The sequence below is a fragment of the Coregonus clupeaformis genome, unplaced genomic scaffold (assembly GCF_020615455.1).
Source record: "Coregonus clupeaformis isolate EN_2021a unplaced genomic scaffold, ASM2061545v1 scaf1800, whole genome shotgun sequence".
In the NCBI taxonomy this organism is placed as follows: domain Eukaryota; kingdom Metazoa; phylum Chordata; class Actinopteri; order Salmoniformes; family Salmonidae; genus Coregonus; species Coregonus clupeaformis.
The window spans coordinates 1-110,209 of NW_025535254.1; the positions used below are offsets into that span (position 1 = coordinate 1).

The window sequence follows — 110,209 nt, forward strand, 5'->3', positions numbered from 1 at the left end:
AGGTGACATTACAGGTGATATTGCTTATCTTGATGAAAGCCTCAGAGACACAGGTATCATGAATCTGGTCTGTAGTCAGAACACATTAAAACAACACATCACTACTATAATTAAATAAGTGTAGTCAACAGAACACATTAAAACACACCATCACGTATTAATCTAACTGTCTGCATGTCCAACAGAACAACATTAAAAACACACCACTACTAAATCTAACGTAGGTCAACAGAACACATTAAAAACACACACAATAATAATCTACTGTAATGATTCCAGAGGAAAATCACATGATAAAACATTGCTACGAACCTTTGAATGTGTTGGTATCATCTGACACAGGGTCAACAGAGGAGGATGCACTAACCCCAAAAGATAGACAGGTCTAAAGAATGCAGGTGTAATGGTGTTTCAAAATACAGAGGAGGACACACAATAGAAGGACAAAATACCAGCTAGGCAGTCCAGATACACTCCAACCTGCCATTAGAAACTAGGACCAGGGATGAATCTGCTGGACCCAGCATGGTAAAAGTGATAACCTCCGTCATAGCAGGAATAAACCCCACCCAGGACTTCCTAATGGCCCAACTGCTCATATTCTCCCTTCCTCTTTCCATTACTCTGTACGCCACACCAATGTTACCATCATAACACACCCCTCTCCACCTCCCAGTAGCCAACGGAGGATCAGATAAGACTTCTCTGCAGAGAACTGGGGAATATGGTCAAATCGTCTGGATGGTCTTCATAATAAGCTTCTCCTCCACCAATGTCACCTTCCTGTTCCCTCAGACAGAATCAGGTGGGTTTGCTGTATTTGGGTCCAGGGTGAGATGACAGGCATCTGTAGACAAATGATAGTTTGATCAAACCACATCTTCATTTAAAAATGTTTGTTTGTAGGTAGAACAAAGGTTGATTAGTTACTATGTTACTGTAGTTCTGAATATGCAGTTAATTAGGATTGAAGAGACTTACATTCCTCAGCCCTGATTTTTCAGCCTGAACTCTCCACCATCATCCTACTACTGGAGAGAGCCAGGTTATTGACCGACAAAAGAGACCTAAAAAGCAGTCAACATTTAAAAACCATATTGTTGTGTGTGCACTATCCAGTTCATTACTAGAGACATACAGGTATTCTATATACCTACTGACATACAGAACAGAGTACAATTCTTTACTAGAGACATTAAAGTATTCACCCACCTACTGCATACAGAACAGAGTACAATTCATTGACTAGAGACATACAGAATATTCTAAGCCTACCTACGCATACACAGAACAGAGTACAATTCCAACAAGGATATCAGAGATGCAGAAAGAAGAGTATTCATGTGGTGATGATGTATGTCTGTGTTGAGTGCTAAGCCTGCTGGGTAAACTTCCCTTAATTTCTCCATCATGTCCTCATGTTACTGAACCTACTAACTTCATAGGACACAACCACTGCTCACACTATTAGGACCCATATATTCTGACTTACTTCAGCTCAATTCTATCTGTAGGATCCACCAGATAGCAGCTGAGTCCCCCTGCAGAGTCTCCTGGGTGATTGTGGTACTCAGGGTCCAGCTCTTTCAGGTGGGGAGGGTTTGACCTCAGGAGCTGAAGACAGAGCAGCACAGCCACTCCTCTGTAGACCAGACAGACAGACAGCCTACAGAGAGACAACTACTGCTGTCTAGGTTGGTGGACTGGTGTCAATCATCTTGGTGACACCCATACATGACACAAACATTGTAAAGAGACATTAGATTTTTGTTTTACTGGCTCAGTACCGACCTGACTGAAACAGCTGTACATACCCCAGTGTGTGTAGTTTACAGTCTGGATCCTCCAGTCCAGGTGGCAGGGCAGGTAACCTCAGCTCCAGTACTCGACCTGACAACAGGCTGTACCCACACCAGTGTGTGCCAGTTTACAGTCTGGATCCTCAGTCCAGCAGACAGGTGTAACTCCTGGAGTCCTGCAGGTCATTGTCTCTCAGCTCCAGTTGTTTCCAGTTGTGAGTTGGGTGAACTCTGGACTGAGAGGCCAGATCTGAGCGGCAACCCCTCTGTCAGACCACACTGACCTGTAACTAGAGGGCAGAAGAGCAGCCAGATTAACAAATGTTTAAAATATCCACATAATAACTCATACTGAAGCAGAGTTGGCTTTCACTAGTGTCTGTATAAAGTAGAAAGGGACTGTTAGTCCAACACAAGAGCAGCTTCACTCCTCGTCTCTCAGGTCATTGGTAGCTGAGGTCCAGTTCTCTCAGGGGAGTTTGGATCTGCAGAGGAAGCCAGAGTCTCACAGGATTCATATGTGAAAGTTTACAGCCAGCCAGTCTGGAGAGAGGAGAGATTATGTTGATACACTGTTAAATATACAAAGCTTTAAGAATAATGAGATGCATTAAGACAATAACAGAAGGACACATGATTAACCAATGTTAAAAACATACAACTCACTAAGATATTTACCTTAGTTTTATATATATGCTATGTAGGTTTCTTGGATATGTCCTAGTTAAAATAATGTTGCAACATACAACATACTAACTATAATGAACAGAAATATAAACCAACATGTAAAGTGTTGGTTGCATCTGGTGTTGCTAGAGAATTTAATGTTAAATTCTCTACCATAAACTCGCCTCAACATCAAGTTTAGGGAGAATTTGGCAGTACATCCCAACCGGCCTCACAAATCAAAAGCAGACCACCTGTAACCACGCTATTCCAGGACCTCACATCCGGCTTCTTCTCCTGCAGGATGGTCTGGAGACAAAGCCACCAGGACAGCTGCAAGATTAACTGTGGGTTTTCACAACCAATAATTTCTGCACAAACTGTCAGAACCGTCTCCTTGTGTGGAAGCTCATCTGCGTGCCCGTCATCCTCATCGAGGTCTTGACCTGACTGGCAGTTCAGCGTTCGTAACCCGACTTCAGGGCAAAATTCTCACCTTCGATATTGGCCCTAGCACACTGGAGAATCAGGTCTCTTCACGGAGGAATCCCAGTTTCAACTGTACCAGGAAGATGGCAGAAGTGTATGGCGTCGTGATGGCATTGTGTGTGGGCAAGCGGTTTGCTGAGGCCGCGTAGAACAGAGTGCCTTGGGCAGTGGGGTTATGGTATGGGCAGGCATAATGTCACCGGATTTAGAGCTTGAGGCTGTCCTCCTCCTCCTTGCTCGGGGCAGGCTTCGCGCGTATGCGTCCCCGGAGTACTAGCTTCCACGATCATCGGTTCAGCAATCATCTAGATTGGTCTGCTTTGTGTACACCTGTGTTCCCATTAGTGTTGATGGTTATAACCGTCTGTCATTCAAGTTGTTGTGTGTGATTGTTCTCGTTTGCGCAGGACTGTGTGGTGCCATTATTGTTCCTCCCTGTTTAGTTTTGTTGTTTTGTACTTTTTCTTACGTTATCAGCAAAAGTACATCTGATCCAGTCTCTCTGTGTCCATCGGCGACTCCCGTTCACCTCTATACATGCACCTAGACAGAAATCACACCCTCACACATGGAGTCAGCTAGGAGCGGTGGTGCAAAGCGATGGATCAGTGGAGGAACGCGTGTTGAACAACAAGCGTTGGCGATCCAGGCTCACGGCCATTACGGAACGGTGGTGAGCACTACGGAGCCATGGGGAAAGAGGGGTCTGCCCCTACACCTCCTCCTACATACCACCACCATCGGCATTACCGATCGCCTCCTCCGGGTCAGTGGGATTTCGGCTCTCGTCTCCCGAGGGCTTATGATGGCTTCAGCTGCCGGGTGTCAGGGTTTCCTGCCTCTAGGTTGGCAACTCTACCTGGCAACCATCCACCCAGTGCCCTCGGGAACGGGTACGAGCGTGTCCGCCCTCATCCTCCTGGTCTGTCCCGGCAAAGGCGCTGGAGTGGGCCAATGCTTAGTGGGGGGAATAGATGCTAATGTCAACTATGCAGAGTTCAACCTTCAGGGCAGTTTTCGATCATCCACCAGAAAGCGTGAGCGGTCTGTCCCACCCTCAGGCAGGGGAGAAGGAGTGTGGGAGTTCTGGACTTACATCGGTCTGGCTGCCAACGCGGGATGGAAATGAGAGGGCCTCATCGACCACTACCTGGGAGCTGAGGGAGTGACGTAAGGCTCGGAATTTAGGCGCAGGGACACTCAACCTCAGCTTCGACCAACTGGTGGACATGTCCTATTTCGCCTGGATACCCTGTTAGGTACCGCTTGACGTCGGATTCAGGGCCGCTCATTTCATCCCCAGCAGCCGGGAGTCACCGCTATGGAGCTTGGAGTGCTGGTGCTACGGAGACCAGGAGAGTGGCCAGGTGGAGCCGTCATCGGCACCAACTGTGGCCGCAGAGGACACACTGCTGGTCGGGTGCTGGGGAGGGTCTCCGGGGATTCGAGGCGGTAGGGCAGCTCACTGATGAGTCATTCCCAGGTGGAGTAGGCACCCAACTCACCCAGACTCTCTGGTGCGCATATGTGTATTACTGTTATGTTTCCTAGAGTCTCTCCTCATTCCCAGCATAGCTATTTAAGATTCAGGGCGCAGCTGGGAATTTTATGATTGCTAGTTCACCTATAAGTTAGGGATTCCTATTGTTCCCGTTGTGGATGCCCTTCCCCATCTGTCCTATGATAGGTCCTTTGGGGTCAGGATTCTGATTAGGGAAGTCACCAGCACCTCTCAAGATGAAAGCACGAGGGAGGGCCATGAGGAGTTAATTAGTCTGTATTTGAAAGGATTCTCTCGTTTCCGTGGTGTTGGGACTACCCTGGTTAATGTCATGACCCCCAACATTTCATGGCAGCAGAGGGCTCTCAAGGGATGGTCTGATCAGTGTTTCGGGCGGTGTGTAGGAGTGTTTCCAGTACTGACGGTGGAAAGTCCAACCAAGTTCCCCCCATGCAACATTCCACCTGAAATGCCAATTTTCGCTCGCCTTCAGCAAAAGAAGGCGACTCAATTACCACCTATCGACAGGGGACAGTTGTGCGATAAACCTCCAATAGGACGTTGCGCTTCGTAGTCAGTGTATCACTCTGTCTCAGGAGGAGACGGCGGCTATGGAGACATGTGGCGCAGATCTCTGGGACAGGGATGGGACATACGCCATCCACGCCCTGTGTCATCAAGTTTTTTTGTGAAAGAAGAAGGATACGAGTGTATTTATTACCGTGGTCTCAATCGTAGATCACAATCGTAAGTACAGCTATCCTCTCCCTCTGATTGCTAGAATGATGGAGTCATTACTACGGGGCGCGATTCTTCACAAATTGGACCTCGGTGAGCGTACAACCTGAGCGCATTAGGAGGAGAGTGGAAGACAGCATTTAGTACAACCTCAAAGGTGTCACATGAGTACCTTGTCAGCCATTGGTTTAATGAATGCTCCGTCAGTATTCCAATCGTTTGTGGGACTTGAGATTTTCGAGATTTGCATGGACAGGTAGGTGTAGGTTGATGACATTCTAATATACTCCTCGCTACACCCAGCCGAAGCATGTATCCCTGGTGCGGCGGTGCTTAGTAGACTGTTGGAAAAGGACCATATGTGAAGCAGAGAAGTGTCTGTTCTTCCAGGAGTCCATCTCCTTCCTGGGGCATCCCGGGTTGTCCGCGGTCAGGGGTGGAGATGGAGATTGACCCGCGTTTGAGCCGTATGCGAATGTGGCAGACTCCACCACGTGAAGAAAGTGCATGCGGTTTTGGTTTTTGAATTGACAATGCCGGAGGGTTTATCCGGGCTTTGGACAGGTAGCGCCCATCACCTCCCCAAGGCTAAACGGGGTCGCCGCCTGCAGTGGTTCGGCTGAGGCGACAGGGCGTTCGAGACATCTGAAGGACCTGTTTTACCTCGGCTCCGGTGCTGGCACATCCGGATCCTCTTTGGCTGTTCGGAAAGTGAGTGTGGATGGTCCGAGGCTGGGATTGGTGCTGTACTATCTCAGCTGGAACGCCACCAAAACTCCGCCCCTGTGCCTTCAACTCTAAGAATCATTTGTCCAAGGAGCGTAATTATGACGTGGGGGACAGGGAGCTGGCCCGGACAGTCCAAGCCCTGAAGGTGTGGGAGACATTGGCTTGAGGGGCTAACCACCCTTTTCTCATTTTGACTGACAATACGTAACCTGAGCATGGTTCGAGGGAGGCTAAGACCTCGCCAGGCAAGGTGGGCCATGTTCTTTACCCAGATTTGTAGTCGAATTCACCTATAGACCAGGGTCACAGAACACTAAATGGCGACGCCTGTCCCGACTGTATGACACAAGGAGAGAGAGGTCCATTGGAGCCACTCCCCATACTTCCGAGAAGTCTTGTCTGGTGGCACCGGTGGTGTGGGAGCTTGATGACATCGAGCGGTGGGTGACGTGACCGATCCTACTCCCCCACAATGTCCAGAGGATCGAAGTACGTGCGCTCGAGGTTGCGTGATCGATGATCTATTGGGCTACACGCATACCCTCCCCCTCTGGTCATCCGGTGGTTGGTCGGACGGTGCACTGCCTTAGTGGGAAGTACTGGTGGCACACTTTAGCTAAGGACGTGCAGGTTTGTGTTTCCTCCTGCTGGTTGATGCGTGTAAGCGTTCTAGACACCTGCCCAGAGGAAATTACAACCCCTACCCATTCCACACAACGGTCAGGTCTCACCTATCGTGGTGGATTTTGTCTATGGACCTTCCCCCTCCCGAGGGGAACACTACGATCTTGGTCGTGTGTGAATCGTTTCCTCAGTCTGGCCTTCCGTCTCATTCTACTGCTAGGTCTACAGCCCCTACAAACTGCGACAGCCCCTGTTTACAAAGATTCCGGCACTAACGGAGTGCCTGAGAATATAGTGTCTGATCATCCCCAGTTCACCTCAGGAGTCTGGAAGGCATTTATGGAACGTCTGGGGGTTTCCATTAGCCTTACCTCAGGTTTTCACCGAGAGTAATGGGCAAGGTGGAAAGAGTTAACCAGGATGTGGGTAGGTTTCTGAGGTCCTATTGCCAGACCCCAGCAGGGGAGTGGTCGGGTATATATCCCCTGGGCGGAGATAGCTCAAAACTCACTCCATCACTCCTCCACTAACCTTGACGAAACTTTTCAGTGTTGTGCTGGGTTATCAGCCGGTTCTACGGCACCTTGGCATCAGAGCCAGATCGAAGCCCCTGTGCGGTGGACCGAATGTTTCGGCACAATCGGAGGAGACATGGAACGCCGCAGGTCCATCTGCAACCCTGGGCCATCAGGCGGCAGAAGGCTATGGCGCCCGATCGCCACCAGTGGAGGCTCCGTGTATGCATCGGGAGATCGGGGTCTGGCTCTCGACCCGAACTGCCTCGCCTACCCTGCCGGAAGCTGGGTTGGCGGTTTGTGGGGCCATTTAAAGTCCTGAGGAGATTGAACGAGGGTATGCTATAGATTAACTACTGCCAACAATTATACCGGATAACCCCTCGTTCCATGTGTCTCTCCTCCCAGGCCGGGTAGGCTGGTCCACTCCAGGAGAGTGAGGTACGAGGGTTCTCACCCGCAGTGGGACATTGAGGGGGCGCCGCGTACTAGTCCGTTCCATCTGGGATTCGAGGCGTCGGATGGGGGGCCTCAGTATCTCGTGGAGTGGGAGTGGTTACGGTCCGGAGAAGCGGTGCTGGGTCCCTAGGAGGGACATCCTAGACCCCTCCATGCTGAGGGATTTCCACCGGAGTTCCGACTCGCCCTGCTCCGCGCGCCTCTGGCGTCCCCCAGGCGGGGTCGGGCGACGGCTGAGCCGTGCGTCATTGGAGAGGGGGGGGGTACTGTCCACGGATTAGAGAGGCTGCTCCTCCTCCTTGCTCTGGGTAGGCTTCGGCGTTCATCATGCCCCGGAGCTAAGCTGCCACCGATCAGGTTTCAGCAATCATCTAGATTGGTCTGCTTTGTGTACACTGTTTGCTTAGTGTTGATGGTTTCCCTTTATAACCCCTGTCTCTGTCGATTCGTTTATTGTGTTAGCGATTGTTCTCGTTTGTTTTCAGCAGGACTGTGTACTGCGATTATTGTTCCTCCCTGTTTTTGGAGGTTTTGTTGTTTTTGTCCTTTTCATTACGTTTTATTAGTAAAGACATCTTGCCAGTCTCTGTGCGGTGTCCTGCGCTTGACTTCGTTCACCGCACCGTTGATCCGTGACTGGCAGCTCATGGACAATGAACCACGATTGTATTTATCAACTGGCAATTTGAATGACACGAGATACCGTGACGAAGATCCTGAGGCCCATTGTCGTATTCATCTGCCGCCATCACCTCATGTTTCAGCTATGACAATGCACGGCCCCATGTTGCAAAGGATCTGTACACAATTCCTGGAAGCTGAAAATGTCCCAGTTCTTCCATGGACTGCAGTACTCACAACATGCATGTTTGGGAGGCTCTGGATCGATGTGTACGACAGCAATCTCTTCCAGTTCCCGGCAGTTTTCAGCAACTTTGCACAGGCATTGAAGAGGAGTGGGGATAACATTCCAGTTGGTGCCACAACATTCAGCAGCCTGATCAACTCTATGTGAAGGAGATGTATCGCGCTGCATGAGCAAGTAAACTGGTGGTCACACCAGATAGGACTGGTTTTCTGATACACACCCATACTTTTTTTTATGGTATCTGTGACTAACAGTTTCATATCTGAATTCCCATTTATGTGAAATCCATAGATTAGGGCCTAATTTATTTATTTCATTTGACTGATTTCCTCATATGAACTGTAACTCAGTAAAACCTTGAAAATTGTTTGCATAGTTGCATTTATATTTTTGTTCAGTATGTAGTACATACATATAATATACACTGCTCAAAAAAATTAAGGGAACACTTAAAACAACACAATGTAACTCCCAAGTCAATCACACTTCTGTGAAATCAAACTATCCACTTAGGAAGCAACACTTCTGATTGACAACACATTTCACATTGTTGTAAATTGGAATAGACAACAGGTGGAAATTATAGGAGTGCTAAAGACACCCCCAATAAAGGACTGGTTTTGCAGGTGGTGACCACAGACAACTTCTCAGTTCCTATGCTTCCTGGCTGATGTTTGGTCACTTTTGAATGCTGGCCGGTTCTTTCACTCCTAGTGGTAGCATGGAGACGGAGTCTACAACCCACACAAGTGGCTCAGGTAGTGCAGCTCATCCAGGATGGCACATCAATGCGAGCGCTGTGGCAAGAAGGTTTGCTGTGTCTGTCAGCGTAGTGTCCAGAGCATGGAGGCGCTACCAGGAGACAGGCCAGTACATCAGGAGACGTGGAGGGAGGCCGAGGGAGGGCAACAACCCGAGCAGCAGGACCGCTACCTCCGCCTTTGTGCAAGGAGTGAGCAGGAGGAGCACTGCCAGAGCCCTGCAAAATGACCTCCAGCAGGCCAACAAATGTGCATGTGTCTGCTCAAACGGTCAGAAACAGACTCCATGAGGGTAGGTAGGCCCGACAATCACAGGTAAGGGGGTTAAACAGCCCAACACCGTGCAGGACGTTGGCATTTGTCAGAGAACACCAAGATTGGCAAATTCGCCATTGGCGCCCTGTGCTCTTCGCAGATGAGAAGAGGTTCACACCGAGCACGTGACAGACGTGACAGTCTGGAGACGCCGTGGAGAACGTTCTGCCGCCTGCAAATCCTCCAGCATGACCGGTTTGGCGGGTGGGTCAGTCATGGTGTGGGGTGGCATTTCTTTGGGGGGCCGCACAGCCCTCCATGTGCTCGCCAGAGGTAGCCTGACTGCACATTAGGTACCGAGATGAGATCCTCAGACCCCTTGTGAGACCATATGCTGGTGCGGTTGGCCCTGGGTTCCTCCCTAATGCAAGACAATGCTAGACCTCATGTGGCTGGAGGTGTCAGCAGTTCCTGCAAGAGGAAGGCATTGATGCTGTGGACTGGCTCCGCCCGTTTCCCAGACCTGAATCCAATTGAGCACATCTGGGACATCATGTCTCGCTCCATCCACCAACGCCACGTTGCACCACAGACTGTCCAGGAGTTTGGTGGATGCTTTAGTCCAGGTCTGGGAGGAGATCCCTCAGGAGACCATCCGCCACCTCATCAGGAGCATGCCCAGGCGTTGTAGGGGGGTCACAGGCACGTGGAGGCCACACACACTACTGAGCCTCATTTTGACTTGTTTTAAGGACATTACATCAAAGTTGGATAAGCCTGTAGTGTGGTTTTCCACTTTAATTTTGAGGGTGACTCCAAATCCAGACCATGGGTTGATAAATTTGACTTCCATTGATAATTTGTGTGTGATTTTGTTGTCAGCACATTCAACTTTGTAAAGAAAAAAATATTGAATAAGATTATTTCATTCATTCAGATCTAGGATGTGTTATTTTAGTGTTCCCTTTATTTTTTTGAGCAGTGTATAAACACTCACAGTGGATACTGAAGATATTTAACTCACACAAGTGTCTGTATGTTGCAGAGTGGACTGGTTAGTCCAACACAGAGCAGCTCCACTCCTCTGTCTCCCAGGTCATTGTAGCTGAGGTTCAGTTCTCTCAGGGAGGAGTTTGGTGTCTGCAGAGCTGAGGCCAGAGTCTCACAGGATTCATATGTGAGATTACAGCCAGCCAGTCTGGAGAGAGGAGATATGTTGATACACTGTTAAATATGCAAAGCTTTAAGAATAATGAGATCCATTAATACAATAACAGAAGGACACATGATTAACCAATGTTAAAAACATACTAACTCACTCAAGATATTTACCTTAGTTTGATATATGTTATGTATGTCCCACATTTTTTAAATAATTTTTAAAACATACACATACTAACTATACTGAACAGAAATATAAACCCAACATGTAAAGTGTTGGTCCCATGTTTCATGAGCTGAAATAAAAGATCCCAGATATGTTCCATACGCACTATTTCTCTCAACTTTTGTGCATACATTTGTTTAGATCCCTGTTAGTGAGCATTTCTCCTTTGCTAAAATAATCCATCCACCTGACAGGTGAGGCATATCAAGAAGCTGATTAAACAGCATGATCATTACACAGGTGCACCTTGTGCTGGGGATGATAAAAGGCCACTCTGAAATGTGTAGTTTTGTCACACAACACAATGCCACAGATGTGTCATGTTTTGAGGGAGCGTGCAATTGGCATGATGACTGCAGGAATGTCCACCAGAGCTCTTGCTAGAGAATTGAATGTTAATTTCTCTACCATAAACCGCCTCCAACATCGTTTTAGAGAATTTGGCAGTACATCCAACCGGCCTCACAACCGCAGACCACGTGTAACCACGCCAGTCCAGGACCTCCACATCCGGCTTCTTCACCTGCAGGATGGTCTGAGACAAGCCACCAGGACAGCTGATTTAACTGTGGGTTTTCACAACCGAATACTTTCTGCACAAACTGTCAGAAACCGTCTCAGGGGAAGCTCATCTACGTGCTCGTCATCCTCACCAGGGTCTTGACCTAACTGCAGTTCGGCGTCGTAACCGACTTCTGTGGGCAAATGCTCGCCTTTGATGGCCACTGGCACGCTGGAGACATGTGCTCTTCACGGATGAATCCCGGTTTCAACTGTACCTGGAAGATGGCAGAAAGCGTGTATGGCGTCGTGATGGCATTGTGTAGGGCGAGCGGTTTGCTGATGTCAACGTTTGAACAGAGTGCCCCATGGTGGCGGTGGGGTTATGGTGTGGGCAGGCAAGCTATCGGACAATGAACACAATCACATTTTATCGATGGCAATTTGAATGCACAGAGATACCGTGATCGAGATCCTGAGGCCCATTGTAGCGTGCATTCAACCGCCATCACCTCATGTTTCAGCACTGATAATGCAGGCCCCATGTCGCAAGGGGATCTGTACACAATTCCTGGAAGCTGAAAATGTCCCAGTTCTTCCATGGACTGCATACTCACCAGACATGCATGTTTGGGAGGCTCTGGATCAACATGTACGACAGCGTCTTCCAGTTCCCGGCAGTTTCCAGCAACTTCGCACAGCCATTGAAGAGGAGTGGAGAACATTCCACAGGCTACAATCAACAGCCTGATCAACTCTATGTGAAGAGAGACGTGTCACGCTGCATGAGGCAAATGGTGGTCACACCAGATACGGGACTGGTTTTCTGATACACACCCATACTTATTTTTTAAAGGTATCTGTGACCAACAGATGCATATCTGAATTCCCATTTATGTGAAATCCATAGATTAGGGCCTAATGAATTTATTTCAATTGACTGATTTCCTCATGAACTGTAACTCAGTAAAACCTTTGGAAATGTTGCATTTATATTTTGTTCAGTATACAGTACATACATAATATATAAACACTCACAGTGGATACTGAAAATATTTAACTCACACTAGTGTCTGTATGTTGCAGAGTGGACTGGTTAGTCAACACAGAGCAGCTCCACTCCTCTGTCTCCCAGGTCATTGTAGCTGAGGTCCAGTTCTCTCAGGGGGGAGTTTGGTGTCTGCAGAGCTGAGGCCAGAGTCTCACAGGATTCATTTTTGAGTTTACAGCAATCCAGTCTGGAGAGAAGAGGTAATCTGTTAGATATACAAATCCTTCAGAATAATGATACTGTATACATCAACTCAATAGCAGAACTTACAGTGCTCTCTTGCAGGTTTTCACTACCGGGAGCAACCTCTGATAACCTGTCTCTGATGTGGTGTATGTCTTCCGGTCAAACTCCTCCAGCACCTCCTCTGACATCAGTAACAGGTAGGCCAGGGCTGAACATTGTTGAGGTTCTAGCTCTGTTTCTGAAAGAGTTCCTGATCGCAGGGAGGGTTTGGATGTCTTCAACTAGAGAGTTGGCACCAAGTTCATTCAGACAGTGGAACAAGTTGATGATCCTTTCTGGTGAGGATTCCCATTCGATGTTATCTGAAAGGTACCTGACTGTTCTCTCAACTGTTTCCTCATTGCTCTGTGTTGTACTTCCTGTCTGTGTCAGAAGGCCTTGTAACAGATTCTGATTGGACTCCAGTGAGAGACCCAGAAGGAAGCGGAGGAACAGGTCCAGGTGTCCATTCTCACTCTTCAAGGCCTGGTCCACTGCTCTCTGTGTAAGTCAAACAACTGGATTGACTCCTCCTCTTCATCCTCACTAGTGGGGGAAAAAACATGTTCCTTCTTGTCCAGACAAGATTCTAAAGCATGCACTACTGCTAGAAACTCCTGAATGATCAGATGCACAAAGCTGTAGACCTTCTCTTGGTTCAGCCCAGATTCTTCTTTAAAGATCTCTGTACACAATGCTGAGTACTCTGATGCCTCTGTGACATCAAGGCCACATCTCTCAGGTCCTCCTCATAGAAGATCAGGTTGCCCTTCTGCAGCTGTTGGAAAGCCAGCTTTGCCAGTTTCAGGATCATCTCTTTGTCTGACTGAGACAGTTCCTTTGGGTTTGTCTCTGTGGCTTTGTTGTACTTCCTGTTCTTCACAATGAATTGGATGAGCGTGAAGTGTGTGTACATCTGGGTCTGAGTTTTGGGGACTTCATCCTTCTCTCCCTCTTTCAGCATCATCTCAAGGACAGTGGCTGATATCCAACAGAAGACTGGCATGTGGCCATGATGTGGAGGCTCCTTGATGTTTTTATGTGTTTGATGATTTCATTGGCCAGATTCTGATCTGTGATTTTCTTCCTGAAGTACTCCTCCTTCTGTGGATCATTGAACCCTCGTACCTCTGTCACCTGGTCAACACACTCCAGGTGGGATCTGATTGGCTGCTGCAGGCCGTGAGGTTATCCAGAGGAGAGCAGAGGGAAGGCAGATTCCCCCTTGATGAGGTTTGTCAGCAGCACGTCCACTGAGGTTGGCTTCGTGACATCACAGCACTTCTCATTGTTTTTGAAGTCTAGAGGAAGTCGACACTCATCCAGACCATCAAAAATAAAAACAGTTTTGGTTTCACCATCTTCAATGCTGTCAATCTCTTTCAGCTCTGAGAAGTAGTGGAGAAAGAAGTTGCATCAGACTGTATTGGTCCTTTTTCAGGGTTCAGATCACGAAAGGAAGAGTGAAACATGAAATTAACGTCCTGATTTGCTTTTCCCTCTGCCCAGTCAAAGGGGATGACCTTCTGCAGAGAGACTGTTTTCCAATGCCAGCGACTCCTTTTGTAAGCACAGTTCTGATAGGTTTGTCTTGTCCAGCTAAAGGCTTGAAGATGTCGTTGCATTTGATTGGTGCTCTCTTGTGTGGTTTGTTTCTTGGATGCCATCTCTATCTGTCTCACCTCATGTTCATTATTGACCCCCTCCACTTCCACCCTCTGTGATGTAGAGCTCTGTGTAGACGTCCTTTAATAGACTTTGGTTTCCATGGTGTCCAATTCCTTCAGATATGTGTTGATACTTGTGTTTCAGTTTAGCCTTAATGTCTTGTTGGACTGTCAGAAGAGTTTGACCTGTAGGAAAACAATGAGATTGATATTAATACCATAAAACTAGAAGATTAACTTTTGAAAGTTAAAACTGATCAACATGATCTAATATTAAAGAAGTGATTTGATCAATAGAGAAAGATGTAAGGTGTGGACGGGAGGGCTGTTGTAACTCCCAGTCTTACTCCTCATACCCAGAGGGTTGTGTGTGAACATTACAGCACCCTCGCTGACAATCCCCTCCATCGTCTCAACTGAATCCTGAACGTTTTCATAGTCCAACTGGTAGTCAGAGCTTTTCATCTGTTGTTCAGACATTTTGCCACGTCTCAGAGGTTCCCGGCTGGGTGTAGGTGACTCTGCTCTGGGCTTCTGGACACTTTCAACAAAACAGGAGACAGATCACTTCATCAATGAGCGCATCAATATCACATCAACAACTGCATAGCTGAACTCAAGTCCTGATGTTTCTTTGAAATGAGGGGGCTGCTGTTCTGAAGCCTTTTCCAGATTGCAAAAATCTGAAGCAGTATGGGATTCTCTACTTTACGTGAAGTCTCTACTCTACTCATTCACTGCCCAGAGAACAGACTACTCTGGCCATTTCAGTGATGAATGGAGAACGGTGCTTGTTTAAAAAGCTACATCAATCAATGTCTGCAAGATCACATACTGATAGTATTCTACAGAACCCAATATAATAGCATAGTATAAAGGAGTTACTGGAAGACAAAACATTTCTTATGAGATGTTAAGATGACTGTGCGAATTGGTCAAATTCTCTCTCATGTGGTTAAAACCCAAACAGAGTGCCACTAGGCAAAAATATGTGCTGTGATTGAAACAAAACACAGGTATGCTGCAGTTTGTTAACATCATCTGCTCTACAATTCACTCACTGTACTTCATTCAAAACACAAAACAGCACTGTACAAACTCAACTGATTGAGATCAAATGGTTGACTTGCAGAGATGCTTCATGGACGTTTCACAGGTAAAACTTGAAGAATTTCCAAGACCGGCCTGATTGAAACAGCAAATTTGTCGGCAAACTTTCCAGAAATATCGAGCAAAACAAAAATCTGTGATGGGATCTTTTGTGTTTGTAAAATGTATTATGCGAAAAATGGCGATGGAAACGCATGTATCTGCAAATATTGATATAATAACCATCATATGGAAGTAAAGTTGGAGTCACGAGATGACATGGTGTGTGGTCCTCCCACTCACGACTCAGGAAAGCATGTCGTTTATTAGGCTAAGATGAAATAAGTTCTGATGAACTTCACAGGGTAGTGTGAAAGTGCACGGTGACAAGCTTGATGCTCCTTTTCAATAAATATCCAGGGTCTTATTCTGGTGACATGTAGGTTCTGTCATCATTACAATCCAGATGATGATCTATGGGGTTATAATGATGACAGAACCCTCAGTTTGTATTTTGAATTTCATGGTGCGCACATACTGAGATTCATGGTTGCAAGTACGGTTCCTCTTCAAGCTTCTTCCTGAGATTTGATTGATGGAACAATCTGGCCAATGGTTGCAACAATAGGCAGCTGTGGTTTTGGCTGATTGGTCAGGAGTAAAAAGGTCATGCCCCCAAAGCTGCTGAAACCATTTTTTTTCACATGCGAATCTCTTTCTACAACAGGGGGCGGAAGGGCGGAGGAAGAGGGCTGTTACTTCTTTTGAAGCTACAGTTTGCAATTTATTTCTGTATGTTTAAAAAATATATATACACTGCTCAAAAAAAATTAAGGGGAACACTAAAATAACACATCCTAGATCTGAATGAATGAAATAATCTTATTAAATACTTTTTCTTTACATAGTTGAATGTGCTGACAACAAAATCACACAAAAATTATCAATGGAAATAAAATTTATCAACCCATGGAGGTCTGGATTTGGAGTCACCCTCAAAATTAAAGTGGAAACCACACTACAGGCTGATCCAACTTTGATGTAATGTCCTTAAAACAAGTCAAAATGAGGCTCAGTAGTGTGTGTGGCCTCCACGTGCCTGTATGACCTCCCCTACAAAGCCTGGGCATGCTCCTGATGAGGTGGCGGATGGTCTCCTGAGGGATCTCCTCCCAGACCTGGAACTAAAGCATCCGCCAACTCCTGGACAGTCTGTGGTGCAACGTGGCGTTGGTGGATGGAGCGAGACATGATGTCCCAGATGTGCTCAATTGGATTCAGGTCTGGGGAACGGGTGGGCCAGTCCATAGCATCAATGCCTTCCTCTTGCAAGAACTGCTGACACACTCCAGCCACATGAGGTCTAGCATTGTCTTGCATTAGGAGGAACCAGGGCCAACCGCACCAGCATATGTCTCACAAGGGGTCTGAGGATCTCATCTCGGTACCTAATGGCAGTCAGGCTACCTCTGGCCGAGCACATGGAGGGCTGTGCGGCCCCCAAAGAAATGCCACCCCACACCATGACTGACCCACCGCCAAAACGGTCATGCTGGGATGTTGCAGGCAGCAGAACGTTCTCCACGGCATCTCCAGACTCTGTCACGTCTGTCACATGCTCAGTGTGAACCTGCTTTCATCTGTGAAGAGCACAGGGCGCCAGTGGTGAATTTGCCAATCTTGGTGTTCTCTGGCAAATGCCAAACGTCCTGCACTGTGTTAGGCTGTAAGCACAACCCCCCACCTGTGGACGTCAGGCCCTCATACCACCCTCATGGAGTCTGTTTCTGACCGTTTGAGCAGACATATGCACATTTGTGGCCTGCTGGAGGTCATTTTGCAGGGGCTCTGGCAGTGCTCCTCCTGCTCCTCCTTGCACAAAGGCGAGGTAGGTCCTGCTGCTGGGTTGTTGCCCTCCTATGGCCTCCTCCACGTCTCCTGATGTACTGGCCTGTCTCCTGGTAGCGCCTCATGCTCTGGACACTACGCTGACAGACACAGCAAACCTTCTTGCCACAGCTCGCATTGATGTGCCATCCTGGATGAGCTGCACTACCTGAGCCACTTGTGTGGGTTGTAGACTCCGTCTCATGCTACCACTAGAGTGAAAGCACCGCCAGCATTCAAAAGTGACCAAAACATCAGCCAGGAAGCATAGGAACTGAGAAGTGGTCTGTGGTCACCACCTGCAAAACCAGTCCTTTATTGGGGGTGTCTTGCTAATTGCCTATAATTTCCACCTGTTGTCTATTCCATTTGCACAACAGCATGTGAAATGTATTGTCAATCGTATTGCTTCCTAAGTGGACAGTTTGATTTCACAGAAGTGTGATTGACTTGGAGTTACATTGTGTTGTTTAAGTGTTCCCTTTATTTTTGAGCAGTGTATTACTAATTTTTTCTCCCCAATTTGGTAGTTACAGTCTCCTGTTCCTTTTTAAACCTCTGAAATCTCTCTATTTTTATTTAATTTAGCTCAACATTAAATGACTTGACCAATCAGCGCTGATAGAACAGCTTGCTGTGGAGCGGGCAAGCTATTTAAATGCATTGGACAGTGTAGTGACATTTAAGCGTGGGGGAAAGAGAGTGAGAGGAGGTTGGGGAGGAGGCTGGCATCTTGTTATGACATGCATTATCTGAATTACGTCTACAGAATTATACCTACATTGGACCGGCGTCTATGAAGGAACTTTGAAGGTCTTTGAACTTCAGAGATTTGGTTTAACTAATGTTGGACCAGCGCTAGCTAGCTAGTTTCTGTGGGCAGAGCGACACCAGAATAAAAAAATAAAAAAGTCACCTTTTTGTAGTTAATAAATCCAATGTAAAACTTAATAACCATAGTATCCTTAACTAGCATTGAAAAAGTGAATTCATTTTCCTGTAATGAATTCTCTCTCCTAATTTCTGAATCACGCTTACAGTAGACTATGCACACTGGCATAGTTGCACACTGGCAAAGTTTTTCAGCTGGCAGGCAGACACTGGTAAAAAAATGCCTGGAACGCAAAATAACGCTACTAATTGGTTCCCGTGCTTTGAAAATAACGGTTTCGTTCTAATTCTGTTCCTCGAAGAATTGAAATTATTATTCCCTGAACCGGTTCCAATCATTGTTGGTAACAACAAAACACTATTTATATATATTTTTTAAAGCAATATATTAATATCAGTGGAGGCTGCTGAGGGGAGGACGGCTCATAATAATGTCTGGAATGGATTAAATGGAATGGCATCAAACACATGGTTTTCACTTGCTTATGAACACAGCATGATGTCCGATGTCCACCAGATGCATATGAGGTTTTGTTTTGCCGGATGTCTAGCCAGTATTTTCCATACATGACGCACGTGCTTCGCTTTTAAACTCGCTAAAAGCTAGCTAGTTGGAGTCTGTGTGTGTACTTCCATTTGTACCACCGCACGGTAAAGCAACGCACAAGTTGAAAATATTTAATGCATGCAGAACGCAGCACAGCCTCGTGCGCCATCCCCAATGTAGCGTTGCGGAACGCAAAGAGTTTGATCCATCTGGTGGACATGAGGCAAGTACGTTTGATTGTGCCTGAGCTGGGGTGTTTTCATTAGTGCACACTGTAGAAAACTGTAGCAAAACATTTTGCAACAAAAACTAGAGTTTCTATTAGACAAATTCAGGTAGGTCCCTCTCCGTTTGGTCCGTTTACTGAAAAGGCCGACACCCACTGCTTGAGTTCACTTGAGGTGCGGTCAGATTATCTCAATCTGTACACTGGCTGGCGGGGTTTTCATCAAGACAAATGGTGTGTGCTGATGTAACAGTTCTGCTTCCGTCCCTCTCCGAGCCTCTACCTGGGCTCGAACCAGGGACCCTCTGCACACAATGACAACAGTCAACCTCGAAGAATCGTTACCTATCGCTCCACAAAAGTCGCGGGGAAACACCTACTTCAAGGTCTCAGAGCGAGTGACGTTACCGATTGAAACGCTACTAGCGCACACCGCTAACTAGCTAGCCGTTTAGCTCCGGTTACACTGACAATCATTGAACCCATTGGTTCACGTTAAATCATGTGCACCTGAAGTGAGCCAAACGGACCACAGCCTTTCCGATCTGTGTAACCAGAAAGCTGCTCTCAACCTAAACTAAATACATTTTATTTAGCCCTACATATAAACTACTACCTTTCCGATCTGTTTAACCAGAAAGCTGCTCTCAATCTAAACTAAATACATTTTATTTAGCCCTACATATAAACTACTACCTTTCCGATCTTGTAACCAGAAAGCTGCTCTCAATCTAAACTAAATACATTTTATTTAGCCCTACATTTAAACTACTGGTAGTTCATTTTCCTTTTGTTGCATGTCACTTTTACTTAGCCAACGTGACAAGATACTTTTTTTATTTTACTGTTCATAGTCACAAACAATTAAGACCGCCCAATCTGTTATTTGATTTTAAAAGGATACTCCTTAACAACAGCTAGTCTACCTGGTTGGATCCCCATTAGCTGACTCCATAACAACAGCTAGTCTACCTGGTTGGATCCCCATTAGCTGACTCCATAACAACAGCTAGTCTACCTGGTTGGATCCCATTAGCTGACTCCATAACAACAGCTAGTCTACCTGGTTGGATCCCCATTAGCTGACTCCATAACAACAGCTAGTCTACCTGGTTGGATCCCCATTAGCTGACTCCATAACAACAGCTAGTCTACCTGGTTGGATCCCCATTAGCTGACTCCATAACAACAGCTAGTCTACCTGGTTGGATCCCCATTAGCTGACTCCATAACAACAGCTAGTCTACCTGGTTGGATCCCCATTAGCTGACTCCATAACAACAGCTAGTCTACCTGGTTGGATCCCCATTAGCTGACTCCCATAACAACAGCTAGTCTATCTGGTTGGATCCCCATTAGCTGACTCCCATAACAACAGCTAGTCTCCCTGTTTGGATCTCCATTAGCTGACTCCCATAACAACAGCTAGTCTACCTGGTTGGATCCCCATTAGCTGACTCCCATAACAACAGCTAGTCTACCTGGTTGGATCCTCATTAGCTGAGTCCATAACAACAGCTAGTCTACCTGGTTGGATCCCCATTAGCTGACTCCATAACAACAGCTAGTCTACCTGGTTGGATCCCCATTAGCTGACTCCATAACAACAGCTAGTCTACCTGGTTGGATCCCCATTAGCTGACTCCATAACAACAGCTAGTCTATCTGGTTGGATCCCCATTAGCTGACTCCATAACAACAGCTAGTCTCCCTGTTTGGATCTCCATTAGCTGACTCCATACCCACAGCTAGTCTACCTGGTTGGATCCCCATTAGCTGACTCCATAACAACAGCTAGTCTACCTGGTTGGATCCTCATTAGCTGAGTCCATAACAACAGCTAGTCTCCCTGTTTGGATCCCCATTAGCTGACTCCATAACAACAGCTAATCTACCTGGTTGGATCCCCATTAGCTGACTCCATAACAACAGCTAGTCTACCTGGTTGGATCCCCATTAGCTGACTCCATAACAACAGCTAGTCTACCTGGTTGGATCCCCATTAGCTGACTCCATAACAACAGCTAGTCTCCCTGTTTGGATCCCCATTAACTGACCCCATAACAACAGCTAGTCTACCTGGTTGGATCCCCATTAGCTGAGTCCATAACAACAGCTAGTCTACCTGGTTGGATCCCCATTAGCTGACTCCATAACAACAGCTAGTCTACCTGGTTGGATCCCCATTAGCTGACTCCATAACAACAGCTAGTCTACCTGGTTGGATCCCCATTAGCTGACTCCCATAACAACAGCTAATCTACCTGGTTGGATCCCCATTAGCTGACTCCATAACAACAGCTAGTCTACCAGGTTGGATCCCCATTAGCTGACTCCATAACAACAGCTAGTCTACCTGGTTGGATCCCCATTAGCTGACTCCATAACAACAGCTAGTCTACCTGGTTGGATCCCCATTAGCTGACTCCATAACAACAGCTAGTCTACCTGGTTGGATCCCCATTAGCTGACTCCATAACAACAGCTAGTCTACCTGGTTGGATCCCCATTAGCTGACTCCATAACAACAGCTAGTCTACCCTGGTTGGATCCCCATTAGCTGACTCCATAACAACAGCTAGTCTCCCTGGTTGGATCCCCATTAGCTGACTCCATAACAACAGCTAGTCTATCTGGTTGGATCCCCATTAGCTGACTCCATAACAACAGCTAATCTACCTGGTTGGATCCCCATTAGCTGACTCAATAACTCCTGGGGTCCACACACAACTAACTAAAAAAGATATTACAGACATCAACTTTACAGTGTACATTGAAAGACGGTAGTAGACATTATAAAACATTTACCAAGTAGACATTGCAGACAGTTAAAATAGCTGACAGGTATTTCTTCCTAACCCTTTAAGAGAATACAGGCTACACACCATTGTTTCTTGTTCTGATTTAGTAGTAGCCTACAAGGTGACATTGCTTTGTTATGCAGGAAAGTTCAAATTATGGAAAAATTAGTTTGTCTGGCAAGTACATTTGATTGAGCCTAGTTGTACTCATTAGTGCACACCTTCTGAAACCGTACCAACATGTTTGATTGAGCCTGGTTGTACTCCCAAACCGTGCAAAACATTTCGCAACAGAAAAGGTTTTGGAACGACAGAACGACAGCGAGGAACAAATGTAGGTAGCTCCCGTATCGTATGTAGGTAGCTCCCGTATCCCAAATGTAGGTAGTAAACCCGTATCGTTTACTAACCCGTATCGTTTAGTAACCCGTATCGTTTAGTAACCCGTATGGTTGAGTTTTTATGCCCATAGTTGCACGTGACTTTTACTTGACCAGACGGACTAGTTTCTTTAGCGACAGCTTTACAAAGAAATCCGATGCACGTCTTCCTTCAGGAAGTTAAAGAAATTAAAGTTTTGACCGTCTTGTGTGTCATGCGTAATCATGATAACGTGCTGTCAATCGCTTATAACAATAATACCCTACTAGTCTATCACATCATATTGATTAGGCTAACCAATATAGTAATAAAAATATGCCTAAAAAGATCATTCTTGAAAGTTGATATCAGTATTGTATAACTTTACAATTCTGCGGATGCTTTACCCCCTAAATCAACTCTCTATAATAGTCTAACTTCTCAAAAACACTTTTCTATATTAAATTGTAAATGAACGTTACAAACCTCAAAACATTTTTCTTCAACCATACTTCCTTATAAATGTACTTCCTATAGACAAGTTTACGCGCTGTATCACGGGGCGCCATAACTCTACACAAATGCATTTCATTTCCGCCGGAAGTTGTTTACACAACGTCTGCCGGTGTAAACACAGCGATGTCGACGCTAGCTTGGGAACACGGTTCTACTACTTTGACTGGAGATGGTGTTACTCTCCTCCACCCGAATTCAGTGCAGAACCGGGAGGATAACATGACGACGTGGCCCAACATAACATACAGCAAGATTTGCTCCTACTTCGTGCAATCCATGGCAATAGATGGAAAAGCAATGGACAATCTGAAAGCCTCCGAGGCATATCAATATCTGCACAGCAACAAAGTCGGTTGTGTCATGTCATACAAACATGATCGTTTTGTTTATCTGAAACCAAATGTAGAGCCTAGCCAGTGTTTGAACAATGCATGGCATAATGCTTTGGTGCTGGTAACTGAAGCTGGAGAAGTCAAAACTGGCGTGGGATGTACGTGTGTTGCTGGACCAGGGAGATCTTGTTCCCACTCAGCTGCGATCATGTGGAAGGTAATTATTTGACCATTGTAGCCTAGGCCTATGTCTTCTTTTCAAAACGCTATAAATCCATAAATTTGTTATTTTAAAAAAAACGATTTTGTGTTTTAATTTTGTGTTTGCATTTATGAGGAAAAAACAATGTTAGGCCTACGACAGTTCTCCATTACGGACGTGAGCGCTCTGAAAGCGGCACTAAAGACTTTCAAACTTTCACAGACACCTCAAAACAGAAAGAACAAAGCCTTTAAAGCGAATTTTGTTTTGTATTAATTGTATCTTAATTTTAATATAGCAGACAGACAATAGATAATGACAACATAAGGCTCCGGCCTGAACTGGAGCTTATGCATGAACCGAACACTTGTTTATGAATAAACAATTAAAATGTCTCATTGCAATATTTTACATATTCATAATCATTACTTTTGCTGGTTCTTTGAGACAGCTTTTAGGTGCCGTTTAGATAAGCGCGCTCATAATTGGAATTGAATTATGATGATAACGCATTTTCTTCATATTCGTGTTACATCATATGACATGTGTGCAGTGAACCCATTATAATATCTATGCACTGTTTTTACTATATCTCTCTAGGTAGAAAATGCTGTGAGACAGGGGAAAACCGGGGCGCGCCTGCACAGACGGACAAAACCAGTGGAATGCTGGGTCTAAAAGAAATGCTGGTCAGAGGAAGATTAAGTATGTCCGCTCAAACGACACAACAGGAAGGATCTCTACCAGCCGCCACCAACTTCACCGCCATCCTCTACCACTCCAGAACCCGGCACAGGAGGTGACACTCTTTAGGACTCACCAAGAGTGGAGGAAGAACGCACTTGCCTCACCAATGGCAGCACTTTTCAATTGCCCTGGGAATAGCCTCCTGCAGCTCTGCTTTAATGCTAATACCTCCTCCATCACCGAGCCAACACCATGTCCACACCTCCATCTCCTACACCATGAAGAGCACCACACACCACTGGCTTGTGTAAAATGCAGAACCTTCTATGATGAATACATTAACATGTCCACAGCCCAGCTTGAGGAGATTGAGAAGGCTACAAAAGCACAGAGCAAAGAACAGGTCTGGCATGATGCTCGGAGAGTGCGCATCACAGCGAGCACAGCTAGAAAGGTGCCCATTCGCTCAACCACGGCGCCTGACAAGTTTTGTCAGAACACTTACACCCATCCTTCCGTGGCAATGCCGCAACCCGTCAAGAGCGGAGGGGAGGAACTTGCAAGGGACTATTTGGAAACTCTGGCCAACAGCATTGAAACCAAAGGCTTAGTGGTGTGCGAAAAGGAACCGTGGCTTGCAGCATCTCCGATGGAGTGATAAACGACATTCTGTTGAGATCAAATCACCTGTGATGGGAAATAAGTCACTTGCAGAATTTTTGGCAACAAAGAACTGCGAAATCACAACTGTGGCAAACGGAGATAGGGTAGATTACCATATTGCCTGCAATGGTCCAAAAGGCTACTACATGCAGGTACAAATTGGGATGCACTGCACAGGGCTTCCAGCACTCCAGGTTGGTGATCTGGAACAAAACTGAGCACCTAGAAATTGAAGTACCCTACGACCAAGGCTTTGTCCAGGGGCATATCATAAGGCTGCGCACATTCTACTTTGCCCACATGCTCCCGAAAATTGTTGATGATTTTGTTGAGGGAAGGTTACAGTTCTGCAGTAAATATCTCAGCATTTTAAAACCAAAATAAACTGCCTTATTTAGGTCATGCCCACAGGAGCCAACAGATGTCCATTGTTTACATGATCTCTTTATGCTGTGCAATATATCAGTGTGCCTACTGTTTGAGTGAAAATAAAGTTTGATGTAATTTCAATCCTTAGAGTGCTACAATTTATTTTAACACAGTTCATAATTCATAGTAAGCTCATACTCTACATAAATAACACTCGATTAATTAATTGTTTTGAGGAAACTAAACAAATGGCTTCAACAAGAAAGATTGTGTGTTTAATCTCAACAGGTATTAAAAAGTAAAATACAAAAGCAGCCCACACAATTACATCACTATGAAAATATTCATATAATATTTAAAAATACAATGCACGCAGTATTTGTTGTGTTTATCTGTATTTAATGAACAACATGGCTGGGTGTTTGTAGACAGGGACACAGGGCAAGATTCTAAACCTCACTGATCAGTGGACTCTTCAGGTTAACTAGGCCAGCACAGATGGTTAAGATGTTGTCCAGTTTCGGTGCCATGCTGATGGGAACATTCTGGGATAAAATCTTAAACACCTTCAGTCTCTGGATTGCTCTTCCCACATGTATGGACATTGGCTACCCATTGGGTCTGGGCATCTCAAAATTTTGGTGTAGCAGGCTCGGCCTCACAGACAGGCTGACAGGTTTCTGGAGCATCTAAAAAGGGGAAGAGAAAACATGGATGGAGCTAAATTAATGCAGGCATAGAGTCCTCTCACTACAAACATCACAATGGAAAAATGTGTACTACAACATTGCACTCACATGCACACACACACAATCATCATCACAACAGCCTGCCACCTTGCATTGTATTTATGATGTAGACTAAGGCACACGAGGCAGGCACACACACACACACACAATTAATGATGTAGCTATCGTGGGCATTGTTTGTCCCATCTCCAAAACAATCAACTGCCTTAGCAAAAATATCGGGTAGCAATGTTAATGTATGACAACTTCTTCATAATTAACAGTATTGTCAGCTTCATAGCTAAAGTTGCTGAACTTACCCTCAGATTCAAGTCTCGTTTCTTTATCTGGGAGGAGGCAGTGGTCCGCTGGGTGAGTTGGACGCCTCTTTGGCTGGGGAGGGCGATTGTATCCCAACCACAACTCTGGGAAAGGATTATCCTTGGTAGGTTTTTGGTCAACAAAGTGATAGGAACAAACAAAAACGTTGAGGGGTGGTTTCTTTAGATTTAATGCCTTCAGCCAGGTCCTTGATTCCAGTCGGTATCAGGCTTGCGAAAAAATGTAAACAATGGAGCGTATGGACATTGCCTCTTTGTAGCTGGTTTGTGGTCGTAGCACTCTCTATCTAACCACTCGTTCAGGTGCTTTCTCGAGTTTTTGAAACCAACTACCGCACACGTCGTTCCCGAACCACTTTTCTTCATGTTGTAATTGCAATTTTTATATCCTCTTTGTCACTGCGATATCAGTGCTTTGTCGGCACAACGGAGCTAGCTAGCAAAACAAACCCAGCCCGGCAGAACGGAACTGGATTGCATCGACGGGAGGAGTTCAGGAAGTAGAGCGGAAACGGCTCAAAAACTTGTCTATTTCAGTCGTCTGCGGTAGAGGAGGCTGGTGGGAGGAGCTATAGGTGGATGGGCTCATTCTAATGGCTGGAATGGAATTCATGGAATGGAGTCAAACATTTGGTTTCCATATGTTTGATACATTTACATTTACATTTTAGTCATTTAGCAGACGCTCTTATCCAGAGCGACTTACAGGAGCAATTAGGGTTAAGTGCCTTGCTTAAGGGCACATCGACAGATTTTTTCACCTAGTCGGCTCCGTTCCTCTGATTCCATTCCAGCCATTAGAATGAGCCCTTCCTCCTATAGCTCCTCCCACCAGCATCTGGTCAGCAGGTTCAACACTTGTAGGTTTATATTATATGTTGATATTTATGTCATGTAAAGTCTTCGCACACTTAATGCAAGGCAAGTATTCAGCCCATAAATTCATATTCCATCTGGTAAAAGTGGATTTTTATCATTTTATTTGATTGTGATGTTTTGCAGTGCTACCAGGAGAGGGAAGTGTGACAACACCCAGGTTTGGCAGAAGGACTCCAGACAGTCATATCTGTGTGGTAACATGATAGGATGGGTAACCAATGATATATAGTATATATACAAAAGTATGTGGACACCCCTTCAAATGAGTCGATTCGGCTATTTCTGCCACACCCGTTGCTGACAGGTGTATAAAATCAAGCACACAGCCGTCCAATCTCCACAGACAAGCATTGGCAGTAGAATGGCCTTACTGAAGAGCTCAGTGATTTCAACGTTGCACCGTCATAGGATGTCACCTTTCCAACAAGTCAGTTCGTCAAATTTCAGCCCTGCTAGCGTTGCCTCGGTCAACTGTAAGTGCTGTTATTGTGAAGTGGAAACGTCTAGGAGCAACAACGGCTCAGCGTGAAGTGGTAGGCCACACAAGCTCACAGAACTGGACCGCCGAGTGCTGAAGCGCGTATCGCGTAAAAATAGTCTGTCCTCAGTTGCAACACTCACTACCGAGTTCCAAACTGCCTCTGGAAGCAACATCAGCACAGTAATTGTTTGTCGGGAGATTCATGAAATGGGTTTTCATGGCTGAGCAGCCGCACACAAGCCTAAGATCACCATGCGCAATGCCAAGCGTCGGCTGGAGTGGTGTAAAGCTCGCCGCCATTGGACTCTGGAGCAGTGGAAACGCGTTCTCTGGAGTGATGAATCACTTCAGTGCGGTTAAACAACTTGAAACTAGAAAGATGTGTAGAACCCCAATCCATTCGAGGTGAAGGAACTCCAGCAAAATCCATCTTTTAATCTCACTTCTGACACCATGTCTTGTTTTGTATGCTTTGTACAAAATAATAAAATGCAGGACGACAGGATCTTTATAAACGTAGCTCTTTATTAAAATATAACTGGCATGTTCATCTTTAAGATGACCTCACCACCTGGGTGGTCTTAACCAATCATAGCGCAGTATGATACGACGGTAGAAGGAATCCAATTACAATTCAGTATGCTGACACATATGAATATTACAGTAGCCTAGGACAACAAAAAATAAAAGCGTGTACTGTCTGACAGAGTGATAGACTGTGTACTGTATGACAGAGTGATAGACCGTGTACTGTATGACAGAGTGATAGACCGTGTACTGTATGACAGAGTGATAGACCGTGTACTGTATGACAGAGTGATAGACCGTGTACTGTATGACAGAGTGATAGACCGTGTACTGTATGACAGAGTGATAGACCGTGTACTGTATGACAGAGTGATAGACCGTGTACTGTATGACAGACTGATAGACCGTGTACTGTATGACAGAGTGATAGACCGTGTACTGTATGACAGAGTGATAGACCGTGTACTGTATGACAGACTGATAGACCGTGTACTGTATGACAGAGTGATAGACCGTGTACTGTATGACAGAGTGATAGACCGTGTACTGTATGACAGAGTGGATAGACCGTGTACTGTATGACAGAGTGATAGACCGTGTACTGTATGACAGAGTGATAGACCGTGTACTGTATGACAGAGTGATAGACCGTGTACTGTATGACAGAGTGATAGACCGTGTACTGTATGACAGAGTGATAGACCGTGTACTGTATGACAGAGTGATAGACCGTGTACTGTATGACAGAGTGATAGACCGTGTACTGTATGACAGAGTGATAGACCGTGTACTGTATGACAGAGTGATAGACCGTGTACTGTATGACAGAGTGATAGACCGTGGTACTGTATGACAGAGTGATAGACCGTGTACTGTATGACAGAGTGATAGACCGTGTACTGTATGACAGAGTGATAGACCGTGTACTGTATGACAGAGTGATAGACCGTGTACTGTATGACAGAGTGATAGACTGTGTACTGTATGACAGAGTGATAGACCGTGTACTGTATGACAGAGTGATAGACCGTGTACTGTATGACAGAGTGATAGACCATGTACTGTATGACAGAGTGATAGACTGTGTACTGTATGACAGAGTGATAGACCGTGTACTGTATGACAGAGTGATAGACCGTGTACTGTATGACAGAGTGATAGACCGTGTACTGTATGACAGAGTGATAGACCGTGTACTGTATGACAGAGTGATAGACTGTGTACTGTATGACAGAGTGATAGACCGTGTACTGTATGACAGAGTGATAGACCGTGTACTGTATGACAGAGTGATAGACCGTGTACTGTATGACAGAGTGATAGACCATTTTGTCAACATGAAAGAGAGGAGGATGTCATTGGTGTTTCTCTACAAGTAGGGTGAGTCAACATGTTTTTTCTACTTGAACAAACACATAAATCAGGACCATGAACCATTCTTTGCAACTTGCGGTAACTCTCTGTGGTTTAAATCAATAGTTGTTTAGCGGTCCGAAAATGTCGGAAACATTAACTTGCTTGACCATGATGTAGGTCATGTAACTGTCTGTTACATAGAATATGCTTTGTGGACTTAACCGGACAGAAGTTGCTCTCTGGTTTTGTGATAAAACAAAGGTGTGGTTGAATTTATTCTGCCACTGTGTCTTCTTATTGTCTCGACCTTTAGGCCTACAGTCTATATCAGGGTCACAAGGCATATGAATTAACAGGTTATAGAGCAAAAACTAATATTACAACACATAGATTGTATTGTATTTTTCTGTCTTCCCCAGTGATTTTACGCACGCACCTCTACTGGTGACCTCATAATAGGCGTGGATGCAATTTGGACACCCAAGCTTTAGGCTTCTGTAGGGCTGAACCTGCCGAGTTGATGTATGAGCTTCGGAATGTTTTAATTATAGGCTATGCCCGGGCTTTTCTCCGTTTATTTTATCATTTGTATCATGTTAAATATCAGCCACTATCGAGAGCCACCGTCAGTAAAACCCACATGCATTTATAACTGTCACTTTAGTGTTCGTTTTCTTCAATTTGTAGCTTACATTTAGCATCATTCCATTCTGTTTCCCTTTCTTTCCTCTGTCACGTCAGTTGTTCCTGAGGGTCGTTAGCATTAGGCTAACGTTGTGCAAGAATTTAGGACATGTAGCCTGTTTGAATCATTATGGAACTCAGACCACACGTAGCAGGTTAAACCTGTAGCCTGGTACACGGTTCACGACGACTGAACCGGTTTCATACAGTTCCATGATTAGTGAGAATTAGGGTAAATGTATAGGACCCCCTATTCAACCCCTATTGTACACTTTTTTTCCACCTTCCAATATTTCATGGATTGAACTTGAATATGACATCTTTCAGGATGAATCAAACCACTGTATTTTTATTCATCAATATATTTAGTGTGTAAAGGTTCTCCAAACCAATTTTTTTTAATGATTCATACATACTTTCCTAACCCTAAAATGTGCCAAAATAATCTACAAAATCGGAGTATTTTTAAATCTACCAGTTGGTGCTGAAACGAAGATGAAGATGCATAGATGGTATTCTTTCATTGATCCCTATATTCTGAACCCGTCCTCTCGATGTATTCTAGTCTGGCGACAAATATCCAATTAAAGGTACACCGTATTTAAAGGCAAGGTTTAAGATAAATGTACTGAAAACGCTATTGAATGACAACTCCACCAGAAAATCTGTTGGCCAGCAAGTGTTTTCAGCAGTTGAATTACATTTATTCAGCGGTCGCAAGGGAACCACGCCTGCAAAGCCCGTTATGCAACTTAATAAGGTAAAGTCTGAATAGAAACTATGAGCAGTGCGTAGGAAAGGCGTAATTTCATAAGTTGGAATAGTGCCCTTAGTGAATACACCCATGCACTGCTTGACTTCACATGAGGTACCAACAGTTTATCTCGCCCGTTGCACCCGGGCTTGTATTCAGGTGTGCCGACAACGATGCGGAACATTACGCAACAGTGCGCTGGCCAAGTTATATGAAGCGTACAGCACTGAGCAAAACGGACCACAGCCTTCCTGATCGTTGTCACCAGAAAGCATTTTCAACTTGAACTTTGATTTATCCCAACATTTAATTAGTTTCTATGCTATTGTTGCACGTCATTTTTACTTGACTGACTTGTCGAAACAGACTATTTTCTTTAGTGACAGCTTTACATAATTCTGATGCACGTCTTTCTAACGCAGTTTCGACATACGGATAATAATCACGATAATGTGATGTCAATCGCCTTTACCATTAATACCCTACCTCATAGCCCTGTAGCCTATCACATCACATCACATTGGATCATATTGATTAGGCTAAGCAATATGAATCAACACGAATGTACAGTAAAATTAGCATTCTTGAAAGTTGAAATCAGTATTGTATTAACTTTACATTTCTGTAGATGTCTTACCCCTAAATCATCTGTCTCTCTATGATAGCCTAACTTCTCCAGAACACTTTTCTACATTAAATTGTAAAAAGAAAGCTACAAACCTCCGATGTTTTTGTCTTCTACCTGTAAGGTCCATTTCTTCCTCTACTTCCTTATACTACCTATGTTGGGACATGAGGTGGAGGGAGGGGAGAGGTAGAGGGAGGGAGGGAGGAGAGAGGGAGAGGTGGGGGGAGAGAGGGAGAGGTGGAGTGGAGGGAGGAGAGGTGGAGAGAAGGAGGGGTGGAGAGAGGGAGGAGAGGTGGAGATTGAGCATAATGCAATATCAAAAGTAGTGCACTATAGGGAAAAGGGTGTCATTTGAGAGTACGTACTCTATACACTGTGTAGTAACATAGGACCTTAGAGCTTATTGACATAGGATCTGCCTCTCTCTCTAAAACACACACACACACACACACACACACACACACACACACACACACACACACACACACACACACACACACACACACAGACAGACACACACCTTAACAGAGGTGACTACACTGCATTTACAACTTGAGGTAACTCTCTGTGGTTCTAAATCAATAGTTGTTTAGTGATCGGAAACATTAACTTGCTTGACCATGATGTAGGTCATGTAACTGTCTGTTACATAGAATATGCTTTGTGGACTTAACCGGACAGAAGTTGCTCTCTGGGTTTGTGATAAAACAAAGGTGTGGTTGAATGTATTCTCCCACTGTGTCTTCTTATTGTCTCGACCTTTAGACCTAAAGCCTATATCAGGGTCACAAGGCATATGAATTAACAGGTTATAGAGCAAAACAAATATTACAACACATAGATTGTATTGTATTTTTCTGTCTTCCCCAGTGATTTTACGCACGCACCTCTACTGGTGTGACCTCATAATAGGCGTGGATGCAATTTGGACCCCCAAGCTTTAGGCTTCTGTAGGACTGAACCTGCCGAGTTGATGTATGAGCTTCGGAATTTTTTAATTATAGGCTATGCCCGGGCTTTTCTCCGTTTATTTCACCATTTGTATTATGTTAAATATCAGCCACTATCGAGAATCACCGTCAGTAAAACCCACATACATTTATAACTGTCACTTTAGTGTTCGTTTTCTTCAATTTGTAGCTTACATTTAGCATCATTCCATTCTGTTTCCCTTTCTTTCCTCTGTCACGTCAGTGTAAGTTATTCCTGAGGGTCGTTAGCATTAGGCTAACGTTGTGCAAGAATTTAGGACATGTAGCCTGTTTGAATCATTATGGAACTCAGACCACACGTAGCAGGTTAAACCTGTAGCCTGGTTCACGGTTCACGACGACTGAACCGGTTTCATACAGTTCCATGATTAGTGAGAATTAGGGTAAATGTATAGGACCCCCCTATTCAACCCCTATTGTACACTTTTTTCCACCTTCCAATATTTTATGGATTGAACTTGAATATGACAACTTTCAGGATGAATCAAACCACTGTATTTTTTTATTAATCAATATATTTAGTGTGTAAAGGTTCTCCAAACCAATTTTTTTGAATGATTCATACATACTTTCCTAACCCTAAAATGTGCCTAAATAATCTACAAAATCTGAGTATTTTTAAATCTACCAAGCAACTGGGAGTGTTTTCAGCGGTTGAATTACATTTATTCAGCGCACGCAAGCGAACCACGCCTGCAAAACCCGTTATGCAACTTAATAAGGTAAAGTCTGAATAGAAACTATGAGCAGTGCGTAGGAAAGGCGTAATTTCAAGTTGGAATAGTGCCCTTAGTGAATACACCCATGCACTGCTTGACTTCACATGAGGTGCCAACAGTTTATCTCGTCCGTTGCACCCGGGCTTGTATTCAGGTGTGCCGACAACGATGCGGAACATTACGCAACAGTGCGCTGGCCAAGTTATATGAAGCGTACAGCACTGAGCAAAACGGACCACATTCTTTCTGATCGGTGTCACCAGAAAGCATTTTCAACTTGAACTTTGATTTATCCCAACATTTAAATAGTTTCTATGTCTATTGTTGCGCGTCATTTTTACTTGACTGACTTGTCGAAACAGACTATTTTCTTTAGTGACAGCTTTACATAATTCCGATGCACGTCTTCTAACGCAGTTTCGACATGCAGATAATAATCACGATAATGTGATGTCAATCGCCTTTACCAATAATACCCTACCTCATAGCCCTGTAGCCTATCACATCACATCACATTGGATCATATTGATTAGGCTAAGCAATATGAATCAACACCAATGTACAGTAAAATTAGCATACTTGAAAGTTGAAATCAGTATTGTATTAACTTTACATTTCTGTAGATGTCTTACCCCTAAATCATCTGTCTCTCTATGATAGCCTAACTTCTCCAGAACACTTTTCTACATTAAATTGTAAAAGAAAGCTACAAACCTCCGATGTTTTTGTCTTCTACCCATAACGTCCATTTCTTCCTCTACTTCCTTATACATGGACTTCCTGTGTTGGGATATTTACAACGCCTCACCTTAAGAGGTGACGTCACTACATTTACAACACCTCACCTTAACAGACTGACTACACTACATTTACAACACCTCACCTTAACAGACTGACTACACTACATTTACAACACCTCACCTTAACAGACTGACTACACTACATTTACAACACCTCACCTTAACAGACTGACTACACTACATTTACAACACCTCACCTTAACAGACTGACTACACTACATTTACAACGCCTCGCCTTAAGAGTTGACTACACTACATTTACAACACCTCACCTTAACAGGCTGACTACACTACATTTACAACACCTCACCTTAACAGAGGTGACTACACTACATTTACAACACCTCACCTTAACAGACTGACTACACTACATTTACAACACCTCACCTTAACAGACTGACTACACTACATTTACAACACCTCACCTTAACAGACTGACTACACTACATTTACAACACCTCATCTTAACAGACTGACTACACTACATTTACAACACCTCACCTTAACAGACTGACTACACTACATTTACAACACCTCATCTAACAGAGGTGACTACAGCAAGTTGATGATGACTTTCGACTCCAGTGCATTCAAAACAACTGGGAACTCTCCGACTTTCGACTTCAGTGCGGTCAAAACAACTGGGAACTCTCCGACTTCCGACTTCAGTGCGTTCAAACAACTGGGAACTCTCCGACTTTCGACTTCAGTGCGGTCAAAACAACTGGGAACTCTCCGACTTTCGACTTCAGTGCGTTCAAACAACTGGGAACTCTCCGACTTTCGACTTCAGTGCGGTCAAAACAACTGGGAACTCTCGGACTTCCGACTTCAGTGCGTTCAAAACAACTGGGAACTCTCCGACATTCGACTTCAGTGCGGTCAAAACAACTGGGAACTCTCCGACTTTCGACTTCAGTGTGGTCAAAACAACTTGGAACTCGGGAAGAAAAAAAAACGTTTCAATGCCCATTGCTGCACGTCACTTTTACTTGGCTGAATTGACGAGACGGACTTTTTTCAAAGAAACTAGTTTACCTGATACACGTCTTTCTCCCGTAATCGAAAGAGCGCAAAGCTAATATCACGATCATGTGCAGTCAATCGCCCATACCCTACCTCATAGCCCTGTAGCCTATAATATAACATTGATTCATATTGACTGGGCTAATCAATATGATCCAGCGACAATGTAAGTAAGCCTAAAATGATCCATATTGAACGTTGAAATCAGTATTTTAATAAGTTAACAATTATGCGGATGTCTTACCCCTAAATCACCTCTCTCTGCGATGGCCTAACTTTTACAAAACAAATTTCTTCATCCAATTGTAAAAGAACGCTACAAACCTCAGAAACATTTTTCTTCTACCGATAGTGTCCATTTCTTTCTCTATTTCCTTATAAATGTACTTCCTATTTCAACACAGTGGGCGGGTTCACCACGTATAGTTTTATAGTATATATTTATGTCATGTAAAGTCTTCATACACTTAATGCAAGTATTCAGCCCATAAATTCATATTTTATCTAGTAAAAGTGGATTTTTATTTCAGGATTTGATTTAGTGATGTTTTGCAGTGTTACCAAGAGAGGGCCCGGTGACAACACCCAGGTTTGGCAGAAGGACGCTAGACGGTCATATCTGTGTGGTAACATGATAGGATGGGTAAATTCCTCACCTTTTCTGGCCATGATGAAGAATGGAATTAAGAAATATAGAAATATGTGAAGACACACAGACAGACAGACAGACAGACAGACAGACTAACCTTCCCGTTAACTTTAGACCATGCGTATTCACAGTTTCTAGTGGTTGAAGTATTGCATTGCAAGAAGGCAAGTAGATTAGTATTTAGTGTAAATGTGGGATATGATGGACACGTTTATTCATAACAATAAAAAGGTTAATAACAAGATGCAATCATTTGCCGTTAGTGAAAATCAATTCATCTTTACATTCTAAAATCATTAGAAATAGGCATATATTTCCTGTTATTGCAGAACAAAGCATATACTCGCGAAATATCCTATAGGCCTACAACAAGTTAGGATTGGCTACCATTCGTCCCATCTCTCATTTAATAGGACCCACTTCACAGTAGTAAATAGATCAGCTACAGTATTTCCAGCAGCCTATTTTGCTCTATGCGATCCGATCCGAAGCGCAGTTTAACGTTAGAACAGACGTTTCACCTTTTCCATTGACGTTTGTAGGCGACATCTGAATGATGTAATGTGACATTTCTTGCGTAGACATTTATTTCATTTATAAACATAAAACATTATCATAATCATTGCATAATAAATTCCTCACCTTTTCTGGCCATGATGAGTTCATATTCCCGATGAAGCCATACAACAAATTACCATGCGCATTTCTCATTTAATTGGGCCTATCAGAGAGGCTATTATTTAAAGTGTTTGCTCTATGTAGATGACAGGGTAGGCGGCGCTGTTTATAACATACAGCAGAATGTAACAGGTGAACAGACAGCTGATCTTTTGTATTGAAGTGTGTAGGCTACCAATAAACTCTAGTTTATTTTTATTTTTTCGAGTAGACAATGTTTCAGAATTTGTGGGCAGGGCAGCATATTTAGGTTCAGGAAGTGAATGCAAAACATTATTGCATTTGTGGTGTCGAGACAAGGATGCTGATATGCTGTGATGACAAGAAATCCGCTGACACTGTCCTTGATTATAATGGTTTATTACATCAAAGATTACAGTATCAATTTACAGACTCCTGCAGAAATCTGGAGAACAACTGACCCAATCTCTAATATGTTAATCTCTAATATGTTATTCTCTCCGTCCTTTGTTCAAAAACATAATATGGGTGGTTTTAATAGACCAATCCCTGGCCTCTACATAGCAGACTCTCCTCTGTTTTAGGAGGCCCCTATAGTAATGTTTTCCAGATGTTTCAGCAAGCAGAGCCAAGTTCTGGAATGTTCAGATACTACACATTCCAACGATCTGTTTACAGGTCCACAACTATTTGCAATTGTTTTTGTCTTTCAGAAACGGTCAGATAGACCTACAGCAAATGTCACTGTAAAATAAAACATTCTGCCAACACCTCCAAAGACATTTGATCAAGTTCGCCATGGATATTTCCTTTAGATATACTGTCTGGGCCTAATTCCAATCCTTCCAAAGTATACAGAAAATAAGGTCTTTATTGTCACCATAAAAGATGAATGATGGGTGGAGTTATAATGCTGGTTCACGCAGGCACCGTTTTACAACAGGTCTGATTAATAACTGGAAATATGAATGTACATGCACATTTATCAATTTATAAATATTGTGTAGAATCTATCTTATAATACAACTTATAAACGCAATTTTGTTGGTATGAATAAAAGAAGTGTGATTTATCTACCAATCCTATGACGCAAACGTAGGAGGTCGCCATTGATAAATACCAGTTGTTCTCAGCCTCAGTTCTTGTGTATTACTTTGGCTATTTAGCATTTAGAAACGCCCTCTAATTAACCAGATATGGTCAAAATCATGCCTTTAAAGTCCGTGGGAATTTACAAAGCCTTACAATGAAATGAAACAACACAAGCTACGAAAAAACTTTTCCTAGACTGAAATAGAGGTGCTAGTGTCAGATATTGAATAAAACCAAAATGTTTTATTTGGCTCACTCAGTTGTGATTTGATGAGGAAAAATGTAAACATAGCTACAAATAGAGGACCATTAGGACAATTGAAGTTGCTTTAGCAATGACAAATATCCTTCAAATGAGTAGGCAATACTCACCAATACGCCATCCATCCTCAACAGCTCCCCCTGTAGGAGGCTCGGCAACATTGCTGTTCTGCAGAATGAACAAGTCGTGCTTTCCACCTGGGAACTAAATTCAGTAGTTTCTTTTGCACATAACATCACCTATCACCTGCTCATTAAGAGTAGAAGCCTTCTCTGTTCACATAGCCTAGTTGAACTCGTTTTGGGATGGTGCTTTTTTTGGCGATGTGGGTGTGAGATGCCGCTGGCCGATCGGCAAGCTTCGGCTAAAAAGTGTTCTGAAAACGGACTCTTACCCTGTAAATTGTATGTTACAGTACATTTTGCTGATGATTGCATCCAAAACATTGGCTCATCGAGGGATGTGAGATGCCGCTGGCCGATCCGCAAGCTTCGGCTGAAAAGTGCCCGTTGCCAAAAACCCGAGGGTGGAGAGCACTTTGACTTGCACTCGAATGGCATGTGTTTGCCTTTCTAAAATAGGTCTTAAATCCTCGCACAGATCCTATAAGATTGGTTTTGGGAAACGATTTCTGATGAGCCAATCTGTACTTTCTGCAAAAAAGTCCCACCTGTGTCTAAAAACGTGCTCCCTGAGAAATCCAGATCTTCCAACAGAACAAAGATCAGACATCGCTCATTGGATTTCCATTATCTCAGTCTTCTATAGGATTTACACAATAGTTTCACCTCTAATTCAACAAATGACTGTACTTTATATGGATTATTATCGTAACAAAATGCACTGATGTGGTCAGATTATATATAGCCTGTCAAGACATGTTGCATGAATTCACAATGTCAATATAATTACATAAAATAATGTCATTTTACTCTAAAAAATTCACACATTTTCAACATACAGTATATTTTGGGGCGGCAGGTCGCCTGGTGGGTAGGAGCGTTGGGCCAGTAACCGAAAGGTAATTGTATTGGTCGCATACACATATTTAGCAGATGTTATTGTGGGTGTAGTGAAACGCTTGTGTTCCTAGCTCCAACAGTGCAGTAGTATCTAACAATACACAACAATACACACAAATAGAAGAATGGAATTAAGAAATATAGAAATATGTGAAGACACACAGACAGACAGACAGACAGACAGACACACAGACACACAGACATACAGACACACAGACAGACACACAGACAGACAGACACACAGACAGACACACTCACACCTTCCCGCTAACTTTAGACCATGCGTATACACAGTTTCTAGCGGTTGAAGTATTGCATTGCAAGAAGGCAAGTAGATTAGTATTTTGTGTAAATGTGGGATATGATGGACACGTTTATTCATAACAATAAAAAGGTTAATAACAAGATGCAATCATTTGCCGTTAGTGAAAATCCATTTATCTTTACATTCTAAAATAATTTGAAATAGGCATATAATATTGCAGAACAAAGCCTATACTCGCGAAATATCCTATAGGCCTACAACAAGTTAGGATTGGCTACCATTCGTCCCATCTCTCATTTAATAGGACCCACTTCACAGTAGTAAATAGATCAGCTACAGTATTTCCAGCAGCCTATTTTGCTCTATGCGATCCGATCCGAAGCGCAGTTTAACGTTAGAACAGACGATTCACCTTTGCCCTTGACGTTTGTAGGCGACGTCTGAATGATGTAATGTGACATTTCTTGCGTTGACAATATTTCATTTATAAACATAATACATTATCATAATCATTGCATAATAAATTCCTCACCTTTTCTGGCCATGATGAGTTCATATTCCCGATGTAGCCATACAATAAATTACCATGCGCATTTCTCATTTAATTGGGCCTATTAGAGAGGCTATTATTTAAAGTGTTTCCTCTATGCAGATGACAGGGTGCGCGGCGCGGTTTATAACATACAGCAGAATGGAACAGGTGAACAGACAGCTGATCTTTTGTATTGAAGTGTGTAGGCTACCAATAAACTCTGGTTTAATTTTATTTATTTAGAGTAGACAATGTTTCAGAATTTGTGGGCAGTGAAGCATATTTCGTTTCGGGAAAAAGTGAATGCGAAACAGTATTGCATTCCAACGATCTGTTTACAGGTTCACAACAATTTTGCAAGTGTTTTTTGTCTTTCATAAATGATCAGAAAGTCCTACAGCAAATGTCACTGTAAAATAAAACATTCTGCCAACACCTCCAAAGACATTTGAAGTTCGCTATGGATATTTCCTTTAGATATACTGTCTGGGCCAAGATGATAAATCTCAATATTTTTGTACATGCACATTTATCAATTTATAAATATTGTGTAGCATCTATCTTAAAATACAACTTATAGACGCAATTTTGTTGGTATGTATAGAAAAAGTGTGTTTTATCAACCAATCCTATGACGCAAACGTAGGAGGTCGCCATTGATAAATACCAGTTGTTCTCAGCCTCAGTTCTTGTGTATTACTTTGGCTATTTAGCATTTAGAAACACCCCTAATTAACCAGATATGGTCAAAATCATCCATTTAAAGTCCGTTGGGAATGTACAAAGCCTTACAATGAAATGAAACAACAAAAGCTAAGAAAAACTTTTCCTAGACTGAAATTGAGGTGCTAGTGTCAGATATTTAATACAACCAAAGGTTCTGCTGAATGAACAAGTCGTGCTTTCAACCTGGCCACCACATTCAGTAGCGTATTTTGCACATAACATCACCTATCACCTGCTCATTAAGAGTAGAAGCCTTCTCTGTTCACATAGCCTAGTTGAACTCGTTTTGGGATGGTGCTTTTATGGCGATGTGGGGCCGTCTATTTCTCCGTTCGTATTTGGGAACCCATTGATGGCAAAGAAACCCCTCTTAACCTGTTGCGCAATGGTGGGAATTGTATGTTACAGTACGTTTTGCTGATGATTGTATCCTGTCGTAGTCGGGTGAATGCTGGCCATTATTGCTGTCAACAAAGAGTCCGCTTAGGCTGCACCATGATTAGAGGCTTTTATTAATATCACAAGGTTACAGCATAAGTTACAGACCCGCGGTGTCTGGAGAAGCCCCGTCCCAAATTAATCTGAATGCTTCTGCCCGCTCTTTGTCTAACCCATACTTATAAACAATGCAAACAGATGGGTTGCTCCCTCTTCTGGCCAATCACCAGTCTCCCCTGGGGCGTCACCCTCCAAACGGCTACATTTGACCTAACATAAACAACATTCCATTTCTTCATAAAAACATTTAACAAAGGCATAATCCTAATACACGACATTTCCCCCTTCGAGACTAACTAAAAGTCTCGAAACCAAACAGAATAGGATTATGACAAGTGACAATTATCTTATTGAGTATCTTTAACATTAAACCAAAAACATTCTTCTCTAGAGTGTATATACATTTCTATGAAATATGAATAACTGTTTATGAAGTATGAATACATTACTATGAAATATGAACAAATCTTTATGGAGTGTAAGAGCGAAAAACTGTCCGGCAGCCATCTTTCCAGATATCCATCCATCAATCAAGACAGTAAAATTCTCTCACGGTCCCTCTGCCCCAGGCAACCACCTAGATACTCCAGATAAACTCATAAACCATGTAAATGCATTTGAAACTATGATGCAATTAAATACACATGTAAGCCCCTGCAAACAAAATACTATCCAAAAATGTCCACTCTAAGGCTGGTCAACCCATTGGACCCTACAGTGGACCTCTCCCTGCCTAGACTCCTGTCCTAAGCATTAACGAAATAAACAAAAACATCTAAGATCCTCACATGTATTCAATAACATCAAATATCATTCTACAAAAATTAATATGTAAGAGTATGACACAAATTATGTATTACACATGTCTATATTTCATTGCAGACACTGGAATGTAGTCCACTACACTTCATCTCCCGTAGTCTCGACTTCCAATGGATTGTTGATGATGGAATCGGAATCTCTCCACACCTTTCTTGTTTCATCTCCTCCAGTCATTGTCCTTTCATATTGTCCTTCATATTGTCCTTGTTTGAGTATTTCAATCTCCACATGTTCCCCCAAATGCTTCTGGAAGAAAAGAAAAGACCAAACAGTATCTTTTGCAAAACAACAGTTTCAAATTAAACATCAATATCAACTAAGAATATAAAAATGATATATAAATGATGTATGAATCACATTAAATGATAGAATAATGAACTAGGATAATTATTCATTCATACACTTCCCCCCTTTGATTCATAACATCATACTAAAATCACCCTAATATTGAAAAAAAAAAATTGAAAAATGATCAAATAATCAAAAACAATATTTATCCATCCAGTTCTACTTGTCCATCTTCATCCAGATCAGGAACAGTCAACACCGGCATCTGAGTGTTGTCTCCAGGCATCACTCTCAACCTATCTCAATATCATAGCTTTCTCAAAGGTCAGTAACAAATTACAAACATCACACACAGTGTTATCAAAGCTGCAACTAAAATCTGAACCATCACTGCCCCTACTGGGCCTACCTGATCTTGCAACCAAGTCTTCGCTGACTTCCGCTCCTTCAGATCTACCAAATGCATCCCTTATATTCTTCAATGCATATATAACCCTAGTGATAATATCTGAACTATCTGGACTCAAAGTATAACTAACATTATCAATAGGATCTTCCCAAATGTTACACCATACCATGGAAAAAGTCCCCCCTTCTCTCTTGGACTCATCCTTCAATGATAGGCTTGAAGACTATAACATGTCTCTTTTCACCCTTTTAACCCTAGATCTATCTGTGTCCGGTGCTACCCCTCTTATAATGGTAGAAACCTCATATGGAAGCTTCAACGTTGACATGTAACAACATCCTGTCCATCCATAGGGTAAGAATATATATGCTTTATCACCACAAACCCACCAAATATCTCTAAAATTCCCAATAGTTACATTGACAGGCAAAAGCTAATCTTTTAACCATCAAAGTCCTGCTGTTCCTACTACCTGGAACATAAAAAGTTACATTTATATTTCTCATTACTACCCTTAAGGTCATGCTTACCCAAAGTTATCATATAACATCACAATCTGATATTCCCATAAACATACCCTTTCCATCATATGTTTTATTAGAACCAAACAACTTTTAGCCCTCACTGCTTTCACCTCCAATGCTTCAGGGTTTGCTGTTACCTGATTTTACTTCCCATCTAACAAATGCACACAAGTTAATTCACTTAACCCAATAACACCTAAACCTAGGCTTAAACAAATGCTTTGACAACGACATTATTTTATCTGTTACTGATTGTTGCTGATACAACAGTCATGACAAAGCATAAGATTGACACATACTTGATAGAGGTCGAACCCTCACGTGTCTGGTGCTGGAATTCTCAACAGACATGGACCCTCAAGATTCCTCACTGATATTACAGAATGAATTAACCGCTGGAACCAAAGATTCCTACCTTCCCATCTCTAATTTTCACAACAGAAGAATCAAACTACATGCATTTAGTTTCTCTCTTCCCTAACGAGCGGTACTGATCAGATACCTCTCCTTGTCTGTCATTAAAATCAAAGACCTCATCCTGTACCTCCATGATAGTATCCTTCACTATTTCAGATGAATCTATATTCTCTCTACTACTATCTGCTCTCCTATTTTAACCCTATTCGTACTATCATTGACAGCACTCTCCATCCGTAACATAAACCCCTGAGTCCTTCTTGCTACCCCCTTTAATTTCAGAAATGTGTTGTCGGTGTCATACTTCCCTACATTTGCTATTGCCATCGTATCATTAATCCCTTCCAAAGTTACCATTAAAGTAGTTGATTTAGTTGATGTATCAACCTTAATTATTTCTAGTGGGAAAGCTACCGATATCCTATGTGTATTATCTACTGTTGGAGTGACTACTGTAATCTATTCTTCCTGAACTCCTTTGGTGACTGTGGAAACTTCAACAGACTTCAAATCTTCCATTATAAGCGTCACTTTACGAATTACATAGCCCTTTAACCAATAATTCTTAACCGGAACAAATTTTAATGCTTGCACTAGATAAGTACACATATATTCTCCTGATCTTTCTCTGTAACATTACGTAAAATAAATGAACAATCACTCATAACCCTCTTCCACTTCATATTGTTGTACAAACTATATCTCCTTTGATTAGGTGCAACAGCTTGCTTCTACTTCTGGTCCTGATAACAATACTTCTTCTCCATAATTATCTCTCCATGTGGGAGGAACGTCCCCATCCTAACTCTAATAAGTATTTTTCCTCTAAAATTGGTGCTGGAGCCATTGGCTACCCTTATAATCAAATGCGATATATTTATGGCTTTAATAACTATCAATGTTGAAAGAGTTAAATTGCTTCTCACTGTTGTTTTAATAGACTGGAAGTGTTAATGTCCTTAGTTACTTCATCCATTTTCCCCAAAGCTTTGAACTCTTTGCTTGTACTTCCATCTATCACCACTAGTGTCACTTTTTCCCAACTCTCAGTCCTACCTCTAATCCCTGACTTTCAAACTTTTGATTATAAAAAATACACCTATAGTTACCTTGATCTCCCTGCTGGGAACTGTAAATATAGATACTCAATCACCCTCAATCTTCTGTTATCATTCAGCAACACATACTTTCTCAATGCATCTGCTCCTAACAGATCTAAACTCCTACCATATCTTCCCACTAAACTCTAAAATGTCCTTCACCACTGTTCTCTCTCTTACTACTAACTTTGAAACTTAGCTTACTGTCTTAGAGTCCCTTCAACCTAGTTCTCTAACTTATTTTAATCTAATCTTTTAAAACCTTTTCCACTGATTTATTCACAAAATCCCTTTACCACCAAATTTTAGAATATGTGATCGGAAAGTCCCCACCTGCTTCTGACTTCTTTACACACAGACTTGGCAAACGACTAAACACCTTTTAGCCTAGCCTGAAATCCCTTGGTGTAAGAATGTAACCCAGAATAACAGTCACCCCCTTTTAACTTTATTTTTCAGACAGATTGTCTAATAGGCAGTCTAATAGATTATCATCCTTCCTATGATATTATCTTTTTAAGCAAATATGATTCCCAAAACCCTACTTTTTTAAAATCTTCTACCAGACAGCCATTTAGTGTACATCTTATTGTACAATTCAATTTAAACAATGCATCTCTTCCCAATAATGCAATAGGTATATGTTCTAATATTAGTATGTCTATTTTAATTTCTCTTTGATTTTTATAGCAGAGCTCAATTGGTTCCTTAAGAGTAATTAGCTGTTTTACTACCTCAAATCCCTATCCTAATTAGTTCATTTTACATAGTGAGATGTTTAACCTCTTTAGGCTCAACACATATAAAAGCTTTTCCCACTATTCACCATCACTTCTCATAGTCCTTTTTATTTTCACTTCAATTGTTGGATATTTTGTTCTTCTCCCCTAATCGGGTGCTATCAGCTGACACCCCCCTTCATACCTTCTAGGCACTCTAGAATCTTTAGGGTTCACCTGGAGAACAGGTGATCTTGACTGGCCCCTGTATCTTCCTTAAAATGTTCTCTGTTGTTCCCTCCTGGCCCATTGCACTCACAGGTAAAGTGACCACCCTGTCCATAATTATAACAGTCTTCTGGAGATTGCTGGAAGTGTAGCTGAAATCTTCCTCCTCCTTCTAAGCCTTCGTCCTCTTCCTCTCCAATTCTGTGTCTGTCCAGAAACTGGCTGTGGATATGAAACACCTGGTACCGCCCTTGGTGGCTGGTACAATTGCATTTGATCTTGTTCAGTTGAAGCTGTAACAGTGATTGTTGATTTGGTTCACTCTGATTCTTCATAACCAAAGCTTCTCTTCTCCACCAGTTGTATGATTGAGTTCTCTGAGAGTTTCTTGATCCTGTTCTTTCTTGCTGTTGACATATCAGGATTCTTCAAAAGCTTATATTCTAAGTTCTGTCCTCGAAATATCATCTTATATCATCTTCTCTACTATTGGCCTTTTTCCTCCTCAATGTATTCTTCTCCTCCAATTCTTGGGATCCTTTTCTCAGCAGTTTCTCCTTCTGTATCTTCTCTTCTTGAGTTGTTCATCCAGTTGTGTTACTTCTTCTAAACTAGTCGCTTTATCCAGGCATGATAAGCATCGGTCTATATCTTCTTCTATTTCTTCTGTGCCAGTCCTTGTAGGATAAACTCCTTTTGAATACACAGCACCTTTAGTCTCCTCTTTATCGCTGTCTTCAGCTGAACTCGAATCTCTTGTATCCTTCTTCCTTCAACTTCCATCAGTGATCAAATCTCCAGTATCCTTCTTTCCTCTCTTGCCAACTTCCTTCTGATCACAGAGTCATATCCACCATGATCTCTTCTCAATCACTCTGATCTTCATCTTCATCATCTTCTTCAAGTTCCATCTTCCTTAACCTCACTCTTCTCTTCCAGACATCTCATTTTCTTCCTTCTGGAGTTTTGGATTCATCTTTATCGTCAGTTTTCTGCTTGTCCTCTATCTATTATTTGTTCATCTTCATCTCTGATGCAATAATCACCCTGCTGGATGATCACTGGAAGCTGAGGATAAACATCCCTAAGCTCTACTTCCTTCTCGTAAGGTGGGTGTCTTTCTGCTGAATCCGTATGTGAGAAAGGTGTACTAACTTCTGCCATTAGTTTTCCTGTCGCCTTTCCTTCCTTTAGCATTTTCTCTATACCTTTATCTTATCGCTGGAATCTTTTATCAGTTTTTGTTTGAGAATGAAGGCAACTTTTTGTTTCATTTGCCGGATAACCTAGCAATACTCTTAACTAAAGGATTACCATTTTGTACTATATCAACCGGTGTAATGACTTTCATAGCCTTGATGTCGTTTTTCCCCCATTGTAACAACCCTTTTATATTCCTTTATCGTGAATTATTTTATTTTAGACTATATAGCCTATGGCTTCCCCCCTTTAATTATTAATATAACCTAACAACCCAAAAAAATAAAAAAAAATTTTTTGGGGTTGTTAGGTTATATTAATATTATTATTATTTTTTTTATAAATCAATAAAAATATGACTATGAAATGATTCAATTACAATTTCTATTCAAAAACCATTTCTAATTAAAATAAAAAATCTATTAAAAAATCAATTAAAAATTATGAATAATTAAAACCAATTTTTATTTCTACATCCTATGTCACCAATTTATCAATTAGTGGTGGCTATCTTACCACAACCCATCAAATGCAAGTAGTCAACTTCAGACTACAATACCCATAAACAAAGCCTGTAACCCTACCATTACTACAATTCCCATAAACCCCCTTGCTCTATAGGCACCTAATTATCTTTATTTTACAGAATAATGTCAGTCCTTGATTCCCAACACAACTCCAATCAACCCCAGTGATGCACATAGCCTCCCAAATGCAATTTTTAATGAATTTGCCAAGCCTATGTGAAATTGTCATAACATCAAACATCCTGTAGGGGGAAGATTTTGTAACCAGACCAGTCTCAAACCCTTGACTCGATCCTCTGTCGCGTCACGTGACGTGTACGTCAGCACCCTTCTCTTTCTTCCTCTCTGCTGTCGTATCGTCCTATTGCGCCTCTCATATGACAAAAGAACAGAGACACAGGAAAAGATTTTAGTAGTTAATGCAATACTGAGTTACTTCAACCATATTCAATATTCCCCACTCACATTCGCTTTAAGACTTAACTCAGGATTAAATAGATCGCTCAAAAACATTTTTATTTTAATTTTAATTAATTTTAATCGTCTTCTAATTCAATTTATTATAATCCGTCACCATATATCTAATTTATAAATTCACTACATCTCAACAAATAGTTTCATGTTCGAACAACAGTCACTTTAACCAGCGGATTTGTCGGCCCATTTCTAAAATGGCCCCCCTGGGGTCTTAAGCGGTACAGTGCTCTAATGTATGCGCATATCTGCCTTAATTGTACACCTTCAATACTTAATTCCTACCGTTTTATGCTCTAAAATTCCAATTATCTGCCGTTTACCAATGGAATCACATTTTAGAATATTATTACAGACTCCTAGTCGACAGCAATAACGCCACATGAGGCACATTTCGGTCGTAATGGTACACCCCCTCCAGTGTACACAAGCAGTATCCAAACCAAGCTATGAGGAACACTCACCTTGTCTGGCCATGACTTCAGACCGAAGTTAGCCTGGCGGCTACGAATGAGCAAAAGGAGAGATGCAGACCAGCCCCACGTTGGGCGCCATTTGTCGATATCGGGTGAATGCTGGCAATTATTGCTGTCAACAAAGAGTCCACTTAGGCTGCACCATGATTAGAGAGCTTTTATTAATATCACAAGGTTACAGCATAAGTTACAGACCCGCGGTGTCTGGAGAAGCCCGTCCCAATTAATCTGAATGCTTCTGCCCGCTCTTTGTCTAACCCATACTTATAAACAATGCAAACAGATGGGTTGCTCCTCTTCTGGCCAATCACCAGTCTCCCCTGGGCGTCACCCTCCAAACGGCTACATTTGAACTAAGATAAACAACATTCCATTTCTTCATAAAAACATTTAACAAAGGCATAATCTCAATACACGACAATCCAAAACATTGGCTCATCGAGGAATGTGAGATGCCGCCGCTGGCCGATCAGCAAGCTCCGGCTGAAAAGTGCCCGTTGCCAAAAACCCGAGGGATGGATAACACTTTGACGTGCACCCGAATGGTATGGGTTTGCCTTTCTAAAGTAGGTCTTAAATCCTCTCAAAGATCCTATAAGATTGGTTTTGGGAAACGATATCTGATGAGCCAATCTGTACTTTCTGCTAAAAAGTCCCACCTGTCTCTAAAAACGTGCTCTCTGTGAAATGCAGCGGTGCCAGATCTTCCAACAGAGCAGATCAGCCATCTCTCTTGGATTTCAATCATCTCAGTCTTTTGTAGTATGTACACAATATTTTCACTTTCACACATACCTCTAATTTAACAAATTACTGTACTTTATATGGATTATTATCGTAACAAATGCACTGATGTGGTCAAAATACACTGCTCAAAAAAATAAAGGGAACACTTAAACAACATAATGTAACTCCAAGTCAATCACACTTCTGTGATATCAAACTGTCCACTTAGGAAGCAATACTGATTGACAATACATTTCACATGCTGTTGTGCAAATGGAATAGACAACAGGTGGAAATTATAGGCAATTAGCAAGACACCCCCAATAAAGGACTGGTTTTGCAGGTGGTGACCACAGACCACTTCTCAGTTCCTATGCTTCCTGGCTGATGTTTTGGTCACTTTTGAATGCTGGCGGTGCTTTAACTCTAGTGGTAGCATGAGACGAAGTCTACAACCCACACAAGTGGCTCAGGTAGTGCAGCTCATCCAGGATGGCACATCAATGCGAGCTGTGGCAAGAAGGTTTGCTGTGTCTGTCAGCGTAGTGTCCAGAGCATGGAGGCGCTACCAGGAGACAGGCCAGTACATCAGAGACGTGGAGGAGGCCGTAGGGAGGGCAACAACCCAGCAGCAGGACTGCTACCTCCGCCTTTGTGCAAGGAGGAGCAGGAGGAGCACTGCCAGATCCCTGCAAAATGACCTCCAGCAGGCCACAAATGTGCATGTGTCTGCTCAAACGGTCAGAAACAGACTCCATGAGGGTGGTATGGAGGCCCGACGTCCACAGGTGGGGGTTGTGCTTACAGCCCAACACTGTGCAGGACGTTTGGCATTTGCCAGAGAACACCAAGATTGGCAAATTCGCCACTGGCGCCCTGTGCTCTTCACAGATGAAAGCATGTTCACACTGAGCACGTGACAGACGTGACAGAGTCTGGAGACGCCGTGGAGAACGTTCTGCTGCCTGCAACATCCTCCAGCATGACCAGTTTGGCGGTGGGTCAGTCATGGTATGGGGTGGCATTTCTTTGGGGGCCGCACAGCCCTCCATGTGCTCGCCAGAGGTAGCCTGACTGCCATTAGGTACCGAGATGAGATCCTCAGACCCCTTGTGAGACCATATGCTGGTGCGGTTGGCCCTGGGTTCCTCCTAATGCAAGACAATGCTAGACCTCATGTGGCTGGAGTGTGTCAGCAGTTCCTGCAAGAGGAAGGCATTGATGCTATGGACTGGCCCGCCCGTTCCCAGACCTGAATCCAATTGAGCACATCTGGGACATCATGTCTCGCTCCATCCACCAACGCCACGTTGCACCACAGACTGTCCAGGAGTTGGCGGATGCTTTAGTCCAGGTCTGGGAGGAGAACCATCAGGAGACCATCCGCCCACCTCATCAGGAGCATGCCCAGGCGTTGTAGGGAGGTCATACAGGCACGTGGAGGCCACACACACTACTGAGACTCATTTTGACTTGTTTTAAGGACATTACATCAAAGTTGGATCAGCCTGTAGTGTGGTTTTCCACTTTAATTTTTGAGGGTGACTTCAAATCCAGACCTCCATGGGTTGATACATTTGATTTCCATTGATAATTTTTGTGTGATTTTGTTGTCAGCACATTCAACTGTAAAGAAAAAGTATTTAATAAGATTATTTCATTCATTCAGATCTAGGATGTGTTATTTTAGTGTTCCCTTTATGTCAATATAATTACATTAAAAATGTCATTATTACTCTCACAATTTCAACATACAGTATATTCCCTGCCCCCACCACCCAACGGACTCTTACCTGCCCCCATCACCCAACAGACTCTTACCCTGCCCCCCACCACCCAACGGACTCTTACCTGCCCCCACCACCCAACAGACTCTTGCCCTGCCCCCACCACCCAACGGACTCTTACCCTGCCCCACCACCCAACAGACTCTTACCCTGCCCCCCACCCAACAGATTCTTACCCTGTCCCCACCACCCAACAGACTCTTACCCTGCCCCCACCACCCAACAGACTCTTACCCTGCCCCCCACCACCCAACAGACTCTTACCCTGCCCCCACCACCCAACAGACTCTTACCCTGCCCCCACCACCCAACAGACTCTTACCCTGCCCCACCACCCAACAGACTCTTACCCTGCCCCCACCCACCCAACAGACTCTTACCCTGCCCCCACCACCCAACAGACTTCTACCTGCCCCACCCACCACCCAACAGACTCTTACCCTGCCCCCACCACCCAACAGACTCTTACCCTGCCCCCACCACCCACCCAACAGACTCTTAACCTGCCCCACCACCCAACAGACTCTTACCCTGCCCCCACCACCCAACAGACTCTTACCCTGCCCCCACCTGCGCTGTTGGAGCCCAGAGCACCAGATTTTTGCGTCCCTCTCTCCATGTGACTAATAAACTCATCTAATCTAATTAACGATGGGATTTTAAAGTGTTTTCTAAAATGGATTATTATAATATTATCATTATTAATAGTAGCATCATAAATAATGTTATTTGTATTACTGCTGTTACCATGACAACTGTCTAGTAATCATTACTTTCAATGCTGTTAACAAATGTCAGTGCTATAATATTATTTGTGCTATAAAGGCGGTTGACTTTATTGCTTTTTCCATATTGTTAAACAACATTCTAAGTCACAATACATTCTCTAATTGACATTTACTACTTGTATTTGAAGGGATACTGCACATCAATCAACATTTCTGTAAATGTGCCAGATTTAGCTCGAGCTAGCTAGTTTAACTGTAGTCCCTGGGTAGGTAGTACACATAGAAAAAATACAACGTTATAAAACATTTAGTAAAACATTGTGTATAGATGGGGGCTGATTGGTCCTTCAGCCACTCTCAAGTCATTGGTAAAGGGAGAGGTTGAACAGCTCCTTATATGTCCTTCAGCCACTCTCAAGTCATTGGTAAAGGGGTGAGAGGTTGAACAGCTCCTTATATGTCCTTCAGCCACTCTCAAGTCATTGGTAAAGAGGTGATAGGTTGAGCAGCTCCTTATGTCTGTTAATGGTCAATGTGCTCTCACTGAGAAAACTGCTGATAGACTGAGGTGGTTGTGTTGATATTCAGCCCCTCTCATTAACCTCTATCAGCCAACACTGTACAATATATTCATAAAATACATTTCTGTGGTTTTAAGTTGAATGCCAAATTCTCAGAGCCATTTTCCCGGACATATTCACAGTGAGTATGCAAATACAGTAAGTAAATTCCAATAACATCACAATACATGTTTACAATGCGTATACAATGAAATTTAAAATCTAAAGTTTAAAATACACAGACATCAGGCAGGTAGGTGTGTTGGTGTGAGAGAGAGACAGAGTTGTATTAACATGTTCTGCTAGATAGGGGTCCAGCTAGGTACCTAGTGGAGGACTAACTGACCCTCCTGCTAGATAGGGGTCAGCTAGGTACCTAGTGGAGGACTAACTGACCCTCCTGCTAGATAGGGGGTCCAGCTAGGTACCTAGTGGAGGACTAACTGACCCTCCTGCTAGATAGGGGTCCAGCTAGTACCTAGTGGAGGACTAACTGACCCTCCTGCTAGATAGGGGTCCAGCTAGGTACCTAGTGGAGGACTAACTGACCCTCCTGCTAGATAGGGGTCCAGCTAGGTACTAGTGGAGGACTAACTGACCCTCCTGCTAGATAGGGGTCCAGCTAGGGTACCTAGTGGAGGACTAACTGACCCTCCTGCTAGATAGGGGTCAAGCTAGGTACCTAGTGGAGGACTAACTGACCCTCCTGCTAGATAGGGGTCCATACCTAGGTACCTAGTGGAGGACTAACTGACCCTCCTGCTAGATAGGGGTCCATACCTAGGTACCTAGTGGAGACTAACTGACCCTCCTGCTAGATAGGGGTCCAGCTAGGTACCTAGTGGAGGACTAACTGACCCTCCTGCTAGATAGGGGTCCAGCTAGGTACCTAGTGGAGGACTAACTGACCCTCCTGCTAGATAGGGTCCATACCTAGGTACCTAGTGGAGGACCAACTGACCCTCCTGCTAGATAGGGGGTCCAGCTAGGTACCTATTGGAGGACTAACTGACCCTCCTGCTAGATAGGGGTCCATACCTAGGGTACCTAGTGGAGGACTAACTGACCCTCTGCTAGATAGGGGTCCATACCTAGGTACCTAGTGGAGGACTAACTGACCCTCCTGCTAGATAGGGGTCCAGCTAGGTACCTAGTGGAGGACTAACTGACCCTCCTGCTAGATAGGGGTCCAGCTAGGTACCTAGTGGAGGACTAACTGACCCTCCTCTAGATAGGGGTCCAGCTAGGTACCTAGTGGAGGACTAACTGACCCTCCTGCTAGATAGGGGTCCAGCTAGGTACCTAGTGGAGGACTAACTGATCCTCCTGCTAGATAGGGGTCCAGCTAGGTACCTAGTGGAGGACTAACTGACCCTCCTGCTAGATAGGGGTCCAGCTAGGTACCCAGTGGAGGACTAACTGATCCTCCTGCTAGATAGGGGTCCAGCTAGGTACCTAGTGGAGACTAACTGACCCTCCTGCTAGATAGGGGTCCAGCTAGGTACATAGTGGAGGACTAACTGACCCTCCTGCTAGATAGGGGTCCATAACTAGGTACCTAGTGGAGGACTAACTGACCCTCCTGCTAGATAGGGGTCCAGCTAGGTACCTAGTGGAGGACTAACTGACCCTCCTGCTAGATAGGGGTCCAGCTAGGTACCTAGTGGAGGACTAACTGACCCTCCTGCTAGATAGGGGTCCAGCTAGGTACCTAGTGGAGACTAACTGATCCTCCTGCTAGATAGGGGGTCCCAGCTAGGTACCTAGTGGAGGACTAACTGACCCTCCTGCTAGATAGGGGTCCAGCTAGGTACATAGTGGAGGACTAACTGACCCTCCTGCTAGATAGGGGTCCAGCTAGGTACCTAGTGGAGGACTAACTGATCCTCCTGTTAGATAGGGGTCCAGCTAGGTACATAGTGGAGGACTAACTGACCCTCCTGCTAGATAGGGGGTCCAGCTAGGTACATAGTGGAGGACTAACTGACCCTCCTGCTAGATAGGGGTCCAGCTAGGTACCTAGTGGAGGACTAACTGATCCTCCTGCTAGAAGATCCACACCTCCAGGAGGCTGCAGAAGGAGAGAGGCTGTGTGGCTGGACCTTTGGATAGTTTATTGCTATTATAGTGGTCATGTTTGATTGACATTTTCTGTACATCTTTGGGAGCCTGAATTAAAGCAACAGACAACAAGACCATGTTGAACCACCCTGCCTGTCTATTCTGCCTGGTCTCCCCACACCCAGGGGTTGGCTACAACTTTAGATCTGAAGCTGTGACCAAAGACAGGGTCCAGCTCCCCAGAGGTTGATCATCCTGGAACATGACTCAGTTCCTTTTCTCAACACCATGTCGATGATGTCACGTGCCTTCTCTGCCCTCTCAGCTATCACCTTTACTGACTCCATTTCCTCCTGGTTGATGACTGTGTGTTGCAGGAGCCCGTCCAGCAGACCTTCCAGGACAGGTCCTGACACTCGTCTCACAAACTCTGTCCGTACAGAACGCAGCTGCTGCTCTGCAGAACCAGTCAGACTGCTCTCAGCCGGACGCCCTACCCCCAACACAGCACCTGAGAGAGGCAGGTTACAAAATAACTACATGTGTTTATTCACATTTACATTTCAGACATTTAGAAACAGACTTCTTTCAGAGTGACCTACAGTAAAAGTCTTCATTGTATTATTAATCTTTGCATTAAGAACACATTCTGTAACAATAACAACCTGAATCAATGAACACATCACACCACTACTGTTTCATTCATATTTAGGGTCGAGTTTTCACAGACGTAGAAAAACAGGCTGGGGCATTCAGAACCAGGCTAATTTACATCACGTCCTGGAGGAGATGTCATTGGGGGCATTCAGAACCAGGCTAATCTACATCACGTCCTGGAGGAGATGTCATTGGGGCATTCAGAACCAGGCTAATCTACATCAAGTCCTGGAGGAGATGTCATTGGGGCATTCAGAACCAGGCTAATCTACATCAAGTCCTGGAGGAGATGTCATTGGAGGCATTCAGAACCAGGCTAATGTACATCAAGTCCTGGAGGAGATGTCATTGGGGCATTCAGAACCAGGCTAATCTACATCAAGTCCTGGAGGAGATGTCATTGTTCTTGAAGACAGCCTTTTATAATCAGGACTAGTCCAACAGTAAACCATGTCGACTGGCCCTCAAGCCATTGGTTTGTACTCTCATGTTTACTTACTAGTTGAATGGGTTTCAGGGATGTATTCATCTGAAAGAAACAAAAAGAGGTTATATCACTAAATAGCATCTGTCAGAAGATAACAAAGTTATGATTGACATATTCTCCTACCTGTTGGTACCATATCTCTCCATACTGTCCTCTCATCAACCCCCGATTAACTCCATCTCAATGTCAACCCCTGTGTTTCTCATAACCATCTTACAACAGCTTGTGTGGTGTCTGCAGGTAACAGCTGAATCTTCTGTAGAAGGTCATATGGTGCAACGATTGAGACAACAGACAGAGAGAGATGAAAGAAATAGAATGATATTCCAGTTATTAATATATAATATGACAGATTCATGTCCTCAGCCTGCTAAAACTGCACCTCTGGATTGATGGAGGAGGAATGGGGATTCTTGACTGCAAAACCAACTGTTCAGCTTTAAGGACCCGTTTGGACTTGAACAGGACCAATTCTGAATATCCTTGGGACACCTGATATTTCTCCGGTCCCGAACAGCCTACAAAATGAGCAGTGTAGTAGTCAGTCTGAACAATGTAGTCTAATAATTCACACAACATGCAGCTCACTGAGCAATCCTTTTTGTCAACATCAAAAAATGTGTACACTATTTTATTTTTATTTTACCCTTATTTGACCAGGTAATTGACTGAGAAGAGTCTATTTTGCAGCAACAACCTCAGGGAAGTGTTACAGGGGGAAAGGGGATGATTGAGCCAATTGGAAGCAGGGGGATGATTAGGTGGCCGTGATGGTATGAGGGCCAGATAGTGAATTTAGCCAGGACACCGGGGTTAACACCCCTACTCTTGTGATAAGTGCCATGGGATCTTTAGTGTTCACAGAGAGTCAGGAAACATGTTTAATGTCCCATGCGAAAGACAGCACACTACTCAGGGCAATATCCCTTCACTGCCCCCGGGGCATTGGGTTCTCCTTCGAACAGAGAGAAGAGTGCCGTCTACTGGCTCTTCAAATGAATGAGACAGAAATAGATTTCTCACAGAGATGCATGTCGTCTTTGTAATCTATAGATTTTCAACAAACTATCAGCTTTCCTTTAGTAAGTTTCAACATACTGTTGTCACTTCAATGATAGTGCCTCACCTCTTTCTGACTGGAGTTTCTGAGGAGCATGTACAGCCGTGAAATTACTGTTGCCTTTTTTACTGCCATATAGAGGACCACGTCACAGTGGACATCTACGTTCCAAAAAAGATATAGCTCAGTATAACAGAGATAGCTGAGGAACTTGGGATGGAGAATCTTAGCATGGAATCTGGTGACCTCATGCACTTCCTCAACAGACACTCCATGTTCCTCTACATGAAGAATCTTCATCTCATTCCTCAGGGAAGGGTTGGTCCCTGAACAACACAATAAAAAGGGAGACAGAAAGACAAATATTATATTATTCATCCAACTAAATCACAAAGAATATGCAGTATCAGATCACAGTAAATAAACTCCCAGAATAGTTCATTCATTAATTCCAGGAAGTGAAACTCAGTTACATGGAAATGTCTTTCTGAATACTATGTCTATATGGTTTTACCTAAACAGACAAAGTGTGGCAGATGAACTTCCTCCAGTTCACCTAACTCCATAGTGATGTCCAGCAATGGACCACCTTGTCCGTACTGCATGTCTTTCAGAAGGTGACTGTAGGGGATACCAGTTCCTGAAGTGATACTTCAGAATGACATCTCTCTCACACACCCAGCGGAGCCCAGACACTGTGCACTCATAACGCCCTTTGGGTGTCCTGTGCCTGAGGGCAACAACAAGATATGGTAGAGAGGGTCAATCGTCAAATGGAGAGGTTGGATTAGAAGCCTATTCCCAAAGGTAATGGGGAAATACACTAGCAAGTGGAATTAAATGTTAAAAGTAGTTATTTTACCTGAACATTGTCACTCCCTGGACAGTGGAAGTCAAGGGTTCAATCTGAAGCCAGTGTGTGGAGTCCTGAACAAGGACAAGCATGTCAGTTATACATATGGGGCCAGTTTCCTGGACACAGATTGAGTGTAGTGCTGGAATTAAAGCATGATCAATGGAGGTTTCAATAGAACGTTCTTTAAGGTCCAGGACTAGGCTTATTCTGTGTCCGGGAAACTGGCCCATTAACTGGTTAACTAATCTAATGTATTTATTCAATGTTACATGGAATGCTGGTGATTGATCCAATTAAACTGTCTAATGAAACAATATGACAACAGTTAAAATCCTGCATTCCTACAAGCAGAACACAGGACTGTCTATATCCCAGTATGAATGGTTGGTCAGTACACACCTGGCTTTCAGACTGTGTTTATATTACTAAAGCAGAACACAGGACTGTCTATATCCCAGTATGAATGGTTGGTCAGTACACACCTGGCTTTCAGACTGTGTTTATATTACTAAAGCAGAACACAGGAATGTCTATATCCCAGTATGAATGGTTGGTCAGTACACACCCTGGCTTTCAGACTGTGTTTATATTATAAAGCAGAACACAGGGCTGTCTATATCCCAGTATGAATGGTTGGTCAGTACACACCTGGCTTTCAGACTGTGCCTGACTCCTGAAGGTATGTAAAAGTGAGAATTGACATTATGACTTACCTCAACATGGTCACAAGTCTTACAGCTCTGAGGAATCCCCTGAAGTCAAAAGTAGTTGTTATTTAAAACGGACAATCTCATGTAATAATGAATTAATAAATATTAAACAGACTTGTAATAAAAATGAATGTAAGTGAGCAACAGTCTCAGAATGTACACTCATTATCATACCATAATCTGACATTAGTGTTATATTAATGAATGTTTGTGGAAGCAGGAAACAACATGGTTCTGGTCCATGTTTTGGAGATGTTAGGGGCCTAATTTCTGGTAGATCCCAGGATGAGAGCTTAAAGGTAGAGTCAGCTAAATTATGTTGTACGAGCAGCACCGCAGATATTGTGATGAGCAAGATGCCTGACTTCTCTCTCACACAGTATCTGCCCATGTGCACGGGTTCTCTTCACTCTCTTACAGGCGTGGTAGCCACGGGACCAAAACAGAGGAGTTTAGCATCGTGCTCCAACGCCCTTAGTTGTTGTAGAAGTTTACCCACTATGATGTTTACTTTGTGCATCTACATCATATTGCTGACTCTACCTTTAAGTTTGTTTTGACCAAATAGATCATGATTGTGTTCCTTGCCTGGGACTCACCTAACGCATTAATCATATTTTGATTTTAAAACAATTATCAGTTAACACTCACATATCTGGTCTCTGGTGTTCTCTGGTCCAGGCTTGATACAACACTCTCCACCATGGTCTCTGCTGTTGGGAAAAGCAGAAGGATAGACTGTGATTAAACTAAATACAACTGATAAAGGCTTTATATAGCATACATACAGTCTTCATAAGCAATACAAAGGGTGTATAAAGGGTGACAGAACAGCTCCCTATGTAGGGTGCAATGCCAAATGTGACACAACACTATGTCAACTTCCATGAAGTCAATACTGATGGTGACATTACAGGTGACATTGCTTATCTTGATGAAAGCCCCTAGAGACGTGAAGTCATCAGGTATCATTTTAACAGGTTCTGATGCCCTCTTGTGGTTAGAGTGAAACAACTTGCGGTAACTCTCTGTGGTTCTAAATCAATAGTTGTTTTGTGGTCCGAAAATGTCGGAAACATTAACTTGCTTTGACCATGATGTAGGTTATGTAACTGTCTGTTACATAGAATATGCTTTGTGGACTTAACCGGACAGTGATTTTACGCACGCACCTCTACTGGTGTGACCTCATAATTGGCGTGGATGCAATTTGGACCCCCAAGCTTTAGGCTTCTGTAGGACTGAACCTGCCGAGTTGATGTATGAGCTTCGGAATGTTTTAATTATAGGCTATGCCCGGGCTTTTCTCCGTTTATTTCACCATTTGTATCATGTTAAATATCAGCCACTATCGAGAGCAACCGTCAGTAAAACCCACATACATTTATAACTGTCACTTTAGTGTTCGTTTTCTTCAATGTGTAGCTTACATTTTGCATCATTCCATTCTGTTTCCCTTTCTTTCCTCTGTCACGTCAGTGTAAGTTGTTCCTGAGGGTCGTTAGCATTAGGCTAACGTTGTGCAAGAATTTAGGACATGTAGCCTGTTTGAATCATTGTGGAACTCAGACCACACGTAGCAGGTTAAACCTGTAGCCTGGTTCACGGTTCACGACGACTGAACCGGTTTTCCATACAGTTCCATTGATTAGTGAGAATTAGGGTAAATGTATAGGACCCCCTATTCAACCCCCTATTGTACACTTTTTTCCACCTTCCAATATTTTATGGATTGAACTTGGAATATGACAACTTTCAGGATGAATCAAAACCACTGTATTTTTACTTAATTTTGCAATATATTGCGTAGTGTGTAAAGGTTCTCCAAACCAGTTTTTTATGATTCATACATACTTTCCTAACCCTAAAATGTGCCTAAATAATCTACAAAATCCGAGTATTTTTAATATTCTCAACCCGTTCTCTCGATGTATTCTAGTCTGGCGAAAATATCTAATTAAAGGTACACCGTACTTAAAGGCTTAAAATATATGTACTGAAAACGCTATTTAATGAAAACTCCACCAGAAAATCTGTTGGCCAGCAAGTGGGAGTGTTTTCAACGGTTGAATTACATTTATTCAGCGCACGCAAGGGAACCACGCCTGCAAAACCCGTTATGCAACTTAATAAGGTAAAGTGTGAATAGAAACGATGAGCAGTGCGTAGGAAAGGCGTGCATAAGAAAGGCGTAATTTCATAAGTTGGAATAGTGCCCTTAGTGAATACACCCATGCACCGCTCGAGTTCACATGAGGTGCGATCAGTTTATCTCGTCCGTTGCACCCGGGGCATGTATTCAGAAGAAGTGTGCCGACAACGATTGAACCAGTGGGTAACATTACGCAACGGTGCGCCGGCCAAGTTATATCGAGCGCACAGCAGTGAGCAAAACGGACCACCACCTTTCTGATCGATGTCGCCAGAAAGCATTTTCAACTTGAACTTTGATTTATCCCAACATTTATTTAGTTTCTATGCTATTGTTGCACGTCATTTTTACTTGACTGACTTGTCGAAACAGACTATTTTCTTTATTTAGTGACAGCTTTACATAATTCCGATGCACGTCTTCTAACGTTGTTTCATCACGCGGATAATAATCACGATAATGTGCTGTCAGTCGCCTTTACCAATAATACCCTACCTCATAGCCCTGTAGCCTATAACATCACATCACATTGGATCATATTGATTAGGCTAATTAATATGAATCAACACCAATATAAATAAGACTAAACTCATCATTCTTGAAAGTTGAAATCAGTATTGTATTAACTTTACATTTCTGTAGATGTCTTACCCCTAAATCATCTGTCTCTCTATGATAGCCTAACTTCTCCAGAACACTTTTCTACATTAAATTGTAAAAGAAAGCGACAGACCTCTGATGTTTTTGTCTTCTACCTGTAAAGTCAATTTCTTCCTCTACTTCCTTATACTACCTATGTTGGGACATGAGGTGGAGGGAGGGGAGAGGTGCAGGAGGGAGGGAGGGAGGAGAGAGGGAGAGGTGGGGGGAGAGAGGGAGAGGTGGAGGGAGAGAGGGTGGAGGGGGGGGAGGAGAGGTGGAGATTGAGCATAGTGCAATATCAAAAGTAGTGCACTATATAGGGAAAAGGGTGTCATTTGAGAGTACGTACTCTATACACTGTGTAGTAACATAGGACCTTAGAGCTTATTGACATAGGATCTGTCTCTCTCTCTAACACACACACACACACACACACACACACACACACACACACACACACACACACACACACACACACACACCTTAACAGCGGTGACTACACTACATTTACAACTTGCGGTAACTCTCTGTGGTTCTAAATCAATAGTTGTTTAGTGGTCGGAAACATTAACTTGCTTGACCATGATGTAGGTCATGTAACTGTCTGTTACATAGAATATGCTTTGTGGACTTAACTGGACAGAAGTTGCTCTCCGGTTTTGTGATAAAACAAAGGTGTGGTTGAATTTATTCTGCCACTGTGTCTTCTTATTGTCTCGGCCTTTAGGCCTAAAGTCTATTTCAGGGTCACAAGGCATATGAATTAAGCTTCCCCAGTGATTTTACGCACGCACCTCTACTGGTGTGACCTCATAATAGGCGTGGATGCAATTTGGACACCCAAGCTTTAGGCTTCTGTAGGGCTGAACCTGCCGAGTTGATGTATGAGCTTCGGAATGTTTTAATTATAGGCTGTGCCCGGGCTTTTCTCCGTTTATTTTACAATTTGTATCATGTTAAATATAAACCACTATCGACAGCAACCGTCAGTAAAACCCACATACATTTATAACTGTCACTTTAGTGTTCGTTTTCTTCCATTTGAAGCTTAGATTTTGCATCATTTTTGCATCGTGTGTAAAGGTTCTCCAAACCAGTTTTTTTATGATTCATACATACTTTCCTAACCCTAAAATGTGCCTAAATAATCTACAAAATCCGAGTATTTTTTATATTCTCAACCCGTTCTCTCGATGTATTCAATTCTGTCGAAAAAAATCTAATTAAAGGTACACCGTACTTAAAGGCTTAAAATATATGTACTGAAAACGCTATTTAATGAAAACTCCACCAGAAAATCTGTTGGCCAGCAAGTGAGAGTGTTTTCAGCGGTTGAATTACATTTAGTCAGCGCACGCAAGGGAACCACGCCTGCAAAACCCGTTATGCAACTTAATAAGGTAAAGTGTGAACAGAAACGATGAGCAGTGCGTAGGAAAGGCGTGCATAAGAAAGGCGTAATTTCATAAATTGGAATAGTGCCCTTAGTGAATACACCCATGCACTGCTCGGGTTCACATGAGGTACGATCAGTTTATCTCGTCCGTTGCACCGGGGCATGTATTCAGATGAAAGGTGTGCCGACAACGATTGAACCAGTGGGTAACATTACGCAACGGTGCGCCGGCCAAGTTATATCGAGCGCACAGCAGTGAGCAAAACGGACCACCACCTTTCTGATCCATGTCGCCAGAAAGCATTTTCAACTTGAACTTTGATTTATCCCAACATTTATTTAGTTTCTATGCTATTGTTGCACGTCATTTTTACTTGACTGACTTGTCGAAACAGACTATTTTCTTTATTTAGTGACAGCTTTACATAATTCCGATGCACGTCTTCTAACGTTGTTTCATCACGCGGATAATAATCACGATAATGTGCTGTCAGTCGCCTTTACCAATAATACCCTACCTCATAGCCCTGTAGCCTATAACATCACATCACATTGGATCATATTGATTAGGCTAATTAATGTGAATCAACACCAATATAAAATTGTCAAAGACTCCAGCCACCCTAGTCATAGACTGTTCTCCCTGCTACCGCACGGCAAGCGGTACCGGAGTGCCAAGTCTAGGTCCAAAAGACTTCTCAACAGCTTCTACCCCCAAGCCATAAGACTCCTGAACAGCTAATCATGGCTACCCGGACTATTTGCACTGCCCCCCCCACCCCATCCTTTTTACGCTGCTGCTACTCTGTTAATTATTTATGCATAGTCACTTTAACTCTACCCACATGTACATATTACTTCAACTATCTCAACTAGCCGGTGCCCCCGCACATTGACTCTGCACCGGTACCCCCCTGTATATATAGCCTCCCTACTGTTATTTTATTTTACTTCTGCTCTTTTTTCTCAACACTTTTTTGTTGTTGTTTTATTTTTACTTTTTTTGTTAAAAATAAATGCACTGTTGGTTAAGGGCTGTAAGGAAGCATTTCACTGTAATGTCTGCACCTGTTGTATTCGGCGCATGTGACCAATACAATTTGATTTGATTTATAAATAAGACTAAACTCATCATTCTTGAAAGTTGAAATCAGTATTGTATTAACTTTATAATTCTGCAGATGTCTTACCCTTAAATCATCTGTCTCTCTATGATAGCCTAACTTCTCCAGAACACTTTTCTACATTAAATTGTAAAAGAAAGCTACAGACCTCTGATGTTTTTGTCTTCTCCCTGTAAAGTCCATTTCTTCCTCTACTTCCTTATACTTCCTATGTTGGGACATGAGGTGGAGGGAGGGGAGAGGTAGAGGGAGAGGTGGCGAGGTGGAGGGAGGGAGGGAGGGAGGGAGTGAGAGGTGGAGGGAGGGAGAGGTGGGGGAGGGAGAGGTGGAGGGAGGGGGGAGGAGTAGAGAGGGAGGGAGTGAGAGGTGGAGGGAGAGGTGGCGAGAGGGAGGGGGAGGGGAGGGAGAGGTGGGGGGAGGAGAGGGGAGGGAGGGAGAGGTGGGCGGAGGGAGAGGGGGAGGAGAGAGGAGAGAGTGGAGGGAGGGAGAGGTGGGAGGGGGGAGAGGTGGGGAGGGAGGGAGAGGTGGGGAGGGAGGAGGGAGAGGTGGAGGGAGGAGGAGAGGTGTGGGAGAGGTGGGGGGAGAGAGGAAGAGGTGGGGGGGGATGGAGGGGGTGGAGGGAGGGAGGGTGGAGGGAGGGAGGGAGAGGTGGAGATTGAGCATAGTGCAATATCAAAAGTAGTGCACTATATAGGGAAAAGGGTGTCATTTGAGAGTACGTACTCTATACACTGTGTAGTAACATAGGACCTTAGAGCTTATTGACATAGGATCTGTCTCTCTCTCTAACACACACACACACAGACACACACAAACACACACACACACACACACACACACCTTAACAGCGGTGACTACACTACATTTACAACTTGCGGTAACTCTCTGTGGTTCTAAATCAATAGTTGTTTAGTGGTCGGAAACATTAACTTGCTTGACCATGATGTAGGTCAATGTCTGTTACATAGAATATGCATTGTGGACTTAACTGGACAGAAGTTGCTCTCCGGTTTTGTGATAAAACAAAGGTGTGGTTGAATTTATTCTGCCACTGTGTCTTCTTATTGTCTCGGCCTTTAGGCCTACAGTCTATTTCACGGTCACAAGGCATATGAATTAACAGTGATTTTACACACGCACCTCTACTGGTGTGACCTCATAATAGGCGTGGATGCAATTTGGACACCCAAGCTTTAGGCTTCTGTAGGGCTGAACCTGCCGAGTTGATGTATGAGCTTCGGAATGTTTTAATTATAGGCTATGCCCGGGCTTTTCTCCGTTTATTTTACCATTTGTATCAAGTTAAATATAAACCACTATCGACGGCAACCGTCAGTAAAACCCACATACATTTATAACTGTCACTTTAGTGTTCGTTTTCTTCCATTTGAAGCTTAGATTTTGCATCATTTTTGCATCGTGTGTAAAGGTTCTCCAAACCAGTTTTTTATGATTCATACATACTTTCCTAACCCTAAAATGTGCCTAAATAATCTACAAAATCAGAGTATTTTTTATATTTTGAACCCGTTCTCAAGATGTATTCTAGTCTGTCGACAAAAATCTAATTAAAGGTACACCGTCCTTAATGGCTTAAGATAAATGTACTGAAAACGCAAGCAAGTGGGAGTGTTTTCAGCGGTTGAATTACATTTATTCAGCGCACGCAAGGCAACCACGCCTGCAAAGCCCGTTATGCAACTTAATAAGGTAAAGTGTGAATAGAAACAATGAGCAGCGCGTAGGAAAGGCGTGCATAAGAAAGACGTAATTTCATAAGTTGGAATAGTGGAGAGGGAGGGAGAGGTGGAGGGAGGGAGGGAGGGGGAGGGAGGGGTGAGGGAGGGGGAGGGAGGAGGGGGTGGGAGGAGGGAGGGGGTGGGAGGGAGGGAGGGAGGGAGAGGTGGAGGGAGGGAGAGAGGGAGGGAGGGAGAGGTGGGAGGGAGGGAGGGAGAGGTGGGTGGAGGGAGGGAGGGAGGGAGGGAGGGGTGGAGGGAGGGAGGGAGGGAGGGGGTGGAGGGAGGGAGGGAGGGAGGGGGTGGAGAGAGGGAGGGAGAGGTGGAGGGAGGGAGAGAGAGAGGGAGGGAGAGGTGGAGGGAGGGAGAGAGGGAGGGAGAGGTGTCAAAGGACACCAGAAACAAAATTGTAGACCTGCACCAGGCTGGGAAGCCTGAATCTGCAATAGGTAAGCAGCTTGGTTTGAAGAAATCAACTGTGGGAGCAATTATTAGGAAATGGAAGACATACAAGACCACTCGATCTGGGGCTCCACGCAAGATCTCACCCCGTGGGGTCAAAATGATCACAAGAACGGTGAGCAAAAATCCCAGAACCACACGGGGGGACCTAGTGAATGACCTGCAGAGAGCTGGGACCAAAGTAACAAAGCCTACCATCAGTAACACACTACGGCGCCAGGGACTCAAATCCTGCAGTGCCAGACGTGTCCCCCTGCTTAAGCCAGTACATGTCCAGGCCCGTCTGAAGTTTGCTAGAGTGCATTTGGATGATCCAGAAGAGGATTGGGAGAATGTCATATGGTCAGATGAAACCAAAATAGAACATTTTGGTAAAAACTCAACTCGTCGTGTTTGGAGGACAAAGAATGCTGAGTTGCATCCAAAAACACCATACCTACTGTGAAGCATGGGGGTGGAAACATCATGCTTTGGGGCTGTTTTTCTGCAAAGGGACCAGGACGACTGATCCGTGTAAAGGAAAGAATGAATGTGGCCATGTATCGTCAGATTTTGAGTGAAAACCTCCTTCCATCAGCAAGGGCATTGAAGATGAAACGTGGCTGGGTCTTTCAGCATGACAATGATCCCAAACACACCGCCCGGGCAACGAAGGAATGGCTTCGTAAGAAGCATTTCAAGGTCCTGGAGTGGCTTAGCCAGTCTCCAGATCTCAACCCCATAGAAAATCTTTGGAGGGAGTTGAAAGTCCGTGTTGCCCAGCGACAGCCCCAAAACATCACTGCTCTAGAGGAGATCTGCATGGAGGAATGGGCCAAAATACCAGCAACAGTGTGTGAAAACCTTGTGAAGACTTACAGAAAACGTTTGACCTGTGTCATTGCCAACAAAGGGTTTATAACAAAGTATTGAGAAACTTTTGTTATTGACCAAATACTTATTTTCCACCATAATTTGCAAATAAATTCATTAAAAAATCCAATGTGATTTTCTGGAAAAAAATTTTCATTTTGTCTGTCATAGTTGACGTGTACCTATGATGAAAATTACAGGCCTCTCTCATCTTTTTAAGTGGGAGAACTTGCACAATTGGTAGCTGACTAAATACTTCCCCCACTGTATGTAAAGAAAAAAGTATTTAATAAGATTATTTCATTCATTCAGATCTAGGATGTGTTATTTTAGTGTTCCCTTTATTTTTTTGAGCAGTGTATATTTGTTTTTAAACATTTAATCGCAGTGGTGTCAATATACATATTTTTTCTTCATTTAGTGAATTTTATTTTTTTATTTTTTATTTCACCTTTATTTAACCAGGTAAGCCAGTTGAGAACAGGTTCTCATTTACAACTGCGACCTGGCCAAGATAAAGCAAAGCAGTGCGATAAAAACAACAACACAGAGTTACATATGGGGTAAAAAACATAAAGTCAAAAATACAACAGAAAATATATATACAGTGTGTGCAAATGTAGCAAGTTATGGAGGTAAGGCAATAAATAGGCTATAGTGCAAAATAATTACAATAGTATTAACACTGGAATGCTAGATGTGCAAGAGATGATGTGCAAATAGAGATACTGGGGTGCAAAAGAGCAAAATAAATAACAATATAGGGATGAGGTAGTTGGGTGGGCTAATTTCAGATGGGCTGTGTACAGGTGCAGTGATCGGTAAGGTGCTCTGACAACTGATGCTTAAAGTTATTGAGGGAGATAAGAGTCTCCAGCTTCAGAGATTTTTGCAATTCGTTCCAGTCATTGGCAGCAGAGAACAATAACATGACTCATTTCTTTATTTTATTCAGTTCAATCCAGTTCAATTAAACTGAGTCCAATCCATTCAATTCATTTCAACAGAGTCCAATCAAATCAATTCCAATCCATTCAATATGATTCAATTAAGTTCTTACTGGCGATTTCCAGAGAGGTGTAGGTGTGTCCGCAAATGTTGTAATTTATTAAAACTGAACTTGACGTGACAATGTGCTAATCCTCCTGCAACCTTTAGACCATGCGTGCTCACAGTTTCTAGTGGTTGAAGTCTTGCATTGCAAGAAGGCAAAAGTAGCGTAGTAGCTTTGTGCAGATGGGGAATATATGACGAGACTCTTATTCAGAACAAAACAACCGGTAGCCCTAGCTAAATATAATAACAAGATGCAATCATTTGCTGTTAGTGAGAAGAGCGAAAATCGATGTATCTTTACATTCTAAAATAATTAGAAATAGACATATATTTCCTGTTTTTATTTCATTTCCATGATCATTACAGAATAAAGCCTATACTCGCCAAATATCCTATAGGCCTACAACAAGTTAGGATTGGCTACCATTCGTCCCATCTCTCATTTAATAGGACCCACTTCACAGTAGTAAATAGATCAGCTACAGTATTTCCAGCAGCCTATTTTGCTCTATGCGATCCGATCCGAAGCGCAGTTTAACGTTAGAACAGACGATTCACCTTTTCCATTGACGTTTGTAGGCTACGTCTGAATGATGTAATGTGACATTTCTTGCGTAGACAATATTTCATTTATAAACATAATACATTATCATAATCATTGCATAATAAATTCCTCACCTTTTCTGGCCATGATGAGGCTATTATTTAAAGTGTTTGCTCTATGCAGATGACAGGGTGCGCGGCGCGGTTTATAACATACAGCAGAATGGAACAGGTGAACAGACAGATTATCTTTTGTATTGAAGTGTGTAGGCTACCAATAAACTGTAGTTTATTTTTATTTTTTCGAGTAGACAATGTTTCAGAATTTGTGGGCAGGGCAGCATATTTAGTTTCGGGAAAAAGTGAATGCAAAACATTATTGCATTCAAACGATCTGTTTACAGGTCCACAACTATTAGCAGTTGTTTTTGTCTTTCAGAAACGGTCAGATAGACCGACAGCAAATGTCACTGTAAAATAAAACATTCTGGCAACACCTCCAAAGACATTTGATCAAGTTCGCCATGGATATTTCCTTTAGATATACTGTCTAGGCCTAATTCCAATCCTTCCAAAGTATCCAGAAAATAAGGGCGTTATTGTCACCGTAAAAGATGAATGATGGCGTATCTCAGGTGGAGTTATAACGCTAGTTCATGCAGGCACCGTTTTACAACATGTCTGATTTATAACTGCAAACATGAATGCGCCAAGTTTATACATCTCAATGCTTTTGTGCACATTTATCAATTTATAAATATTGTGTAGAATCTATCTTAAAATACAACATATAAACGCAATTTTGTTGGTATGCATAGAAAAAGTGTGATGTATCAACCAATCATATGACGCAAACGTAGGAGATCGCCATTGATAAATACCAGTTGTTCTCAGCCTCAGTTCTTGTGTATTACTTTGGCTATTTAGCATTTAGAAATATATAATTGCCAAGCAGACGCTTATCCAAAAACGATTACAGTCATGTGTGCATACATTTTTGTGTATGGGTGGTCCCGGGATCGAACCCACTACCTTGGCGTTAAGCGGTGCTCTACCAGCTGAGCTACAGAGGACAACGCCCTAATTAACCAGATATGGTCAAAATCATCCCTTTAAAGCCCGTGGGGAATGTACAAAGCCTTAAAATGAAATGAAACAACAAAAGCTAAGAAAAAACTTTTCCTAGACTGAAATAGAGGTGTTAGTGTCACATATTTAATACAATAAATGTTACGAATTTCAGTTTAAAAAAAGAAAATCACTATCATCATTGCGGGACTTTTATTTTGAAGGAAAATCGCCGAGGTCACGACCTTTTTCTTTCTAGGTCTTGTTTATTCATACTGGCGGAACGGAGGTGAAGCGAAGTAGCGGCTCCATTGATCTACAATAAGAGGTAGACCCGTTCCTCTACTTCATTATAAATGGACTTCCTATTTCAACACAGTGGGCGGATTCAACACCCATAGGTTCATGTAAAGTCTTCATACACTTAATACAAGTATTCAGCCTATAAGTTAAGATTCTATCTAGTAAAACTGCAATTACATTTTTGTATTTAATGAGGTGATGTTTTGCAGTGCTACCAGGAGGGGCAGTGTGACACAACAACCAGGTTTGGCAGAAGGACTCCAGACCAGTGGTTCCCAACCTGTGGTCCTTGGGGGGTGGTGCAGGTGGACCTCAATTACTTTTTAGATTGTAGTATTTTATTATTCAAAAATAATAATAGTTGGGAGTATTAATGGTATTATAAGCAATTTTACATTTCTTTTCACAATGCAACTAGTTTATAATAATAATAATATACCTTTACAGGCTTTGTTACATTCACATCTAGTGATAGAATTTGACCGGCAATATATTTGATGTGAAAAAAGAACAGTGACTCCGTGAATGGTGGTCCTCAAGAGCTTTGGACAGTGATTTGATGGTCTCCAGAATGGGAAAGTTTGGGAACCGCTGAGCTAGACAGTCACATCTGTGTGGTAACATGATAGGATGGAAAACCAATGATATACAATGATTCTGCTAACCCAAAACAGACTGATTATAATGTATAGTATATGAAGTTACATTGAACTAATCACAGTAATAAGAGACCAACTCACACACAGTATATACAAAGACACACACAAACACACAAAATACATTCCTAGGTGAAGAAGTGTCTTAGTCCACAGACTAGGAGACAGGCCTCAGCGTCTTCAGATTAGGTGTCTTAGTCCACAGACTAGGAGACAGGCCTCAGCGTCTTCAGATTAGGTGAAGAAGTGTCTTAGTCCACAGACTAGGAGACAGGACTCAGCGTCTTCAGATTAGGTGAAGAAGAGTCTTAGTCCACAGACTAGGAGACAGGCCTCAGCGTCTTCAGATTAGGTGAAGAAGTGTCTTAGTCCACAGACTAGGAGACAGGCCTCAGCGTCTTCAGATTAGGTGAAGAAGAGTCTTAGTCCACAGACTAGGAGACAGGCCTCAGCGTCTTCAGATTAGGTGAAGAAGAGTCTTAGTCCACAGACTAGGAGACAGGCCTCAGCGTCTTCAGATTAGGTGAAGAAGTGTCTTAGTCCAAAGACTAGGAGACAGGCCTCAGCGTCTTCAGATTAGGTGTCTTAGTCCACAGACTAGGAGACAGGCCTCAGCGTCTTCAGATTAGGTGAAGAAGTGTCTTAGTCCACAGACTAGGAGACAGGCCTCAGCGTCTTCAGATTAGGTGAAGAAGAGTCTTAGTCCACAGACTAGGAGACAGGCCTCAGCGTCTTCAGATTAGGTGAAGAAGTGTCTTAGTCCACAGACTAGGAGACAGGCCTCAGCGTCTTCAGATTAGGTGAAGAAGTCTTAGTCCACAGACTAGGAGACAGGCCTCAGCGTCTTCAGATTAGGTGAAGAAGTGTCTTAGTCCACAGACTAGGAGACAGGCCTCAGCGTCTTCAGATTAGGTGAAGAAGTGTCTTAGTCCACAGACTAGGAGACAGGCCTCAGCATCTTCTGATCAGGTGAAGAAGTGTCTTAGTCCACAGACTAGGAGACAGGCCTCAGCGTCTTCAGATTAGGTGTCTTAGTCCACAGACTCAGGAGACAGGCCTCAGCGTCTTCAGATTAGGTGAAGAAGAGTCTTAGTTCACAGACTAGGAGACAGGCCTCAGCGTCTTCAGATTAGGTGAAGAAGTGTCTTAGTCCACAGACTAGGAGACAGGCCTCAGCATCTTCAGATCAGGTGAAGAAGTGTCTTAGTCCACAGACTAGGAGAAAGGCCTCAGCATCTTCAGATTAGGTGAAGAAGAGTCTTAGTCCACAGACTAGGAGACAGGCCTCAGCGTCTTCAGATTAGGTGAAGAAGTGTCTTAGTCCACAGACTAGGAGACAGGCCTCAGCGTCTTCAGATTAGGTGAAGAAGTGTCTTAGTCCACAGACTAGAGACAGGCCTCAGCGTCTTCAGATTAGGTGAAGAAGAGTCTTAGTCCACAGACTAGGAGACAGGCCTCAGCGTCTTCAGATTAGGTGAAGAAGTGTCTTAGTCCACAGACTAGGAGACAGGCCTCAGCGTCTTCAGATTAGGTGAAGAAGAGTCTTAGTCCACAGACTAGGAGACAGGCCTCAGCGTCTTCAGATTAGGTGAAGAAGTGTCTTAGTCCACAGACTAGGAGACAGGCCTCAGCGTCTTCAGATTAGGTGAAGAAGTCTTAGTCCACAGACTAGGAGACAGGCCTCAGCGTCTTCAGATTAGGTGAAGAAGTGTCTTAGTCCACAGACTAGGAGACAGGCCTCAGCGTCTTCAGATTAGGTGAAGAAGTGTCTTAGTCCACAGACTAGGAGACAGGCCTCAGCATCTTCTGATCAGGTGAAGAAGTGTCTTAGTCCACAGACTAGGAGACAGGCCTCAGCGTCTTCAGATTAGGTGTCTTAGTCCACAGACTAGGAGACAGGCCTCAGCGTCTTCAGATTAGGTGAAGAAGAGTCTTAGTCCACAGACTAGGAGACAGGCCTCAGCGTCTTCAGATTAGGTGAAGAAGTGTCTTAGTCCACAGACTAGGAGACAGGCCTCAGCATCTTCAGATCAGGTGAAGAAGTGTCTTAGTCCACAGACTAGGAGAAAGGCCTCAGCGTCTTCAGATTAGGTGAAGAAGTGTCTTAGTCCACAGACTAGGAGACAGGCCTCAGCGTCTTCAGATTAGGTGAAGAAGTGTCTTAGTCCACAGACTAGGAGACAGGCCTCAGCGTCTTCAGATTAGGTGAAGAAGTGTCTTAGTCCACAGACTAGGAGACAGGCCTCAGCGTCTTCAGATTAGGTGAAGAAGTGTCTTAGTCCACAGACTAGGAGACAGGCCTCAGCATCTTCAGATTAGGTGTCTTAGTCCACAGACTAGGAGACAGGCCTCAGCGTCTTCAGATTAGGTGAAGAAGTATCTTAGTCCACAGACTAGGAGACAGGCCTCAGCGTCTTCAGATTAGGTGAAGAAGAGTCTTAGTCCACAGACTAGGAGACAGGCCTCAGCGTCTTCAGATTAGGTGAAGAAGTGTCTTAGTCCACAGACTAGGAGACAGGCCTCAGCATCTTCAGATCAGGTGAAGAAGTGTCTTAGTCCACAGACTAGGAGACAGGCCTCAGCGTCTTCAGATTAGGTGAAGAAGTGTCTTAGTCCACAGACTAGGAGACAGGCCTCAGTGTCTTCAGATTAGGTGAAGAAGTGTCTTAGTCCACAGACTAGGAGACAGGCCTCAGCGTCTTCAGATTAGGTGAAGAAGTGTCTTAGTCCACAGACTAGGAGACAGGCCTCAGCGTCTTCAGATTAGGTGAAGAAGTGTCTTAGTCCACAGGCTAGGAGACAGGCCTCAGCATCTTCAGATCAGGTGAAGAAGTGTCTTAGTCCACAGACTAGGAGACAGGCCTCAGCGTCTTCAGATTAGGTTCTATAAGAAAGAGGATGGAGGAGAAGGGAAGAGAGAGATCAGAAAGTATGGAGGAGAAGGGAAGAGAGAGATCAGAAAGTATGGAGGAGAAGGGGAGAGAGAGATCAGAAAGTAGGGAGGAGAAGGGAAGAGAGAGATCAGAAAGTAGGGAGGAGAAGGGAAGAGAGAGATCAGAAAGTATGGAGGAGAAGGGAAGAGAGAGATCAGAAAGTATGGAGGAGAAGGGAAGAGAGAGATCAGAAAGTATGGAGGAGAAGGGAAGAGAGAGATCAGAAAGTATGGAGGAGAAGGGAAGAGAGAGATCAGAAAGTATGGAGGAGAAGGGGAGAGAGTGATCAGAAAGTATGGAGGAGAAGGGAAGAGAGAGATCAGAAAGTATGGAGGAGAAGGGAAGAGAGAGATCAGAAAGTATGGAGGAGAAGGGAAGAGAGAGATCAGAAAGTATGGAGGAGAAGGGAAGAGAGAGATCAGAAAGTAGAGAGGAGAAGGGAAGAGAGAGATCAGAAAGTATGGAGGAGAAGGGAAGAGAGAGATCAGAAAGTACGGAGGAGAAGGGAGAGAGAGAGATCAGAAAGTATGGAGGAGAAGGGAAGAGAGAGATCAGAAAGTAGAGAGGAGAAGGGAAGAGAGAGATCAGAAAGTATGGAGGAGAAGGGAAGAGAGAGATCAGAAAGTATGGAGGAGAAGGGAAGAGAGAGATCAGAAAGTATGGAGGAGAAGGGGAGAGAGAGATCAGAAAGTATGGAGGAGAAGGGAAGAGAGAGATCAGAAAGTATGGAGGAGAAGGGAAGAGAGAGATCAGAAAGTATGGAGGAGAAGGGGAGAGAGAGATCAGAAAGTATGGAGGAGAAGGGAAGAGAGAGATCAGAAAGTATGGAGGAGAAGGAGGAGTTCCACCTGAGATAATGATGTGATGATGGTCCTATGATGTAACTACAATAAGATAACAGTCATTTATTACAGACAGAAACACAAAAACATGCTTCCATTCTGGAAAAACAGTTCCTCTTTGATCTGGGTAGCTGTGTTTATATTTGACCTATATTTAATCATTACACATATTCAAGGGAGGGAGCAATGAAAACTGTCTTACCTAGATTCACTCAAGTCCTTAACAAGATGGTTTTCATGTTCAACGAGAGCTTTGAGACAAGCTCCCGTCACTTCTGGTCCTTTGGGGATGACTGCTTTCAGTAGTTTTCTCATTCGGTCCTGTTCAGTTGTTTCAGCTGTTATTCTGGAGTGCTCTTCTTCACCAATCATGTTCTTTGACCACAGATCATCTGCTATTGGCATTGAGTTTTTGGTTCGCTGAATTAGTTTAGCCCAGTGTTTCTTCAGAAACTCCTCAGCAGGAATGTCAGGGACTGTTAATGCTGAAGGGGGGAGGTCAATTAAATTAATATGGCTTTAGGGTTAACAGCAGCTGTTTCTACATCTTCCAGTCTCTCCAGTTATCATTCCTCTGATAGTCATTTATTGTAAAGAGCCGACTCCAATTAAAGTCAGTCAATTTAAAATAAAAAATTGAAATAATAATTTTTCCTATTAGGTTTATTGAGAAGTCATTGAAAATAGATGATTAATGTTTTATCAACAATCTACTCAGAATCCTCTAATGTCAAAGTGGGCCTGTCCCCCATACATTCAACATCTGGAAGGTCCCTCAGTCAAGTATCGCATTTCAAGCACAGATTCAACTATATACAAAGACCAGGGATCTTTTAGAAAGCCTCATAAAGAAGGGCAGTGATTGGTAGATGGGTAACAATAACACATCAGACATTGAATATCTCTTTAAGCATGGTCAAGTTAATAATTATCCTGTGGGTGATGTATTAAACCACCCAGACACATCAAAGATGCAGTCGTCCTTCTGAACTGAGCTGCAGGACAGGAAGGAAACTGTTAGTGAAGTCACCATGAGTTAATTGGTGATTTTAAAACAGCTACAGAGTTCAATGTCTGTGACGGGAGAAAACTGAGGATGGATCAACAACATTGTAGTGACTCCACAATAATGACTTAAATGACAGAGTGAAAAGAAGAATACAAAATATACAGAATAAAAAAATATTCCAAAACAGAAATACCTTATCGAAATAAGTATTCAGACCCTTTGCTATGAGACTTGAAATTGAGCTCAGGTGCATATTGTTTCCATTGATCATCCTTGAGATGTTTGAACAACTTGATTGGAGTCCACCTGTGGTACATATAATTGATTGGTCATGTTTGGGAAGGAACACACCTGTCTATATAAGGTCCCACAGTTGACAGTGCATGTCAGAGCAAAAACCAAGCCATGAGGTCGAAATAATTGTCCGTAGAGCTCCGAGACAGGATTGTGTCGAGGCCCAGATCTGGGGAAGGGTACCGAAACAATTCTGCAGCATTGAAGGTATCCAAGAACACAGTGGCCTCTATCATTCTTAAATGGAAGAAGTTTAGAACCACCGAAACTCTTCCTAGAGCTGGCCGCCCGGCCAAACTGAGCAATCGGGGGAGAAGGCCTTGGTCAGGGAGGTGACCAAGAACCTGATGGTCACTCTGAAAGAGCTCCAGAGTTCCTCTGTGGAGATGGGAGAACCTTCCAGAAGGACAACCATCTCTGCAGCACTCCACCAATCAGGCCTTTATGGTAGAGTGGCCAGACGGAAGCACTCCTTAGTAAAAGGCACATGACAGCCCGCTTTGAATTTGCCAAAAGGCACCAAAAGACTCTCAGACCATGAGAAACAAGATTCTCTGGTCTGATGAAACCAAGATTGAACTCTTTGGCCTGAATGCCAAGCGTCACATCTGGAAGAACCCTGGCACCATCCCTACGGTGAAGCATGGTGGTGGCAGCATCATGCTGTTGGGATGTTTTTCAGCGGCAGGGACTGGGAGACTAGTCAGGATCGAGGGAAAGATGAATGGAGCAAAGTACAGAGAGATCCTTGATGAAAACCTGCTCCAGAGCGCTCAGGACCTCAGACTGGGGGTGAAGGTTCACCTTCCAACAGGACAACGACCCTAAGCACACAGCCAAGACAACGCAGGAGTGGCTTCGGGACAAGTCTCTGAATGTCCTTGAGTGGCCCAGCCAGAGCCCGGACTTGAACCTGATCGAACATCTCTGGAGAGACCTGAAAATAGCTGTGCAGCGACGCTCCCCATCCAACCTGACAGAGCTTGAGAGGATCTGCAGAGAAGAATTGGAGAAACTCCCCAAATACAGGTGTGCCAAGAATGTAGCATCATGCCCAAGAAGAATTGATGCTGTAATCGCTGCCAAAGGTGCTTCAACAAAGTACTGAGTAAAGGGTCTGAATACTTATGTAAATGTGATATTTCAGTTTTTTTTAATATATATATACATTTGCAACAATGTCTAAAAACCTGTTTTTGCTTTGTCATTATGGGGTATTTTGTGTAGATTGATGAGGGGGGAAAAACGATTTTATCAATTTTATAATAAGGCTGTAACGTAACAAAATGTGGAACAATTCAAGGGGTCTGAATACTTTCTGAATGCACTGTAACTCATGTTTACTTACTTGTTGAATGGGTGGCAGTGATGTATTCATCTGAAAGATAAACAAAATGAGGTTATATCACTCTAAATAGCATCTGTTACAAAAGTACAAAGTTATGATTGACATATGCTCCTACTTTGTGATACCACTTCTTTCCATGCAATCCTCTCATCATCACCGAATAACTCCATCTCAATGTCAACCCCTGTCATTTTCAAAACCGCCTTGAAAAAGCTTGGTGTTGAGTCTCTATGTATGAGATGAATCTTCTGGAGAGAGATGGAGAGAGCGAGAGAGAGATTGCTTGCAATGTAAACATATGTTTCCCATGCCAATAAAGCCATTTGAATTGAGAGCCATCGAGCGAGAGAGAGCAATGGATAGAAATGTGACTTAAATGTCAGATTCATGTTCTTAGTCTACTAAAACTGTACCTGTGGATTGATGTAGGTAGAACAGGGAATGTTCAGTCTGAAGAAACTATTCAGTTTGAAGGCCTGCTCTGGTCTTGTGATGAGAACCCTTGAAGACCCTTGAGACTTTTCCTGTTGTTCCACAGCCTGCGAAACGAGGCATGAAATACACAGCCAGTCAATGTATAGTCTTATTCAAACATTATTCAGAAAACTAGCTACAAACTATTATCTTCATGTTATGAGTGTCAACATAAACCGTACCACTGCTTAGTTAAGGTCACCTCTAAAAGAATGGTACCTCACCTGTATTTGGCTGGGGTTACTGGGGAACAGGTATAGGCGTGGAATTAGTGTTTGCTTTTTCACTGTCATATAGAGCATCAGCTCACAGTGGACATCTATGTTCCGCGAAAATATATAGCTCAGTATAACAGAGATAGCTGAGAACTTGGGATGGAGAATTTTGGCATGGAATCTGGTGACCTCATGCACTTCCTCAACAGACACTCCATGTTCCTCTACATGAAGAATCTTCATCTCATTCCTCAGGGAAGGGTTGGTCCCTGAACAACACAATAAAAAGGAGACAGAAAGACAAATATTGTATTATTCATCCAACTAAAACACAAAGAATATGCAGTATCAGATCACAGTAAACAAACTCCCAGAATAGTTAATTAATTCATTCATTCAGGAAGTGAAACTCAGTTACATGGAAATGTCTTTCTGAATACTATGTCTATATGGTTTTACCTAAACAGACAAAGTGTGGCAGATGAACTTCCTCCAGTTCACCTAACTCCATAGTGATGTCCAGCAATGGACCACCTTGTCCGTACTGCATGTCTATCAGAAGGTGACTGTAGGGTTCCCAGTTCCTGAAGTGATACTTCAGAATGACATCTCTCTCACACACCCAGCGGAGCCCAGACACTGTGCACTCATAACGCCCCTTGGGTGTCCTGTGCCTGAGGGCAACAACAAGATATGGTAGAGAGGGTCAATCGTCAAATGGAGAGGTTGGATTAGAAGACTATTCCCAAAGGTAATGGGGAAATACACTAGCAAGTGGAATTAAATGTTAAAAGTAGTTATTTTACCTGAACATTGTCACTCCCTGGACAGTGGAAGTCAAGGATTCAATCTGAAGCCAGTGTGTGGAGTCCTGAACAAGGACAAGCATGTCAGTTATACATATGGGGCCAGTTTCCTGGATTTAAAGCATGATCAATGGAAGTTTCAATAGAAAGTTATTTAAGGTCCAGGACTAGGCTTAATCTGTGTCCGGGAAACTGGCCCATCAACCAAAGTAACTAATCTAATGTATTTATTCAATGTTACATGGAATGCTGGTATGACAACAGCTAAAATCCTGCATTCCTACAAGCAGAACAAAGGACTGTCTATATCCCAGTATGAATGGTTGGTCAGTACACACCTGGCTTTCAGACTGTGTTTATATTACTAAAGCAGAACACAGGACTGTCTATATCCCAGTATGAATGGTTGGTCAGTACACACCTGGCTTTCAGACTGTGTTTATATTACTAAAGCAGAACACAGGACTGTCTATATCCCAGTATGAATGGTTGGTCAGTACACACCTGGCTTTCAGACTGTGTTTATATTACTAAAGCAGAACACAGGACTGTCTATATCCCAGTATGAATGGTTGGTCAGTACACACCTGGCTTTCAGACTGTGTTTATATTACTAAAGCAGAACACAGGACTGTCTATATCCCAGTATGAATGGTTGGTCAGTGCACACCTGGCTTTCAGACTGTGTTTATATTACTAAAGCAGAACACAGGACTGTCTATATCCCAGTATGAATGGTTGGTCAGTACACACCTGGCTTTCAGACTGTGTTTATATTACTAAAGCAGAACACAGGACTGTCTATATCCCAGTATGAATGGTTGGTCAGTACACACCTGGCTTTCAGACTGTGTTTATATTACTAAAGCAGAACACAGGACCGTCTATATCCCAGTATGAATGGTTGGTCAGTACACACCTGGCTTTCAGACTGTGTTTATATTACTAAAGCAGAACACAGGACTGTCTATATCCCAGTATGAATGGTTGGTCAGTACACACCTGGCTTTCAGACTGTGTTTATATTACTAAAGCAGAACACAGGACTGTCTATATCCCAGTATGAATGGTTGGTCAGTACACACCTGGCTTTCAGACTGTGCCTGACTCCTGAAGGTATGTAAAAGTGAGAATTGACATTATGACTTACCTCAACATGGTCACAAGTCTTACAGCTCTGAGGAATCCCTGAAGTCAAAAGTAGTTATTTAAAATGGACAATCTCATGTAATAACTAATTAATAATTATTAAATAGACTTGTAATAAAAATCTATATAAGTGAGCAACAGTCTCATTAGCACACATTAGTGTTATATGAGTGAGTGGCGCAGTTGTCTAAGGCACTGCATCGCAGTGCTAACTGTGCCACTAGAGATCCTGGTTCGAATCCAGGCTCTGTCGCAGCCGGCCGCGACCGGGAGACTCATGGGCGTCGCACAATCGGCCCAGCGTCGTCCAGGGTAGGGGAGGGAATGGCCGGCAGGGATGTAGAGCAGTTGATAGAGCATGGCGTTTGCAACGCCAGGGTTGCGGGTTCGATTCCCATGGGGGGCCAGTATAAAAAAGAAAAAAAAAAAAGAAAAAATGTATTCACTAACTATAAGTCGCTCTGGATAAGAGCGTCTGCTAAATGACTAAAATGTAAAATGTAAAATGTATATTAATGAATGTTTGTGGAAGCAGGAAACAACATGGTTCTGGTCCATGTTTTGTAGATGTTGGGGGCCTGATTTCTGGTAGATCCCAGGATGAGAGCTTAAAGGTAGAGTCAGCTACATGATGTTGTACGAGCAGCACCGCAGATATTGTGATGAGCAAGATGCCTGACTTCTCTCTCACACAGTATCTGCCCATGTGCAAGGGTTCTCTTCACTCTCTTACAGTGTGGTAGCCACGGGACCAAAACAGAGCAGTTTAGCATCGCGCTCCAACGCCCTTAGTTGTTGTAGAAGTTTACCCACTATGCTGTTTACTTTGTGCATCTACATCATATTGCTGACTCTACCTTTAAGTTTGTTTTGACCAAATAGATCATGATTGTGTTCCTTGCCTGGGACTCACGAACGCATTAATCATATTTTGATTTTAAAACAATTATCAGTTAACACTCACATATCTGGTCTCTGGTGTTCTCAGGTCCAGGCTTGATACAACACTCTCCACCATGGTCTCTGCTGTTGGGAAAGCAGATGGATAGACTGTGATTAAACTAAATACAACTTATAAAGGCTTTATATAGCATACATACAGTCTTCATAAGCAATACAAAGGGTGTATAAAGGGTGACAGAACAGCTCCCTATGTAGGGTGCATTGCCAAATGTGACACAACACTATGTCAACTTCCATGAAGTCAATACTGATGGTGACATTACAGGTGACATTGCTTATCTTGATGAAAGCCCCTAGAGACGTGAAGTCATCAGGTATCATTTTAACAGGTTCTGATGCCCTCTTGTGGTTAGAGTGAAACAACTTGCGGTAACTCTCTGTGGTTCTAAATCAATAGTTGTTTTGTGGTCCGAAAATGTCGGAAACATTAACTTGCTTGACCATGATGTAGGTTATGTAACTGTCTGTTACATAGAATATGCTTTGTGGACTTAACCGGACAGTGATTTTACGCACGCACCTCTACTGGTGTGACCTCATAATTGGCGTGGATGCAATTTGGACACCCAAGCTTTAGGCTTCTGTAGGACTGAACCTGCCGAGTTGATGTATGAGCTTCGGAATGTTTTAATTATAGGCTATGCCCGGGCTTTTCTCCGTTTATTTCACCATTTGTATCATGTTAAATATCAGCCACTATCGAGAACCACCGTCAGTAAAACCCACATACATTTATAACTGTCACTTTAGTGTTCGTTTTCTTCAATGTGTAGCTTACATTTTGCATCATTCCATTCTGTTTCCCTTTCTTTCCTCTGTCACGTCAGTGTAAGTTGTTCCTGAGGGTCGTTAGCATTAGGCTAACGTTGTGCAAGAATTTAGGACATGTAGCCTGTTTGAATCATTATGGAACTCAGACCACACGTAGCAGGTTAAACCTGTAGCCTGGTTCACGGTTCACGACGACTGAACCGGTTTCATACAGTTCCATGATTAGTGAGAATTAGGGTAAATGTATAGGACCCCCCTATTCAACCCCTATTGTACACTTTTTTCCACCTTCCAATATTTTATGGATTGAACTTGAATATGACAACTTTCAGGATGAATCAAACCACTGTATTTTTTATTAATCAATATATTTAGTGTGTAAAGGTTCTCCAAACCAATTTTTTTGAATGATTCATACATACTTTCCTAACCCTAAAATGTGCCTAAATAATCTACAAAATCGGAGTATTTTTAAATCTACCAGTTGGTGCTGAAACGAAGATGAAGATGCATAGATGGTATTCTTTCATTGATCCCTATATTCTGAACCCGTCCTCTCGATGTATTCTAGTCTGGCGACAAATATCCAATTAAAGGTACACCGTATTTAAAAGCATGGCTGAAGATAAATGTACTGAAAACGCTATTGAATGAAACTCCACAAGAAAATCTGTTGGCCAGCAAGTGTTTTCAGCAGTTGAATCACATTAATTCAGCGCACGCAAGGGAACCACGCCTGCAAAACCCGTTATGCAACTTAATAAGGTAAAGTCTGAATAGAAACTATGAGCAGTGCGTAGGAAAGGCGAAATTTCATAAGTTGGAATAGTGCCCTTAGTGAATACACCCATGCACCGCTTGACTTCACATGAGGTGCCAACAGTTAATCTCGTCCGTTGCACCCGGGCTTGTATTCAGGTGTGCCGAAAACGATGCGGAACATTACGCAACAGTGCGCTGGCCAAGTTATATGAAGCGTACGGCACTGAGCAAAACGGATCACAGCCTTTCTGATCGGTGTCGCCAGAAAGCATTTTCAACTTGAACTTTGATTTATCCCAACATTTAAATAGTTTCTATGTCTATTGTTGCGCGTCATTTTTACTTGACTTGTCGAAACAGACTATTTTCTTTAGTGACAGCTTTACGTAATTCCGATGCACGTCTTTCTAACGCAGTTTCGACATGCGGATAATAATCACGATAATGTGATGTCAATCGCCTTTACCATTAATACCCTACCTCATAGCCCTGTAGCCTATAACATCACATCACATTGGATCATATTGATTAGGCTAAGCAATATGAATCAACACCAATGTACAGTAAAATTAGCATTTTTGAAAGTTGAAATCAGTATTGTATTAACTTTACATTTCTGTAGATGTCTTACCCCTAAATCATCTGTCTCTCTATGATAGCCTAACTTCTCCAGAACACTTTTCTACATTAAATTGTAAAAGAAAGCTACAAACCTCCGATGTTTTTGTCTTCTACCTGTAAGGTCCATTTCTTCCTCTACTTCCTGATACTACCTATGTTGGGACATGAGGTGGAGGGAGGGGAGAGGTCGAGGGAGGGAGGGAGGAGAGAGGGAGAGGTGGGGGGAGAGAGGGAGAGGTGGAGGGAGAGAGGGTGGAGGGAGGGAGGAGAGGTGGAGATTGAGCATAATGCAATATCAAAAGTAGTGCCCTATATAGGGAAAAGGGTGTCATTTGAGAGTACGTACTCTATACACTGTGTAGTAACATAGGACCTTAGATCTTATTGACATAGGATCTGTCTCTCTCTCTAACAGACACACACACACACACACACACACACACACACACACACACACACACACACACACACACACACACACACCTTAACAGAGGTGACTACACTGCATTTACAACTTGCGGTAACTCTCTGTGGTTCTAAATCAATAGTTGTTTAGTGATCGGAAACATTAACTTGCTTGACCATGATGTAGGTCATGTAACTGTCTGTTACATAGAATATGCATTGTGGACTTAACCGGACAGAAGTTGCTCTCTGGTTTTGTGATAAAACAAACGTGTGGTTGAATTTATTCTCCCACTGTGTCTTCTTATTGTCTCGACCTTTAGGCCTAAAGCCTATATCAGGGTCACAAGGCATATGAATTAACAGGTTATAGAGCAAAACAAATATTACAACACATAGATTGTATTGTATTTTTCTGTCTTCCCCAGTGATTTTACGCACGCACCTTTACTGGTGTGACCTCATAATAGGCGTGGATGCAATTTGGACACCCAAGCTTTAGGCTTCTGTAGGACTGAACCTGCCGAGTTGATGAATGAGCTTCGGAATGTTTTAATTATAGGCTATGCCCAGGCTTTTCTCCGTTTATTTTACAAGTTGTATCATGTTAAATATCAGCCACTATCGAGAGCAACCGTCAGTAAAACCCACATACATTTATAACTGTCACTTTAGTGTTCGTTTTCTTCAATTTGTAGCTTACATTTAGCATCATTCCATTCTGTTTCCCTTTCTTTCCTCTGTCACGTCAGTTGTTCCTGAGGGTCGTTAGCATTAGGCTAACGTTGTGCAATAATTTAGGACATGTAGCCTGTTTGAATCATTATGGAACTCAGACCACAGGTAGCAGGTTAAACCTGTAGACTGGTTCACGGTTCACGACGACTGAACCGGTTTCATACAGTTCCATGATTAATGAGAATTAGGGTAAATGTATAGGACCCCCCTATTCAACCCCTATTGTACACTTTTTTTCCACCTTCCAATATTTCATGGATTGAACTTGAATATGACAACTTTCAGGATGAATCAAACCACTGTATTTTTTATTCATCAATATATTTAGTGTGTAAAGGTTCTCCAAACCAGTTTTTTTATGATTCATACATACTTTCCTAACCCTAAAATGTGCCTAAATAATATACAAAATCTGAGTATTTTTAAATCTACCAGTTGGTGCTGAAACGAAGATGAAGATGCATAGATGGTATTCTTTCATTGATCCCTATATTCTGAACCCGTCCTCTCGATGTATTCTAGTCTGGCGACAAATATCCAATTAAAGGTACACCGTATTTAAAGGCAAGGCTTAAGATACATGTACTGAAAACGCTATTGAATGAAACTCCACCAGAAAATCTGTTGGCCAGCAAGTGTTTTCAGCGGTTGAATTACATGTATTAAGCGCACGCAAGGGAACCACGCCTGCAAAACCGGTTATGCAACTTAATAAGGTAAAGTCTGAATAGAAACTATGAGCAGTGCGTTGGAAAGGCGTAATTTCATAAGTTGGAATAGTGCCCTTAGTGAATACACACATGCACTGCTTGACTTCACATGAGGTGCCAACAGTTTATCTCGTCCGTTGCACCCGGGCTTGTATTCAGGTGTGCCGAAAACGATGCGGAACATTACGCAACAGTGCGCTGGCCAAGTTATATGAAGCGTACAGCACTGAGCAAAACGGATCACAGCCTTTCTGATCGGTGTCGCCAGAAAGCATTTTCAACTTGAACTTTGATTTATCCCAACATTTAAATAGTTTCTATGTCTATTGTTGCGCGTCATTTTTACTTGACTGACTTGTCGAAACAGACTATTTTCTTTAGTGACAGCTTTACATAATTCCGATACACGTCTTCTAACGCAGTTTCGACATGTGGATAATAATCACGATAATGTGATGTCAATCGCCTTTACCATTAATACCCTACCTCATAGCCCTGTAGCCTATAACATCACATCACATTGGATCATATTGATTAGGCTAAGCAATATGAATCAACACCAATGTACAGTAAAATTAGCATTTTTGAAAGTTGAAATCAGTATTGTATTAACTTTACATTTCTGTAGATGTCTTACCCCTAAATCATCTGTCTCTCTATGATAGCCTAACTTCTCCAGAACACTTTTCTACATTAAATTGTAAAAGAAAGCTACAAACCTCCGATGTTTTTGTCTTCTACCTGTAAGGTCCATTTCTTCCTCTACTTCCTGATACTACCTATGTTGGGACATGAGGTGGAGGGAGGGGAGAGGTGGAGGGAGAGGTGGTGAGAGGGAGGGAGGGAGGGAGGGAGGAGAGAGGGAGAGGTGGAGAGAGGGAGGAGTGGAGGGAGAGGTGGAGAGAGAGGGAGGGAGGGAGGAGAGAGGGAGAGGTGGGGGAGAGAGGGAGAGGTAAGGGGGATGGGAGTGAGGGTGGAGGGAGGGAGGGAGGGAGGGAGAGGTGGAGATTGATCATAGTGCAATATCAAAAGTAGTGCACTATATAGGGAAAAGGGTGTCATTTGAGAGTACGTACTCTATACACTGTGTAACATAGGACCTTAGAGCTTATTGACATAGGATCTGTCTCTCTCTCTAACACACACACACACACACACACACACACACCTACCTTCACAGAGGTTACTACACTACATTTACAACTTGCGGTAACTCTCTGTGGTTCTAAATCAATAGTTGTTTTGTGGTCCGAAAATGTCGGAAACATTAACTTGCTTGACCATGATGTAGGTCATGTAACTGTTACATATAATATGCTTTGTGGACTTAACCGGACTTAACCGGACAGTGATTTTACGCACGCACCTCTACTGGTGTGACCTCATAATAGGCGTGGATGCAATTTGGACACCCAAGCTTTAGGCTTCTGTAGGACTGAACCTGCCGAGTTGATGTATGAGCTTCGGAATGTTTTAATTATAGGCTATGCCCGGGCTTTTCTCCGTTTATTTTACCATTTGTATCATGTTAAATATCAGCCACTATCGAGAGCAACCGTCAGTAAAACCCACATACATTTATAACTGTCACTTTAGTGTTCGTTTTCTTCAATTTGTAGCTTACATTTAGCATCATTCCATTCTGTTTCCCTTTCTTTCCTCTGTCACGTCAGTTGTTCCTGAGGGTCGTTAGCATTAGGCTAACGTTGTGCAAGAATTTAGGACATGTAGCCTGTTTGAATCATTATGGAACTCAGACCACAGGTAGCAGGTTAAACCTGTAGACTGGTTCACGGTTCACGACGACTGAACCGGTTTCATACAGTTCCATGATTAATGAGAATTAGGGTAAATGTATAGGACCCCCCTATTCAACCCCTATTGTACACTTTTTTTCCACCTTCCAATATTTCATGGATTGAACTTGAATATGACAACTTTCAGGATGAATCAAACCACTGTATTTTTTATTCATCAATATATTTAGTGTGTAAAGGTTCTCCAAACCAGTTTTTTTATGATTCATACATACTTTCCTAACCCTAAAATGTGCCTAAATAATATACAAAATCTGAGTATTTTTAAATCTACCAGTTGGTGCTGAAACGAAGATGAAGATGCATAGATGGTATTCTTTCATTGATCCCTATATTCTGAACCCGTCCTCTCGATGTATTCTAGTCTGGCGACAAATATCCAATTAAAGGTACACCGTATTTAAAGGCAAGGCTTAAGATACATGTACTGAAAACGCTATTGAATGAAACTCCACCAGAAAATCTGTTGGCCAGCAAGTGTTTTCAGCGGTTGAATTACATGTATTAAGCGCACGCAAGGGAACCACGCCTGCAAAACCGGTTATGCAACTTAATAAGGTAAAGTCTGAATAGAAACTATGAGCAGTGCGTTGGAAAGGCGTAATTTCATAAGTTGGAATAGTGCCCTTAGTGAATACACCCATGCACTGCGTGACTTCACATGAGGTGCCAACAGTTTATCTCGTCCGTTGCACCCGGGCTTGTATTCAGGTGTGCCGACAACGATGCGGAACATTACGCAACAGTGCGATGGCCAAGTTATATGAAGCGTACAGCACTGAGCAAAACGGATCACAGCCTTTCTGATCGGTGTCGCCAGAAAGCATTTTCAACTTGAACTTTGATTTATCCCAACATTTAATTAGTTTATATGCTATTGTTGCGCGTCATTTTTACTTGACTGACTTGTCGAAACATACTATTTTCTTTAGTGACAGCTTTACATAATTCCGATGCACGTCTTTCTAACGCAGTTTCGACATGTGGATAATAATCACGATAATGTGATGTCAATCGCCTTTACCATTAATACCCTACCTCATAGCCCTGTAGCCTATCACATCACATCACATTGGATCATATTGATTAGGCTAAGCAATATGAATCAACACCAATGTACAGTAAAATTATCATTCTTGAAAGTTGAAATCAGTATTGTATTAACTTTACATTTCTGTAGATGTCTTACCCCTAAATCATCTGTCTCTCTATGATAGCCTAACTTCTCCAGAACACTTTTCTACATTAAATTGTAAAAGAAAGCTACAAACCTCCGATGTTTTTGTCTTCTACCTGTAAGGTCAATTTCTTCCTCTACTTCCTGATACTACCTATGTTGGGACATGAGGTGGAGGGAGGGGAGAGGTCCATTTCTTCCTCTACTTCCTTATACATGGACTTCCTGTGTTGGGACATTTACAATACCTCGCCTTAAGAGGTGACGTCACTACATTTACAACACCTCACCTTAACAGACTGACTACGCTACATTTACAACACCTCACCTTAACAGACTGACTACACTACATTTACAACACCTCACCTTAACAGACTGACTACGCTACATTTACAACACCTCACCTTAACAGAGGTGACTACACTACATTTACAACACCTCACCTTAACAGACTGACTACGCTACATTTACAACACCTCACCTTAACAGAGGTGACTACACTACATTTACAACACCTCACCTTAACAGACTGACTACACTACATTTACAACACCTCACCTTAACAGACTGACTACACTACATTTACAACACCTCACCTTAACAGACTGACTACACTACATTTACAACACCTCACCTTAACAGAGGTGACTACACTACATTTACAACACCTCACCTTAACAGACTGACTACACTACATTTACAACACCTCACCTTAACAGACTGACTACACTACATTTACAACACCTCACCTTAACAGACTGACTACACTACATTTACAACACCTCACCTTAACAGAGGTGACTACACTACATTTACAACACCTCACCTTAACAGACTGACTACACTACATTTACAACACCTCACCTTAACAGACTGACTACACTACATTTACAACACCTCACCTTAACAGACTGACTACACTACATTTACAACACCTCACCTTAACAGAGGTGACTACACTACATTTACAACACCTCACCTTAACAGACTGACTACGCTACATTTACAACACCTCACCTTAACAGAGGTGACTACACTACATTTACAACACCTCACCTTAACAGACTGACTACACTACATTTACAACACCTCACCTTAACAGACTGACTACACTACATTTACAACACCTCACCTTAACAGACTGACTACACTACATTTACAACACCTCACCTTAACAGAGGTGACTACACTACATTTACAACACCTCACCTTAACAGACTGACTACACTACATTTACAACACCTCACCTTAACAGACTGACTACACTACATTTACAACACCTCACCTTAACAGACTGACCACACTACATTTACAACACCTCACCTTAACAGAGGTGACTACACTACATTTACAACACCTCACCTTCACAGAGGTGACTACAGCAAGTTGATGATGACTTTCGACTCCAGTGCGTTCAAAACAACTGGGAACTCTCCGACTTTCGACTTCAGTGCGGTCAAAACAACTGGGAACTCTCCGACTTCAGTGCGTTCAAAACAACTGGGAACTCTCCGACTTTCGACTTCAGTGCGGTCAAAACAACTGGGAACTCTCCGACATTCGACTTCAGTGCGGTCAAAACAACTGGGAACTCTCCGACTTCCGAGCGTTCAAATCAACTGGGAACTCTCCGACTTTCGACTTCAGTGCGTTCAAATCAACTGGGAACTCTCCGACTTTCGACTTCAGTGTGGTCAAAACAACTTGGAACTCGGGGAAAAAAACGTTTCAATGCCCATTGCTGCACGTCACTTTTACTTGGCCGAATTGACGAGACTGACTTTTTTTAAAAAAGAAACTAGTTTACCTGATACACGTCTTTCTCCAGTAATTGAAAGAGCGCAAAGCTAATATCACGATCATGTGCAGTCAATCGCCCATACCCTACCTCATAGCCCTGTAGCCTATAATATAACATTGATTCATATTGACTAGGATAATCAATATGATCCAGCGACAATGTAAGTAAGCCTAAAATGATCCATATTGAACATTGAAATCAGTATTTGAATAAGTTAACAATTCTGCGGATGTCTTACCCCCTAAATCACCTCTCTCTGCGATGGCCTAACTTTTACAAAACACTTTTCTACATCAAATTGTAAAAGAACGCTACAAACCTCAGAAACATTTTTCTTCGACCGATAGTGTCCATTTCTTTCTCTATTTCCTTATAAATGTACTTCCTATTTCAACACAGTGGGCGGGTTCACCACGTATAGGTTTATAGTATATATTTATGTAATGTAAAGTCTTCATAAACTTAATGCAAGTATTCAGCCCATAAATTCATATTTTATCTAGTAAAAGTGGATTTTTATTTCAGGATTTGATTTAGTGATGTTTTGCAGGTGTTACCAAGAGAGGGCCCTGTGACAACACCCAGGTTTGGCAGAAGGACGCTAGACGGTCATATCTGTGTGGTAACATGATAGGATGGGTAACCAATGATATACAATGATTCTGCAAACCCCCAAAAATTATTTATTGTAATGTATAGCATATGAATTTAAAAATGGACTATTTATAATGTGAAGTTACATTGAATTAATCACACTTATCAAAGACACATTCACACACTCAGATCGACCGAAACACATTCACAGACACACACACACACATAAATACATTCCATTCCTTTTAATTTCATTTATTGAAAATGTAATTGACAGTGATACTGCACATCAATCAACATTTCTGTGAATGTGCCAGATTTAGCCAGCTAGCTAGTTTTCAACTGTAGTCCCTGGGCAGGTAGATAAACATTTTAATAAATACTAAATACATGTTTTTGCCCTAGCACCAACACATCTGATTCTACTAATCAAAGGCTTGATGATAATTAGTTCATTAGTTGAATCAAGTGTGTTACTTCTAGGGCAAAAACAACTAATGTGATCCTTAGGGATCCCAGAGGAGAGGTTGGAATACACTGACCTAGAGTAATGTGATCCTTAGGGATCCCAGAGGAGAGGTTGGAATACACTGACCTAGAGTAATGTGATCCTTAGGGATCCCAGAGGAGAGGTTGGAATACACTGACCTAGAGTAATGTGATCCTTAGGGATCCCAGAGGAGAGGTTCGAATACACTGACCTAGAGTAATGTGATCCTTAGGGATCCCAGAGGAGAGGTTGGAATACACTGACCTAGAGTAATGTGATCCTTAGGGATCCCAGAGGAGAGGTTGGAATACACTGACCTAGAGTAATGTGATCCTTAGGGATCCCAGAGGAGAGGTTGGAATACACTGACCTAGAGTAATGTGATCCTTAGGGATCCCAGAGGAGAGGTTCGAATACACTGACCTAGAGTAATGTGATCCTTAGGGATCCCAGAGGAGAGGTTGGAATACACTGACCTAGAGTAATGTGATCCTTAGGGATCCCAGAGGAGAGGTTGGAATACACTGACCTAGAGTAATGTGATCCTTAGGGATCCCAGAGGAGAGGTTGGAATACACTGACCTAGAATAATGTGATACAAATTAAGTCAGTATTTATTAATTATCTCACCACTTCTCACACACACACACACACACACACACACACACACACACACACTAAAGCATATACGCAAACACAGACACACACAGAGCGATTAAAACACTACAGGATAAAAAACACAATATTTCACTTTTACTGAAAATATCATTAAGGTCTATATTTTCATAGTGACTTTGTACATGGTTGGAGTCACTTCCATTTGAATTCCAGTCCAGTCAGAAAGGAAACCAAATTCCAAATCCAAATTGTCTTCATTGAAAAGCATTGAGGAGAATTGGAATTAGAATGTCAGTCTACTTCCTGAATTGACTGGGAATTGATCCCAACCCTGACTATGTATTGGTTTACCAACAATTCTCAATATATTTTTCAATAATGAATTCTCATTATATAAATCAAATGAAATTGTATTGGTCACATACACATATTTAGCAGATGTTATTATGGGTGTAGTGAAATGCTTGTGTTCCTAGCTCCAACAGTGCAGTAGTATCTAACAATTCACAACAATACACACAAATCTAAAAGTAGAAGAATGGAATTAAGAAATATAGAAATATGTGAAGACAGACAGACAGACACACAGATAGACAGACAGACAGACAGACAAACACAATTCATTGAAAATCAATTCATCTTTACATTCTAAAATATTTAGAAATAGGCATATAATATTGCAGAACAAAGCATATACTCGCGAAATAGCCTATAGGCCAACAACAAGTTCGGATTGGCTACCATTCGTCCCATCTCTCATTTAATAGGACCCACTTCACAGTAGTAAATAGATCAGCTACAGTATTTCCAGCAGCCTATTTTGCTCTATGCGATCCGATCCGAAGCGCAGTTTAACGTTAGAACAGACGATTCACCTTTTCCATTGACGTTTGTAGGCGACGTCTGAATGATGCAATGTGACATTTCTTGCGTAGACAATATTTCATTTATAAACATAATACATTATCATAATCATTGCATAATACATTCCTCACCTTTTCTGGCCATGATGAGTTCATATTCCCGATGTAGCCATACAACAAATTACCATGCGCATTTCTCATTTAATTGGGCCTATCAGAGAGGCTATTATTTAAAGTGTTTGCTCTATGCAGATGACAGGGTGCGCGGCGCGGTGTATAACATACAGCAGAATGGAACAGGTGAACAGACAGATTATCTTTTGGATTGAAGTGTGTAGGCTACCAATAAACTCTAGTTTATTTTTATTTTTTTGAGTAGACAATGTTTCAGAATTTGTGGGCAGGGAAGCATATTTAGGTTCAGGAAAAGTGAATGCAAAACATTACTGCATTCCAACGATCTGCTTACAGGTCCACAACAATTTGCAATTGTTTTTGTCTTTCAGAAACGGTCAGATAGACCTACAGCAAATGTCACTGTAAAATAAAACATTCTGCCAACACCTCCAAAGACATTTGAAGTTCGCCATGGATATTTCCTTTAGATATACTGTCTGGGCCTAATTCCAATCCTTCCAAAGTATACAGCAAATAAGGGCGTTATTGTCACCATAAAAGATTGATGATGGGTGTATTTCATAACGCTAGTTCATGCAGGCACCGTTTTACAACAGGTCTGATTTATAACTGCAAATATGAATGCGCCAAGTTTATACATCTCAATGCTTTTGTGCATGCACATTTATCAATTTATAAATATTGTGTAGAATCTATCTTAAAATACAAAATATAAATGCAATTTTGTTGGTATGCATAGAAAAAGTATGATGTATTAAGCAATCCTATGACGCAAACGTAGGAGATCGCCATTGATAAATCTCAGCCTCAGTTCTTGTGTATTACTTTGGCTATTTAGCATTTAGAAAGGCCCTTATTTAACCAGATATGGTCAAAATCATCCCTTTAAAGCCCGTGGGGAATGTACAAAGCCTTACAATGAAATGAAACAACAAAAGCTAAGAACATTTTTTTCCAAGACTGAAATAGAGGTGTAAGTGTCAGATATTTAATACAATAAATGTTACGAATTTCAGAAACAAACAAACAAAAAAAATCACTATCATCATTGCGGGACTTTTATTTTGAAGGAAAATCGCCGAGGTCAAGACCTTATTCTTTCTAGGTCTTGTTTATTCATACTGGCAGAACGGAGGTGAAGCGAAGTAGCGGCACCATTGATCTACAATAACAGGTAGACCCGTTCCCCTACTTCATTATAAATGGACTTCCTATTTCAACACAGTGGGAGGATTCAACACCCATAGGTTCATCTAAAGTCTTCATCCACTTAATACAAGTATTCAGCCTATAAATTAAGATTCTATCTAGTAAAACTGCAATTACATTATTCAAAAATAATAACAGTTGGGAGTATTAATGGTATTATAATCAATTTTACATTCCTTTTCACAATGCAACTAGTTTATAATGATAATAAGACCTTTACAGGCTTTGTTACATTCACATCTATTGATAGAATTTGACCGGCAATATATTTGATGTGAAAAAAGAACAGCGACTCCGTGAATGGTGGTCCTCAAGAGCTTTGGACGGTGATTTGATGGTCTCCAGAATGGGAAAGATTGGGAACCGCTGAGCTAGACAGTCACATCTGTGTGGTAACATGATAGGATGGAAAACCAATGATATACAATGATTCTGCAAACCTAAAACAGACTGATTATAATGTATAGTATATGAAGTTACATTGAACTAATCACAGTAATCAGAGACCAACTCACACACAGTATATACAAAGACACACACACACAAAATACATTCCTAGGTGAAGAAGTGTCTTAGTCCACAGACTAGGAGACAGGCCTCAGCGTCTTCAGATTAGGTGAAGAAGTGTCTTAGTCCACAGACTAGGAGACAGGCCTCAGCGTCTTCAGATTAGGTGAAGAAGTGTCTTAGTCCACAGACTAGGAGACAGGCCTCAGCGTCTTCAGATTAGGTGAAGAAGTGTTTTAGTCCACAGACTAGGAGACAGGCCTCAGCGGCTTCAGATTAGGTGAAGAAGTGTCTTAGTCCACAGACTAGGAGACAGGCCTCAGCGGCTTCAGATTAGGTTCTACAAGAAAGAGGATGGAGGAGAAGGGAAGAGAGAGATCAGAAAGTATGGAGGAGAAGGGAAGAGAGAGATCAGAAAGTATGGAGGAGAAGGGAAGAGAGAGATCAGAAAGTATGGAGGAGAAGGGAAGAGAGAGATCAGAAAGTATGGAGGAGAAGGGAAGAGAGAGATCAGAAAGTATGGAGGAGAAGGGAAGAGAGAGATCAGAAAGTATGGAGGAGAAGGGAAGAGAGAGATCAGAAAGTATGGAGGAGAAGGGGAAGAGAGAGATCAGAAAGTATGGAGGAGAAGGGAAGAGAGAGATCAGAAAGTATGGAGGAGAAGGAGGAGTTCCACCTGAGATAATGATGTGATGATGGTCCTATGATGTAACTACAATAAGATAACAGTCATTTATTACAGACAGAAACACAAAAACATGCTTCCATTCTGGAAAAACAGTTCCTCTTTGATCTGGGTAGCTGTGTTTTTATTTGACCTATATTTATTCATTACACATATTCAAGGGAGGGAGCAATGAAAACTGTCTTACCTAGATTCACTCAAGTCCTTAACAAGATGGTTTTCATGTTCAACGAGAGCTTTGAGACAAGCTCCCGTCACTTCTCGTCCTTTGGGGATGACTGCTTTCAGTAGTTTTCTCATTCGGTCCTGTTCAGTTGTTTCAGCTGTTATTCTGGAGTGCTCTTCTTCACCAATCATGTTCTTTGACCACAGATCATCTGCTATTGGCATTGAGTTTTTGGTTCGCTGAATTAGTTTAGCCCAGTGTTTCTTCAGAAACTCCTCAGCAGGAATGTCAGGGACTGTTAATGCTGAAGGGGGGGTCAATTAAATTAATATGGCTTTAGGGTTAACAGCAGCTGTTTCTACATCTTCCACTCTCTCCAGTTATCATTCCTCTGATAGTCATTTATTGTATAGAGCCGACTCCAGGGTTGTGGTCAATTCCAATTAAAGTCAGTCAATTTAAAATAGAAAATTGAAATAATAATTTTTCCTGTTAGGTTTATTGAGAAGTCATTGAAAATAGATTATTAATGTTTTATCAACAATCTACTCAGAATACTCTAATGTCAAAGTGGACATGTCCCCCATACATTCAACATCTGTAAGGTCCCTCAGTCAAGTGTTGCATTTCAAGCACAGATTCAACTATATACAAAGACCAGGGATCTTTTAGAATGCCTCACAAAGAAGGGCAGTGATTGGTAGATGGGTAACAATAACACATCAGACATTGAATATCTCTTTAAGCATGGTCAAGTTAATAATTATCCTGTGGGTGATGTATTAAACCACCCAGACACATCAAAGATGCAGTCGTCCTTCTGAACTGAGCTGCAGGACAGGAAGGAAACTGTTAGTGATGTCACCATGAGGCCATTGGTGATTTTAAAACAGCTACAGAGTTCAATGACTGTGATGGGAGAAAACTGAGGATGGATCAACAACATTGTAGTGACTCCACAATAATGACTTAAATGACAGAGTGAAAAGAAGAATACAAAATATACAGAATAAATATATTCCAAAACAGAAATACCTTATTTACACAAGTATTCAGACCCTTTGCTATGAGACTTGAAATTGAGCTCAGGTGCATCCTGTTTCCATTGATCATCCTTGAGATGTTTGAACAACTTGATTGGAGTCCACCTGTGGTAAATTTAATTGATTGGACATGTTTGGGAAGGAACACACCTGTCTATATAACGTCCCACAGTTGACAGTGCATGTCAGAGCAAAAACCAAGCCATGAGGTCGAAGGAATTGTCCGTAGAGCTCCGAGACAGGATTGTGTCGAGGCCCAGATCTGGGGAAGGGTACCGAAACAGTTCTGCAGCATTGAAGGTCTCCAAGAACACAGTGGCCTCTATCATTCTTAAAATGGAAGAAGTTTGGAACCACCAAAACTCTTCCTAGAGCTGGCCGCCCAGCTAAACTGAGCAATCGGGGGAGAAGGGCCTTGGTCAGGGAGGTGACCAAGAACCTGATGGTCACTCTGAAAGAGCTCCAGAGCTCCTCTGTGGAGATGGGAGAACCTTCCAGAAGGACAACCATCTCTGCAGCACTCCACCAATCAGGCCTTTATGGTAGAGTGGCCAGACGGAAGCTACTCCTCAGTAAAAGACACATGACAGCCCGCTTGGAGTTTGCCAAAAGGCACCTAAAGGACTCTCAGACCATGAGAAACAAGATTAGCTGGTCTGATGAAACCAAGATTGAACTCTTTGGCCTGAATGCCAAGCGTCACATCTGGAAGAACCCTGGCACCATCCCTACGGTGAAGCATGGTGGTGGCAGCATCATGCTGTGGGGATGTTTTTCAGCGGCAGGGACTGGGAGACTAGTCAGGATCGAGGGAAAGATGAATGGAGCAGTACAGAGAGATCCTTAATGAAAACCTGCTCCAGAGCGCTCAGGACCTCAGACTGGGGCGAAGGTTCACCTTCCAACAGGACAACGACCCTAAGCACACAGACAAGACAACGCAGGAGTGGCTCCGGGACAAGTCTCTGAATGTCCTTGAGTGGCCCAGCCAGAGCCCGGACTTGAACCCGATCTAATATCTCTAGAGAGACCTGTAAATAGCTGTGCAGCGACGCTCCCCATCCAACCTGACAGAGCTTGAGAGGATCTGCAGAGAAGAATGGGAGAAACTCCCCAAATACAGGTGTGCCAAGCTTCTAGCATCATACCCAAGAAGAATCGAGGCTGTTATCGCTGCCAAAGGTGCTTCAACAAAGTACTGAGTAAAGGGTCTAAATACTTATGTAAATGTGATTTTATTTTATATATACACATTTGCAAAAATTTCTAAAACCTGTTTTTGCTTTGTCATTATGGGGTATTTTGTGCAGATTGATGAGGGGGAAAAAACGATATAATCAATTTTATAATAAGGCTGTAACGTAACAAAATGTGGAACAATTCAAGGGGTCTGAATACTTTCCGAATGCACGGTAACTCATGTTTACTTACTTGTTGAATGGGTGGCAGTGATGTATTCATCTGAAAGATAAACAAAATGAGGTTATATCACTCTAAATAGCATCTGTTACAAAAGTACAAAGTTATGATTGACATATGCTCCTACCTTGTGATACCACTTCTTTCCATGCAATCCTGTCATCATCACCGAATAACTCCATCTCAATGTCAACCCCTGTCATTTTCAAAACCGCCTTGAAAAAGCTTGGTGTGGAGTCTCTATGTATGAGATGAATCTTCTGGAGAGAGATGGAGAGAGCGAGAGAGAGATTGCTTGCAATGTAAACATATGTTTCCCATGCCAATAAAGCCATTTGAATTGAGAGCCATCGAGCGAGAGAGAGCAATGGATAGAAATGTGACTTAAATGTCAGATTCATGTTCTTAGTCTACTAAAACTGTACCTGTGGATTGATGTAGGTAGAACAGGGAATGTTCAGTCTGAAGTAACTATTCAGTTTGAAGGCCTGCTCTGGTCTTGAGATGAGAACCCTTGAAGACCCTTGAGACTTTTCTTGTTGTTCCACAGTCTGCGAAACGAGGCATGAAATACACAGCCAGTCAATGTATAGTCTTATTCAAACATTATTCAGAAAACTAGCAACAAACTATTATCTTCATGTTATGAGTGTCAACATAAACCGTACCACTGCTTAGTTAAGGTCACCTCTAAAAGAATGGTACCTCACCTGTATTTGGCTGGGGTTACTGGGGAACAGGTATAGGCGTGGAATTAGTGTTTGCTTTTTCACTGTCATATAGAGCATCAGCTCACAGTGGACATCTATGTTCCGCGAAAAGATATAGCTCAGTATAACAGAGATAACTGAGAACTTGGGATGGAGAATCTTAGCATGGAATCTGGTGACCTCATGCACTTCCTCAACAGACACTCCATGTTCCTTTACATGAAGAATCTTCATCTCATTCCTCAGGGAAGGGTTGGTCCCTGAACAACACAATAAAAAGGAGACAGAAAGACAAATATTGTATTATTCATCCATCTAAAACACAAAGAATATGCGGTATCAGATCACAGTAAACTCAAACTCCCAGAATAGCTCATTCATTCATTCAGGAAGTGAAACTCAGTTACATGGAAATGTATTTCTGAAAACTATGTCTATATGGTTTTACCTAAACAGACAAAGTGTGGCAGATGAACTTCCTCCAGTTCACCTAACTCCATAGTGATGTCCAGCAATGGACCACCTTGTCCGTACTGCATGTCTTTCAGAAGTTGACTGTAGGGTTCCCAGTTCCTGAAGTAATACTTCAGAATGACATCTCTGTCACACACCCAGCGGAGCCCAGACACTGTGCACTCATAACGCCCTTTGGGTGTCCTGTGCCTGAGGGCAACAACAAGATATGGTAGAGAGGGTCAATCGTCAAATGGAGAGGATGGATTAGAAGCCTATTCCCAAAGGTAATGGGGAAATACACTAGCAAGTAGAATTAAATGTTAAAAGTAGTTATTTTACCTGAACATTGTCACTTCCTGGACAGTGGAAGTCAAGGGTTCAATCGGAAGCCAGTGTGTGGAGTCCTGAACAAGGACAAGCATGTCAGTTATACATATGGGGCCAGTTTCCTGGACACAGGTTGAGTCTAGTGCTGGACTTAAAGCATGATCAATGGAAGTTTCAATAGAAAGTTTTTTAAGGTCCAAGATTAGGCTTAATCTTTGTCCGGGAAACTGGCCCATTAAATGAACAAAGTAATTTATCTAATGTATTTATTCAATGTTACATGGAATGCTGGTGATTGATCCAATTAAACTGTCTAATGACAAAATATGACAGCAGCTAAAATCCTGCATTCCTACAAGCAGAACAAAGGACTGTCTACATCCCAGTATGAATGGTTGGTCAGTACACACCTGGCTTTCAGACTGTGCCTGACTCCTGAAGGTATGTAAAAGTGAGAATTGACATTATGACTTACCTCAACATGGTCACAAGTCTTACAGCTCTGAGGAATCCCTGAAGTCAAAAGTAGTTGTTATTTAAAACGGACAATCTCATGTAATAATGAATTAATAAATATTAAACAGACTTGTAATAAAAATCTATATAAGTGAGCAACAGTCTCATTAGCACACATTAGTGTTATATTAATGAATGTTTGTGGAAGCAGGAAACAACATGGTTCTGGTCCATGTTTTGGAGATGTTGGGGGCCTGATTTCTGGTAGATCCCAGGATGAGAGCTTAAAGGTAGAGTCAGCTAAATGATGTTGTACGAGCAGCACCGCAGATATTGTGATGAGCAAGATGCCTGACTTCTCTCTCACACAGTATCTGCCCATGTGCACGGGTTCTCTTCACTCTCTTACAGCGTGGTAGCCACGGGACCAAAACAGAGGAGTTTAGCATCGCGCTCCAACGCTCTTAGTTGTTGTAATAATAATAATAATAATAATATAATAATAATAATATGCCATTTAGCAGACGCTTTGATCCACAGCGACTTACAGTCATGCGTGCATACATTTTTTTTATGTATGGGTGGTCCCGGGGATCGAACCCACTACCTTGGCGTTACAAGCGCCATGCTCTACCAGCTGAGCTACAGAGGACCCACTATGCTGTTTACTTTGTGCATCTACATCATATTGCTGACTCTACCTTTAAGTTTGTTTTGACCAAATAGATCATGATTGTGTTCCTTGCCTGGGACTCAAGAACGCTTTAATCGTATTTTGATTTTAAAACAATTATCAGTTAACACTCACATATCTGGTCTCTGGTGTTCTCAGGTCCAGGCTTGATACAACACTCTCCACCATGGTCTCTGCTGTTGGGAAAGCAGATGGATAGACTGTGATTAAACTAAATACAACTTATAAAGGCTTTATATAGCATACATACAGTCTTCATAAGCAATACAAAGGGTGTATAAAGGGTGACAGAACCACTCCCTATGTAGGGTGCATTGCCTAATGTGACATAACACTATGTCAACTTCCATGAAGTCAATACTGATGGTGACATTACAGGTGACATTGCTTATCTTGATGAAAGCCCCTAGAGACGTGAAGTCACCAGGTATCATTTTAACAGGTTCTGATGCCCTCTTGTGGTTAGTGTGAAACTGACACTACAGTGAGACATAGGAGAGGAAACATCTGTACATCCAACAGAACACATTAAAAACATACCACCACCACTAATCTAACTGTCTGTAGGTCCAACAGAACACATTAAAACACACCACTACTACTAATCTAACTGTCTGTAGGTCCAACAGAACACATTAAAACACACCACCACCACTAATCTAACTGTCTGTAGGTCCAACAGAACACATTAAAACACACCACTACTAATCTAACTGTCTGTAGGTCCAACAGAACACATTAAAACACACGACTACTACTAATCTAACTGTCTGTAGGTCCAACAGAACACATTAAAACACACCACCACCACTAATCTAACTGTCTGTAGGTCCAACAGAACACATTAAAACACACCACTACTACTACTAATCTAACTGTCTGTAGGTCCAACAGAACACATTAAAACACACCACTACTACTAATCTAACTGTCTGTAGGTCCAACAGAACACATTAAAACACACCAATACTAATCTAATTGTAGGAATGATTCCAGAGGAAAACACATGATAAAACATTGCTATGACTCACCTTTGAATGTGTTGGTCATCTATCTGACACAGGGTCACTGAGGAGGAGTAAACCTCAAACCCAGGATAGAGGGGTTCAGTGAATGTGGTGTGCTCTGTGTAAAGGTGTGTCAGTGTACCAGAGGAGGAAACACTATAGAAGGACAAAGTACCAGCTGGCCAGTCCAGATACACTCCAACTCTGTTAGAAACAGGACCAGGGAAGAATCTGATGACTCCAGCATGGTAAAAGTTATATCCGCTGTCAGAGCAGAATAAACTCCAGGACTTCCTGTTGTATCCAATACAACTGTCCACCATCACTCCCTTCCTCTTCATTCCTTTGTACACCACACCAATGTGAGCCATGTCACCATCCCTCTCCACCTCCCAGTAATAACGAGATCCAGATAAGACTTCTCTGCAGAGAACTTGGGGATGATGGTCAAATCTGTCTGGATGGTCTTCATAATGCTGCTTCTCCTCCACCCGTGTCACCTTCCTGTTCCCCTCAGACAGTATCAGGTTTGGGTTTGCTGTATTTGGGTCCAAGGTGAGATGACAGGCATCTGTAGACAAAAGAAGAGTTTAATCAAACCACATCTTCATATAAAATGTTGTTTTGTAGGTAGAGAACAAGTATTGATTAGTTACTATGTTACTGTAGTTCTGAATATGTAGTTAATTAGGATTGAAGAGACTTACATTTCCTCAGCCCTGATTTCAGCCTGAACTCTCCACCATGATCCACACTGTTGGAGAAACAGGTTATTGACTGACAAAGACCTAATAAAGCAGTCAACATTTAAACCATATTGTTGTGTTCTGGTGCACTATCCAAGTTCATTACTAGAGACATACAGGTATTCTATCCTACCTACTGCATACAGAACAGAGTACAATTCATTACTAGAGACATACAGGTATTCTATGCTACCTACTCCATACAGAACAGAGTACAATTCCAACAGGATATCAGAGATGCAGAAGAAGAGTATTCATGTGGTGATGATGTATGCTGTGTTGGAGTGCTAAGCCTGCTGGGTAAACATCCCCTGTATTCTACCATCATGTCCTCATGTTACTGAACCTACTACACTTCATAGGACACAACCACTGATCACACTATTAGGACATCTATTCTGACTTACTTCAGCTTCATCAGTTTATCTGTGGGATCCACCAGAGCAGCTGAAAGCAGTCCCCCTGCAGAGTCTCCTGGGTGATTGTAGCTCAGGTCCAGCTCTTTCAGGTGGGAGGGGTTTGACCTCAGAGCTGAAGACAGAGCAGCACAGCCCTCCTCTGTGACCAGACAGCCAGACAGCCTACAGAGAGACACAACAGCTGTCTAGGTTGGTGGACTTGTGTCAATCATCTTGTAGGACACCCATATATTTGTCCATGACACAAACATTTTAAAGAAACATCAGATGTTCAGAGTATTTGTTTTACTAAGCTCAGTACCGACCTGACTGAAACAGCTGTACATACCCCAGTGTGTGTAGTTTACAGTCTGGATCCTCCAGTCCAGCAGAGGGCAGTGTAACTCAGCTCAGTACAGACCTGACTGAAACAGCTGTACTTACCCCAGTGTGTGTAGTTTACAGTCTGGATCCTCCAGTCCAGCAGACAGCAGTGTAACTCCTGAGTCCTGCAGTTCATTGTCTCTCAGCTCCAGTTGTTTCAGTTGTGAGTTGGGTGAACTCTGGACTGAGGCTAGATCTGAACAGCAACCCTCTGTCAGACCACACTGACCTAGACTAGAGGACAGAAGAGCACATGATTAACAAATGTTTAAAACATCCATAAATAACTCATACTGAAGAAAGTTAACTCACACTAGTGTCTGTATGTTGCAGAGTGAACGGGTTAGTCAATTGGCATGATGACTGCAGGAATGTCCACCAGAGCTGTTGCCAGAGAATTTTATGTTCATTTCTCTACCATAAACCACCTCCAACATCGTTTTAGAGAATTTGGCAGTACATCCAACCGGCCTCACAACTGCAGACCACATGTAACCACGCCAGCCCAGGACCTCCACATCCGGCTTCTTCACCTGCAGGATGGTCTGAGACAAGCCACCAGGACAGCTGATTTAACTGTGGGTTTTCACAACCGAAAAATGTCTGCACAAATAGTCAGAAACCTTCTCAGGGAAGCTCATCTGCGTGCTCGTCATCCTCACCAGGGTCTTGACCTGACTGAAGTTTGGCGTCGTAACCGACTTCAGTGGGCAAATGCTCACCTTCGATGGCCACTGGCACGCTGGAGACATGTGCTCTTCACGGATGAATCCCGGTTTCAACTGTACCGGGAAGATGGCAGAAAGCGTTTATGGCGTCGTGATTGCATTGTGTGGGCGAGCGGTTTGCTGAGGTCAACGTTGTGAACAGAGTGCCCCATGGTGGCGGTGGGGTTATGGTATGGGCAGGCATAAGCTACGGACAACGAACACAATCACATTTTATCGATGGCAATTTGAATGCACAGAGATACCGTAACGAGATCCTGAGGCCCATTGTCGTGCCATTCATCTGCCGCCATCACCTCATGTTTCAGCGTGATAATGCACGGCCCCGTGTCGCAAAGATCTGTATACAATTCCTGGAAGCTGAAAATGTCCAAGTTCTTCCATGGACTGCATACTCACCAGACATGCATGTTTGGGATGCTCTGGATCGACGTGTATGACAGCGTCTTCCAGTTCCCGGCAGTTTTCAGCAACTTCGCACAGCCATTGAAGAGGAGTGGGACAACATTCCACAGGCCACAATCAACAGCCTGATCAACTCTATGAGAAGGAGATGTGTCGCGCTGCATGAGGCAAATGGTGGTCACACCAGATACGGACTGGTTTTCTGATACACACCAATACTTATTTTTTTAAGGTATCTGTGACCAACAGATGCATATCTGAATTCCCATTTATGTGAAATCCATAGATTAGGGCCTAATGAATTTATTTCAATTGACTGATTTCCTCATATGAACTGTAACTCAGTAAAACCTTTCAAATTGTTGCATGTTGCATTTATATTCTTGTTCAGTATACAGTACATACATAATATATAAAACACTCACAGTGGATACTGAAGATATTTAACTCACACTAGTGTCTGTATGTTGCAGAGTGCACTGGTTAGTCCAACACAGAGCAGCTCCACTCCTCTGTCTCCCAGGTCATTGTAGCTGAGGTTCAGTTCTCTCAGGGGGGAGTTTGGTGTCTGCAGAGCTGAGGCCAGAGTCTCACAGGATTTATATGTGAGTTTACAGCCAGACAGTCTGGAGAGAGGATATATGTTGATACACTGTTAAATATGCAAAGCTTTAAGAATAATGAGATGCATTAAGACAATAACAGAAGGACACATGATTAACCAATGTTAAAAACATACAAACTCACTCAAGATATTTAACCTTAGTTTGATATACAGTGTGGAAAAAAAGTATTTAGTCAGCCACCAATTGTGCAAGTTCTCCCACTTAAAAAGATGAGAGAGGCCTGTAATTTTCATCATAGGTACACGTCAACTATGACAGACAAAATGAGAAAAATAAAATCCAGAAAATCACATTGTAGGATTTTTTATGAATTTATTTGCAAATTATGGTGGAAAATAAGTATTTGGTCAATAACAAAAGTTTCTCAATACTTTGTTATATACCCTTTGTTGGCAATGACACAGGTCAAACGTTTTCTGTAAGTCTTCACAAGGTTTTCACACACTGTTGCTGGTATTTTGGCCCATTCCTCCATGCAGATCTCCTCTAGAGCAGTGATGTTTTGGGGCTGTCGCTGGGCAACACGGACTTTCAACTCCCTCCAAAGATTTTCTATGGGGTTGAGATCTGGAGACTGGCTAGGCCACTCCAGGACCTTGAAATGCTTCTTACGAAGCCACTCCTTCGTTGCCCGGGCGGTGTGTTTGGGATCATTGTCATGCTGAAAGACCCAGCCACGTTTCATCTTCAATGTCCTTGCTGATGGAAGGAGGTTTTCACTCAAAATCTCACGATACATGGCCCCATTCATTCTTTCCTTTACACGGATCAGTCGTCCTGGTACATTTGCAGAAAAACAGCCCCAAAGCATGATGTTTCCACCCCCATGCTTCACAGTAGTTATGGTGTTCTTTGGATGCAACTCAGCATTCTTTGTCCTCCAAACACGACAAGTTTAGTTTTGACTAAAAAAAGTTATATTTTGGTTTCATCTGACCATATGACATTCTCCCAATCCTCTTCTGGATCATCCAAATGCACTCTAGCAAACTTCAGACAGGCCTGGACATGTACTGGCTTAAGCAGGGGGACACGTCTGCACTGCAGGATATGAGTCCCTGGCGGCGTAGTGTGTTACTGATGGTAGGCTTTGTTACTTTGGTCCCAGCTCTCTGCAGGTCATTCACTAGGTCCCCCCGTGTGGTTCTGGGATTTTTGCTCACCGTTCTTGTGATCATTTTGACCCCACGGGGTGAGATCTTGCGTGGAGCCCCAGATCGAGGGAGATTATCAGTGGTCTTGTTGTCACGATCGTCTGAAGGAGCGGACCAATACGCAGCGCGTGGAGTGAACATGATGACTTTATTTAATTAAAGCAACCACGAAAAAACAACAAATGACGATACGTGAAGTCCTCTGTGACACCGACAGAACATACAACACTGGAACAGGAACAAAAACCCACAACCCACATGCGAACACAGACAGTTTAAATATGGCTCCCAATCAGAGATAACGAGCCGACAGCTGACACTCGTTACCTCCGATTGGGAGTCACACACTACAACAATCAACAACCTAGAAATAGACACACAGAACTCCCAACCTAGAAATAAACGTGACAGACATGCAACCATAAAAAATCACCCAAAACCCAACAAAACAACATACACCCTGGCTCAAATACACAAGTCCTGGAGCCAGAGTGTGACAGTACCCCCTAAAGGTGCGAACTCCGGGCGCACCAGCATACAGTCTAGGGGAGGGTCTGGGTGGGCGTCTGTCCACGGTGGCGGTTCTGCCCCTGGTCGTGGTCCCCATCCCACCTTAGTCACCACCCGCTTCCCTAGCCTCCTCCACATGACCACCCCCCAACTAAACCCCACTGGGTTAAGGGGCGGCACCGGACTAAGGGGCAGCACCGGACTAAGGGGCAGTATCGGACTAAGGGGCAGTACCAGGCTGAATGGCGGATCCCGGCTGGACGGCTCTGGCGGATCCCGGCTGGACGGTTCTGGCGGATCCCGGCTGGACGGCTCTGGCGGATCCCGGCTGGACGGCTCTGGCGGATCCCGGCTGGACGGCTCTGGCGGATCCCGGCTGGACGGCTCTGGCAGATCCCGGCTGGGCCGGCTCTGGCGGATCCCCGGCTGGACGGCTCTGGCGGATCCCTGGCTGGACGGCTCATGGCTGGCTGACGGATCTGGCTGCTCGTGGCTGGCTGGACGGATCTGGCTGCTCGCGGCTGGCTGACGGATCTGGCTGCTCATGGCTGGCTGACGGATCTGGCTGCTCATGGCTGGCTGACGGATCTGGCTGCTCATGGCTGGCTGACGGATCTGGCTGCTCATGGCTGGCGGAAGGCTCTGGCTGATCCTGTCTGGCGGAAGGCTCTGGCTGATCCTGTCTGACAGAAGGCTCTGGCTGATCCTGTCTGGCAGAAGGCTCTGGCTGATCCTGTCTGGCAGAAGGCTCTGGCTGATCCTGTCTGGCAGAAGGCTCTGGCTGATCCTGTCTGGCAGAAGGCTCTGGCTGATCCTGTCTGGCGGAAGGCTCTGGCTGATCCTGTCTGGCAGAAGGCTCTGGCTGATCCTGTCTGGCAGAAGGCTCTGGCTGATCCTGTCTGGCAGAAGGCTCAAACGGCTCCGGTCTGGCGGACGGCTCTGAATGCTCATGGCAGACGGGCGGCTTAAGCGCCTTTGGGCAGACGGGCAGTTCAGGCCCCGTTGGGCAGACGGCAGACTCTGGCCGTCTGAGGCGCATCGTAGGCCTGGTGCGTGGTGCCGGAACAGGAGGTACCGGGCTGAGGACACGCATCTCAGGGCTAGTGCGGGGAGAAGCAACAGGGCATGCTGGACCCTGGGGACGCACCGTAGGCCTGATGCGTGGTGCCGGAACTGGAGGTACCGGGCTGAGGACACGCATCTCAGGGCTAGTGCGGGAAGCAGCAACAGGGCATGCTTGGCCTGGGGGACGCACCGTAGGCCTGATGCGTGGTGCCGGAACTGGAGGTACCCGGCTGAGGACACGCATCTCAGGGCTAGTGCGGGAAGCAGCAACAGGGCATGCTTGGCCCTGGGGACGCACCGTAGGCCTGATGCGTGGTGCCGGAACTGGAGGTACCGGGCTGAGGACACGCATCTCAGGGCTAGTGCGGGGAGCAGCAACAGGACGCACAGGACTCTGGGGACACACAGGAGGCTTGGTGCGAATAGCAGGAACGGGCTGGACCAGGCTGGCGACTCGCACCCCTGGTTTGGTGCGAGTGGCAGGAACAGGCCGAGCCGGGCTGGCGACGCACACCGTAGGTTTCCTACGTGGCGCAGGAACAGGCCGAGCTGGGCTGGCGACGCACACCGTAGGCTTCCTACGTGGGCGCAGGGACAGGCCGGGCTGGGCTGGCGACGCACACCGTAGGCTTCCTACGTGGCGCAGGAACAGGCCGGGCTGGGCTGGTGACGCACACCGTGGGCTTGACGCGTGGAGTAGACACAGGCCGGTCCGTACTCGGGAACACACACCACTGGCCTTAACCGGGGCTCAGGAACGGGCCGGACCGGACTGGTAACACACTTCAGTCTCTCACGCCGTGCCACAACAACTTCCCTCCTCTACTCGCCAATGGCTCCCGTACTCCGATAGCCTTCTCTCCACGTCTACCTGTGGCAGCCTCCTGCTGCCCAGCTGCCCAAGTCATGTGCCCCCCCCAAAAAATTTATTGGGGTTGCCTCTCGTCCACGGGCTTCCAGCCTCGCCTTCGTGCTGCCTCCTCATACCACCTCCTCTCGGCTTTGGCTGCCTCCAGCTCTTCACGAGGGAGGCGATATTCTCCCGGTTGTGCCCAAGGACCCTTTCCATCCAATATCTCCTCCCATGTCCATGAATCCTTGACAGGTGGATACTGTTGCCGCTTGACACGCCGCTTGGTCCTTTGATGGTGGGTTTTTCTGTCACGATCGTCTGAAGGAGCGGACCAATACGCAGCGCGTGGAGTGAACATGATGACTTTATTTAATTAAAGCAACCACGAAAAAACAACAAATGACGATACGTGAAGTCCTCTGTGACACCGACAGAACATACAACACTGGAACAGGAACAAAAACCCACAACCCACATGCGATCATTACAGACAGTTTAAATATGGTCCAATCAGGAGATAAAGCCGAACAGCTGACACTGGGCATCGAATGGGGAGTCACACACACAACAATCATCAACCTAGAAATAGAACACAGAACTCCAACCTAGAAATAAAACGTGACAGACATGCAACCATAAAAAATCACCCAAAACCCAACAAAATAAACATACACCCTGGCTCAAATACACAAGTCCTGGAGCAGAGTGGTGACACTTGTATGCCTTCCATTTCCTAATAATTGCTCCTACAGCTGGGATTTCTTCACACAAACTCACTCAAGATATTTAACCTTAGTTTGATATACAGTGGGGAAAAAAGTATTTAGTCAGCCACCAATTGTGCAAGTTCTCCCACTTAAAAAAAGATAGAGAGAGGCATGTCATTTTCATCAGGTACACGTCAACTATGACAGACAAAATGAGAAAAAGAAAATCCAGAAAATCACATTGTAGGATTTTTTTATGAATTTATTTGCAAATTATGGTGGAAATAAGTATTTGGTCAATAACAAAAGTTTCTCAATACTTTGTTATATACCCTTTGTTGGCAATGACACAGGTCAAACGTTTTCTGTAAGTCTTCACAAGGTTTTCACACACTGTTGCTGGTATTTTGGCCCATTCCTCCATGCAGATCTCCTCTAGAGCAGTGATGTTTTGGGGCTGTCGCTGGGCAACACAGACTTTCAACTCCTCCAAAGATTTTCGATGGGGTTGAGATCTGGAGACTGGCTAGGGCCACTCCAGGACCTTGAAATGCTTCTTACGAAGCCACTCCTTCGTTGCCCGGCGGTGTGTTTGGGATCATTGTCATGCTGAAAGACCAGCCACGTTTCATCTTCAATGCCCTTGCTGATGGAAGGAGGTTTTCATCAAATCTCACGATACATGGCCCCATTCATTCTTTCCTTTACACGGATCAGTCGTCCTGATCCCTTTGCAGAAAAAACAGCCCCAAAGCATGATGTTTCCATCCACATGCTTCACAGTAGGTATGGTGTCTTTGACAGTTTTTGGCCTTGGCCAAGTGGAGTTTGGAGTGTGACTGTTTGAGGTTGTGGACAGGTGTTTTTATATGATAACAAGTTAAACAGGTGCCATTAATACAGGTAATCGAGTGGAGGACAGAGGAGCCTCTTTAAAGAAGAAGTTATAGGTCTGTGAGAGTCAGAAAATCTTGCTTGTTTGTAGGTGACCAAATACTTATTTTCACAATAATTTGCAAATAAATTCATTAAAAATCCTACAATGTGATTTTTTTTTTCCTCAATTTGTCTGTCAGTAGTTGACGGGTATATGATGAAAAAATTACAGGCCTCTCTCATCTTTTTAAGTGGGAGAACTTGTACAATTGGTGGTCTGATTAAATACTTTTCCCCCACTGTATTTATTACATTTTATGTATGTTTCTGCATATTTACCAAGATGTTCAAATAATGCTAAAAACATAACATACATAATATATAAACACTCAAGGGATGAAGAATTAACTCACACTAGTGTCTGTATGTTGCAGAGTGCAATAGTAGTCATCAGAGAGCAGCTCATCGTCTCCAGGTATTGTAGCTGAGGCTTTTGTTCCCCTCAGGGGGAGCTTTGGTGTCTGGAGTGAGGCAGAGTCTACAGGATTTATAGTGATTTAAGCCAGACAGTCTGGAGAGAGGAGATATGTTGATACACTGTTAAATATGCAAAAGCTTTAATAATAATGAGATGGCCAGTTAAGCAGACAATAACAGAAGGACACATGATTAACCAATGTTAAAAACATACAAACTCACTCAAGATATTTAACCTTAGTTTGATATACAGTGGGGAAAAAAAAAAAAAAGTATTAGTCAGCACAATGTGCAAGTTCCCTACTTGAAAAGATGAGAGAGGAGATATTTATATAGGTACAGATGCCAACTAGACAGACAAAATGAGAAAAAGAAAATCAGAAAATCACATTGTAGGATTTTTTTATGAATTTATTTGCAAATTATGGTGGAAATATAGTATGGTCAATAAAAAAAGTTCAATACTTTGTTATATACCCTTTTGTTGGCAATGAACAGGTCAAACGCTTTCTGTAAGTTTACAAGTTTTCACACACTGTTGCTGGTATTTTTGGCCCATTCCTCCATGCAGATCTCCTCTAGAGCAGTGATGTTTTGGGGCTGTCGCATGGGCAATACAGACTTTCAACCCCCCCCAAAGATTTTCGATGGGGTTGAGGATTGGAGACTGGCTAGGCCACTCCAGGACCTTGAAATGCTAGAAGCCACCTCTGCCCGGGGGGGTGGGATATTGTATGCTGAAAGACCCAGCCACGTTTCATCTTCAATGCCCTTGATGGAAGGAGGTTTTCTACACAAATCTCACTGATGGAGAGAAATGGCCCCATTCATTCTTTCATTTTACACGGATCAGTCGTCCTGATCCCTTTGCAGAAAAACAGCCCCAAAGCATGATTGTTTCATTCCATATGCTTCACAGTAGGTATGGTGTTCTTGGATGCAACTCAGCACTTCTTTGTCCTCCAAACACGACGAGTTGAGATTTTGATAAAAAGTTATATTTTGGTATTGACCATATGACATTCTCCCCAATCCTCTTCTGGATCATCCAAAGGCACTCTAGCAAACTTCAGACGGGCCTGGACATGTACTGGCTTAAGCAGGGGGACACGTCTGGCACTCGCAGGATATGAGTCCTTAAAAGGGTAGTGTGTTATTGATGGTAGGCTTTGTTACTTTGGTCAGCTCTCTGCAGGTCATTCACTAGGTTCCCCCGTGTGGTTTGGGATTTTTGCTCACCGTTTGTGATCATTTTGAATTAGGGTGAGATATGTGGAGCCGCCAGATCGAGGGAGATTATCAGTGGTTTGTATGTTTCATTTCCTAATAATTGCTCCTACAGTTGATTTCTTCAAACTAAGCTGCTTACCTATTGCAGATTCAGTCTTCCCAGCCTGGGCAGGTCTAAATTTGTTTTGGTGTCTTGACAGTTTTTGGCCTTGGCCATAGTGGAGTTTGGGAGTGTGACTGTTTGAGGTTGTGGACAGGTGTTTTTTTATACTGATAACAAGTTCAAACAGGTGCCATTAATACAGGTAACGAGGGAGGACAGAGGAGCCTCTTAAAGAAGAAGTTACAGGTCCGTGAGAGCCAGAAATCTTGCTTGTTTGTAGGTGACCAAATACTTATTTTCCACCATAATTTGCAAATAAATCATTAAATCTACAAGATTTTTCTCAATTTGTCTGTCATAGTTGACGGACATGATGAAAAATTACAGGCCTCTCTCATCTTTTTAAGTTGAGAACTTGCACAATTGGTGGCTGACTAAATACTTTTTTCCCCCACTGTATTTATCACATTTTATGTATGTTTCTGCATATTTACCAAGATGTTCAAATAATGTTAAAA

The 110,209-nt window shown here is 43.1% G+C and overlaps 1 protein-coding gene and 1 long non-coding RNA gene across 6 annotated transcripts; both read right to left on the reverse strand.

Moving 5' to 3' along the window:
• Positions 1-14,327: 14,327 nt before the first annotated feature.
• Positions 14,328-22,606, reverse strand: LOC123487663. The gene is made up of 3 exons (XR_006659826.1): positions 22,523-22,606; positions 14,592-14,776; positions 14,328-14,421 (listed from the first exon to the last, which is right to left on the reverse strand). It is a non-coding gene; the product is annotated as an uncharacterized LOC123487663 (long non-coding RNA).
• A 30,951-nt stretch (positions 22,607-53,557) lies between these two features.
• Positions 53,558-100,972, reverse strand: LOC121561144 (NACHT, LRR and PYD domains-containing protein 1 homolog). 5 transcript variants are annotated; one of them, XM_045218783.1, is made up of 13 exons: positions 100,583-100,964; positions 100,137-100,183; positions 99,454-100,000; positions 98,537-98,598; positions 97,748-97,785; positions 97,285-97,349; positions 76,787-77,001; positions 76,337-76,596; positions 76,052-76,177; positions 75,754-75,883; positions 75,639-75,668; positions 73,190-73,472; positions 72,057-72,096 (listed from the first exon to the last, which is right to left on the reverse strand). In XM_045218783.1, the coding sequence occupies exons 1-13, from the start codon at positions 100,591-100,593 to the stop codon at positions 72,090-72,092; spliced, it is 1,821 nt and encodes a 606-aa protein (XP_045074718.1). In that variant the 5' UTR covers positions 100,594-100,964; the 3' UTR covers positions 72,057-72,089. The 5 variants fall into 5 exon arrangements, with proteins under 5 accessions (XP_045074720.1, XP_045074718.1, XP_045074717.1 ...); XM_045218782.1 differs by having other exon boundaries at positions 75,754-75,886; XM_045218784.1 differs by lacking the exons at positions 72,057-72,096; positions 73,190-73,472; positions 75,639-75,668; ... (2 more) ...; positions 76,337-76,596; positions 76,787-77,001 and adding exons at positions 92,720-92,806; positions 93,339-93,621; positions 95,792-95,821; ... (2 more) ...; positions 96,490-96,749; positions 96,938-97,152 and having other exon boundaries at positions 100,583-100,969.
• Between the last annotated feature and the right edge of the window lie 9,237 nt (positions 100,973-110,209).

Bases quoted from the DNA above. Each gene is read 5' to 3' on its own strand.
- LOC121561144 (XM_045218785.1), bottom strand. The intron at 97,786-98,536 runs GTGAGTGTTAAC...TTTTGACTTCAG, and splicing joins GAACACCAGAGACCAGATAT to GGATTCCTCAGAGCTGTAAG. The intron at 97,350-97,747 runs GTAAGTCATAAT...GTCCTTGTTCAG, and splicing joins AGACTTGTGACCATGTTGAG to GACTCCACACACTGGCTTCC.